Genomic DNA, 144,179 nt, shown 5'->3' with positions numbered 1-144,179 from the left:
ATTTTGGAAACGAGTTCTCAATTGGGTGTTCCATATTGTGCTACACAGATGGCTTAGAATATATTCCATCGTGAATCCATACAAAGTTATAAAAAAAAAAACGAATAGCTTTAGTTAGCACATCGATTTTATTCATGTCACAGTTTATTCCAGCATACAACACCCGGTTGTCTTTGACACTAACATCCCAAAGGAACATCATACAGACCTACTTTCCCTGGATAATCCCCAATTGAATATATGCCTTTCATTAGCTAATTGTCTTTGAGGATATACTCTCATTACGAGTTTTATTATAGGAGAAGCAGACCACTTCTCGCAAAGGTCTACACTCTGAAACGGAGCATATCTCCTAACAGTATTTACTGAAACAATTTCCTTTTAATTTTCTGTCATCACTCTTGCGGACGTATTCCCTGCATCAACTGATGAAAATAATCCATCTGCGACTAAAAAAGGTAACAAAACTGTGGACTGAACTATACGAGTAAAACGTTGATCAAGATTTATCATGAGCTGTAAGTATGACGTGTTCTCCATCAAAGCTACCAATACAGTTTGGTAGATTACATACTTCGTAGTAATAATCAGCTGTTTTCATCCATAATTAGTGAATGTTTCTAAATATTCGTGCCGCAAATTTTCTCATATCGCCTTTGACGTGTCACGCATAGTTCTACGAATGGCAGTACGTCCTCAGACAAAATTAAAGGAAAGCAGGAAACATATGCAACTCTTTTTAAACATTTGAGGGCCGACGAGTGGAACCTTCCATACATCTGTCTCTGACACAGGTGAAATTTCGCATCGTGAAAGAAGGGTAAAAATAAAGATACACCTTTTTTGGCATAAGTGCCAGCTCCCAATAGTTTACAAGAAAGCAACCGTCAAAGTTTCGACGCTACCTCATCAGTCCGCTTGCACAGTAAATATCAAGCGTACTGGGTCGGCTAGCATAGTGGGTAAGATGATGATTAGGTCCCATACTCCGAGGAGCGTAGGGGACGATGCGGAAGACCCGCAACGCCGTACTAGGCAAGATCCTAGGGGAGGTGGTTTGCCATTGCCATCCTCCAACCGTGATGGGGATGAATGATGATGATGAAAACGAGACAACACCCAGTCATCTCGAGGCATAAAAAAAAATCCCTGACCCCGCCGGGAATCGAACCAGTGACCCCACGAGTAGGTAGCGAGAACGCTACCGCAAGACCACGAGCTGCGGAGACTGGGGAAAAGAATCACTTTGAAATTTTAAATCCGTGTCCAAGTCCAAACTTACGTTTCCTTTTTCTTCATTTCTTCTTTTCACAAAAGTATCTGACAGCAATATATTTTGTGACGTCGTGCTACGCAATGAAATTAATGACCAAGGAAACATGCATATCAAATCGTATTAAAAATTGTTTTAATCATCATAAATACTATACACTGTTAAATCAATAATAGTAATTGAAAATGAAAAACAGAAGTTCTAGCATTCCAATTTTTGCTTTCATTTTTGCTTTTACTCTTGCATTCCTCATGACGATATCCATCACAAAAACATTCGAAGTATAAAAATTCAGAGCATCACGAGCAACATGCGAGGACACATTTGCGGAATCACATTTTTTTTGGGAATATCATTTCCTAATGCCTGACCCCGCCGGGAATCGAACCAGTGACCCCACAAGTAGGTAGCGAGAAGTAAACTCGTTAATATTGTCAAATTCCTCGAGATCTTGTGCTAATTTCGTGGCAAGCCACCATCATTTCGATGTATTTTCTCGAAACCTGCAATCTGCAGCTGATTATGGATAAAGGCATAAATTTGAACTGCATCGCTTATCCTCTGATTTACGTTTTTGGTGCTGTGAGATTAGGACACTATTGTAATCAATGAACGTAATTCTTTACCTGTCGGTAAAAGTATAAGTCGCAGGGTTGAGAGCATGGCATACACTTTAGGAGAAATGTTCAAATGTGTACGACCTCCTAAGGGACCAAACTGCTGAGGTCATCGGTCCTAGACTTACACACACTTATATGTTTAACCTAACTTACGCTAAGAACAACACACGCACACCCATGCCCAAGGGAGGACTCGAACCTCCGGTGATCTGTGTCAGTGAGTGAGCTATGGTGGGTGCCCCTTGAGAGTTCACACGAGCGGAATGTGTGCGGAACTTTAGCTGGGCGATACAGTTTTGAGACAGTCCTACATTTAAAGTTTTGAGAAACTCCTACATTGTGGATACCTTGACAAAATACGCGCTGTCACGTAAACATTGATAGTAATACTATGATGGTGACTTAACGCATGTGTGTCCATTGGTGACAGAGGTAGACGAGCGACTGTGATCTTTTGTGTATGGCTTTTTCCACTGTTTTCAGTCCCGTTTGAAAACGCTTTTAAAATGCGGCTAACACTGAGCATACTGTACTACTGAGATACAGGGTGATCAGAAACGGTCTGTAAACCTTGTAAGGTTGTTGCAAGACAAATTCTGCTGGGATAGGATGCGCCGTTACAGTTAAGTTCGAGTAGCATTGAAGTTACTCAATCAGGCCATTGCGCACTCAAGTTCAAGAAGCCTGCCAGATACAGTTGGTATCACCTGTTCTCACTGCATAGATGACGGCATATGATAGTGCTCAGCCTGTAGCTGAGTTCAATCTACACTACAGTCCCGTGTCCAATTCTTGTCTCTCTTTCTTGTTTGGTTTCATGAAAAACCAAAGAAAGAAAAAGTTTGGCAACACCGTAAAGGGTGGACCGCTTCAATCTGCGTGGTGACTGGTCATCAATTTTAATTATCTTAGAAATGGCAGGTAAAAATTTTTCTTCTATTTTCTTTCTATTAATGATTATTTATAAACACGACCTACTCTACAAAACTCTCGCCCGTTTTTCTAATTGTTTCTGACCTGTACAATAACTAGAGATATATGTGTTTCTTATGCCGGGATGGTTCCCTCGAAAAGGCACGGCCGCTTTCCTTCTCAATCCTTCCCTAATCCTAGCTTGTGCTCCGTCTCTAATGACCTCGTTGTCGACGGGATCAGCACAAAGCTCCACCTACTCCTCCTCTTCGTATTTCGTATAGACGTTTAATGTGTCATACAAGGTGCTTGGAAATTCTCGTTACAGACTTCCAGAACTGATCGAGTCATATAAGTACATAATGTTTTGAACAGTAATACGTGTCCAAAAACGTCACCCAGCGACGCTACAGAAAGCAAAAATCACAGGTGCCTGGGCGCATATATAGGGTGATCCCCTGGTGATGTTACAAACTCGCTAGGATGGTGGATAAGGCTAAATGTATCAATTTGAGGTAAGGATCCCTGTACGGAAACGAACGATTCGAAAGTCTTCAGCGAAAACCGTTCTTGTACTTCTGACAATGGACTACATGTACTGGTACTGCTGTTAAAATGTAGGCTAGGCAACTTTCAGAGTGGTAGTATGGACCAAAACACGGAAAAATACCCAGTAGTTATGGGCTCCAAAATGTACACCTGAGGAGCAATGTTCATTTGTCCATTTTCGATGCTGTTAAATACATCTCCTCTATTGAACAAGTGCTCATAGCTCTTCAGGAATACATTTTAGTGCCCATGTTTACTAGACATTTCTTCTTGTCCGAAATTGCCCACCTCACAGTCTAACTAGCAACAGCGCAAGTACACGTATTCCACTGTCACAAGTACCAGAACGGTCTTAGCGTATAACTCTCGACTCGTTCGTTTCAGGTACAGGAGCCCTTACTTCAAACGGATACATTTATCCTTTCCAATAATCCTAGAAAGTTCGTAACGTGATCACGCAATTACTCTGTATGTACATTCGTTTACAGGAAGTGGCGCCTATGATTTTGACGCTGTGTAACGTCGTTGAATTTCGTTTCCAAACATGGATTTCTATTAAAAATATTATGTACTCACTCCCCTCTAATGGTCCTAGAAATCTGCAATGGGAATTTCCGAACACACTGTATTTGAACTGAGTATGACAATACGAAGAATTCTTATCAGATAGTTCCACAATGATTAGTTCTCATAAGAAAACTACCTGCAGAAACTGTTTACACTGTGGATACAGATGTATCTTAAAACAAAATGAGAGTTCCAAAACGAAATAAATACAAGCAGAAACTAGCAGCATGTAATGCTCTATTGCGACAATGAAAGAAGCAATAGTGGTCGCTGCTCTGTGAGTTCATGGAGCTACCCCAAAGATAAGCCAATTTCTTGAATCTAGGTGCTGGACGTGGCTATATAATCCTTCATAAGCGAACAATCAGTATACACTAACGTGCCAAAAGTCATGCGATAGTGATATGCAAATGAAGCGAGGCGCTAGTATCGAGTACACAAGATATAAAAGGATTGTACAGTGGCGAATGTGTCATCTTCACTCAAGCGATTCATGTGAAAAGGTCGCCTACGGAAGTGAACAAACTTTAGACGCAGAACTGCAGTTGGAGCTGGACGCATAGGACATTCCATTTCGGAAATCCGTATTCTGAGATCCACAGCGTCTAGAGTGTCCCAAGAATACCAAATTTCAGGCATTATCTCTCACCACAGACAGCGCAGAGGCCGAAGGCCTTCACTTAACGCCCGAGAGCAGCGGCGTTTGCGTAGTGTTGTCACTACTAAAATATAGACAACACTGCACGAAACAAAGAAAGAAATTAAAGTGAAACGCACGACGGACGTTCCGTTAGGACAGTGTGGCGAAATTTGGCGTTAACTGGCTATGGAGGCAGACGACCGACGCGCGTATCTTTGCTAACAGCACGAAATCGCCCGTAGCGCTTCGCCTAGACGACTACAAAATCGTGATTTGGCCAAACTAATCCAGATTTCAATTGGTAAGAGTCAATGGTAGGGTTAGAGTGTGGCGTAGACCCGCCGCAGTCAAGGAACCATGTCAAGAACGAGGCACTATGCAGGGTGGTGGTGGCTCCACAATTGTGTGGGTTGTGTTTACATGCAGTGAACTGGGGGGCCTGTGATCGAAATGACCCCATAAGTGGCTGAAAATTGCTATATTCGGCTACCTGGAGACCGTTTTCTGCCATTCATGGATTTCTTCCAAATAACGATGGTGTTTTTATGGATGACATTGCACCATGTCACGGGGCCAAATTTGTTCGCGATGGATCTGAAGACCATTCTGGACAATTCGAGTGGATGGTTTGGCCTCCCAGATAGCCGGTTATGAGTCTCATTTATGGGATATAATCGACAGGTCAGTTCATGCACAAAATCCTTCCTAGCAACGCTTTCGCTATTATGGACGGGGCTCAATATGTCTGCACGGGACCTCCAGTGGCTTGTTGAGTCCATGGCACATCGAGTTGTTGCACTATGCCGGGCAGAAAGAGGTCCGACACGATACTAGGAAGTACGCCATGACTTCGGTCACCTCAGTGCAATTTACGGTTTGAAGGTGTCTGTACTTTACAGTGACTGTATAATATTATGCAGTGTCCTTCAGACATACATACATAGCTAAAGGAGCAACACTGCAGACGATCTGTGACTGAATGACGCAGAAGAGATGTATTCGAAAAATGCGGACACGACTAGATATCAGTTGTACAGTTAGTGACACATGAGAATGTTGGCCGGAGAGGGACTCCAAACTTTCTCCTTTCCGCTTGATGAGAGCGGTCGCCTTATTGACTTCGGCTATCAGTCCATGACTCTCGGACCAAACCACACACACACACACACACACACACACACACACACACACATCCCACACACACACACACACACACACACACACACATATATATATATATATATATATATACTCCTGGAAATGGAAAAAAGAACACATTGACACCGGTGTGTCAGACCCACCATACTTGCTCCGGACACTGCGAGAGGGCTGTACAAGCAATGATCACACGCACGGCACAGCGGACACACCAGGAACCGCGGTGTTGGCCGTCGAATGGCGCTAGCTGTGCAGCATTTGTGCACCGCGGCCGTCAGTGTCAGCCAGTTTGCCGTGGCATACGGAGCTCCATCGCAGTCTTTAACACTGGTAGCATGCCGCGACAGCGTGGACGTGAACCGTATGTGCAGTTGACGGACTTTGAGCGAGGGCGTATAGCGGGCATGCGGGAGGCCGGGTGGACGTACCGCCGAATTGCTCAACACGTGGGGCGTGAGGTCTCCACAGTACATCGATGTTGTCGCCAGTGGTCGGCGGAAGGTGCACGTGCCCGTCGACTTGGGACCGGACCGCAGCGACGCACGGATGCACGCCAAGACCGTAGGATCCTACGCAGTGCCGTAGGGGACCGCACCGCCACTTCCCAGCAAATTAGGGACACTGTTGCTCCTGGGGTATCGGCGAGGACCATTCGCAACCGTCTCCATGAAGCTGGGCTACGGTCCCGCACACCGTTAGGCCGTCTTCCGCTCACGCCCCAACATCGTGCAGCCCGCCTCCAGTGGTGTCGCGACAGGCGTGAATGAAGGGACGAATGGAGACGTGTCGTCTTCAGCGATGAGAGTCGCTTCTGCCTTGGTGCCAATGATGGTCGTATGCGTGTTTGGCGCCGTGCAGGTGAGCGCCACAATCAGGATTGCATACGACCGAGGCACACAGTGCCAACACCCGGCATCATGGTGTGGGGAGCAATCTCCTACACTGGCCGTACACCACTGGTGATCGTCGAGGGGACACTGAATAGTGCACGGTATATCCAAACCGTCATCGAACCCATCGTTCTACCATCCCTAGACCGGCAAGGGAACTTGCTGTTCCAACAGGACAATGCACGTCCGCATGTATCCCGTGCCACCCAACGTGCTCTAGAAGGTGTAAGTCAACTACCCTGGCCAGCAAGATCTCCGGATCTGTCCCCCATTGAGCATGTTTGGGACTGGATGAAGCGTCGTCTCACGCGGTCTGCACGTCCAGCACGAACGCTGGTCCAACTGAGGCGCCAGGTGGAAATGGCGTGGCAAGCCGTTCCACAGGACTACATCCAGCATCTCTACGATCGTCTCCATGGGAGAATAGCAGCCTGCATTGCTGCGAAAGGTGGATATACACTGTACTAGTGCCGACATTGTGCATGCTCTGTTGCCTGTGTCTATGTGCCTGTGGTTCTGTCAGTGTGATCATGTGATGTATCTGACCCCAGGAATGTGTCAATAAAGTTTCCCCTTCCTGGGACAATGAATTCTCGGTGTTCTTATTTCAATTTCCAGGAGTATATTTTTTATTACCGTTTCAAATATACAGGTCATTTTTGAAACACCCTATATATATATATATATATATATATATATATATATATATATATATATATATATACAGGGTGTTTCAAAAATGACCTGTATATTTGAAACGGTAATAAAAACTAAACGAGCAGCGATAGAAATACACCGTTTGTTGCAATATGCTTGGGACAACAGTACATTTTCAGGCAGACAAACTTTCGAAATTACAGTAGTTACAATTGTCAACAACAGATGGCGCTGCGGTCTGGGAAACTCTATAGTACGATATTTTCCACATATCCACCATGCGTAGACAACGTGTCTGGCGGAATGGCTTCACATGCAGATGAGATGTACTGCTTCAGTTGTTGAATTGTTTCTGGATTCTGGCGGTACACCTGGTCTTTCAAGTGTCCCCACAGAAAGAAGTCACAGGGGTTCATGTCTGGCGAATAGGGAGGCCAATCCACGCCGCCTCCTGTATGTTTCGGATAGCCCAAAGCAATCACACGATCATCGAAATATTCATTCAGGAAATTAAAGACGACGGCCGTGCGATGTGGCCGGGCACCATCTTGCATAAACCACGAGGTGTTCGCAGTGTCGTCTAAGGCATTTTGTACCGCCACAAATTCACGAAGAATGTCCAGATAGCGTGATGCAGTAATCGTTTCGGATCTGAAAAATGGGCCAATGATTCCTTTGGAAGAAATGGCGGCCCAGACCAGTACTTTTTGAGGATGCAGTGACGATGGGACTGCAACATGGGGATTTTCGGTTCCCCATATGCGGCAGTTCTGTTTATTGACGAAGCTATCCAGGTAAAAATAAGCTTCGTTAGTAAACCAAATGCTGCCCACATGCATATCGCCGTCATCAATCCTGTGCACTATATCGTTAGCGAATGTCTCTCGTGCAGCAATGGTAGCTACGCTGAGGGGTTGCCGCGTTTGAATTTTGTATGGATAGAGGTGTAAACTCTGGCGCATGAGACGATCCGTGGACGTTGGCGTCATTTGGACCGCAGCTGCAACACGGCGAACGGAAACGCGAGGCCGCTGTTGGATCACCTGCTGCACTAGCTGCACGTTGCCCTCTGTGGTTGCCGTACGCGGTCGCCCTACCTTTCCAGCACGTTCATCCGTCACGTTCCCAGTCCGTTGAAATTTTTCAAACAGATCCTTTACTGTATCGCTTTTCGGTCCTTTGGTTACATTAAACGTCCGTTGAAAACTGCGTCTTGTTGCAGCAACACTGTTTTCTAGGCAGTGGAATTCCAACACCAGAAAAATCCTCTGTTCTAAGGAATAAACCATGTTGTCCACAGCACACTTGCACGTTATGAACAGCACACGCTTACAGCAGAAAGACGACGTACAGAATGGCGCACCCACAGACTGCGTTGTCTTCTATATCTTTCACATCACTTGCAGTGCCATCTGTTGTTGAAAATTGTAACTACTGTAATTTCGAAAGTTTGTCCGCCTGAAAATGTACTGTTGTCCCAAGCATATTGCAACAAACGGTGTATTTCTATCGCTGCTCGTTTAGTTTTTATTGCCGTTTCAAATATACCGGTCATTTTTGAAACACCCTGTATATATATATATATATATATATATATATATATATATATATATATATATATATATATATACTCCTGGAAATATATATATATATATATATATATACAGGGTGAGTCACCTAACATTACCGCTGGATATATTTCGTAAACCACATCAAATACTGACGAACCGATTCCACAGACCGAAAGAGAGGAAAGGGGCTAGTGTAATTGTTTAATACAAACCATACAAAAATGCACGGAAGTATGTTTTTTAACACGAACTTACGTTTTTTAAATGGAACCCCGTTAGTTTTGTTAGCACATCTGAACATATAAACAAATACGTAATCAGTGCCGTTTGTTACATTGTAAAATGTTAATTACATCCGGAGATATTGTAACCTAAAGTTGACGCTTGAGTACCACTCCTCCACTATTCGATTGTGTGCATCGGAGAGCACCGAACTACGTAGGAATCCAAAGGGAACGGTGATGGACCTTAGGTACAGAAGAGACTGGAACAGCACATTACGTCCACATGCTAACACCTTTTTATTGGTCTTTTTCACTGACGCACATGTACATCACCATGAGTGGTGAGGTACACGTTCGACCGGCGTTTCATAGGACGTGGAGGACGCATAAATTGGCCAGCCCGTTCTCCTGATCTTACACCTCTGGACTTCTTTCTGTGGGGTACGTTAAAGGAGAATGTGTACCGTGATGTGCCTACAACCCCAGAGGATATGAAACAACGTATTGTGGCAGCCTGCGGCGACATTACACCAGATGTACTGCGGCGTGTACGACATTCATTACACCAGAGATTGCAATTGTGTGCAGCAAATGATGGCCACCACATTGAACATCTATTGGCCTGACATGTCGGGACACACTCTATTCCGCTCCGTAATTGAAAACGGAAACCACGTGTGTACGTGTACCTCACCCCTTGTTTGTCATCGTGCCGTTTCAGACTTTATGTACAGCAATATATTATTCTGATGCTGACGACGTGCCACGAGTTGTAGACATCGTCATCACTGTGGACACAGTGGCTATCAATATGCGTAGGTTGATTGAAAAGTGTGAACATACAGATAATGGATTGGGGACACCTTAGACAGACAAAACACTTTGTATGCTCTCGAAGACCTAAGCGAATAATTCACGAGTGGTGGTCGCTAGAAGTTCATTCTGATCTTCCCAGCTATAAGGGGCGGTCATATTACATAGGTATAGATGGGAGAAAAGTAAATAATCTGTCCATTATTTCTGAACCGCCACTGCATTAATATCTCTATGAGAAAAGGCGGTCAGTGATTTCGTGGAAAATGTTTGTCCTTCCAGCGGAGTCATTATTCTACCCAGCAGCGCACCTCTATGGCCGAAGAAAATCGACGCACACGAATGTGTTTCTTCAGATCTTGAAAAATGTGGAAATCGCTTAGGGAGAAATAGGGATTTTATGAAGGAAATGTATGGGCATAGTGTGCAGGAGGTTGTGTGGGCGGACCCACATGTTGCCAAGGCTGTTTCAACTACACTGCACCTTCCTCACATCCTCCATACAGTCCCGTTCTCTGCGCGTTTAATTTACACAATTTTGGAGCCCTAGAAAAGGACATCGTAGCCATCGGGGTGCTTCTGACGAAGAGGTGTACGCCTCAGTACAGTCATATCTCCATATGCAAAAGCAAAATATTTTCCGTTAAGGTATTGACCGTCTTATCTCACAACGGGACAGATGTATTAAGTTATGGAAATTACTTTTGAAACAAGAAACCGTTTACTTACGTTTCTTTCGTCTGTGTCGTTTCCATTTGACTGCCCTTTAACGAGTCTTCTACTGTTTCTTCCGATACACAACACAGTGACTCTAAAATATTCAAAAGTGGTAACTGGCAAGGTCGGAGAAAAAATGTTACGAGGGTAGTCGAGAAAGTAAGAACGGCTTAGCACAACTAAGTGAAAATGGAAGATATCAACAGAAAGCTTTACTTATAAAGTTACAGTAACTTACTTTAATTTTTCGATGTAATCGCCATAACTATCAAGGCATTTACAATAACGTGGGACCAGTTCTTCAGTTCTCATGTTGTACTCCTCTACTGACAGGACATCATTGCTTGTTTGAGGCCTTCACCGTTTGCAACTGTTTTCCACCTAAAATAATTTTACTTCCAGCAATAAGGGAAAATCATTTCGTGCCAAGCCAGGGCTGTAAGGAGGATGTCCAAAAATTTACAACTTAAAATGCTGAAGTTCTTGTTGCGTTCGAGCTGGTGAATGTAGCCGTACATTGTAATGAATGAAAAACAACTTTGCTGACAACATTCCACGTCACTGAAGGCTCGTTAGTTGCACCGTCACCATAAATATTCTGTATTTGTTTATAAATTTTTATAGAGAGAACACTTCGTTTGTTCATAAAACTAATGGCAGTACAACAGTACACACCTAGCATTTGGCTGGATTTTCGGTGGGTGCCGCTATTTCGTAATGTTACAGAACGGAGAGACATGACCGCTCGGCAACAAAACTAGGCTCACACTGAGACGGGGGAAGGAATTATCGGGCACGCTGTGATCGCAATGGTGTGGAATCGGCACAGGGGGAGGTACACAAACGTTCTTAACTTTCTGGATGAGCCTCGTGTTTAATTCCAGTGTTCATCAAACGAACTGGATATTTTCAGCCAAGTGGATGGGGTCACTAAGATACCTTAGCCCATAGTTAGGTTTCCTTTTAGTATAACTTTTAACAGTTTATTCTTTATATGATTCCCAGAAGTACTTTAACTTTTGTTTCACATTACAGATAAAGCTAATTCAGGTTACTTAATTCACTGTTACATCATTAGGTAGGACTCATGTAGGTCATCTTCTGAACACAGAAATATAATTTTCAATAATATCATGTCAAAGTATTACATTCAGCTATTGCTAGGAACATGTATAAACAACTCGTTTAGTTACAAATAGAACAGATCAGTTACGAACAATCAAATAATGAAAGAGACAAAAATACTACTTTTATAATTTTTTAAATATGTAATCTCTTTCATTAATTTACTGTCCGCTTAGTATGCAATTGATAGTGATTACAATACCTGTTTGCTTGGTAATTACTCATATTCATGAAACGGAATCTTATTGACGCTGTAGACAAATCGATTTGGACTATTGTAACATTTAGTGAAATTCTGTTCACAGCAAAAAATTAATAACTCATATTTGAAACCAAGAAAGCCTTAGGAAGATTTAGGATTTAGTGGTTTGACAGCAGTCAACAAAAATGTAATCAGCTTCGTCTATTTGACCATTTCACTTATATTTCCATAATGCCGACAGATATCTATTGGACCTGGTACCCTGTTTCCTGCATTTCAGTTGTAACCACCAAATGATAACATATTCTGTACTTCTGAACAACTTCTGTGATTGTAATTAAGGAATTCAGCGTATGTAATAATGTTCCGATTATCAGCGAATGTATATAAGCCCCGAGGGCAACTGGTCGAGGAGGCCAGTCCGATGTAAGATTTCGACGATGACTCTGTGACGTAATAAAATTAAGAGAACTTCTCTTACAGCTATCGTTCACAACACTAAAAGATGATTAATGTTTAGTTTATTGTCCTTTTTGGGCCAAATTTCCTGTTGTTCCCAGTGCTGCAGTTTCACCGCAGCTTACCTCAGAAGTAACTGAAAACTACGTGCCACCACCCTACATCGTCCACACTTGGAGTAATGTTGAATATGATCTATCCCTAACAGTATATAGGGAAAGACTTTCTGTGTCACACTCTATAGGTCTCTATTGGTCGACATTTTTAAGACTTATACTCATTGCAGCAGTGAAGCCTCTTCTTTGCATTCAAATGGTACACAAAATGTTCAACCATAAGAAGTCTATCGCGAATGGTTTGTTGCTGCATTTCACGTCGCACTGTTTTTATTGACACTGTCTTCTTTCGATCCTAATTAAACGGCCAGTTCCATGTCAGTCGTCTTCCTATCACAAGCAATCATCACAGCAATTTTCCGGTAACGATTGCTGGATATTTTCCATTGTCTAAGAATTCAGCCATGACATTAGACTGCATCTCTTCAGTAGATTTGAGACTATGGTGACCAATACCGTAACGGAAGAAGAACTGTCATTTTATTGTCGTAGAAACACCAGCCATATGTACATTATATCATACAGCAGCTTAGCAGCATAACAAAGGACACCCACACACACACACACACATACAGGAGGCAAGTATTTAAAATGAAGTTTTAGTTGAAGTCGGTTAATTTGCGATATATCAATTCACATCACCAGGGATATAGTGAGGGTTCAGTTGGTTGTCTCATCGCGTCTCAGTGATCTGGACTGGGTGAAAGCTGGAGGGAACTGTCGTTTCTCATCACCATTATCTGGCCACAGGCTCCGGCGAATGCGAAATGCAGCTCAACAAACATTATATCGTGCTACAACAAAACACATCACATATCACGAACGATCAGTATTGACACCTCTTGGAAGAGCACTGTTACAGAACAAACGTATTCCATTACTCTGACATAGATTTGTATTTACCTAGCTTTTAACAAACATCCTACTTTATCAATTCGTCGATGGCTACACCCGAAACTCATAAAAGCTATACAAGGCCAGTAGAAGTTATCGGAAAAAGTTCAATTCCCGCGGCACAAACAGATAAATACTTGCATCTGATTCTGGATGTATATGGCATATACAGCGCTCGTGGAGCAGGGTGCGATATCATACGTGGGACAGCTCCATTTCCTGCTCAGGTCGCTTCACTGAACATACATATCAGCTCTGATGGAGAGCCCACAATCCATTTCCAGTGTTCCGTACCACGATGGAAACACCTGCTGTCGGGTGTGATCTGTTTTGCATTACTGGGTCAGAGCTTATTATCACCACTGGCAATAAAAACGTAGCAAATGTGGCTTTGTTACATGGTGTTATATAATTAAGCTTCTTTTGCGACAGCACTATACTTGTTGCCAGGTTGCACGAACAGGTCAGTGATTTTAAGGTCATCCCTATGGAGTATCAACAGGCCCCTTTTGGGTCTTCGTTGGTGATTTTTTGCTCGAAGCAATTAATAGACTAATTATTGGAACATATGGTTAGATATTCGTTAATTACATCTGCTGGCTAAAGTGTCTTGTTCACTTTAAAAATTATGAATGCTGAAATATTGATGTCCTCACATCGCTCAGCTAAATTCCCTTAGCTCTTTGTTGTAAATCTCACTTCTCACACTGCCTTGTATCCATAATATTAAAACACTTCGTAACCTTCAATTTGCGTGACTGTCATGCTAGAAGCCCTTATCGGAATCCCACTAAGTCTTCGACATTAACTGTCACTGTACGGGGCTACAATAAATGATTCATTCGTTTTAAAAGCTCTATGTTTTCTTAAGTATTACATGTACAAATACGAGTGTTGCATGAACAGAACTGTAAATTCACCAAGTTGCGCTTTTCCATTACTGTGTCATTGCCCCTCTGGTCACAAGACAAACGTCCAATTGGTTGTTAAATTCGTTCCAAACCTAACCTTATGTAGCAACACTCTGTCAATGACCATCACAGCAGTACTGATGCGTTCTCTGAACTGTTCCAGAGTTCTGTGGAGAGCATGTTCGTAAACACAGTCCCCAATGTAACAGCAAAGACGTTAGGTCAATTGACCTGGAGGGGCCCGCGGGAAGAGAATCATACAATCTTCACCACTCGACCCAATACAGCTTTGCAGAAGTTCGTAGTTTAGGTAGCGACGAACATCGATGGTCCAATAAGTGAGTCCCTTGTCTTCTCGGAAGATGATATTCTCGGAATCAGCAATCAGGTGTGGACGAAACCACAACTGCAACATATAAAGGTGAGAGGTAACCGTCATAGTTTACTTACAGAACGAGAACGGCCCGCAGAGCTCCGTGTGTGACACTGCACAAAAAAAATTTATCCTCCGGCGAATCTCGTTCATGTGCCTCAATTTCATAAGGATTTTTGGTGCCACCTACTCTCACATTGTGGTGATATAAGCCGTTCCAGATAAATGGAATGTTGCTTCGTCACTAACTGTCAACTTGGTGGTAAATGTCCATCCTCAAATGCTTCCTGCTTGTGATGCAAAATTGAAGACGCCAGCCATGATCTTACGGTTATAAGGTTGCAAGACGCTCAGACAGTATGGTTTTAAATGTAAACGACGTCGCCAAATCTTCCACGCAGTTGGCTGCGATATTCCAAGTTTGAGGATTGTGGGTACTGCAAATATTTTTGGACTGTGTACAAAATGTTCCCACGACCTCTAGATGGTTGCATCTGGCAAACTTGGTTAACCAGTACTACTCTTTTTACACAACAAATCACTTTTCCTAAATTGTCGATATCAATGCATAGTGCTCACGTTACATAATTTCTTCTAAATGCACGTTGCATTGTTGCAACAGATAATCATCTCGCACATTCCAGCATATAAGATTTGTTTACCTGTTTTTCGCCGTTTTTTGAAGGCATGCAGTCGCAGTAGCAGCCCCAAATGGTGAGTTCAATGCAAAGTCGGTGAGATTATGGTTATTTTCTTCACATTTGTAAATGTAATACTTTAGCAAATACAGAAATACACAAACGAATGAATCGTTTATAGTACCCCTGTAGTAGCATGACCAGTCAGTATGACCAGAATTAGAGAAACTGCTGTAGTAATTACCATTAATATTGACAAACGATAACAAAATAAGCTCTCACAAATTCAGATCTTTCTGAAACGCAGCCGTGAAAGATGGAGGTGATGTGCATAACAGTAGTTACTGCTATGGTTTTTTTTTCTCCAAGGCAGAGCTATTTTTATCCAGAGCACCTGTGCGGCATAATATATTGGGTGTATATTACCACAGCCTCCACGATAATTTCACCTTGCCTTTCTACAGATACTCTGCAATGTCGTTTTTTATATATTGTTCACCATGTATTTCACATAATGATCATTCTCGCTGGTAAACGTCAATTTATTTCTGGTTACAAAAAAAAACTTCTATTCATGAGAAACGTCATGTTCCCATTCGAAACAGCGATCAAAAATTAGTCTAGCACACTTTTCGTTTTAACGCTATGTATTAAGAGAGCCAGCAAACACAAAGATGAACGTGAAGTCCGGTAGCGACATAAAACTCCGATACGTTTCCCCTACATTCCGATTCTTCATAAAAATTTAATTATCAGGCAAAATTTAACTAAGAGCAGTCATATATCATTCGACTGCAGGGTGAAGAACTCCCTTTCTGTGTACAGGGGAAGGTTAAGCACTGTGACTGTGAGAATAGTACCAAGGGCCAGTTTTGACTTTATTGCAACTTGATTATATTGCCATTTCATAAATGGCCAAATAGGTTTGCATAAGGTTTGTATTAAGTAATTTTGCTAAACAACGTTTATACGTTTGGTCACTGCTTTTAATCTTGAAGTTTCTGCTGAACAGTGTTCCATGACGTTTCGAGATAGTGTAAGTAGGCTGTTTAGGTTTCATGTTGGTGACGCCACGTAGCGCTCTATATAAAAATCATTGAATGTGCTGTGTGAAGGCTGTGGTTGGTTTGCATTGTTGGAATGTATGCTATTGTAGTGTTGGTCAGTTGGCTGTTAACAGCGCGTAGCGATGCGCGGTTGGACGTGAGCCGCCAGCAGTGGTGGATGTGGGGAGAGAGATGGCGGAGTTTTGAGAGCGGATGATCTAGACGTGTGTCCATCAGAGACAGTAAATTTGTAAGACTGGATGTAATGAACTGCTATATATATTATGACTTTTGAACACTATTAAGCCCGCATCTCGTGGTCGTGCGGTAGCGTTCTCGCTTCCCACGCCCGGGTTCCCGGGTTCGATTCCCGGCGGGGTCAGGGATTTTCTCTGCCTCGTGATGGCTGGGTGTTGTGTGCTGTCCTTAGGTTAGTTAGGTTTAAGTAGTTCTAAGTTCTAGGGGACTTATGACCACAGCAGTTGAGTCCCATAGTGCTCAGAGCTATTTGAACCATTTTTTGAACACTATTAAGGTAAATACATTGTTTGTTCTCTATCAAAATCTTTCGTTTGCTAACTATGCCTATCAGTTGTTAGTGCCTCCAGTAGTTTGAATCTTTTATTTACCTGGCATTAGTGGCGCTCGCTGTATGGCAGTAGTTCCAATAACGAAGATTTTTGTGAGGTAAGTGATTTGTGAAAGGTATAGGTTAATGGTAGTCAGGGCCATTCTTTTATAGGGATTATTGAAAGTCAGATTGCGTTATGCTAAAAGTATTGTGTGTCAGTTTAGTGTTGATCAGAATAGGTAAAGAGCGAAATGTCTGAGTACGTTCAGTTTTGCTCAGCTGTTTAAAAATCAAATAATGTAAGAGGTTTATCAGCACAGTAATTCATTAATTTTTCTACAATAGCAACCGCATGACTTCGACATCTTATCAGCATATTTCAACTGACAACCATTCAGCCACCATCTGGTAAGTGTTTCACACTGGAGGTTGCTTGTTCACGACTCTGACTATGTTTGTACCGAAAACCGGCGCTGAGTCACGACCGCTTACGTGACCATTGAATGAGCGCCCTTTGTCGAGCTCAGCGCCCTCTTTGAATATTGCTCCACCTGTGATGCCCAGGCGCATGCGTAATGGTGATAGTGCCTTTGGCAGCCGAATGAAGTGGCCCACACCGGTACAATATTTATTACACAATAATGTAGACCACCTGAGAGGGGGTATTAGTGGTTTAGAATGTATACTAAAATAGACTACAGAGCTTTAAAAATATTGTCGCTCACTCAATATATTACTGCATGTATTCTACTCTATATTGAAGCGTTGCGCCATAAAAGGCAGCTGCTGCCGATATCGAAAGAAATTCAGTTTGCTATAAAGGAATTTCTGCAAAGAACGGAAAGAAATGAAAGGCAGAAAATCACGGGGTGTGCTGGAGAACGTACTGTATATTAAAGCGCCAGGCGGTAGCCTGAGAAATGTAACTCTTAACAGGGTACGAAGCGACAGATACCGCCGTATCCACGACTGCAGAGGAAACTGAAGATCAGGTGTCATGACAGCAATCAGAATTTTTTTTATTTGTAGTAGTTTTCAGAAGTGGCAAAGTCCAGGCGAGCTGTTTAGCCAGCATACTCGTTTCCTTTTTTCTCTCTTGCAAAAGCTGTGACACCACGTTCATGACGTAATTGAAGCTTTCAATCAGTAAATCATTGATTTATTTGTCCGCAGCAGTTGCTACAGAAAGGAAATACAGAGAAAACAGCATATATACACCACAAATTACGCAGCTCACTTGTTTAATTTGTAATTAATTGTTGTGTTGAAACTTCCTGGCAGATTAAAACTGTGTGTCCGACCGACACTCGAACTCGGGACCTTTGCCTTTCACGGGCAAGTGCTCTACCATCTGAGCTACCAAAGCACGACTCACGCCCAGTCCTCACAGCTTTTCTTCTGCCAGTATCTCGTCTCCTACCTTCCAGACTTTACAGAAGCTCTCCTGCGAACCATGCAGAACTAGCACTCCTGAAAGAGAGGATTCTAAGGAGCCATGGCATGATTCGCAGGAGAGCTTCTGTAAAGTTTCCTTTCTTTCAGGAGTGCTAGTTCTGCATGGTTGGCAGGAGAGCTTCTGTAAAGTTTGGAAGGTAGGAGGCGAGATACTGGCAGAAGTAAAGCTGTGAGGACCGGGCGTGAGTCGTGCTTCGGTAGTTCAGATGGTAGAGCATTTTACCGCGAAAGGCAAAGGTCCCGAGTTCGAGTGTCGGTCGGGCACACAGTTTTAATCTGCCAGGAAGTTTCATATCAGCGCACACTCCGCTGCAGAGAGAAAATCTCAATCTGGAATTGTTGTGTTCATTGTTTCAGTGAATGAGCCCCTGATCCACTTAACCGTTTACTGGAATATTTACAGACTATTTCTATTGTTCTATATAATTTTCGATTACGCTTTGCAAGACAAGCATCTCAGTTGCAATACATATAAGTTCGGTGTAGTCAAGCGCCGACATGTTTGCATAAATATTTCGCAATAATATTTTGCCGTTCTTGGCCTCACACTTTTGAGCAATGTATTGACATAAAATTATTGCGCAAGAAATGTGGTGCTTGTGAGGACCCCTGAAGTCAGCCATAACTGAGCACTGTATCTGCCAAGAAACTCTTGGCCACGATGAGCTATTACTAGGATTCAGTTTAAGGAATCGTCAGAAATACATGTGGTGCAAGATCTTATAAAATGCCCTGACGGGCTCTAACGACACTGACGGAAAAAAATCGCGACACAAAGACGGAGTTGTGCGACGTAAATGAATGTTCGTAGGTGTGTTTCTACATCTGAAAAAATGTGTGTGTTCACATTAAGTGCCAGCTGCCAAAGTGTGTCGTTGGTAGCGCCAATATGAAGATGCAAATCAGGTTTCTTTGCGCAGTAACGGTCGTCAGCGTTAGTTGCCATTGGGACTGGAAAGGGTGAGTTGATGTTTGTCAAGAATGCCGTGAAGGCGACAGAGAAACCATTATAAGAACGTCATTGAGTTAGGGCGAGGTTCTGTAATAGGTCTACGAGAAGCTGGATGTTCCTTCTGCGATGCTGCAAAGAGTTGGGTTTCATCATTTTTAAGAAGTGTTTGTATGCAGTATATTTTGAATTATAGAACAAGCAGAGATTTAGAAATAAAAATGAAAACGCACATATCACGTTGAATAATCAGTTCTTTACAGACGAATGGAAAACTGGTAGAAGCCGAGCTCGGGGAAGATCAGTTTGGATTCCGTAGAAATGTTGGAACACTTGAGGCGATACTGACCCTATGACTTATCTTAGAAAATAGACTATGGAAATGCAAACCAACGTTTCTAGAATTTGTAGACTTAGAGAAAGCTTTTGACCATGTTACTTGGAGTACTCTCTTTCAAATTCTGAAGGTGGCAGGGGTAAAATACAGAGAGCGAAAGGCTATTTGCAATTTGTACAGAAACCAGATGGCAGTTATAAGAGTCGAGGGGCATGAAAGGGAAGCAGTGGTTGGGAAGGGAGTCAGACAGGGTTGTAGCATCTCCCCGATGTTATTCAATCTGTATATTGAGCAAGCAACAAAAGAAACAAAAGAAAATTTCGGAGTAGGAATTAAAATCCATGGAGAAGAAATTAAACATTGAGGTTCGCCGATGACATTGTAATTCTGTCAGAGACAGCAAAGGACCTGGAAGAGCAGCTGAACGGAATGGACAGTGTCTTGAAAGGACATAAGATGAGCATCAACAGAAGCAAAACGAGGATAATGGAATGTAGTTGAATAAAATCGGGTGATGCTGACGGTATTAGATTGGGAAATGAGACACTTAAAGTAGTAAAGGAGTTTTGCTATTTGGGGAGCAAAATAACTGAGGATGGTCGAATTAGAGAGAATATAAACTGTAGACTGGCAATGGCAAGGGAAGCGTTTCTGAAGAAGAGAAATTTGTTAACATCGAGCATAGATTTAAGTGTCAGGAAGTCTTTTCTGAAAGTATTTGTATGGAGTGTAGCCATGTATGGAAATGAAACGTGGACGATAAATAGTTTGCTAAGGAAGAGAATAGAAGTATTCGAAATGTGGTGCTACAGAAAAATGCTGAAGATTGGTTGGGTAGATCACGCAACTAATGAGGAGGTATTGAATAGGATTGGGGAGAGGATAAGTCTGTGGCACAACTTGACTAGAAGAAGGGATCGATTTGTATGGCATGTTCTGAGGCATCAAGGGATCACGAATTTAGCATTGGAGGGCAGCGTGGAGGGTAAAAAGCGTAGAGGGGACCAAGAGATGAATACACCAAGCAGATTCAGAAGGATGTAGGTTGCAGTAGGTACTGGGAGATGAAGAAGCTTGCACAGGATAGAGTAGCATGGAGAGCTGCATCAAACCAGTCTCAGGACTGAAGACCACAACAACAACAACCATGTTCCCCAGATATAAGTATACGGGATTAAGGCTAATGATCAGGTCATTTGTTCTTCTCCTCTCGACCAATATTCTGGTAATTCAGACACAACCTTACTTAAAATCGCAGCTGACGCATATGAATAAAGTACCAAAGAGGCCTTACCTTGAGCATTTCTATGAAAAAAATAGAAAACTTTAAACTAGGATAAAAATGTAATGAGTTATTTTTCACAACAAAATTTGATTCGTGTTCATACAACAATAGTGCTCTGTACTACGACATTTTGGAAACCCGTCGATCTGCATTTTAATAGTAACTTACGGTTCTCAACAAATTTTTTCTCTTATCTCATTTGTGGGATGTCTCATGACGTACAATTTTTATGGATCTGTTGCTGGCACATGTGTATAACTGCCATATAATGAAGGTTTGACGAAGGAAACAACGTCTGAGCCGATTATAATTAGTTCTGTCACGATATTCACAGTGTTACTACTATTGTTTTACAAGACCAATGAAATTTCCATTTCTTAGCACAAAAAACCATGCCCATATCTTTCACGATATCTGCTGTTAATCTCTCGGGCACGTTTTCGTTTTGTGGACTCTCGAGCTACCACCTCCGTAGTTCTACAATCCTGAATGTAATTACGAAGGGGATTCCGCCATTACGGCCACTTTGCAAACTTGGTCCACTCCACCTTCTCCGAACATATAATGTTAGGTGAAAGTTCGCACGTGCTGCGGCCGAACAGGGGGGAGAAAGTGCTTTACGCAGACCAATCACGGCGAGAACGAGGATGTGATGAAGGTGCGATGCTGTTGTCTCCGTAAGGTCTTCAGTTACGCTATTACCTCACCGGATATGAGATTCAAGCTAGAATTAAATACCCACTCTCATTCTGAATATGTGGCCAGATGAATATCTCTGATAAAGCTTCAATTCACAGCTTAAATTACTGTGTCAGTGCCTTTATCAGCAAGGGAAGCAGGAAATTTCGAAAACGGATCGTTTTCAATGTGAAAGTGAATGCTTAAGACTTGCTTGGAGGGCAAGTATTGGAAATCTTTGCCCACGATAGGCAATGGTCGATATCAGTTGCAGAGAAGCCTGACAGTGTAAACTTTAGATTAAGGTTGTAATATAAACTCTTCCTCCTATTTTGGCAACATGTGAACAATCATATGCATACAGTAGTAAAGAAACTACCAGTAACGCTTCGAGAACTTGCGTATCTTTTCCTCTGTGTGAGAGAAGCTGGCCTTATCGTAACGGGGCTTTTCTATGAGTTAAAGAAATTATGTTAAGAACGAGAAGCAATCAGTCAGTGTCAAATGTGTGGACCGTCTGGAGAGGGTGAGATGGTTTCGTTACGTTTGTGTGCATCTTCTTCCGTTTATTTATATATTCTTTAAAACCATATCCAAGAAAACATTATATCACCTGGACAAAATTTATATTTGGTATATTGAACGACAGCTATTTTTTAACGTAGCTAAATGAAATATAATAGCTACTACTCTTGTGTCCTTACGTGCTACTAAGACCAAGAACGTGATAGTATCTGATTACAAGAGTAGTCGGTACAAAAATGGCTCTGAGCCCTATGGGACTTAACTTCTAAGGTCATCAGTCCCCTAGAACTTAGAACTACTTAAACCTAACTAACCTAAGGACATCACACACATCCATGCCCGAGGCAGGATTCGAACCTGCGACCGTAGCGGTCACGCGGTTCCAAACTGAAGCGCTTAGAACCGCACGGCCACACCGGCCGTCCAGTAGTCGGTACACATCTAGCACATGTCACATGGTATGAATGTATAGGGTAATACGAAAAGTGATATGAAATATAATAATGAAATATATTCCATACGAAACAAAATGGGAGTCCATGGAAGAAAGACAACGCAGTTTCCCGAAATCGCGTTCGATACATTTTGAGAAGCTGTTTTCCAGAGAGACTGTGTCACTATTATACTATCACCATTGCACACATCGCCTAAGTCTCCTGACAATAAGAGACATTAGGTTGTATGGAGAGGCACAAACTAATTTTTTCCTCGTTCAGTACACAAATGGAATACGAAAGAAAATCGTTATTGGTCGGAATATCAGACCAACTTCGTGGTTGGACTGAACAATTTCTAGCAAACAAAAGACAGCATGTCGTTCTTGTAACGTTACGAGTGTAAAGGCTAGTTATTCGCCCACCTAGAGCTGGTACTGAGAACAGACGAATCTGCTTGGTCGGCTGAGTGCGTGTCGGTGGGACGAATACGTAATGTGGCCGCCCCAGGCAAGCTCTGGTGCAGAAGCAAGGAGCACACCGCCGGAAGGGTAAATCACAAAACTGGGATTTTGGACGTCTGTTGTTCCCATCAACTTCGTGCAGGAAATGCTCCAAGAAGTGGCGGAGTATCAGACAAGCAGGAAGACAGCGTCTTACAACCCTTCAAGGATCTGTAATAATTCACACTCAAGCGTCAAAGCAAATATCTGAAACATGTGTGATCTCAGAGAAATGAAGCACGTCCAGTGACACAACAACATTTCAATATATTCAGAACTACAGAGGTTAATATATCACAGCGAATCAACATTTTCGCAGTGACCGTGTGAACTCATAACTTTGCAAAATTTTATTTGAATTCAACATACGACATCTTAGATGGTAGCATTGTACTATAGCTATCATCTCTGAAAGCTACGTGTCTTTATTTATTGTATTTCTTGTTTTATTACATTTTTTATATCTTTCCACTGTGAAAATGTTTATCAGGACATCGCATCCTCCACAATTACACAGCAAACGAATACAGTACGAATAACTCATATTATGTCACACTTGTGTATTTATTTAATGATCAGATTACTATTTTGCCACAAACTTTTTTTAAGTATTAATTACAACTGATGATACAACCTTACGGTAATTTAAACAGCGGTCAGTTGCATTACTTAGCTGACATCACCTTTGTGAAAGAGTGCCAAAAGACGCTTCTGACAAGCAGGACTAAATATTTGTTTCTAAAATATTTGATGGCAGTTTGTTGTCATTTATCGTGGGCGCACTAGCGCAGGAATATTGGCTTCCTTATTTATCGACAAAACTTTATTTATACATATTATGAATGGTCTGAGTGTGCGCGAAAATTTATAACATTTCTTTCTATATATACAGGGCTATTACAAATGATTGAAGCGATTTCATAAATTCACTGTAGCTCCATTCATTGACATATGGTCACGACACACTACAGATACGTAGAAAAATTCATAAAGTTTTGTTCGGCTGAAGCCGCACTTCAGGTTTCTGCCGCCAGAGCGCTCAAGAGCGCAGTGAGACAAAATGGCGACAGGATCCGAGAAAGCGTTATGTCGTGCTTGAAATGCACTCACATCAGTCAGTCATAACAGTGCAACGACATTTCAGGACGAAGTTCAACAAAGATCCACCAACTGCTAACTCCATTCGGCGATGGTATGCGCAGTTTAAAGCTTCTGGATGCCTCTGGAAGGGGAAATCAACGGGTCGGTCTGCAGTGAGCGAAGAAACGGTTGAACGCGTGCGGGCAAGTTTCACGCGTAGCCCGCGGAAGTTGACGAATAAAGCAAGCAGGGAGCTAAATGTAGCACAGCCGACGGTTTGGAAAATCTTACGGAAAAGGCTAAAGCAGAAGCCTTACCGTTTCGAACTCATTGATGGGGACATGCTGCGCCGAGTGAGGGAGGAACTTGATTATCGGTTTGATGTCTGCTGAATCACTAAAGAGTCACATATCGAACATTTGTGAATTCCTAAAAAAACTTTTCGAGTTTTTGTATGTGTGTGCAAAGCATTGTGAAAATATCTCAAATAATAAAGTTATTGTAGAGCTGTGAAATCGCTTCAATCATTTGTAATAACCCTGTATTATTGTAAAAAACTAGTTTAGTCCAGAAAATTGTCAAGTTGAAAGAAATGATCTCTGTAGAGCGTAAGAATGATGTATTTTTGGTTGGGATGGCCTTTAGTCAATGGAAATGGACAGTAGGGGCATACTACAGCATTCAGCTGGAGACTGTGACTTTTTCGAGTGAAGAGTTCAGGGGAGCCAGTCTAGGCAGTTCTACGTGAGATCTGGAAAGAGGCAGACCTGCCTGCGGTAACGTGTGGTATTCGATCGTGAACGTGTTTAATTCTGGGTGGTGAACTGCCGCTACCACACTTCAACTTCTGAAGGGACTTCATGTTTCCAGAAGTCTCAATGTGCTCCAGTGTAGGAGCTTGCATTGAGGGACTGAGGATAGACAAAATATCTGTTACTATTTTGTGTATCATGTTTTGCGCTGGTGATTATTTTATGTATTGTGTTTACGAAATGGACTTAGTTTTACGTACCTTTGATTACAATTTACTCTGGTGATTTCGGTACCTAATGAGAATGGTACCGAAATCACCAGAGTAAATTGTAATCAAAGGTACGTAAAACTAAGTCCATTTCGTAAACACAATACATAAAATAATCACCAGCGCAAAACATGATACACAAAATAGTAACAGATATTTTAGGCTATTTCCTGCCTGCGTTTTAACTGAATATCGTAGGACCACTTCATTTTTATTTCAGACCTCCTTTCTTAAATAAACATTATTCAGCACAGTTCTGTGTCGTCTACATCAATTACAGACATTAGAATAGACCCCTACATAATAAATCATTCATTTACTTTATTTGTATTTCTGTGTATTTTGTTAACTCGTAATTATAGCCATTGCATAGACTATTTGACTGCAAGATCACAGCTACATGTTATTTGCAACGATTTAGCTGCGGAGCATGACAGCAGACTTGCGTGGCTCAACAGTATGTCTGCTTTGACCTATTATTTTTTAACAGACCCGTGCATAGCCCAGGTATCTGAAGTACGATCCACGGCAGTTAAAGACGCTACTGGTTTGCTCGTAAGGGATGCTTTTTAGAAGAGCAACAACATAAGCTGTAACGGTTGGTACCATCGCATTCTCAAGAGGAAGAAGCCTTCAGACTAAGAATAGCTTCGGGCCTCCCGGAAGGGAGTATCATGGAACCAATACTTTTCGCTATGCACGAAGTGAATCAGAACCCCAACCATAAAATTTCAGAGTTGGTAGTACTGACAAGGAAAAATGTCTAGTGAACGTGATTTCTAAAACTCACCACTTAAGAGCTGTGTGTACTTGTTCATCTCTGATACTGCGAAACACGTCTCTTCTATTGCAAGTTCTTCGTTTTTCACATTTTTGGAGGAGGCCATATTAGCTAAAACAGGAAAAAAGTCCAGTAAATATGGACTCTAAAATGCATAACTTCTGAGCTATTAACACTTGTTGAGCAGAAAATGCGTGATTCCTAGTAACGAGGATGTTTATAGCCCTCGAGGTATGCACTTAAGAGCTCATGTTTACCGGAATTTTTTTCCTGTTTTGATCCACAACGCCTGCGCTCAAAACAAGGGAAGGCTAAGAGCTTTCAGCAGAAGAGACGTGTCACATATTAACGAAGATCAACAAGTGGTAATAGTTCTTAAGGTATACATTTTAAAGCTTTATTTGCTTGACATTTTTTCTTGTTTTGGTTAATACTACCGTCTCTGGAAGTTTGTATACAATGTGTTCAAAAAAAGTATAGTGTAGAATACTTGGACAGGTGGCAGTGCTAATCGCAACAAGAAAAATAAGTCCAATTAACATGGGACCGGAAACGCATACTTTCCGAGATAAAAACGTTTTTCCAGGAAGGGCTGTTCGACGCTTGGTTGATGATATTAGCACAGTCAATGCAATGGCGCACCGTCAAATGTGTCGGCAGAGTATTTTGTGGTCTTACTCGCGGTACTCTACCTACCATTAGGTGGTTCACAGTCAGTTGTGTTGTTCGAGCATTGTTGTATGCTACGTTTCCACCGTGTTTGGGTCCCTTATTGTGCAGTATTGTTAACTCTGGGTACGTATCATGGTGTTTCTCCTTCTTACAAACAGGGATATACTTATGTGTTTACAAAAATGGTTCAAATGCTCTAAGCACTATGGGACTTAACATCTGAGGTAATCAGTCCCCTAGACTTAGAAATACTTAAACCTAACGACGTCACACACACCCGTGCCCGAGGCAGGATTCCAACCTGCGACCGTAGCAGCAGCGCAATTCCGGACTGAAGCGCCTAGAACCGCTCGGTCACTACGGCCGGCTTATGTGCTTACTGTTATTGCGCTGTTTGTAGGTGCAGATGCTGTAGTACGTTTACATTTTCTCCCTTCCACTGCATTTTGACAGTGGAAGCCTATTACTCGATAAGTGAAATGGCGGATATGATATTCTGCAACGGTTTAGCAAATGGACGTGTCCTACGACACCGTGTCATCTACGCTGAAAATATCCACAGCCCGAGTGCTTTCTGACAAGTTGTCCGGAAGACTTTTCTATTATCCAAGGGACATAAGTACCCTTCCACCTCAGAATACTGGGGCGGTTTTGTTAATTTCCATAAGCAGCATATATTGGCAGATGCAAATTCCCAAGCAATTAAGGAAAGAGGACATCAGCACCGATTCTCAATCAACGTATGAACTTTTGGGTAGGTGTGCTTAGCGATAGATTAATAGGGCCATAAGTGCTATCACAAAGGATAACTGGGGAGCAGTATCTGGACTATGTAATTAACGTACTACCTACCTTGCTGGAGGCTGTCCCATTGCAGCAACAAATAAAAGTATGGTTAATTCATGACAGCGCGCCAGCACACTTTCATCATAATGTGCGCGAATATCTGACGCCGACATTTCAGGACCGCTAGGTTGATACGGGGGGGGGGGGGGGCACACCTTGACCTGCTCGTTCCCCTGACCTCAATCACCTAGACTTTGGTTATGTGGACAGTTGAAGGAATTGGCCTATGCCTTGCCGATCAACGGTGTGCGGAAACTACAGGGTCGCGTCTTCAATGCGCGCCAGCAGGCAGAACAAGAACCGTTTATACTTCAAATACGTCGGTCGTCATTCTTTACGCCAGAGGAGTGTACTGTCATTAACTGAGGCTACGTTGAACACCTCCAATGAATAAGTGTTTATCGCAGAAAGTGTGCATTTCATTCCCATGTTTATTGGACTTATCTCAGAAAGTATGCATTTACGTGTTTATTGGACTTTTCTCAGAAAGTATGCATTTACGGACCCATGTTTATTGGACTTATTTTTCTTCTATCGATTAGTAATACCACCTCTTAAAGTTCACGACACATTTTTTTGAACATCTTGCATAAATGACCTAGCAGATAAAAACGAAGTTCAATAAGGCTTTTCGTTCATGGCGATGTTTTATTCAGAGAAGTAGCAACATCAGGGACTTGTTATTAAATGCAGGAAGATTTGCAGAATACCGCCGCTTGAGGCAGATAATGGCATTTGACCCTCAAACTGAACAGATGTAACGTATTGCTTATATATATATATATATATATATATATATATATATATATATATATATATATATATATATATATATATATATAAACAGGAAGACCCATTGCTGTAAGATTACACGATTGCAGATCAGTCACTGTTAAAAGTTACTCCCATGAGATATATAGGAGTAAGCGTACTGAGCGATTTGAAGTGGAACGACCATGTAAAGTCATTCGCGGGTACAGCAGGTGCCAGACTAAGATTCACACTAAGAATCTTCGGGAAAAGTAGTCCATCAACAAAGGAAGTAGCTTACGAAACCCTCGTTCGAAGCATGCTTGAATACTGCTTGGCAGTCCGGGATCCGTACCAAATCGGAATGCTAAAGGAAATAGAGAATATTCGAAGAAGAGCAGCACAATCCACTACAGGTTGATTTAGTACGTACCAAAGCGTCACGGAGATGTTCATCTAACTCTGGTGTCAGAGTTCTGCTTCTCGGTGTCGCGCGGAGTGGCCGCTCGGTTTGAGGCGCCACATTACGGACTGCGCTGCCCCAACCCCCGGAGGTTTGAGTCGTCCCTTGGGCATGGGTGTGTGTCTGTGTTGTTCTTAGTATCACTTAGTTTAAGTAGCGTGTAAGCCTAGAGACCGATGACCTCAGCATTTTGGTCCCTTAGAAAATCACACACATTTGAACATTTGCTTCACAGTAAGCTTTACTGCTAGGATTCCAAGAGTGTAATTTCTAGAAGAGTCAACAACTGTATTGCTTCCTCCTTCGTAGGCCTGTATCTCGTGAAAAGATCTTGAAGATACAGTTAGAAAGATTCGAGCCTACACAGAGGCTTACCAGCATGATTTTTACAGCAAACCACTGGCGACTGAACATGAAAAGTGGCACTGGTACACAAAGTAACCTCCTTAGTTGATGGACTACTTTTCCCGAAGATTCTTAGTGTGAATCTTAGTCTGGCACCTGCTGTACCCGCGAATGACTTTACATGGTCGTTCCACGTCAAATCGCTCAGTACGCTTACTCCAATATATTTCATATTTCATGGGAGTAACTTTAAACAGTGACTAATCTGCAATCGTGTAATCATACAGTAATGGGTCTTCCTGTATATATATATATATATATATATATATATATATATATATATATATATATATATAAGCAATACGTTACATCTGTTCAGTTTGAGGGTCAAATGCCATTCCCTGCCTCAAGCGGCGGTATTATGCAATATGCTAGTTTCCGCGGTATGGTTGTAGATGTAGATGTAGACGCAGATTTAGTAGTACATGTAGAAGAATACTGAGCCATGCAGTCATGCACAGTATAGTGGATTGCGTAGTATACACGAGAAGTGTTCAATAGGTAATGCATCACACTTTTTATCTAGCACTTCCGGTTGAAAAATTGTGCGACATCGTAGGATATTCCCGCTTCAGTCCCTAAAGTATCATGAAGTTACGATAGATGGCCTACAAAATGGTGTACATAACAGAGTTGTGTTCCAAGCAGAGAGCTGTCATTGAGCTTCGTAATGCGGAGGTTCGAATCCTGCTTCGGGCATGGATGTGTGTGATGTCCTTAGGTTAGTTAGGTTTAAGTAGTTCTAAGTTCTAGGGGACTGATGACCTTAGAAGTTAAGTCCCATAGTGCTCAGAGCCATTTGAACCATTTTCTTATTGCGGAAAACCAGAGCTTCGCAGATATTGATAGGCTCTTGCAGTATGCTTATGGAAAACTGGTAGTAAACGAAAGTGCGGAGTCTGCCATCATCGCAACAAGGTCGCGCAAACCTGTCCGATCTCCGACCGGTCGAACACAACTGTGGCTCCTGCAGTGCTGGAACGTGAGGACACTCTTACTGGAGGTGATAGGCGGACCACAATATACCACCTCGCTGCCCAAGTTGGCAGTTTGGGGTATTCAAAGGTGTGTTTCCGCTATGCTCTTCGACACCTGAAAGAATATCGTAAGTAGCGATGAAGGATTATCTGTAGGGAACTGCTTGCGCGTTATCAGGCTGATTGTGGCAATTTTTTGTGTTACATCGCCACAGGCAATGAAACATTGGTACATCAGTTCGAACCTGAAACGGATCGGCAATCGACGGAGTTACGCCACACCACCTGTCCTCCGAAGAACAAGTTCAAAAGCCACACCCTCCGCCGATAATGGCGTTGTGATTGTCTTCTATGACTCTGAAGGGGTTATCCTGTTTGATGTCCGCCCTCATGATCCAACGATCAACTTGGAAGGGTACTGTGCTACCCGCACGAAATTGAAGAAACGACTTTGGCTTGTTCGTCGCCACAAAAATTCAAACCGACTTCTCCAAGATAATGTAAGGTGTCAGATAAGTCTGCGCACCCGAGAAGAGCTCACAAAACTTCATTCGACTGTTCTTCCTCATCTACCCTACAATCTGATCTCGCTCCATCCGACTTCCATCCGTTTGGCCAATAAAGGATGAACGCCGCAGGAAGCAGTACGTGGGTTATGGGGAGGTTATAGATGCTGCGAGACGTTGCCTCCGATGTTGACCAATAGACTGGTACCATGCGGGATTACAGACCCTCTCAGTAAGGTAGCTTAACAGCGTCATACTGAACGGATATTATGTTGGAAAATAGGGTTGGTGGGGAGATAATATGGTGTACCGGAATCTTAAGTCAAACTGATCTGCCCTCATAAATAGACCATGTGTTGCGTTACTTGAACGCCCTCGCATCTAAAATGAAACATGCGACTATTTGAGTGGAATAAATATATTCAGTGATATTAAAGCCCAATTTTGGTCAATAATAACTAACATAAAACCTACATACAAAGGTTCTTGTGAATACGGAAAACTGATATCTTACATGTGCGCATCAGTATTAATACCACTGAAGAAAACAAACCGTAAATTCAACATAGAGGATTGGAAAGGGTGTTCATATTTTGCTCTATACGCGGAGTGAATTTGAGTCCGGAATAAGGCGAGTAGAGCTCATGCAGCAAAAAATGATTTTTGATGTTTTGTAATATTTTTAATATGGTGAGCTTTCAGTACATATGGAACGGAGCTCATTTGAAATATTTTATGTCTAAAAATTTTGAGATGGAAACTGCATCTGTATAATATCGTACTGGAAAAGCTGATCAACAAGGAAAACGTTGAGCGACGGAGGCACATTGGTACTTTTAAGTGGGGAAACGAATAGATAAGTTCATGGTGGTAGGTCATTTGACTGGTTTGATGCAGGCCACTACGATTTCGTGTCCTATGCTACTCTCTCCATTTCAGAGCAGCACTTCCACTCAGCGTTCTCAGTTACTATTCTTTCTATGTTGTAACGTGTACCCCTATATTTTTGGGGCCTATATGACTCACTCTGTTCCCGTCGAAGTTTTTGCTTTAAGCTTTATCGTCTTGTCTCTTCTACTAGTTACATTTCATTATATAATGATTCTGTGAAGAGCTCTCCGTTCTTTACCTATTTGGTCCTCTTAATTTTAATCTTGATTTTGATCTTCAGATTCTCTTTTCCGCCGTACTATGGAGCGGACCAGACGTTTATTTTCAGAAATACCTTTCCCAAAGCCGAGCGAGATGGCGCAGTGGTTAGCACACTGGACTCGCATTCGAGAAGACGACGGTTCACTCTCTCGTCCAGCCATCCAGGTTTACGTTTTCCGTGATTTCACTTAATCAGTTCAGGCAAGAGCCGGAATGACTCCTTTTAAAGGGCACGGCCGACTTCCTTCCCCAATCTTTCCTAATCTGATGGGACCGATGACCTCTCTGTTTGGTCCCCTCACCCAAATCAACCAACCAACCTTTCTGAAATTGTGGGCTAAGTGTGATGTTTTCATTCTCCTTTTCTCTGTATAATATCTATGCCTGTGCTGGTACCATTTTTATTCCGTCTTAACCTCGTCCGTGTCACGTTATTTTGTTTCCAAGGTTCACAAATTGTCCACTTCATGTATTACGTGGTCTCTAACAGTGATTTTTTTGTCTCCTAAGAGTATTTCACGCCAAAGGCAAGTTTCCGGCTTCGTGTCCCGGTCCAGAACTTTTTTCTGCTAGGAAGTTGGGAAAGAACACACGATTCGGTGCAGCTTGAAAGATTCTCCCTGCGTTCGAGAATGACACTAATCTCATTTCTGCAACTCCTTAGTAACTTCGTCTTTCGATTTATTCTAAGTTGCTCAGTACATCACTCCATTCGAAAGCTCACGTTCACAGAGAACAATGATGTCAGTGAATCTTATAACTGATATCAATTGACACTTAATTTAACAACGCTTTCAAAGCACGATTTTATTTCGTACATCGGTTCTTCAAGACACTGGTTGAGCAGCAGAGGAGAAAGATAGCATCCATATCTTACACTTTGTAATCCCAGCACTTCCCTCTAGATCTTCCATACTTACTACCCCCCACTAAGCTGTTGTACATATTGGATATTACACGTTTCTCTCAGTACAATGTAATTACTTTTCTGATTATGTCAAAGATCCTACTCCACTTTTCGTTCAACGAATTCTAGGAAGATGTACTGATTTTAGTTTAGTCTCTTCCCAATTATCAAGCGCCGTGTCATAATAGCGCCTTTTTTGCATCTAAGTCATATCGACCTCTTGATAACAGATCTTAACTAATTTGTCTTGTAGTACGCAATAGGATCAATCTCCATCTTAAACGATACGATTTGTCACGACATCCGTTCACAAACCTGTAACATACGCCGACGTTTAACCTTCAGCGCTTTTGTTCATGGTTTAGTTTTTCATTGCTGGAAGACCAGAATAAACAGTGCCCAACGAGTTAGTCTCTCCCGCTACGAAAGCCAGTCTTGTGCTCCGTGTGGTGGAGGAATAGGTAATGGTGCCAACTTTTGATCCTCACACAGTGCGTCCATAATGGAGTAAGCAACTCGCCGTGCCACTCGCCTGGTTAATAAATGAAGCTTCCCAAAGCGCCGCAGTGGACCAACACCGCTGGGATACGACCTCTCAGAGCTGTGTCTGGGGATGCTAACTGCAGGTGTTGTCTGTGCTCGCAGACTCCACACAGTATGACGAGTCATTCTTATCTAAATAGTGGTTTAAATTCACACAAGGGGCTGAGTATGTTTCCTGTCCTTCGTAATCCAGTCAGAGTAACATAAAAACATCAGTGGGATGAAAATAAAAATGAAACTGGTTTTTCTTAAGCGCGGCACGTTCATAGGTTTCTCTACCGAAGAAATCTTTCGACAGCTTCAGAATGATGCAAGGTATTTGAAACTCACAGGAAAATAAGTGCAAGCTATAGACAGAGGCTGGTAATACACAATGTGTACAAGGAACAGGAAGGAAATATAAGAATGGTAGACCAAAATGATGTCGACAGATTACAAAGGGTCGTCCGTAAGTTATGCTATTACTATTCAGTCTATATGTTGAGGAAGAAATGACCTAAGAAAAAGAAAGGTTTAGCAGTGGAATTTTAATTCAGGATTAAAGGGTGTCAACGATGAGAGAAGCTGATGACAGACCGAGGTATAAGTGCAGGACCTACTGAATGCAATAAATAGGGTAATGAGTATACACTACGGACTGGGAATGGTTGAAGAAAGACGAAAATAATGAGCGGTATCACAAAAAAAAATCTGCGATAAACTTAAAATCTCAACTACGGGCTACGAAGTTAAGGAATCTGCTATCCTGGAGACAAATAAAACATGACCAATGAAGCAAGGAAGATATACAAAGCTTACTATGGTAGGTAAAGACGGAATTAAAAGAAACAAAATCACTGTTGGTAATTTGGGGAAGAAAGTGAATCTTGAATTGTGTGGAGACCGGAAAAAATAGAAAAGTATTCTTCGGTTTTCATGGTAAAGAAAGATGTTGTAAATTAGATGGCCTGAGATAAAAATAAATAAGTCGACTCTTCGCAGAATCGGGAGAAGAGGAGCATGTTGAAAATATCGACAAGAAGTAGAGATGGGATCGTAGGACAAGTGTTACGACAGTAAAAGTAGTACCTGAAGACCTGTAAAAATTGTGGTAGATGACAGAGATTTGAAATATATCCAAAAAATAACTGAGGACGTTAGAGGCGTTCCCAGCGAAAGCTGGTTGACAAGTAACTCTAGTATTGGTGGCGGGCGATTTCGAACCAGCCAGAAGACTCTAAAAATAATCGTCATTAGGACGTGGATACAATTGGAACTAATATCAGAGCCAGGGGTTCGTGTGAGAATGTGACTGACTTGCATCAAAATTACATCAGGGGCAATGTAATACTCCTCTTAATAACTAACAGACGGCTGTTATGACCACAGGTCAGGTTCAAGTGTTACAAGGAATATTAAGAAAATTAAGAAAATAAATTTGCTTAGAAAGAGTGACAGGAAAAAATTGCAGAAATTATGAGTAATTAGGATTAAATATTAAGCTATGAGGACGAAGACGTGCAGAAAAAGACATAAAATTGAAAAGTATTTTACAATAAGGCTTAAGTAGTATGTACCGAGCAAAGCTGTGAGAGATGAGAAAGCGCACTTGGTTTGAAGAGCAGTGTTAGAAAGTTTCCACGAAAGATACACACAGCATAGCTTACTAGAGATGCCAGCGAAAGCTGGTTGACAAGCAACAACACTGCGAAAAGAAGCCGACACTTGAAACTGTGCAGGAATATGCTACAAAACCAAATACAGATGCTTGACCACAATAACAGTCAGCGGACGTGCCTGCAATACGTCAGCGCTACCGTCGCTCGTTCGAATCCTGCCTCGAGCATGGACGTGTGTGATGTCTTTAGGTTGGTTACGTTTAAGTAGTTCAAACTTCTAGGGGCCTGATGACCTCAAATGTCAAGTAGCATAGTGCTCAGAGCCATTTGAACAATTTTGTTTGCAATACGTCACCATGTACCGCCATCAAATAAATTTAAGCGCACACTCATGTTGGTAAGAAATACTCCAAGCCTTCATTCCATTTTTATTTAGGGTAACATAGATTCAGAACCTAATTAAGATCCTAGAAACGTAACAAATTAGCGATAACTTAGTTAACAGTGTTGGTAACGAAAATAATATTTAAATTATTTGTAAGTCTCGTTACCAAATGATGAACACTAGTGGCTCAAAACGTGTCGTTATTGATTTAATGTCAACAGATTAATGATCCTTAAGCTTTGTGGCTGATTATAGTACATGCATATATCCATTATTTTGTCACATAGATGTATAACAGTGATGGAGCAATTCTCATGATCGGATCATGTAGACATATATATGCAATTGCATGTAGTGAACGGAAAAACGAACGAATCCAGATGGGGATATGATGCTACGGCTTTCATCCTAACTGTAAGAAATTCATTGCTATGTCTATAAACGTACGGAAAATTGGATACGGTTTATGGCAAAGAACTATTTGGTTGCTTCTTCGAGTTCGTCTCCTTTACTGTTGCTTGAACAAGAGTAAAGAAGACAAGCCGGAAGAAAAAGATCTCTGGCGTTCCTTTCGTGTGCAGGACACAGAATAGATTGCCATCACAATGCACGTAACGACCATTTTGCACACAACACTCTAAATCAAGGACTGAAGCCTATGACAATGACAGCTAGAATAGCTGACAGCTTGAATAGACGAAGATGCTGCACCACGCTAAGGGGTTCTGGGACTCTGTCCTCAAAGAGTCGATGGAAATACGATAACGGTTCTCTAAAGCTGACATATTGTCAAATGGTAGAGTGTGAAATTAGCAAATGTTTGTATAATAGTTTATTACGCCTCAATCACTTAAAGTCATTTTCACATTATGGGTTTCGGCAAGTAGTTGCCATCTTCAGATGAAATACGACCACTAAAACGCTTTGTACACATACATAAAAAATGTACGAGGGCTATTCAAAAAGTAAGATCCGAACGTTCGCGAAATGAAAACCAATGTGAAAATTCAAAATGTTTGATTTCCAACATTTAGCTACAACTTACAGCTACTTTTCTGCATAGTTGCCGCTCCGACTTAGACATTTGTAGTAGCGTTGTATCAACTTTCCAATTCCCTCGTGGTAGAAGGCAGCCGCCTGTGTTTTCCGCCAATTCTCTGCATTGCAACTGGTTGCCTGGGCCGCCAAAATGTGGTCTGCGTAGCCGACGGTTAATGTGAGCAGAGGTGAAACTCATGGGTGGGCGGTTATGGGGAGTACCGTGGGTGATCAAACACTTCCTATCGAAAACGCTACAGGAGCACCTTCATAGCCCCTGCAGAGAAAGGCCGAGAATTGTCATGAAGAAGCAACCGCAACGCTATTTTCTAGGCATCTGCACCTGTTCACTGAGTAATCAGAACTAAAAAGAGCGACGTGATGCGATCGACGGGCGGACTAGAAACACTGTCCAACACATCTGTGTAGGGCTTCATTGAATTTTCACGGTGGTTTCCATTTCGCGGCCGATCGGAAATTACTTTTTTGAATAGCCCCCGTAGTTACACACTTTACCTGAACATTGTGGTGTCACTAAAATATTTCAGTGAGGATACGAGTATATCACACTGTCATAAGGGAAAAAAAGCTGCCAGTCTTACATGTAAGATTACTTGAAATATGTGCATTTCCCTGCCAAATGACATGTGTGTCACTTAGAGAGCCTCCGTGAAGTCAAAATTGACGTGTATGTAGGAAACGTAGAACCCCGTGGCTATCTAAAACCGATTATAACCACGTTTGTGTGACCACGTTAGGATCCTTATCGTGTCCGAACTCTGTAGCTGACTCCCCGTCGTGACTACATGTAACGGCATTCAGACCGTAAACGGCCACACGTTCTTGTAACATTGCACAGTAATGTTACTTCCGTATGTTATTGTGTGAGAGACGTCGATATATATCCACCTGCTGGCTAATCTTCGTATCAGATGTCACTGACTCTATGCTGCGTGCCAGATTAATCAGGGAATTAAATTATACGAATGCGAGGTGTCTGATCATTCACAGCTATGTGAAAGAACACATACCACACATTTATATAATACAGGGTGATTCAGAAAGAATACCAAAACTTTAGGAATTTAAAACTCTGCAACGACAAAAGGCAGAGCTAAGCACTATCTGACGGTGAATTAAGGGAGCTATAAAGTTTCATTTAGTTGTACATTTGTTCGCTTGAGGCGCTGTTGACTAGGCGTCAGCGTCAGTTGATGCTAAGATGGCGACCGCTCAACAGAAAGCTTTTTGTGTTATTGAGTACGGCAGAAGTGAGTCGACGAGAACCCGCGGGAAACAACTCAGTATGAACGTGACTCGCCTAAGGTGAACGTTTTCTGTGCCATTTCAGTCAATAAAGTTTTAGGTCCCTTTTTCTTCCAAGGTGCTACTGTAACTGGACTACAGTATCTGGAGATGTTAGAGAATTGGCTGTTCCCTCAGCTCGAACAAGAAGCACAACAATTCATATTTCAGCAGGGTGGAGCGCCACCACATTGGCACTTATCTGTCCGCAACTACCTGAACGTCAACTACCTAAGGCGATGGATCGGCCGCCAGGCAGCCCGTGACAGAGCACTTCATCACTGGCCCCCAAGAAGCCCTGATCTTACCCCTGCGATTTTTTCTTATGGAGGTATGTTAAGGATATGGTGTTTCGGCCACCTCTCCCAGCCACCACTGATGATTTGAAACGAGAAATAACAGCAGCTATCCAAACTGTTACGCCTGATATGCTACAGAGAGTGTGGAACGAGTTGGAGTATCGGGTTGATATTGCTCGAGTGTCTGGAGGGGACCATATTGAACATCTCTGAACTTTTTTTTGAGTGAAAAAAAACTTTTTTAAATACTCTTTGTAATGATGTATAACAGAAGGTTATATTATGTTTCTTTCATTAAATACACATTTTTAAAGTTGTGGTAATCTTTTTGAATCACCCTGTATATTCCCTTAGATTTACAATGTATCCACATATTTCACTGCAAGTGCACATTTCTGTTCGACCTCCAGCGGGAATCCAAAATTAATGAGCATGCAAGACGTGAATGAGGAATGCGGACGGTCGGCGCTAGATGGGAGCGTGAGTCGGCCAGGTAGCATGCCCAGGTAGCACATCTATGACAAACACCGTGTCCAGGTGGCGCAGCGGTTAACACAATGCCTAGTAAGTAGGAGGTACCGGGTTTGAGCCGCAGTCTGGCTCACATTTTCACTAGTCGCCATTGATTCCTTACAAAATCCCGATGCAGCTGATGTCCTTAGTTCCTTCCCTTTCCTTTCCTTTCCTTTCCATTCCTTTCCTTTCTCGCCATCTCCTTTCACTTTGAATGATATGACAATTAAATATTTTACCTGCACCTCATGGTTTACAAGGTGTGGAATATCAAGCACTCAGTATTTTCATACCGCGTCTGAGATCTACCATTTGTATGATTTAGAACCCACCGGTTTGGAGATCCCAGTATACTACACAAAAACACTAAAGAAAATAGAAAGAATATTCCTTTATTTACATTACTGTTGAAATTTGTCCGATTTGGCAACATTCTTTCTTCCTGTACAGCCGCAGATTTTTATACCTTAATTTAGAACGACCACAGCATACAAAAACTAATGACTAAGCTATACAATGTCAATAGCAAGTCTGTTGGTGAGGAATGCGAAACATGGTGTATATTCACTTGCGTCTGTGGTAGCTGGTAAGCCGTTGCTAGCGTACAGTACGCGATATGCACTCATGCTCGCTCATTGATCCCTTTGAAGGAACCAGACTACAGCGAGGACCAGACCAAGTTAGAACCAACTACTCTGTGATCTAACTTTGTGATGCAGCTGCGTTGAATTCGCGACATGAATAGCTGCTGCTTGTAGCGTCAAAGCAGACGTCTACCGCCACAGAGATCCAGAAGTCCAGTTACTGTTAGTGTGCCGGCCCCTGCTGCTAGAGAGAATCGTGGCCTATGAGAAATAAGGCAGCAGAGAGAGAAATAAAAGGTACATTTCTGGGAGTTCATTTAACGTAACTTATACTTAATATATTTTGTGGTTGTGATGTATATGAAAATTAGGCTCAGCTATTTTTTCTCATTAATTAGAGGATCAAAATCAGTTACATGAATTAAGGTAACCATCATCATCAACAGCATGGCAAATATGATGTTCGTTATTCACACCTCAGTAGCTGACAGGTGTGGTCACCCCATTGTTACTGTGAGATATTACGATGCCCTATAGCTATAGTTGGGTTCTACCCAAAGTACAGTACGGTAGTTGAATGTGGAACAGAAAACCTGGGAGCCGCAGACTTCTTTTTGTTTTTCTCTTTGTTTGGTTGTTTCATTTGCATCTACACTACGTGATCACAGGTATCCGGACACCCCCAAAAATATACGTTATTCGTACTAGGTGCATTCAGCTGCCACCTACTGCCAGGTACTCCATATCAGCGACCTCAGTAGTCAATAGACATCGTGGGAGACCAGAATGAGGCGCTCCGCGGAACTCACAGACTTCGAACGATGTCAGGTGATTGTGTGTCACTTGAGTCATAAGTCTGCACACGAGATTTCCACACTCCTAAACATGCCTAGGTCCACTGTTACCGATGTGATAGTGAAGTGTAAACATGAAGGGACACGTACAGCACAAAAGAGTACAGGCCGACCTCGTCTGTTGACTGACAGAGACCGCCGACAGTTGAAGAGGGCCGTAATGTGTAAAATGCAGACATCTATCCAGACCATCACGCACGATATCCGAACTGCATCAGGATCGACTGCAAGAACTATGACGGTTAGGCGGGAGGTGAGAAACTACCACAGACTTCTCCATAAAAACTTCCATGTGAATGACCAAGAAAGGACTGAAATAAATATACGAACCAAAAGTTTATGGACGGATGATTATTAACATGTTATTCCACCTCTGAAACGCAACAGAGAAGCGATTATGCTTGAAATGGATTCGATAAGTAATTGGTATGGCGCAGGCACGGTTAACGTCATCTGCCAGCGTGAGCAGTTCCCACAGTAAAATTCGGAGGCGGTGGTGTTATGGTGTTGTCGTGTTTTTCATTGAGGGGGCTTTCACCCCTTGGTTTGCGTGGCACTATCACAGCACAGGCCTACATTGATGTTTTAAGTACCTTCTTGCTTCCCACTGTTGAAGAGCAATTCGGGGATGACAATTGCATGTTTTAACACGATCGAGTACCTTTTGATAAAGCACGTCCTGTAGGGGTGTGGTTACACGACAGTAACATCCCTGTTTTGGACTGGCCTGCAGAGAGTCCTCACCGGAATCCTATAGAACACTTTTGGGGCGTTTTGGAACGCCGACCTCGTGCCAGGCCTCGCCGACCGACATTCATACCTTTCCTCAGTGCAGCACTCCGTGAAGAATGAGCTGCCATTCCCCAAGGAACATTCCAGCACATGATTGAACTATGTCTGCAAGAGTGGAAGCTGTCATCAAGGCTACGGGTGGGCTAACACCATATACAGTTCCAGAATTGCCGATGGAGGGCGCCACTAACTTTCAATCATTTTTAGCCAGGCGTCCGGATACTTTTGATCACGTAGCGTAACTAGAACCGCATGTCATTCAGTTTATTTTAGTCCTCTGTGTATATGAGATCGTTACAGAATATAGATTGGAAAAATAAGAGACAAAAATTAGTTAGCAGCGTACCTTCCGTGCTTTTATGTAATCGAAGCAATTATCTTCGGTGCAGGTACAGTTTATACTCACAAACAAAGAAAATATATTAAACTGTGGTTGTTAATTTGAACTCAATTGGAAGCAACCCGAATACCTGTTGCTCATGCAAAGGCAAGAGTTTCCTGTTTTATTGAAAAATGCGAATGTTTATGTGTAACAGAAACGTGTTTTATAGAAGTTCGACAACGTATTGTAGCAATTATTGATTTTTTAAAACATAAACATGTTTTATAGAGGTTCGACAAAGTATTGAAGCAACCATTGATTTTTTCCTTGAGGTATTTGCGTTTTCCAACGTTGCTATGTGATAAATCTTTATTGTTTTCTTTATCCTTGCAAAATGTCCCTTTGTCTGATGTTATAAATCAACCATTTTCGAATTACTCCTGAATTAAACATTGACGATTCCAGTTTTGCTTTAAATGCTGTTTATTTTTAAGTACAAGAGCGGAGGATAACTGTGTAGACCAAACGTGTTCCGTAGGTTACCCGGCACTGTAGATATTGTCCTTCAGTATCTAGAAGGTTCAATAACTCTGGTTTTAGGAGAATCTAGTGAGACACCGACCGCATACGAAAAGAGGAGATCATTATGAGGAAACGCCAGGTAGGTATGGGACACAGATAACATACAGGTCATGTGGGTAGTCCTTAAAGTGACCAAAACTTATAGGAAAACTAACGTGTTCTACGCTTGTCTGTGGTAGCCTACGGTAGTTTTACTGCTTTTTTTGTTTGTGGTTTTAGGGCGCACAGCTACAGTGGTCATTAGCGCCCAGATTAAGTTATGAATGTACTGCGAGGCACAAGGTTAAAACAGCAACTAAAAAGGACAACACCATAAAAGACACATTGACAGGTAATGGATTAAAAGAAAACAGCATAACCACATGTCCTTAGACAGGTTTGTCAAGTGGAAAAAAACAGGTAGTTTCACTACTCTAACTATAGCTCATCTGCGTAGTGACATTACTGAGCCTGCACACACTAATAAAAGTGAACATACATTGTGTATTGTTAATCGTAGGCATCCTTTGGAAATCAGCCTGCCGGAGTCTGGTCTCCGTACGGTCTTCCAGCGCAGTGTTTTCGCTATCTGGGATACTGAATGGCGCACCCTCAGTACCCCAAATAAACTCCGTGTTATCAAGGAGACAAAGAATGTCTGGCGGTCATCCATGCGAGCCACTCGCAGGGGCTCTGTTGTCCTTTTCCGGCTCCGCATCGGTCATACTTGGCTGACACATGGTCACCTCCTCCTTCGGGAGGACCCACCTCGGTGTCACTGTGGCTCCCGTGTGAGTATCGTCCACCCCTTGATGGACTGCGCAATTTTAGCCGCACTGCGGCGGATTTTTAACCTTTCCAGCCCCCCCCCCCCCCCTACAGTCTTGGGCGAAAATACCTCAACAACAGATTTAGTTCCACGTTTCATTCATGAGAGGGGTTTTTATCGCACCATTTAAGACTGGGCGCCTGGTCCTCTCCCCGAGGCATCCACCCACCCTCCCTTTTACGTCTTCGTCGCCCTTACTTTGCTGTTTGTTTGCCTTTTCCCTATATGTGTTCTTGTTGCCTTATCTTTTAGGCTGACGATTTTGGTATGTTGCAGAGTGGCTGGCCCATCCTTTTTTATCCTTGTGATCAGCCAGCCCCGGCCATTTGCTGTGTGATTTTATTGCCTTCCTCTACGTTTCATTTTAGTGTTTGTCTCCCCCCTTGTTTCACCTCTTTCATTTTCTCTTTGGGTGTGGTTCCCGTTACTTTTACACCCTTTTACTTTCCCCAACTCCTTTGTTTACCTTCATGAAAAAGGGACTGATGACCCTGTAGTTTCTTCCCTTTATACCCAAAACCAACCAACCAACATACCTCATGACAGTATTACCACCACAGACTTCACCATAAAAACTTCCATGTGAATGACCAAGAAAGGACTGAAATAAATATACGAACCAAAAGTTTATGGACGGATAGTTATTAACATGTTATTCCACCTCTGAAACGCAACAGAGAAGCGATTATGCATGAAATGGATTCGATGGTGCATTTGAGGCACCAGTTATCTACGACAATGTCGCACAATTCCAGGATGTTTGGCCGCTGATTTGTGGTCCTCGAGGTGGGAACTGTTGAGCTCCACCGGAACCAGAGTCAGTGATTCGTGGTCAAGATACCATAATGAGTTTATTTTCACGTTCCTCTAACTACCGCAAGATTCTGGCCGTGTGACACATACAGTTATCGGGCTGGGCGATGCCATCTCCGTCAGCGAAGACACAAGCATCAAGTTGTCCTCAAACACCCTCACGTAGACCACTGCCTTCATGGTACCTTCGATCACTACCACAGGTTCCATGGAGCACATGTGGAAATCCACGGTGCGTAATACTGCCATTATCAACTGGAGTCTGGCCGCGCGGGGAAGCCGTGCGGCTCCCCGCATCGGAGGTTCGAGTCCTCGCTCGTGCATGCGTGTGTGTGTGTTGTCCTTAGCGAAAGTTAGTTTAAGTTAAATTAAGTAGTGCGTGGCATTAGGGACCGATGACCTCAGCAGTTAGATCCCGTAAGACCTTAGCACAAATTTCCAAATTAAAAAGGAAAAAAAAACTGGAGGGTGTATCATGGTGTATAGGCTGCTTGCCTTGATGACGGCGTAGTCGTGAGGGATTTTAAAAACGACTACGCTCCCTCCGACTCAGAAATGGTTCAAATGGCTGTGAGCACTATGGTATTTAACAGCTGAGGTCATCAGTCCCCTAGAACTTAGAACTATTTAAACCTAACTAACCTAAGAGCATCATACACATCCTTGCCTGAGGCAGGATTCGAACCTCCGACCGTAGCGGTCGCGCGGTTCCAGACTGAAGCGCCTAGAACCGCTCGGCCACTCTGGCCGGCCTCCGACTCAGAGTTGCTATAGTAAAAGTTCTGACTGGTTGCGTTGTCTAGGGGCTTGGATACGTATTTGCCGCATTACAAGCAAAAACTGCTGAGTCTACAGTATACAATATGAATAGACACATGAATCGAATGGCCTAAGTTCCTGTCACGCGGCAACTGCGAATTTTGAACTTAACATAGACGTTTACAAATGGAAGATCGCAACTAAATAAAATCTGCAGGTACTATCTTAACGTCTTCTGATGGTAAGTACGATAGTAGAAGTTCTTTTGAGAATGTGGTAGGCCTATTTTTCTGCAAAACACTTATTGGTGTCGATGGTCCAGCATTTAAATAAAATATAAGCTGAATAATCGAGAAACAATAAATTTCTACTGCACGTAATTAGTTATGAACAACAACATAGCTCGCGAGATATTCACTTCTAAACATACTCTACATCTTCACTGCAGAAGCCACGGAAATCACACAAGAGCACAGGTCGGCACTCCGAAATATTTCTATTCTCCGCGACCACTTGCAAACTGCTCCACTGTCTATAAGTCTTTTACCGTACGTCCGCCACGCTGTACTGTCCGCGTCCAGCACTCACTCCCGTGTCCTGTACCGTACCGTCCAGAACTGCCTCTTGCTCAAAACTACCTCGTGTCCTCGCCGGAAACGATGCTCCCATCCAGTCTCCCCATTCACGAGCGCTGTGATTGGTTAGAGCGCTCGCGCCATGTCTTCAAACAAATAGACCAACACACGTATTTAAGCACATACGAAATACTGGAGTTACATTTAAATAACTTGAAATTAAATAAATATTCTAACGGGTGGACCATAAATACGCTCTAAAATACATTATTAAATCCATAAAAAATTAAATAACTATACATCAAAAGTAAAGGAGCAAAAGGTAGGCCAGGAGCCTAATGTCTCTGTGTTTTCTAAAACACAGTAAATAATTGACCAGTCTCTTCATGAATAGCATTTATCGTATATTAACAAAGATATACACTCCTGGAAATGGAAAAAAGAACACATTGACACCGGTGTGTCAGACCCACCATACTTGCTCCGGACACTGCGAGAGGGCTGTACAAGCAATGATCACACGCACGGCACAGCGGACACACCAGGAACCGCGGTGTTGGCCGTCGAATGGCGCTAGCTGCGCAGCATTTGTGCACCGCCGCCGTCAGTGTCAGCCAGTTTGCCGTGGCATACGGAGCTCCATCGCAGTCTTCAACACTGGTAGCATGCCGCGACAGCGTGGACGTGAACCGTATGTGCAGTTGACGGACTTTGAGCGAGGGCGTATAGTGGGCATGCGGGAGGCCGGGTGGACGTACCGCCGAATTGCTCAACACTTGGGGCGTGAGGTCTCCACAGTACATCGATGTTGTCGCCAGTGGTCGGCGGAAGGTGCACGTGCCCGTCGACCTGGGACCGGACCGCAGCGACGCACGGATGCACGCCAAGACCGTAGGATCCTACGCAGTGCCGTAGGGGACCGCACCGCCACTTCCCAGCAAATTAGGGACACTGTTGCTCCTGGGGTATCGGCGAGGACCATTCGCAACCGTCTCCATGAAGCCGAGCTACGGTCCCGCACACCGTTAGGCCGTCTTCCGCTCACGCCCCAACATCGTGCAGCCCGCCTCCAGTGGTGTCGCGTCAGGCGTGAATGGAGGGACGAATGGAGACGTGTCGTCTTCAGCGATGAGAGTCGCTTCTGCCTTGGTGCCAATGATGGTCGTATGCGTGTTTGGCGCCGTGCAGGTGAGCGCCACAATCAGGACTGCATACGACCGAAGCACACAGGGCCAACACCCGGCATCATGGTGTGGGGAGCGATCTCCTACACTGGCCGTACACCACTGGTGATCGTCGAGGGGACACTGAATAGTGCACGGTACATCCAAACCGTCATCGAACCCATCGTTCTACCATTCCTAGACCGGCAAGGGAACTTGCTGTTCCAACAGGACAATGCACGTCCGCATGTATCCCGTGCCACCCAACGTGCTCTAGAAGGTGTAAGTCAACTACCCTGGCCAGCAAGATCTTCGGATATGTCCCCCATTGAGCATGTTTGGTACTGGATGAAGCGTCGTCTCACGCGGTCTGCACGTCCAGCACGAACGCTGGTCCAACTGAGGCGCCAGGTGGAAATGGTATGGCAAGCCGTTCCACAGGACTACATCCAGCATCTCTACGATCGTCTCCATGGGAGAATAGCAGCCTGCATTGCTGCGAAAGGTGGATATACACTGTACTAGTGCCGACATTGTGCATGCTCTGTTGCCTGTGTCTATGTGCCTGTGGTTCTGTCAGTGTGATCATGTGATGTATCTTACCCCAGGAATGTGTCAATAAAGTTTCCCCTTCCTGGGACAATGAATTCACGGTGTTCTTATTTCAATTTCCAGGAGTGTAGATGAATCAATATATTTATAAGCATGCTGCTACCGTTTCTTCGTGTAACTGTGGAGTACTTATGACCTGACGCTATCGATAGTAATCGGCCACTTTGACATCCAATAACTCATATACTATTTAACTTACACACCTGTAATTCATACCACTTTAGGTTTACACTAATAGCTTTCTAAAGACACGGCGATCGACAAAATCGGACGAAGCGTTTATATTTCGTAAATTCGTTTCTGGGCGTTACTTATATAATTTACCGTCATATAGTAAACTTTAAAATAATAAAGTTATTGATAATCTGATTACACCGTCAGAATCGTCGTGCAAATAATAGTATGGTACATGGTTCTTTCTCAAGTATCATGATTCATCTGGCTACTATTAATTTCTATACGAACAGTGAAATGTTTGCCATTAAGGTTTCACAGAGTCCGCCGTCTTTGGCACGTCTTTGGCACTCCCGGCATAGACATCTGCTTCATCGACACAAGGCACCCTCCTCGTCACAGGGGAATTCCCAGCCACGCGGCTGGACCACGCGCCGGGGCTACCTACCCCTCTCGTCCGGCTGACGTCTGCCGCCACGTGGTCGACCTGCCGAGCAGCCCGCGCCCGCCAATCGGCCACTGCTTCCTCCAAACTTAGAATATTTTCAGGGCGCCACAATTCGCCCGTTTGCCTCACAGCCGGACAGGATAATCTGGTGTAACACGAAATGAGATTCACTCGGTCTGGTGATGCGTTTCCATTGACTCGCGCACCAGTCTCGATTATCGTATGCGCAATGCAATTGTAACTGTCAGTGATGTTGCTTGACACGGGAAACGAAGGGTTCGTCTGCTGAAAAGCCCCCGGATCAACAGTTTGCGCTGAACGGTGTGCTCCGAAACAGTAGTGTACCAGCATTCTACTGTGTTGCCAGATCTGACACACAACGCTTACTCTACTGCTTTTCAGAGCTTTCAAGCACCAACCTCTGCGTTCTGTGATGAGGTGTCGGCGTCCAAAAGCTTGTCGCCTACACATAGGGTCACTGTCTTCCAACCACTTTCCACAGATGCTTACAACAGTGGCTCGCGAAAGACGACCAGCTGTCTCATTTCCGTGGTGCCCATTCCCAGGTGACGGGCTATAGCTATTTGGTTTTGGTCAGAGTAGTTTCTGATCACTAGATACCTGTAATTTCGGCCCTGATCCTCCGTAGAATGATGCCTCATTGGCTTATATAGCGTTACGTTCCACCATTGTCAGCAGGTGTCGTATCGCCGCCAGCACATCAACGGGTCATCAACGTGTAATCTACGAGATATGTAGGAACGACTATCAACTTTAAAATGATTAGCTTGGTGGTGTAGCCTGCGCATGGTGCCATCAAGGGAAAAGTAAATGAATAAAGAAAATACTGGCTGTGAAAGAATCGATCCTTCACATTTGTTAAGGAGCAACTATAACATAAGAATACATCACCTGCCCGAAATCGGAATAATTTGATCCCGTACGAAATCAGAATAATTTTAGTATAATAAGTGATCTATGAGGATAGTTTTGTGGTCTCATTTTCACAATGCAGTAATACATATGATTTCTAATAATTCAGTAGGGCTCCGCCCCAACAGCTGAGTGATAGCCGGCACGGTAGCTCAGCGTGTTCGGTCAGAGGGCTGCGTGCTCTCTGTAATAAAAAAACTGAGTAAAGGAATCAAGGATCAATTTGAACGGCTGTCTTGTGACGTCCGCCCCGACCAAACGCAACGAACTATATCGAACAAAATGAATAAAAAGGTGGTCAGCGTGATGGATTGCCGTCCTACGGGCCCGGGTTCGATTCCCGGCTGGGTAGGGGATTTTCTCGGCTCAGGGACTGGGTGTTGTGCTGTGTTCATCATCATTTTATCCACATCCGGCGTGCAGGTCGCCCAATGCGGCGTCGAATGTAATAAGACCTGCACCAAGGCGGTCGGAGCCGCCCCGCAAGGGGCCTCCCGGCCAATGACGCCAAACGCTCGTTTCCAGTAGGGGTCCAAAGGTACTTTTTGGTTTTATAGAAAGCAGGAACTATAAACTCATTCTGTCGGTACCAAAAACTTGTAAAACAAGGCGTCGAACTTAAGACTTACTGACATGAATTATGAGTATAGTAGCGAAGAAATAGCCAGAAAATGAATATGGGAATTTTTTCAAAAATATTTGTCCATCAGTGTATTCGCTATTACTTGGCTCAAATCTGTTGCAGAATTCTATCAGCCATTCTCCTCTCTTACACCTATTACAAAGCTCATATCTTTCTGTAACTCAGTAATTCCTTTATATTCATTTTTTATAGTACTTCAATCTTGCTTACCTATTGTCAGCGATTCCTGTTCCAGTTATGCTATGTTCTGCTGCTGTCTCTGTTACCCCTACAGTTGTCTGACAAGAAATCCTTATCCGCCTTCTGTTCCAATTCATTGATTCCCACTATGCCTCTGCTGAGCCCTAACGTTCTCAAGTTTTCTAACTTCCCTAACAAATGGTTGAAATGGCTCCAAGCTCTGTGGGACTTAACATCTGAGGTCATCAGTCGCCTAGACTTAGAAGTACTTAAGCCTAACTAACCTATGGACATCACACACATCCATGCCCGAGGCAGGATTCGCCACAGCGGCAGGCTTAGCTTCCGTCATACGTTCATCTTTCTGACATTCCACGCTCCGAATCATAGAATGTTACCGTTTCTTTGGTTAGTAATTTTTCACTTCGGCAGTCCTCTCACAGATATTCGAATGAGGGACAAATTCTGAATCTTTTGACAACGGTTTTTCAATTAAGTGCCAGACGTATTTTAGAGACACATTGCTCGTCTTAGTGCTGTGTTTTCCATTGCCTTGTATATACCCATGCCGTTGATCATTGCTAACACTTCCTCCGTTCAGTAGTAGTAGTTTCCCACCACAAGAGCAAGGAGTTCACTATCCCGCCCCGTTTCGACAATGAAGTTGGCAGAACGTAGATGACTCCTTATGCTGAGGCTCTTCGGCCTACGCTGCTGATGGCTTTCACTCAAAATGTAAACGGTGATAGAGGAGAAACACAGGCCCTAGTGTGTTTTGATTGCTGATAATGGACACTCCCCCTAGAGTACGCATCGTGCAACAGAAATATATTTGCTAAAGAGCTAGCGGAGATGAAAAGCCGACAGAACAAATATATCCACAGCGCTCACTAGAAGAAGAGTATAAGCTTATAAAACGAAAATCAGAAGGTAACTTCTGGAACCCTTATTTCATGTCGTACACATACACTTATTACAGAACATGTAGCTTTGCATACTCTGTAAGGAAAACGTTGTGCACAGGACGTCTCTCTGCAATGAACTTGGGAATTTTGCTTCTCTGGTAAAAAATATGAGCCTCTAATTGGTAAATTTTCCACTTTTCTACTGTTACTGCAGATAGAACAAATGTAATTTTCATATTTCAGGTTAAAAACATTTTTTGCTCCGGCTCTACGTAGTTATAAGCCTGAGAGGAAACAATTTCTGCTTGATTTTATTTTATTTACAGGTGCATTAATGTTGATTAACATTGAGTCCAGAATTTCGCGTGCAAGTGCCATGTTCTGTGCTCGTCACGTGCAGCTCAGATTGCTCCTTCACCGACCCCACGTGTCTTCAGTCTGGTGATGGTGTAAGCTGTCAGGTTCCACGGTGTACTTCCGTGTGGTTGCAGACAGCTTCGAAGTCACCTCTCTATCTCTTGCGCTTCCAGCGACTTGTAGACGACGGCGTCGACGTCGTCGTACTCAAGTCAAACACTCTGTAAAAAAAAACAATAGTACATGAGAAAAAGTATACTGTGAGGCCTGGTAGCTTGTATGCGCTCTAACACCACCACATACGTCCACGTAGTTTGTAAACAACTTCGACGAAGGCACACCGTCAGCTTTTGCGCTGTCAACGACATGTACAGGGCGGTAGAATCGTCACACTCAAATAAAACCGGTTCTGAAAATAAAAAGCTCAGACGCCGGCAGTCCCTCAGCTTCCACGTTTCCAGCAAATTCGTACACTTTTAGAGGGGGGGGGGGGGTGGCCGTCTTACTCAAATAAATGCAGTGCTCTGAAAAGAAAACGAGATATTGTACATGAGAAAAAGTTTACTGCGACTCGGGGAATTTCGTATGAGCTCAGACACTATGGCATACCTTCGTATCGTTGACAAACAGCTTCGATGCCGGTGCCCCCCTCAGCTCTTCCGCTTCCGGCAATTTGTACACGTTGGCGGGGCCGTCGTCATAATCAAATAAATCCAAGAGTCTGAGAAAATAAAGAGTAAATGTGCAAACGATTACTGAGAGTCGAGGGAGCTCGTACGTGCTCAGGGACGACGGCATGTCTTCGTATCGTCGACAAACAGCTTCAACGCCACCACACCCTTCCGCTTCCAGCCTCTTGTGCACGGCAGAGGCATCGTCCGAATAGGTTCGCTTCTGCAGCAACCGTCTACCCACAGCGACTTGCCCTGAATCTCTGCCTTAACTACAAAGCGTCTTTCCTTATATAGACGTTTGACAATGTTAGGCATGGTTTCCGTGGAAATGTGCTCTGACTTCATTTCTTCACCCATTGTCGATTACAATTCCACATGCATTTGTCGATACTACACAACATCTCTTGAAACATGAGGCGAGGAAAAATGCACTGAATCACACAATGATTCTACGTTGGATATCTAGACGAAAACGGAGTGATTTCAGTCCCCAGATATTTTTTACGAAACTTGCTGTATTTATCTACACATCGCGTTTTTAATCTCCTTATGCTATTTAAATTTGTACCAGTGCTTTCCTCGGTTATAATAAGTATTCATATAAACTCCATACACATTATTATGTACTTTCAGTATTAGTGAGAAAGTTGAAACAATTCTTAAGGCACCATAGGCTTAATCGAATGACACTTGGTTCCACTCTCCGGATAGCTGTCTGTATATTCTTATTCCGTGGTTTCTTTTGATAGCCTGGCACAACCGAATACCGCTCAAACATTTACTGCCTTATCATTGGCTTTTCTGACTTTGTTGGCAAAGAAAAATTAAGTTAAAAAATCAAATGGCTCTAATCACTATGAGACTTAACATCTGAGGTTATCAGACCCCTAGACTTAGAACTACTTAAACCTAACTAACCTAAGGACATCACACACATCCAGCGGCCGGCAAAATTAAGTTATAATTTTCATCCCTCTTATTTGAGGCTGTGTAAATACATTTTTGTTTTCTACCGGTTTCGGTTAAATAACCATCTTCAAACGGGACTTTAAAGTACAGAAACAGAAAAAACATAAATCGTATACACAGACAAAAGAAGCGCATTTGTGAATAACACTCAATTATAAAGTACTTACAAAGCTGTGCAAAGCTGAGTAGCGAATACATTATCTTCCAGTCGTGTGCTCATACAATTGTTTCCTAAATTGAGACAAACTAATTTTGGTTCATCTGTGTTTATGCATCAGTTGTAGGAACATGTCATTGGAGTTGACCTGGAGGTAAAGTATTCGTGACTCATGATTTTACAGCTTTGTATGTATTTTTAATTGACTGTCCTTCACACAAATGCTTCTTTTGTCTGTGTACACTGTACATGCTTCCTCTGATGCCACATTTTATAGTCCTCCCGTGAAAATGATTATTTAACTGAAACCGGTAGAGAATAAAAGTTTATTTATACAGCCAATGTTACATGTACATGTACACTTACATCTACATAAATACTCCTCAAGCTACCGTATGGTGCATGGCGGAGCGTACTTTGCACCACAAATAGTCATTTCCTTTCCCGTTACTCGCAAACAGAGCGAGGGAGAAACGACTGCTTATATGCCTGCGTAGGAGACCTAATTTCTCTTACCTCCTCTTTGCTGTCCTTACGCTAAATGTACTTTGGCGGTAGTAGGGTTGTTCTACAGTCAGATACAAAAGCGTGTTCTCTAAATGTCATCAACAGTGTTTCGCAAAACGTAAGTTGCCCTCCTGCCGGGGATTCCTATTTGAGTTCATGAAGTATCTCCATAACACTCGCGAGTGGGTCGTAACCACCGGTAGCAAATGTGGCATCACGCCTCTGAATTGCTTCTATGTCTGTCTGTAATCCAATATGGTCGTCAGCTCTAATATTCGTTCAGTACTCAAACACGGTTTCCTCAAATATTCTTAAGCGATCTCCTTTTTACATGGGCTAAATTTTCCTAAAACTCTCTCAGTGAACCGAAGTCGACTGTACTCTATCCCTGTTACCGTCCTTATTTGCGCATTCCATTTCATAACGCTTTACGCCTAGATTGTAGTTGTGTTCAGCAGCATCCCACTAATACGAAATTCAAATATTACAGGGTTGTTTTTCCTACTCACCTGTATTAATTTACATTTCTATGCTTTTAGAGGAAGCTGCTCTTCATCACACCAAAGAGAAATCCTGTTTAAGTCATTCTCTATTCTTCTACAGTCATTCAACGACGAAAATTTCCCTTACTGCACAGTGGCATCTGCCGACAGTCCTAGACTGCTGCTCATCTTCGATTGCTACTCACATTGTACGTTACATATTTGATCTATATAAGGTACTTGAGCATTCCTATCACATATCTCTGGGACAGCACTAACGATACCCAGGGCTCTCTTACTTAAGAAATCTTCGAGCCACTCATATATCTGTGACACTGTTCCGTTTGCTCAGCAGACTTTCATTAACAGCCTGCAATGTGGCAACGTGTCAAAAGCAGTTCGGAAATACAGAAATATGGAGTCTTCCTATTGCCCTTCATCCACGGTCCGTAGCATATCGCACGTTAAAAGGACAAATTGAGTTTTGCATGAGAGTTGCATTACGAATCCACACTGATATGTTGACAAAAACTCTTCTATCTCAAGAAAAATTCTTCCTTTCTAACTTGAAATATGTTCAATAACTCTGCAACCAACGGACGTTAAGGTATTAATGACTAATTTTGCGGGCCTCTTACTAGAATGAGTCAGTGAGACAGAGAGAGAGAAAGAAAGAAGGGAGAGGGTTGGGGAGATTGAACAAATGGATCAGCTAGGAGCCGGCCGGAGTGGCCGTGCGGTTCTAGGTGCTACAGTCGGGAACCGAGCGACAGCTACGGTCGCAGGTTCGAATCCTGCCTCGGGCATGGATGCGTGTGTTGTCCTTAGGTTAGTTAGGTTTAATTAGTTCTAAGTTCTAGGCGACTTATGACATCAGAAGTTAAGTCCTATAGTGCTCAGAGCCATTTGAACCATTTGATTGGCTAGCAGCCTAGAGTGGTACACGAAATTATGACCGTAATGAAAATAAAATGTAGGTGGAGATGACATGTAGCCAGACGAATGGATGGTAGGCGGAGGAAGCTATTTCTATGTTAGACTCCAGGCAGTCAGGGAGGACCGAGGCGATACCGCAATGGAAGGCGGGCGGATAGATGGCGTCAGAAAACACACGGACGCAAGGTGTGTGCATACAGCCGAAGACCATTATGCTTGAGAAAGTATAGAGGGGAAGAAGGGTTGTATCCCTCAAGAAGACGTAAGTTACAATAACACTATTTACATTGCTCAGTTCGAGCAAATTATACACTGCCCGGCAAAAAAAGTGAATCACCCAGGAATCTTCTTGGGTTGAGAGGGTATGTGATGTTGAGAGCGTATATGATGTTTAATCAGTGAGGAAAAAATCAAGTTCATTTATGAACAACATGGCAGTATCACTTATCAGGATGATGATGCAGCCCCTATTGCCTTGATGCTTGCGTTGATTCAGTTGGAAATGCTGTCATGAAGCCGTTGTATCTTCTTCTTAGGACACCTGATCGCAACAGTTGTGTTCATTTACTCGAGACAGAAGCCGTACAAAACTCTACATCACAGAGATGCACAATATTAAAGGTTACTTCATGAACAACAATACCCATAATTCACAATTTACATGGTTAACATACTGAACTAAATGATCTTCGCCCAGAACTGAGCAACATCAATTGCTCAGCTTTCAGGGTTGATCACCTCTACATTACTACATGACTCAGGGCAGCTTGGACACTGGTACAGGTGTGTGTGTGTGTGTGTGTGTGTGTGTATGTGTTTGTGTGTGTGTGTGTGTGTGTGTGTGTATGAATTCTTAAGGGACCAAACTGCTGAGGTCATCAGTACCTAGACTTACACACTGCGTAAACAAACTTAACGCTAAAGACAACACTCACACCCATGCCCGAGGGAGGACTCGAACTTCCGGCGGGAGGGGCCGCACGTTTAGTGACATGGCTGGCACAGGTGATCCCTTCTCGGTTCTCGTTCCCATTCACATTTTGTCGATCCTTCGGAAAGTCCCCGTTTGACAAGGTCTACCCTTTATTTATTTAACAACTTCCGGCCTTAGGCTCTTCAGTGATCTCCCATGTTGTAGGCATTCAGCAGGTTTCAAGTTGGTAACATCTAGCTATTCACAGTTGTTCTCTGGCATTCTGGATTTCAAATCTTGGAGGTTGATAGCCATGGAAAAAGAGCAAATACATTGGTTGAACCATTTTCCTTTCAACGTCTGCAGATATTTTACGAGGTATATCAATACTTGCGATACGTGCCAAACGGTGAACCTTTTCTGTAGGTTTAGGTTTCAGACATGCATTTGTACTGCCTTATGCAATATAAGACACGATCACAAATATTTACTAAATATTTTGAATGCCATTCTTCTTCGTTTCATTTTATTATATTAGGAAAGACTTAATATAACTTCATATCCCTTGGTAAAAATAAGAACTGCAATCGAAGATGTTCACTCTGTAAGGTTCATTCACGAATCCATGTTACTTCGATATCATTTTGTGTCATAGCATCTGCTTTGACGTTCACGCACGCCAGTAATCTGTCATTCCTGCAAGAGAAACAATAGAACATACTGTCTCTCATACCTTCTAACCCCGCAGGGCCGGTGCCGCTTACTCCACTACCCTGAGATAAGCGGCCAACTTTACTGAGCTCAAGGCCGAATGGACCAAGGACATTTAAAAGGAAATACATCGTGAAATATTAATGTCTCTGTAATTATTTTGTGCGGTAGAAAGCGTAAAAACTAAACTGTTCAGCAAGTTCTTTACGTTAGTTCATGTTTTGGGGTTCGGCTGTTAGTCGCTAGTGCGTACTAAGATACGGCTCAGAACCACGGGCCGTAGGAATACTTGATTCAGGCTGCAGTTTGACGGGCACTGTTCTGAAGAATCATTGCACTAAGAAACCCAGGCAGGCACTGAAATACTGATATGTCTTCTCTCGGGCATCCGTCACCCTCCTACCGCCAAGCCTACGGTCACAGATTATATCGATTTCTTCTTTAGCTCACGTCACTAAGATAATTCGGCCTTCTCTTCTTGCTGGTAATCAAATAGAATGAAACATTAATATTTAATTCAACAGAAAGAGCAATTATAATGACGAGACCGAGACAGGATTTGTAGGTATCTTACGCTTTCTATTTTTATGTTTCACGTCCAATCATTAGGTTGAGACGAGACATTATGGAATAAATACGAGAGAACAACCGAAAGGAGAAAAGAATAAACAAAAAGAGAGTAAATAATTGACGACGAAAAGAAAGAAAAAGGAAAACTGTTATCCAGAATCTTCAATGTATTACTGCTTAAAGTAAGGACCACACTGCTCTTTTTTACTCATCTTTCATGAATGTACAGCCTTTAACATTAAGATCAACGTCCATTACAATTAATAATTTTTAACTTCAAACAAAACTTCATTGAATTTTGGCCACAAGACAGCTGAATGGCGAAGTCACGTCACATTTGTGTAAGCATGGCACTTAATTATTGTTTCAGATAAGTGATAATGTTAAGATCTACGCCAATTACAATTAAAAAATTTTAACTTCAAACAAAACTTCATTCAATTTTGGCCACAAGACTGCTGAATGACGACGTCACGTCACATTTGTGCAAGCATGGCGCTTAATTATTGTTTCAGATAAGCGATAATGTTGAGCACTATTACCGAATAGGTCTTCCATCATATCATTATTTATTCAGAATTAATTGAAATATTTTAATATACATTTCTGTCACGGTAAAAATACAGAGGATTACTAAAATGACTACAGAAGAAAATCGTAATGTGGTGTTTGAACAAAACAAATCAGATTTGCTAACACACAGATCGGTAATTCACACACTTCACAACACGATCTACACTCCTGGAAATGGAAAAAAGAACACATTGACACCGGTGTGTCAGACCCACCATACTTGCTCCGGACACTGCGAGAGGGCTGTACAAGAAATGATCACACGCACGGCACAGCGGACACACCAGGAACCGCGGTGTTGGCCGTCGAATGGCGCTAGCTGCGCAGCATTTGTGCACCGCCGCCGTCAGTGTCAGCCAGTTTGCCGTGGCATACGGAGCTCCATCGCAGTCTTTAACACTGGTAGCATGCCGCGACAGCGTGGACGTGAACCGTTTGGGCGAGGGCGTATAGTGGGCATGCGGGAGGCCGGGTGGACGTACCGCCGAATTGCTCAACACGTGGGGCGTGAGGTCTCCACAGTACATCGATGTTGTCGCCAGTGGTCGGCGGAAGGTGCACGTGCCCGTCGACCTGGGACCGGACCGCAGCGACGCACGGATGCAAGCCAAGACCGTAGGATCCTATGCAGTGCCGTAGGGGACCGCACCGCCACTTCCCAGCAAATTAGGGACACTGTTGCTCCTGGGGTATCGGCGAGGACCATTCGCAACCGTCTCCATGAAGCTGGGCTACGGTCCAACACACCGTTAGGCCGTCTTCCGCTCACGCCCCAACATCGTGCAGCCCGCCTCCAGTGGTGTCGCGACAGGCGTGAATGGAGGGACGAATGGAGACGTGTCGTCTTCAGCGATGAGAGTCGCTTCTGCCTTGGTGCCAATGATGGTCGTATGCGTGTTTGGCGCCGTGCAGGTGAGCGCCACAATCAGGACTGCATACGACCGAGGCACACAGGGCCAACACCCGGCATCATGGTGTGGGGAGCGATCTCCTACACTGGCCGTACACCACTGGTGATCGTCGAGGGGACATTGAATAGTACACGGTACATCCAAATCGTCATCGAACCCATCGTTCTACCATTCCTAGACCGGCAAGGGAACTTGCTGTTCCAACAGGACAATGCACGTCCGCATGTATCCCGTGCCACCCAACGTGCTCTAGAAGGTGTAAGTCAACTACCCTGGCCAGCAAGATCTCCGGATCTGTCCCCCATTGAGCATGTTTGGGACTGGATGAAGCGTCGTCTCACGCGGTCTGCACGTCCAGCACGAACGCTGGTCCAACTGAGGCGCCAGGTGGAAATGGCATGGCAAGCCATTCCTCAGGACTACATCCAGCATCTCTACGATCGTCTCCATGGGAGAATAGCAGCCTGCATTGCTGCGAAAGGTGGATATACACTGTACTAGTGCCGACATTGTGCATGCTCTGTTGCCTGTGTCTATGTGCCTGTGGTTCTGTCAGTGTGATCATGTGATGTATCTGACCCCAGGAATGTGTCAATAAAGTTTCCCCTTCCTGGGACAATGAATTCACGGTGTTCTTATTTCAATTTCCAGGAGTGTATATTTGCGCTCTGAAAGCGATACAAATACACTACTTGTCACTAAAATTGCTACAGCACGAAGATAACATGCTACAGACGCGAAATTTAACTGACAGGAAGAAGATGCTGTGATATGCAAATGATTAGCTTTTCAGAGCATTCGCACAAGGTTGGCGCCGGCGGCGACACCTACAACGTGCTGACATGAGGAAAGTTTCCAACCGATTTCTCATACACAAACGGCCGCCCACGGTGGCCTAGCGGTTATAGGCGCCTCAGTCCGGAACCGCGCGACTGCTACGGTCGTAGGTTCGAATCCTGCCTCGGGCATGGATGTGCGTGATGTCCTTAGGTTAGTTAGGTTTACGTAGTTCTAAGTTCTAGGGGACTGATGACCTCAGAAGTTAAATCCCATAGTGCTCAGAGCCATTTCTTTTTCTCTTACACAAACAGCCGTTGACCGGAGTTGCCTGGTGAAACGTTCTTGTGATGCCTCGTGCAAGGAGGAGAAATGCGTACCATCACGTTTCCGACTTTGATAAAGGTCAGATTGTAGCCTATCGCGATTGCGGTTTATCGTATCGTGACATTGCTGCTCGCGTTGGTCGAGATCCAATGACTGTTAGCAGAATATGAAATCGGTGGGTTCAGGAGGGTAATACGGAACGCCGTGCTGGAGCCCAACGGCTTCGTGTCACTAGCAGTCGAGATGACAGGCATCTTATCCGCATGGCTGTAACGGATCGTGCAGCCACGTCTCGATCCCTGAATCAACAGATGGGGATGTTTGCAAGACAACAACCATCTGCACGAACAGTTCGATGACGTGTGCAGCAGCATGGACTATCAGCTCGGAGACCGTGGCTGCGGTTACCCTTGACGCTGCATCAAAGACAGGAGCGCCTGCGATGGTGTACTCAACGACGTACCTGGGTGCACGAATGGCGAAACATCATTTTTTCGGATGAATCCAGGTTCTGTTTACAGCATCATGATGGTCGCATCCGTGTTTGGCGATATCACGGTGAACGCACATGGGAAGTGTGTATTCGTCATCTCCATACTGGTGTATCACCCGGCGTGATGGTATGGGGTGCCATAGGTTACACGTCTCGTCACCTGTTGTTCGCATTGACGGCACTTTGAACAGTGGACGTTACACGTTACATTTCAGATGTGTTACGACCCGTGGCTCTACCCTTCATTCGATCCCTGCGAAACCCTACATTTCAGCAGGCTAATGCAAGACCGCGTGTTGCAGGTTCTGTACGGGCCTTTCTGGATACAGTAAGCGTTCGACTGCTGCCCTGGAAAGCACATTCTCCAGATCTCTCACCAACTGAAACCGTCTAGTCAATGGTGGCCGAGCAACTGGCTCGTCACAATACGCCAGTCACTACTCTTGATGAACTGTGGTATCGTGTTGAAGCTGCATGGGCAGCTGTACCTGAAACGCCATCCTAGCTGTGTTTGACTCAATGCCCAGGCTTATCAAGGCCGTTATTACGGCCAGAGGTGGTTGTTCTTGGTACTGATTTCTCAGGATCTATGCACCCAAAATGCGTGAAAATGTAATCACATGTCAGTTCTAGTATAATGTATTTGTCCAATGAATACCCGTTTATGATCTGTATTACTTCTTGATGTAGCAATTTTAATGGCCAGTAGTGTATCTTAACTGTTAATCACTTATGAGCGGTTGAAGTTCACACAGACAGTCTGTCAAATAATGTAATTATTCAACCTAATGATGTTTCATTGGAAGTAAATAATCCAATGGACGACACTTCAAGCGAATCGAAAGTAGAAATAATTTATCACCCATTGAACCGTTTACAGAGCTAGTACGAAGTTTTCAAGATTTGGAAGAAAGTATTAAATGTCTTAACTCTGAACATCAGACCAACATTAATAACACATCAGCGCAATTACAAAAGCAGTACGTGGAACAACAAAGAATGTTGCACGAACTAAAAAAAATTACAATCATTTAACAGAATTGACTAGTATTTTCAACAAATTTTCACTGCATTCTAATGCTTCAACATGTGGATTGTACAACTGAAGATGGCCTATTGTGGCCTTCCCGAATCCATATATTGCCTGTCTACAGAACGGACACAATTTGAAGATACTGTAAGAAAACTCATAAAACCAAGTCGATATTTTCGTGGAAGTGCTGGTAGCTAAGGTGCGTAAACAATTTGATGATCCGCACAACCCCATTGGTGATAACTCTTCACAATGGCTTCACACGAGGATGAAAAACTAGATTCAGGATTAGAACGTGTGGTAAATGAATTAGTTATAACTGCTATATCCGAACATGTCTATCAGACTCTCTCAGTAAGGTTAGAACTAGCACAGATAAAATCTACTATAAGCAAAGATTTACCGGAATGGTGTGATCACGTTTCAATACAAATCACATGTATCCAGAAGGAATTATCTGCAGTTAGAGTAATAGTTCAGGGCAGCCCACTAACTGATAATCAGACATGTGATAGCTATAATATTCCTGCAGTGTATTACGTGACGTCCTTTAACGAAGTGATTTCCTATAATTTATCGCCAAAACGTAAACCATATGAAGCAAGGATTTCGTCCTCACTACCCTCAATTTTACATGAAGAACATTTCAAAAGGCTCAGACAGTTCCGGTTCGTTTTGCTGAATAAACATATTCCACATCCAGTCGCCCTCACAAAGCCTTTAAAACATGTCTTACTTCAGTCCTGGAATGAACAACAGGCTATATGCAGGGTTATTGCGCCCTTTGGGCAACTCGAATGGCAGAACAATCTGAGAGAGCATTTATGTCTAAACACTAGATAATTTGGCTGCAGTAAAGTCTCAGGAAACAGGTTTTCAATCCTGAACCATTACATGTTAAATAGGTTAGTCTCCGCAGATATATTGGGACATACTTAGAAAAAAGCAAAGAAAGAAGGGTAGACTGTTTTACTGAAATATAACAAGGGTTAATGGAATTCACCTAATGCAAACTATAAAGTGGCAGACAGAGGTGGCTGTTATGACCGTAAACGGAGTTACGTAGTGCCCATTCCTAATTTCAAGAGGTCTTCCTGTCGAATACTTACTTTTTCCGGATATAAAAAATATACTTTTCTTTACAAACTCCTGTAGAACATGGTAACTACTACCAGGATGTTAACCATTCCGTTGAAACCAAACAGTACACGTCAAATAATTCTTCAAGCCTCTGTGGTAAGAGTGAGAACAACGAATCTTACACCCATGACAATGAAATGGAATCATCTTATTCAGTTTAGAACAACTTACGTTAATCAAAATGCATATGAAGTGTTCACGTGTATTTCATGAAAACCCACATGTGTAGTACATGAACTTGATGCCACAAGATTCATTATGAAGAAAACCTTACTGCGTTCCATGGGCGAAACAGGAGACTGTTGCAAAGAGATAAAACAAATGTTTCACTGTAATTTCACTGAACAATTTCATTTCACATACTGTCATCCGTTACCAGAAGCAGGTAAGTCTAATGGCCAAATTTGTAGAGTGTTTGATGCATATGCCAAACCCTGCTGTTCTGTTCACTTTTACTATACAAATATTTTGTTCTGGTCAGTATGACCCGACATAATAAAATGCTTAAAAAAATTCTACTCACACATATTTTTCGTACAGCTGTAAGCCAATGAGAATGTTGTTATGTTACGTTATTTGTTAGTGATCATAGCGACAGTAATAACAGTAACAAGAATTATATTAATAATAACACACAGAACGTGACTAAAGAAAATTTATTATTTTCATATTTATGCAGGGTATATTAGGAACAACAGATATTTGCGCCAAAAAGTCATTCTCAACAACCATCTGTCCGTCTCCCCATATCACTTTCTTTCCTTCTTACTCACTGCAGTTTGGACACAATTGGGTGACGAGTGTTTTGCGTATATTTTTATTACACTGTCCACACAACATGTTTGTTTTATTGACACTGCTTGCAGGACAGAACTTAGAGCGTGCACGTTTAGTGAAGTTTCTTGTTGTTAGTGAATCAGCCACACCTGCCACTCCTTCAAGTTCTTGGATGCTGCTGACCATTCTCAAAGTTTCTTCTGTTCTTGTAAAATGCTTTCTTGATGCAATGTGCTCTGCAACCAGTGACTTTCCAAGTCCTTATAGTTAATTTTCTTGCTTCCCATTTAGGGTCAATCGAAGTCTACAAGACATTCGCATTATAAGTAGTAACATCAACAATGTTGTAGGAAACTGTCATTGGCCGTCTGTTGGCCTTTCGTTTGCATATATATGGACCTGTTAGCTGATCGAGTGTGTATACAGTCCTTTTGGTTGAATTATAATCTAAAATCACTTTTGGCTTGATAACAGCCCCGCCACTTATTTCCCCACCATGATGGAGGGTGCTCATTAGTAACACATTCTTAGTTTTCTTAGGGATATAATTAACCAACGTAGTGTCATTCGTGAAGTAAAATGAAGATCTATGAACCTCCTTGTTGGTCATATTTTGTGGAACTCTGGCTTACTTTTACGTAAGTTTCGCAACATTGTCAGTTTCGTTTTCAGGAGCGGCTTTCCCAAATTCTATGACGTAAAAAAATTGTCACAAGTTACATTCCGATCTCACAAATCAGACGTAATATCGGCAAGTACTCTCATTTTCCGATATTTTTTTCTGGTGCAACTCCACTCTCCTTTCCTATGTAAATTTTGGCTTTCAGTACGTTTGAAGTTTCGTTGTCACACAAAGTCCATAACTTGAGCCCTTATATTACCGGTTTCCTTGGGACGCACTGCTAGAATGGACAGCGGGTCTAAATGCTACCACCTGCTCATCGACGGTCACATTTCCCCCCTGCATTATACAGTTTAGGAAGGACTTCTAACCACATCTCCCAGATACAGCGAATTGCAGTTTGTTTATCAGTGCGTCGTCTTTCATCTCTTGTGGATTTCTTATCAAACTGCCACATGCGTGATATTTTGTAGAATGTTTCTACCGACATGATTGCTCGAAATGTGTTCCGGCCAGTATCCCTATTCTACAAACTTATCGTAGATTCCCCATTTGAGGTATACACCTTCAAGGAACAGGAGTACTAAGCACGCGTGAAAAAGAGAATCATCAAAGTTTATCCATTGTTTACCATCAACTCATTGTCCCTCCATATTTGATACGTCTGTTATTTCGTTCTGAAATACTGTAAAAATACTTCAAACGAACATTTTACATCACATATTCTGCGGATTGCGTACTTGGTAACTGCCGTGATACTCCTGACGACGTCAGAAGTAGGTAGGCAGCCGTTTTGTGCTGGTGGTTGCAACTGCCATACTGTGTTCTCGTTTTTAGAAATAGAAGTTTGTACACTACTTTGAACAGACTATGGACTGTCGTCGATGTCGTCTGAACACTGGCTTCCAGATACATTACTGTCCTGATCTTCGAACTCAGAGACTAATCCTTCGTCTGTTGAGCTACTTGCTAATTCTTCCAACTCAGCATCAGTCAATGATGTAATCGCATGATGTCACAATTCACACTGATCACAAACGATAGAGAACACAAGCTGAGTAGAAACAGTGGATAATTTGAACAGTTGACAAGTCGTAATGACAAGTCCATCGTTGTAAACGCAGCGCCTTTGTTGACTTGTTGAACGTTGAATGTAAGTATGAACATTGCAAGTCATAACTTCTATAAAATATGAGGCATCCAAAAAATATTTGACTTTATAGTAATCATATTAATGTTGGGTCACATTTCCCTGAACGTTACGTATGTAACTCTGAAGGTTTATGAGCAGATGACTTAAATATTTTAAAACTTTTTTTAACCACATACTGCCCTTGCATTTTAAGACAAAGTCATCAAATTTCATAGCGTTATTTTGATGTTTAAACAATAAGAAACGAGATTTATAACCATTCCGTGTCATACAGATCCGAACGGAACAGCAGGGTTAAACAGATGCGTTTCCCATAAATATTTGTTATGGAACTGAACTAGAAATCTTTCCCATAAGATTTATCAAATACAGTTACAGAAGCATGCACCTAAGCTTTTTGATCAGGAAGTACAGAAAATAATATTTCAATACGCGAGTGTAGTAAAATGTTAATTTTCTCTCTATATGGTTTGGACGGATTATTTAAGTACGAACTAAACCTTTTCCTACATTGAATATTGAAAAATGTCTATTTCAGTCTAATTCCGTTCCAAAAGCATAATAATATGGGAGTAGTAAGGACGCTATTTTTTGTGCGAGACTGTTAATAATTCCATTAACGTTGTCCCCTGTTGCGGACGGAATTTCTTATTTGTAATCAGGCTACCACATCCCACATTGTCATTGATTATCCCTTGTATTTCTCATGACATCTTTTTTATTTCTTCTCGTGTTTGTGTTCTTACTTCTCAGGGACATCCACTCTCGGTTTAATCTGTCAATCAATCTCTGTATGAGGTACAATGCCTTTAGGAATGCCAGTATTTTAACATCAATAAACATCATGAAATTTTCACTCTGCGAAGGAGCGGGCGATGATGTGAAACTTCCTGGCGGATTAAAACTGTGTGCCGGACCGAGATTCGATCTCAGGACCTTTGCTTTTCGCAGGAGAACTTCTGTGAAGTTTGGAAAGTAGGAAACGAAGTACTGGCAGTAGTAAGGCTGTGAGAAGGAGGCGTGAGTCGTGCTTGGGTAGCTCAGTTAATAGAGCACTTGCCCGCGAAAGGCAAAGGTCCCGAGTGCGAGTCTCGGTCCGGCACACAGTTTTAATCTGCCAGGAAGTTTCAGTCAACATGTCCGTTAATTTTGTATGGATAGCATTCACTTTTCTCTTATTCTCAGTGAAGGCTATTTTTCTAATATCCACTGATGTATTACTTTTGCTCCTATGCTAAATAGCATATCAGTGAGCTCCAAGAGTAAACAGATTTCGAAGGTACAGAAATATCAGACACTACCTGTAGACACAGAGGGAGGATGCCATTTTTAATACGACGTCAGAGATTTCTATACCTGTTCAAAAAATCTATCGTATAGTTAACAATTAAGGTGTACTCAGTTCCATACTTGCTTTCTCTGTATTATGGAGGTACAATTTTGATAGTCTCTCTCTCTCTCTCTCTCTCTCGACAGCAAAAACCGCCTCAGTGTGAAATTAGTTATGGTTTGAGTCTCTGAAAGGCGTTACTGCAATCAAGAAACTAAAGAAAAGTGACTGAAACAGTAAAAACATATTAACTCACATCGAACCAAAACTCGTATAGGTAAAGACTGACGAATCGTAAGCGAATAACAGAGTGGTAAATTTTTCTCATATATGTGTGCTAAGGGTCCGATCACGATCTTCTGAAGTTACTGCCATTGTGCACATTGTCGAGCTCCTTGATGAACTATTCAGAGTATCTGAAATATGTAACGAGCGTATGCAACGCATACATACCAGTGAAGAGCAGCGTCCTGTGATGCTTATACAAGTGACTCCTTGCATTATGGTTTCAGTAGTAGCGAACGCAAATTAGTGTTTGGCAATGAATTAATCTAACAGAATCGAACGGATTTGCGGCTCCATAGCCAGTGAGCGCGTATGGTACACTGAACAAAGGGAGTCTGAACAGATTTATGAGAGCTGCTATAGCAGCATTAGCTAACGTGGCTTGCGAACGATTCGCTTTGTAATGCGAATGCAAACCCAGGTGACAGAGAATTGTACATTACAATGAGTTCTGTGTCTAGTTACCTCACGAGACGGAGAGAGAGATACCTGCGACATTGTGAAGTACGTAAGCGTGAGGTTCACAGGAACAGCAAGTGCGTTCTCCTGAAAGTTTGTAACATTTTGTAACCTCAATGACGTGGTGCTTTTTAAGAAGTATAGTAATGTGTACTTTAGCATTGATATGGACAGTGGGATACGAACAATGCCTAGGACGTGTGATTCTACAGAAAGATGCTGAAAGTTCTTTCGAACACGTTCTGGACGAGATGACACAGGATATTATCAGGGTGTACTTTGGGAATTACAAATGCATGGCGACAATTTCTGATTCACCTTATGCCGTATGGGACAAGGCAGCGTCGCTAAGGGCCAGGATGACCTTTGTGTTAGACGGCACGGATGATGGTGACGAGCAGCTGTTGGTGTCCGCTTTGGATGCGGACTGCCTGGGCTTCGTCATTCGGCATGCCGACGCTTCGGCAGCTGTCGATGCTTTGCTGTCTGCGTCGCGCCGAGCTGTTCGTCGCGCCAGACTCCGCCTCCTGCTGCTGCCGGTGGATAGGGACCATCCCGTCAATGCGAGCGACGTCTTTGGTCTCGCAGACATCAAGCTCGTCCCTGATATTCTGGTGGTCAGGACAGTGGATGAGGGAAACAGGTTAACAGTCTTTCCAGTCTGTTTTACTTACTCTTACATATTACTAAGGCATTTGACTGTGTTGATCACAAAATATTGGTCCAGAAGTTGGAGTCATATATGTTTTGGAGTCATATATTATCTCCAAATCAAACCTACATTGTTTTTCAAATGGATCCCCGTATTGCTTATTACGTAATCAATAACATGGGAAATCACGAAAAGAGTGACGTTACTTGCATAGCAATATGTCATTTCCATTCCGAGATACTTCAAATACTTGAAATAAACTAAAGACGCCGCAATTGCCCTTCCCGAGACGTAAGTGTGAACCCCACGTTGCTCGTAATAGCGATGCAACAAGCACTGTACTTATTGTATTTATACTGTTATTAAGTGGACTGGAAACACTACAGATGTCCAGTCACACAACTACGTACACCTCCCATACCGGCTCCGTCAGATCCTTGGTCAGCCATTAGCTGTATTTACCCTGGCCGGTGATATTCGGTTTTTCACTACCGTTACGTCCATTTTAGTACTGCAATAAAGATCAATAAAAGGCCAAAGAGCATATCCTTTCCTTATTTTTCATTGTATGTGATTGGGCATCTGTAGTGTTTCCAGTCGTCTTAATAACAGTGTAACTGGCAATAAGCAAAGCGTTTGTCGCGTCGTAGTAAGTAAAATACATCGCGATTACGAGCAACGTTGGGTTCACGTTTGCGTCTCTGAACGTGCAACAGCGGCGCGTTTAGTTTATTTCAAGAGTCAGTTTCGCTCTGCAATGTAACTGAAGTATTGAGATGCAATCGAAGTCATTCTTTTTGTGATTATTCTTGTTGTTGATTGCCTAAAATGTAATGCAGGATGACAATTAGAAAAACAATAAAAACTTAAGTCTGAGTTGAAAATAATGTTTGCTTACGTTTTAGAATGTCTCATAGTATTTACTTTCATGAGCTCCTGCCTTACGTTCATACCCGTGATGGTCGGTTTTCAGCATCTATTGTTGTTCGAGAGTACATGCACTGTAACGTTAAAGTGGGTCACACTGCTGGTAGTGTGGGTAGTATATTTTTGCCTGTGCCGTAACAATGGCTCCCCAAATCCACTGACCAACAGAATAATGACAATTTTCAAAAATATTGGAATCTCCCAGTCTCAAGTTAGGATCAATCCTTTGTAATACTGTTGTAATTAATGTAGGTAAGTCTGAAGATTCCTTGTGTAAGGTGAAACGCGTCCCACTGATACATAAGGCAATACAATCAATTCTGTAGCCAAGGCTGTTGTTTTCACCACATTCTGCATACTGGTTGCTGTACCAAAACCCCATGAAGTGGAAATCCTTTAAAATCGACGCTGCCTCTAAGGCCACTTGTTCATCAACGCACAGAGTTCATAGCTCGCAGTATGGCTGTAAGAAGCACGTAGTTATTTTCACCTCACTAAATGTCAGTTAGTGCAACAGGTATGAATTTTTTAGCAGTGATGCAAATTAGGAGCTGGTACAATAAAAGCAACTCTCCTGTACGTGTGACACCGAAACCACACACAATTTTTAATTTTCATTTTTATATCCTAAATTCTCACTCAAGATGGTCGGAGTCGGGAATCTGAAAAACTATTTATGAATGTGTCAGAATATAAAAAATTAACTGTTTCATTACTACTTTCGTCTCCAGAACTAAAATTAATCATCATCATCATCATCATCATTTAAGACTGATTATGCCTTTCAGCGTTCAGTCTGGAGCATAGCCCCCCTTATACAGTTCCTCCATGATCCCCTATTCAGTGCTGACATTGGTGCCTCTTCTGATGTTAAACCTATTACTTCAAAATCATTCTTAACCGAATCCAAGTACCCTCTCCTCGGTCTGCCCCGACTCCTCCTACCCTCTACTGCTGAATCCATGAGTCTCTCGGGTAACCTTGCTTCTCCCATGCGTGTAACATGACCCCACCATCTAAGCCTGTTCGCCCTGACTGCTACATCTATAGAGTTCATTCCCAGTTTATCTTTGATTTCCTCATTGTCGACACCCTCCTGCCATTGTTCCCATCTACTAGTACCTGCAATCATCCTAGCTACTTTCATGTCCGTAACCTCAACCTTGTTGATAAGGTAACCTGAATCCACCCAGCTTTCGCTCCCATACAACAAAGTTGCTCGAAAGATTGAACTGTGCACAGATAACTTAGTCTTGGTACTGACTTCCTTCTTGCAGAAGAGAGTAGATCGTAGCTGAGCGCTCACTGCATTGGCTTTGCTACACCTCGCTTCCAGTTTTTTCACTATGTTGCCATCTTGTGAGAATATGCATCCTAAGTACTTGAAACCGTCCACCTGTTCTAACTTTGTTCCTCCTACTTGGCACTCAATCCGTTTATATTTCTTCCCCACTGACATTACTTTCGTATTGGAGTTGCTAATCTTCATACCATAGTCCTTACATTTTTGATCTAGCTCTGAAATATTACTTTGCAAACTTTCAATCGAATCTGCCATCACAACTAAGTCATCCGCATATGCAAGACTGCTTATTTTGTGTTCACATATCTTAATCTCACCCAGCCAGTCTATTGTTTCCAACATATGATCCATAAATAATATGAACAACAGTGGAGACAGGTTGCAGCCTTGTCTTACCCCTGAAACTACTCTGAACCATGAACTCAATTTACCGCCAACTCTAACTGCTGCCTGACTATCCATGTAAAGACCTTTAATTGCTTACAAAAGTTTGCCTCCTATTCCATAATCTTGTAGAACAGACAATAACTTCCTCCTAGGAATCCAGTCATATGCCTTTTCTAGATCTATAAAGCATAGATACAATTCCCTGTTCCACTCATAACACTTCTCCATTATTTGCTGTAAGCTAAAGATCTGGTGCCTGACAACCTCAAAGAGGCCTAAACCCACACTGATTTTCATCCAATTGGTCCTCAACTAATACTCGCACTTTCCTTTCAACAATACCTGAGAAGATTTTACCCACAACGCTGATTAAAGAGATACCTCTGTAGTTGTTACAATCATTTCTGTTTCCATGTTTAAAGATTGGTGTGATTACTGCTTTTGTCCAGTCTGATGGAACCTGTCCCAACTCCCAGGCCATTTCAATTATTCTGTGTAGCCATTTAAGACCTGACATTCCACTGTATTTGATGAGTTTCGACTTAATTTAATCCACCCCAGCCGCTTTATTGCACTGCAATCTACTGACCATTTTTTCCACTTCCTCAAATGTGATCCTATTTCCATCATCATTCCTATCCCTTTCTACCTCGAAATCTGAAACATTACTGATCGCATTTTCACCTACATTGAGCAACTCTTCAAAATATTCCCTCCATCTGCCCAAGGCATCCACAGGATTCACCAGCAGTTTTCCTGACCTGTCCAAAATACTTGTCATTTCCTTCTTACCACCCTTTCAAAGACTGCTAATTACACTCCAGAACGGTTTTCCAGCAGGTTGACCCATAGTCTCCAACCTGTTTCCAACGTCTTCCCACGATTTCTTCTTGGATGCTGCAATTATCTGTTTGGCTTTGTTTCTTTCTTCAACATAACTTTCTCTGTCTACCTGGGTTCTGGTATGTAACCTATTTTGATACGCCTTCTTTTTCCTTTAACAGGCTGCCTTGACTGTATCATTCCACCAAGCTGTTTGCTTCATCCTACTTTTGCACACTACTGATCCAATACATTTTTTTAGCCACTTCTAGTACTGTGTCCCTGTACCTTGTCCATTCCTTTTCCATGACAGTAATTGAATACATTCAACTAACTGGTACCTTTCTGAGATCGCTGTTATGTACTTGTGACTGATTTCCTTATCCTGAGGTTTCTCCACTCTTATCCTCCTACATATGGACCTGACCTCCTGCACTTTCGGCCTCACAATCCCAATTTCACTGCAGATTAAATAATGATCAGTGTCATCAAAGAATCCCCTGAATACACGTGTGTCCCGCACAGCCTTCCTGAATTCCTGATCTGTTATTATACAGTCAATGACAGATCTGGTTCCCCTGCCTTCCCAAGTATACCGGCGAATGTTCTTATGTTTAAAAAAGGAGTTTGTGATTACTAAGCCCATATTGGCACAAAAATCCAAGTGTTGTTTCCCGTTCCTGTTGGCCTCCATATCCTCTCCAAATTTACCCATAACCTTTTCATACCCTTCTGTTCGATTTCCAATCCTGGCGTTAAAATCACCCATGAGCAGAACACTGTCCTTGTCCTTTACTCTAACAACTACAACACTGAGTGCCTCATAAAAACTATCCATCTTATCTTGACCTGTCCCTTCACAATGCGAATATACTGACACAATCCTAATTTTCTTGCTAGACACTGTCAAATCTATCCACATCAGTCGTTCGCTTACATACCTTATTGCAACTACGCTGGGTTCCATTTCTTTCCTGATGTAAAGCCCTACACCCCATTGTGCTATTCCTGCTTTGACTCCTGACAGGTAGACCTTGTATTCTCCTACTTCCTCCTCTTTCTCACCCCTTACCCCAATGTCACTAACAGCTAAAACGTCCAGCCCCATCTTACTTGCAGCCTCTGCCAGCTCTACTTTCTTCCCAGAGTAGCCCCCATTGATATTAATAGCTCCCCATCTCATTACCATTTGTTTGCCAAGTCGTATCTTAGGAGTCCCTGGTTTGTCAGTTAGAGGTGGGACTCCGTCACCTCCAAAGGTCCGAGGCATTTTGCTCTGATTGTTGCCAGCATCATATTTAAAGTACCAGGGAAGCAGGTTGCTAGCCTTAATTGCCCCGAGTCCCATTGGGTTTTACCCCTAACGGCTGAGGGACTAACCGGTGGATTTGGTAGTCTTTGCCGTATGAGCACAAAGGTGACCACGACTCAGAATATGTCCGAGATGCCCAGCCTTATTCCAAAGTAACTGGTATCCCGACTGTCGGGACTACTTACTTGGCCACTCATACGTTGCCCGTGGTTCATGAACTAGGACATGACTACAGGAACCCACACCATGAACCAATTATTGTAAATTTTTTTTATTTACACGTGAAGTTACTTACCACCAAATTGAACAGCAAATCTCCAAGGTCATGGAACGTGTCAATATATGAACTTACAACATAAAAGTAATAACAGATAAAAATAAATGTTCATGAACCTGAAAAAAGTCAGTCCATAAGTTTTAAGTAAACGCTATCGGGAATACAATAAGAATCAGCTTCATTTTTCAAGGAATTCCTCGACAGAATAGAAGGAGTGACCCATGAGGAAACTCTTTAGTTTCGATTTGAAAGCGCGTGGATTACTGCAAAGATTTTTGAATTCGAGTGGCAGCTTATTGAAAATGGATGCAGCAATATACTGCGCACCTTTTTGCACAAGAGTTAAGGAAGTCCGATCCAAATGGAGGTTTGATTTCTGCCGAGTATTAACCGAGTGAAAGCTGCTTATTCTTGAGAATAAACAAATATTGGTAACAAGAAACGTCAATAAGGAATATACATATTGAGAGGCCAATGCCAAAATACCCACACTCGTGAAAAGAGGTCGACAAGAGGTTCGTGAACTCATACCACTTATTGCACGAACCACCCGTTTCTGAGCGAAAAATATCCTTGTAGAATGGGAAGAGTTACCCCAAAACATATTACCATACGATATAAGTGAATGAAAATAAGCAAAGTAGACTAATTTACGTGTCGAATAATCACTCACTTTTGATACCGCTCGAATAGTAAAAATGTCAGTATTAAGTTTTTCAACAAGATGCTGAACGTGGGCTTTCCACGACAGCTTACTATCTATCTGAACATCTAGAAATTTGAACTGTTCAGTTTCACTAATCATATGCCCATTCTGTGAGATTAAAACGTCAGGTTTTGTTGAATTGTGTGTTAGAAACTGTAAAAACTGAGTCTTACTGTGATTTAACGTTAGTTTATTTTCTACAACCCATGAACTGAGGTCATGTACTGCACTATTTGAAACCGAGTCAATGTTGCACACAACATCCTTCACTATCAAGCTAGTGTCATCAGCAAACAGAAATATTTTAGAGTTACCCATAATACTAGTGGGCGTCTCATTTATATAAATAAGGAACAGGAGCAGCCCCAGCACTGATCCCTGGAGCATCCTCCCCCCCCCCCCCCCCCACTTGACAGTACCCCACTCAGATCCCACATCACAGCCGTTACCAACATTGTGAATAATGACCTTTTGCTGCCTGTTGCTAAAGTAAGAGGTGAACCAATTGTGAGCTACTCCCCTTATTCCTTTAATGGTCCATTAAAGGAAGTTAGAATGACTCATAGTATTTACTTTCAGGAACCCCTGACTTACACTCATACCCGTGAAAGTCGTTGGATGATATCAGTTGTGGTTCCAGAGGCATTCCCGCTGAAACGTATAAGTGAACCACCCTGTATAGCAAAATAAGTTGAAGTAAGTGTGTGCTCACATCATGTGTTAAAAGCGAAACATCCGATAACCTGTGGATGAATAAAATAGTGTTAAATGTGGTTATCGGGAGTTACGCCGTTAACACGTTACGTGAGCACCTACCTCCTTCGATTTATTTTACTGTATCACTTACCAACACTATACTAGTAAGTTGAAAAAAAAATTAAATTTTTAATCTTAGAACTTGTGATCAAGAGTTTCTAATACTGCTGTAATTAGTGCAGGTCAATCTGAAGATGCCTTTTACGAGGCGAAACAAATGTCATCAGTAAAAAAAGGAATAAAATAAGTTCTGCAACGAAGAAGTTTACGCCACAGCGTTGATTTTGTTGTAGTTTTAATCCAACCTTTTGTACACATGGTGAAGAGCGTTACTATTACTCGTACATGCGGTAATCAGCAACATATTGTTTTATTTGTAGGTGAATATACGTGAAATAACCTTTGTTTTCAGACGGTCATAAATCTGCATTCGTTGTGGCTCATTCCTAAGGAACTGACAAATAGAAGATGGCGTCTTGCACTGGTACAAGTTTCTGATATTTTACCGGTAAAATATGAAAAGTTTTCTGGTATGATGAGTCTTTAAAAAATGCGTTTTTGCATTATTAGCGCAGCGTAATGTTCCGAAATGATGTTGTGAATTTTCTACTTTGCCCTTTAACCTCAGTTATTAATTCAATATGGCAACAGAAAGGCATAATGGAAAGTGGAGCACAGCGGAACTGCATTTTACTGGAACACTACATCTGAATGTGATAATGGATGAAATGAATGTGCAGGCATGTAAAATGTTTCTAAGTCAACAATTAAGAGGCATGCTGCAAATGAAAACTTCGCGGTCAAAATAAAGTGTGTTGAGTGCAAATTGGAAGAGTATAACCCTACACTGCAGTTTAAGCATACCGTATATAAGAAAACATGGGTTCGACATTGTAGAAGGAAACGTATTGCCCCATAGTTCAAATTCAGAGGAAGCCATGACAGGCAAATAGCGGCCTGAAGGTATCCTTCGAAGAAATATCGCCGAACCGTGGGAAATAATAAAAGCTTGAAGCAAAACTTCCGAGATCTTGTCAAGGACCCTGTGAGCTGAGAAGTAGCCCATGATTTTTTCCTTTTAGAGCGGAATGAATAAAAGGAAAGGAAATCTAAAACTACAGATGATTAACCAAAAGGAAGGGTTTTACAGACTTAGAGACTCTGCCGAGAAGTCACCACAGAAACTCATTCGCAAAACTGAGTTATGGTATAGCGAACTGTGCGAGGAACATCGAATGGAAGAATGGGATAAATGCATAAAATGAAAAATGTGGATTCACGCAAAGTGTGCAAGGATGGGGGACAGTAGGCAAAACTTGATATTGCACTGTGTTAAAATAGTGATGTAACAACTAAAATATGGAACATTTCCTTAAACTTAATCTAATACACATCTTTAAATTCAGGGACATAGTTTACATGCGTGGTACAATTTATTGACACAGTGGTACGAAATTGGAGATCACTTGCTAATTTGTACCGGTTGTCGATGTTCGGAAAATTTAGGGTAGTGTATTTATTTTTCTCAGAATTTCTGCTGTTTGAATCAGGTACCAAAAACTGCATCCTGATGTTGAACTAGGCATTATTTAAATAATTTTGTAACCTAATTGTTAGACTATAATAAATAAAAAACCCCAAAGAAGAAATTTAGGCTAATTTCTTATACCAAGTAACACTAACTTTTGCATTTACCGCTAATGAATACATAATATGAAAACCGCTTACTGATTCTAAAAGAAGTTACAGACGAGAATGGTTTTCACCCTAAAATTGGAGAACGTATATATGCCTAAAAAATTGCAAGAAAAGGTGCAGCACGGACAAGCACTAAATACAACAAAAAATATGCTAATGTGAAATATAATGTTACCACAAGCGATAAAATTGAGCGAATAATTCGGGCAGAAAGTGGCAAACTTGCAATTAAAACAGTGGACAAATTAAAATTTCCTTTTTGACACGTCATACATAAGGACGGGAAATACGACGTGTATCAATTCCGACAACTGTGAAGAGCATTATGTAGGCCAAACGATATGAAAATTACTGACGCCTTAGGAAGACCATACATATGCTAGTAACAAGGCATTATTACGTCTCTACTTCTCATTTAATTAACGTGTCGTTACGAACACGGATGACAATCTAAAGATGTTGCACGTGATCGACAAGGGACATAATTTCGACACAAAAGAAGAGCTAGAAATTTGGTACAGTAAACGGGAACCTATTGTTTAAAACACTGAATGAACAAAAAGAGCTCATCACGGACGCGTATTTCCACGTATAAGATGACCTTCTGCTCTGGAAAGCTGCTCAACAAACTACACACACCTGGAGCTGCGGAGCGCCCGTTCTGCTACTGACGCTTGCTAGAGTTGACTGAGTGGTATGTAAACAAACCAAGAGTCGAAGAGATATCGTTCTCTCGTTGACACTACCCAGCTGATCAGCAATATTTTACGAATTTGTGTAACATTTATATGTAAAGTTAAAGACGTATAATGAGCTCAAGTCCTGGTTAAATGTTTGATTTTCATCTATTTATCGAAACAATACGAACCGCCACCGGGTATTTTTTATTTTTTCCAAGTACGGATTATCTCGTAGACAAAACATTCAATACTTCATTAGTTTCACCAACAGTGTGGAGACAATAAAACGGTAAATCATTCCAACTTTGTCCTCTCGCACATGTATATTATATTGTTGATAAACTTAAATTTTTTTAACGTTTTCAGATCGTTAACGTCCTCAGATGCTAATGATAAAGAGTCTTCAAATTTTTTAAAGTCATGCAGAGCTTATTGTACGATACTTCTCGCATTTACATCCGCGTACGGTCTTTGGGATAACATTCAGCCGCATGTCCGACTGTATGACCCGATTCTGAATCAATATGCATATTAACTTGAGCAATTTTAGAAATTGTAGGAGAATGTTATCTATCTCATCTGTCCTGTTTGATCGCAAAATATGGAGCTCTGTAAGTTTCTGAATTTAATAGTGGGCACTTCAAATCTTTCATCGATACCCATGTCTTCTTCTTTCGTGTCAGCAGAGAATTCCCCCCACTCATTAGAGGTCCGCAAAGTAATCTATCCAGCCACCCACTCTGTCTGTACGTTTGACAATGGAACACATCTTGTACTCATTTCGTTGTCACTTGTTCTTTTAATTTCAAAGAACATTATTTTGATCTTTCTATATCATAAAATTATCCTTCCGACGGCAAATTTCTATTCCAATCGTTAATATTTTCCTTGTAGGCATCAGAATTTAGCTTCACTACATTTGTTATTAATTCCATCCCATAGTGGCTTACATTGCTTCATTCTTTCTTTGTACTTTACATATTTGTATTTCCTCCTTTCAACGATAAATTGAAGCATTTTTTTCTGTCATATAAGTCCTCTTCGCAGTTATCATCTTTGTTCTTGTAATCTCTGTTAACTGCCTTTTACAGGTATGTCCATTCCTTTTCAGCTAAACTGATTAGAGGTGACGGTATGCATTATTTTGAGACATCTTCAAATACACCATCAGTACTTCAATACCCACTTGACTAAACATTTACTCTTCCCTTACATACTCTTAAGTGTCAGATTTTTCTTAAAAATTAGTAAATATTGATCTGAGTCAGTTTATGCTACTGGATATAGCTTGCAATCCAATATCTGTCATAATGATGTAATCTTGCCGGTAACTGCTTGTGTGTCCAAGTTTTTACCATGGATGTCTCCATTCCGTAATAGCTGAATAGTGTGTTATTCATTACAGACACCTTCATTCCTCAAAGAACTTGTCAAAGAGAAAGGAGGAGTGGACAAAAGTTCCCCTAATCCCCATGGGACGGAAAACTGCTGGCCAAGACTGGGGAATCAGGAATGACAGGCATGAAGATTCACAAAGCAATGGAGACTGTAATATCCACTCTCCTTCCACCCATTGTCCACATTAGTCTATTATGATGATTTGATAGGAGCGAAGATGACAATGAACTTTCTAGTTTACTTAGCTTTTCATGTAGGGCTGGTTCCAGTTGTTCTTGTCTATGGGTCTGATTTTTGAAGCTGAAAATGTCACATTTTAGGTCCTCACGCTTGGATGGAGCTAGATAAATATGAAGATTGTTGTTGCCGTATTTTTGTTTTTAAGTTAATATATTTTCTCACATTGTAGTATATCATACACTCTTTTGACTTTTCACATTAACAAAGCCGAAGTTATATTGTTCGCAGAAAATACAAAAATACGTCCTGTCACATCAGAGGCATGCTAACTACTCTTTCACTCTGCGCAAAATTCCATGGGTTTACAATTTCTCTTAACAAATGATTTTCTACTAGTTTCTGTTGCATTAAGACTTTCGATTATTACTTCATAAATAAGTCCAGAAATAAACATACTAGCCAGTACAGTATTGCATAGCTAACAATAGAGGTATTAAGTGTGCCATTAGGTCACAATTTCAGATATTTATAAAAAAAAATAATTTTAACTGTATATTCAGAAGTAGAACTTATCGATTATAACATCGAGATTAAGTCTTTTATAAACTATTTCATTTTCATAGATTTTAGCTTGAAATATAACATGCCTTGTAAAAATTTATATGATACTTTTCAGAAAAGCAACGAAGATAATTCTCATCTGTCCAAAATTCGAAAAATAATACTGGTATCGACTATTACTGTTGAGGAAAAATATAGCTAGAGGAGGATGTCCCGTTACAATACCCTGTATTTAAGACATAATGTTTAACAACAGAAAGTGTTATCTGCAGTCCAAAAATGTCTAGTGAAAGGACGGGGAGGGGTGACCATGAGAAAAATTCTGAAAAAGCAATTGAAAGTGTAATACGCTCTGAGTCAAAGCATGGAATGTCAGGAACATGAATGTAACGGGGAAACTAGAAAATCAGCAAACCCAAATGCAAATACACAGTCTACATACGGCAGTGAAGTGTAATGGAAACAAAAATTTCTGGTAATAACAAAACGAGTAGAATATGGTATAAAGGGAGTAGAACTCGTTAAGAATAGGAAAGCGCGGCAAAGAATAGGTTAATGATATCCATTCATCAGTACTGACAGTAGCCCAAAGCAAAATACAGAAGTGGAGTGAAGATGTCAAACATGGTAGATGAAGGAAGAGAGAGTGTGTGTGAGGGAATTAATCGGGTAACGCAATAAAGGGAAATGAAAACACGCGAATTGTGGGTGAGTGGGCACTACTATAGACAAAGGAAAAGATGGCAGAATTACAGAAGAATACAGACACAGCAGCTGGAATAAATTTGACATTCATACTCAGGGTGTCACTAGGTTTCTTTTCGAAATTGTTTTTCATCCTGTCCTCCTTCATTGATGCATCTACGCCACATCTGTTTTCACAAATAACTGCGGCTCCACACTTTTGTTAAATTTCGAGACTTGTTCATTTAGCTGTTACCGCATAAAATAGCGTTCCAAATTCCCTATTTGCCTGTTTTCTATGCTTTGAAACTCTCCAGTCTGAATATCATAAGAAATTCATTTGTGAAGTCGAAATTCATTTGTTGAGCGTGCCAGGTTTCCTTTTTCAAGACTACAGCACACACTTCTCTTAGTCACAGTTTACAGTGTCGTTTACGACAAATGTGTTTTAAATAAACAAAATCCAAAATTCATATTCTTGTGTACATTCTCAAAACTATTTTCCGTCTTTTGCAAGTAAAGCTATTTGGATACTTCACGAGCGACTGATAATCTTTTTTGCGTTTGAAATACAGAGCAGCGAGGCTCAGTAGGTAACCTCAACTTGCATCACCAGCTTCAAGCTGGTGACAGTAAAATTTACAGGTCAAGCGACATGGCGGGACGAGCTGGTGGTGGCGCGGTGGTACTACGGGAGCGGCTTAGACCGGCCACTGGCTGAGCCGTTTGCAAGTAGACTGGCAAACTTGGAGGGCCGCCAGCTGGTTTTCGCGACTCTTCACTATCCTCCATACGTCGTATTGGAGGGCGCTCCAGGAATCCTCGACGGCACAGAGACCCGCATTCTTAGCGAATTCATCAACAAGGTAAGTAAGCAAGGTCTACAACTACAAGAAGATCAGGTTTTAATAGACCGCTACTGTAATTCAGTTCTTACGTAATTCATGGCAATTTCTTTGTTAATGCTACGTTCCAACGGTTCAAATGGCTCTGAGCACTATGGGACTCAACTTCTAACGTCATCAGTCCCCTAGAACTTAGTACTACTTAAAACTAACTAAGGCCATCACACACATCCATGCCCGAGGCAGGATTCGAACCTGCGACCGTAGAGGTCGCGCGGTTCCAGACTGTAGTGCCTAGAACCGCTCGGCCACCCCTTCCGGCTTATGCTACGTCTAACGTTCTCAATTATCCTTGCTACTTATTTCAAAATTCATCATTCTCAAAGATTTTTTGCCATATAAAAGATATTGCAACACCTAGTTGTGAATATCGAAGCATATTTTCTACAAATTTGCTTTTCCTTATGGAAAGGGTCCTGTCTTGACGATTTTTTTTGCTCTTTTCCGTTCAGACTTCTTCTTGTCCGAATGGATCTTTCAACTTTCTAGACCCAATAACAACGCTTAACGCATTTGATCTCCACTCAGTAACTTAACTTTGCGGTTTTCTAAACGTTGGTGTAATTATTATCATAATATGCAGTTACTTGCTTTTGTCGCCCTCGGAAAAAACCGGCTTAAGGACGAGGTCATTTTATTGATAAGTTACTTGACAGGTTCTGCATCATTGGTAGGAGTATAAGACAACAAAATTAGAACAGATGGAACACGCATGTCAAAGTAAAGGCTGTCAAAACAGTCACAGTCTACTCACAATGGGCCTCTGCCCTCTGACGTCAACGCATGCGTATATTCTCCTATGAAAGTGATCATGAAGGTGCTGAATGGCATCCTCTAATTGACTGTCCCAAGCATCTTGCTCCTTTTCCTTGCAATTCGGCAATGGTTGTATCAGTTTCTGGAGAACGAGCAAGTTCCCGCTTTATAATGTCCACCCAGAAAAAGCACGTTGCGTAGTCCCAGCGGTGTGTAGACCTTCCTGTCGAAGAAACTGCAGTAGTACAGGGATGAAATCCTGTCCAATGTGGCCGGCACTGGTTGCTTTACCCTGCAGAAACATCAAATGTGATCGCGAGCGATAAGTGCCGGCTACGCTTGCAACAAAACCTGAGATGGAACCTGTGTGCCGAGGGCGAATACACTTCGGGATAGACACATCACCTGGTCTACGCCACACACGTGTATGTCCATCACTCGCTTACAGACAGGAACTACTCTCGTCACTGACGACCACAGAACGCCGTTCCACTCTCGTGTCAACTCTTTCACTTCATCAGAGTAGCCATGCTTGGATTATGATATTGAGGGTGCACCTAATCTAATGAAAGGCTACATGCAATTCAGGAAGTAAAAGAGAAGGCATGTGACACGATGCCACTTAGACAAGTAGAAGATTCAAAAAATATAGACAGATAGGGAAAAATGTGGGAGAAAAGAATAACGCCACTTCAAGCAGTTATTGACGTGACATGGAGAAATCTTAAAAGAGGTGTCGCAAATAAGGCTGATAAAGGCTACGATTCAATAAGACATAACAACGCAGCCATGGACGGGATATCTGAGTTAGTGAAGAACGAAAGAAACTGCAGAAGAAGAAGAAAGAAAGTTAATGCCACAATATAGGTCACTCAGAAATGAAATTATCCGGAAAAACTGCGAAGCTAATGAATACTTGGAGGAATATGTGAAACAGATACAAAACTGTAACTCGGTGACCTAGACAGTCCACACAGATAATGGAGTACAGAGTAAGAAGTACAAGAATTAGAAATTTCAAACGTAAATGAAAATTGGGATACGGGTAAGAAGATGAAGTGCGAGATACGATATTCATTTGTGAGACTCAAATGCCTATTCACGAATTCGGAAAGATTGTATGTCTAGGTGTAGCTGCAGTCATTAACTCACAGGGCAGAGCAGGAATTATGCGAGCTCCTAATCAAAGCGGATCTACCTGAAGAAATTTCATCATTTTTAATAGACTATAATTACTGCAGTTCCAAAGACAACAAGATAGGATGGGTGTGAAAATTAGCGCTCATCCTACAATTATCTTAAGATAATTCAAGGCGAAAGCGAAAGTAGTTTAAATAAGGGGAATCAATTTTGTTTCTGTAGTATCATATAAAATACGTTACTATCCTCCACGTTGATGATTAAAAGAAAAACAGTGTGAATAATATTCGTGAGATGGTTCGCAAATGTCATACAAACCGTTTACCTCAAATAGAAAGTACATCACCAAATGCAATCAGAAATTTTCACTTTTTCATAGAATTTTTATAATTGTCACTGTAATAGAAAAGCCTGAAAGACCGAAAATTACTATTCTTTACAGCGATTTTCATTATGTACACCTCGCTACAGTGGAAGCAAACATGGAACAAACTTAAATGAAAGATCATAATTTCTTTTACTGATTCCGGATATCAAAATTCCTGTACCAACTCTTTTATATAATTCTAAAGCTTTGTTGGACATACATTTCTCTGTAATAAGTAATACATATATTTTATCAAAAGGAAATAATGTTCTAACAAACACATTTGATCAAAGGGAAACACTAGAAAAGTGACCCAGTCGCCATTTTCAATGTCTTATCAAGTCGAGAAACTTTTAATTTTGAGAAAAGACCTTGCCTCAAAATTAGAGAAGCTCTATCACATAAAAGTAAAAATAAAAAAAACTGTAGAAAAGGAAGGAAAATGAATACCGAAAATATCCATAAAAATTAATATCTTTCCATAAACAAATATTTTCTATGTTCAGCTTGATACTTATTCACAGTATTGCAAAGGCTCCATGTCGGTGAGATAGTTTACTACTCAGAAAGTCTATTTAAAAAATCTGAAGCTCTTTACCACACTCATTGTGGCTTACTGTAATTCCATATAGCGCTTACGTTATCCTGCTTTTTCTAGTGACAGTTTTTCGAAAATGCACGACACTCTGAACACATCTAAAACTAATTGTTGAAATGAGTGAACTGTCTCTGTTGCAATTATGTAACTGTTTATTAATTCCAGTTGGGACTCCTTTTTCAATGGAATTAATGAACAATTACATAACTGCAACAGAGACTGTTCATTCATTTGAATCATTATCTACTACTGCTACATGCCGCAATGGAATGAAATGCCACATATGAAATTAATGGTATTCTAATTATATTTAACTGATTTTAAATGCATTGTGTAATTTTTACTGCCATTTATTTATTTATTTGTTTACATTTTGACAAATTATTGAGTGCCACAGAGACCTCTCTAACTGTAGGGTTTTTTCCTAACATTTTGCTTTAAATGGAATTTCATAATTTCAGATGCAGTTCTTCTGTACATGGTATTTCCCTATTCTGTTTCATGATATTAAATGGAAATTGCTTCTGGAATTTTTTGACTCCCTATCATCTGTCGGTTTTGTTAATATTCACGTATTTTCCTTTACATTGTGGCCAAAAATAAAATCCCCACTTACAAATTTTATGTAGGTTATTTTTAAACAACAGTAACAAGAAAAGTACATTTTATTCGTTTACATTTTTTTATTGAAGGTGAAGTTGAGTTGTGTAGAACATATATTTAAATTAATATTTTCTGTGTCCTTTTTCATACCTTTTTAAGCGCCTGAACTCCATCTGTCTTCACTCAACAAGTTTTTCGCATTTACCACATTCAGTCTCACATCACAAGACATAAGCAATTTCCTCAATTCACTCTATTCTATTTATTACTTTTTTAGACATAGATGCTCTGAAATTCTTAATAAGATTTGTTTTAGAAAAATTAGGACTACCATAACTGCTCTGCACCCAGCTCTGCGCAACTTTTCTGGACAACATTGCCATCTTGGTAAATAAATGGCCCAATGCTTTCTCCACTGAAATGACCCCTTGCAGTATTTAATATCTCATTTTTAAAGACAGGGGAGACGGAGTCTAGTTGATACAACTGGTTACAGGCCCAATAATTTTTAAACATGAAGAGGCTTGCAAGTGGGAACGAGAGTGGAGGGGGAACAGATTGATACTCAGTAACAACACGTGCGCTGGAGGAGAAGGTTGCTTGCCGCTGTGTTTTTTTAATAAGAACAGTTTTCTTCAACTGAACTAAAAGTTTTACTACCCACTTTCACTTTTTATTTTGGGGTTATTCGTGAGCTAATTGAACAATCAAACACATCATATTGTTTCATGGTTTGAAGGTAAAAATATTAACTCTAAAAATAATTTAATCTACTACCTGTTTCTCGTAGATTTTAATTTAGTGTAATGGCGTCGTTTGGGTCAAACTGATACGCTTCTTTTGGGTAAAGTTCATATGGTGTATCAATTTAACTAACAAATATTTTCTTATGTGGTATTTTTTTCCGAAATGCCGAGGAATTATAAGAAGAAAACTGAAAGGGCGGAAATACCCTCTGATATATTTGAGAGGGCACATAAATAAATTAAGAATGGCTGGATGTCCATCAGGGAAGCAGCAAAAACATATGTTATAGGTCAAATGACGTTTCATACGTATAAAGTTAAAAAGGAAAAGCATTTTGAAACACCAGAAGCATCTGGGAATTTGAAAATGGGATATGCTATGCTGAACATCGACAATTATTAAATGATGATTTGGAACACGAGCATAGTAACTACATGTTAACAAGTGCTAAAATTTACTGTGAATTAACTCCTAAAGTGTTTGGGAACTGGCCTATGAATTTGCACTAGTGTAACAAGCAAAAGTGCCAGATACTTGGATAAATGCCAAAATGGCAACTTCAGAATGGTTTTATAAATTTTTAGAAACGCATCTCAACTTTCTTTAAGAGAGCGAGTAGCCTTAGTCAGGCAACTAGTTTTAATCGGCACAACGTTGGGAGGTTTTTTGAAAATTTGAGACATGTTTAAGAAAACCGTAAGTATTAAAGAAAATATGTGTGGAATGTAGACGAAACTGGGGTGCAGACTCTTCAGCAGCCAAGGAAAATTATTGTTGAGAAAGAAGTTCGGTACGTTGCTAAAGCCACTTCTGCTGAGCGAGAACAAACAGTTATAACTGCAACTTGTGTCAGTGCTATTGGCAACGCTGTCCCCTAACTCTTCATTCACCCTATAATGTTCTTTAAAGACTATTTCAGAAAGAGAGGGCTGCCAGGATGTATTGGTACTGCACATCCATCTGGCTGGATAACTGTGTCATGAGACAATTTCACAGCCACGTAAAGTCAACACCCGACCATCCCTACCTTTTGTTGCTTGACAATCACAATTCACCATTGTCAGTGCAGGTGTTAAATTCTGTAAAGACAATGGAGTTGTTTTGCTGTCTTTACCTCTCGCCGCCTACTGCCCCTTTACATATTTGTTTGTGGACCATTCAAGAAATACCACTTTACAGCTGTAGACAACTGGCTAATTAGCAACCCTGGAAAAACTTTAACAATTTATGACATTCCTAATCTCGTAAATAGTGCCTTTGGAAATGCCATGGCACCGCATAATATTGTGGCAGGATTCAAAGCTTCAGGGATCATGTCGTATAACCCAGATATTTTTAAGGAAGTAGATTTTTTGTCAGTCCTTGCAACTGATAGTCATCTTTCTACAACACCAGAGGACCAACAACCTTCTACGTTAGCAGGAGACCAACAGCCTTCTGGAGAAGTCCATCAATCTTCTAAATCCACTGAAGTCAATCAACCTTCTACCTCAAGAGGCGTTTAACATCTTTCAACATCAGTATTAGCAGACATCACTGAAAATGTGTCATCACTTGTCACTATTGGCCATGGAGCTATCTCTCCCATTGTTGCGCCAGAACAAATTCGCCCTCTACCAAAAGCAGGAGAACGTAAAACAAGCGGTAAAGACAAACAACCCTTAAAGTCCTGCATTATTACAGATACTCCTATAAAAATGAAATAGAGAAAGATACAAAGGGGAGAGAGAGAATGAAGTCCATTAAGACAAAGAAAGGCAAATTAAAACTAATGAAGTTATTTGTTTGTGAACAAAGAAACAGCACGACAAGCCAAGGATTAAAAGCGTGAAGGCTAAAAAAAGAAACATGAATCAGACTCTGACGAGGACTCTTTTTGTTTGGTGTATCTTAAAGCTTATTCTTCATCCAAACTGGGTCAAGATTGGACATAATGTGTTTCCTGCAAGAAGTTGGTACACATAGCTTGTGGAGAGGACAGTTCATTTTACACTTGGGTTAAATGCCAGTCAGGCCCATGTTTCTCTTCAGAATCGGAATGACTTTGCCACAACTAAAGGCCTGTGAGACTATCTGAAAATATTTTATAATCTTATTTTCAAACGTTTGTTTAAAAAAAATTAGTTTTCGTAAAACTAAGAAACTTATTACAACAATGTAAGAATCCATTATATTCACTTTTAAATATATCTTTAGAATATAAATTTTTGGTTTTAATATATTTGTACACTTTAAAACAATAAAACCCTTTCCAAATACATGTTTTGGTTACCATTATCCTGAATTCTGACACCGTATCAGCTGCCCAAGGACGTTTCAACTTTACCCATAACTGCATCAGTTTGACCCAGACTGGGTTAAACTGATACCTCTGGTAAAGTTTGCAAAATGTTTTCTAGACACCACAGATTTATTTTTTTAAAGCTTTGAAAGAAAGCATCTGATAGCCAAATAGTTATAGTACCTTATTACGTTGCATTTGTTTCAACTAGACCCGGTCTCCACTATCACAGTTTTTTTAACTCTGTAGTTGAGTCTCCGCAAACCATAATATTTCCCATGCCTTTAGAACACATTCTCCCCACATACACGGAGCTTCCCAGTTTCCACAACACAATCTTTCTTCAGTTCCTCTCTTAGTTGCATCTACAACTTCAAACAACTATTAATGCCACCCACGTTAAATTACTTATCATTAGAAGAAAGGTCACTTTCTTCCAGTCCCTGTATGTCAGGAGTTGATACATATCAAGAAACATTTTTCTTTTCTTGATCGTGTTTCTTTGTACTTGAGCCTTCTTTGAAATGTTTCTCTACGTAACGATAAGATCATAAATGCTTCTTAGCGCTGTTTGATGGGAAGTTGAGATACCAAAACCCTGCTCAGTTTTAAAAGCAGTCTGCCTCAACTCAGTTTTCTGTCTTGCGTTGCTATCATTTTCGTTGCCCTGCACAATCTGGTACTGCAGATTTTCTTCCGACCACATTTGTGACTCGAACTGAACTTTCAAATTTCATCCTGTTTCATCGATATATGTCGTACAGTTCAGTGGTCAACTGATAATTTCCTAGCAAATTTCCTTGTCGAGAGTCCATCAGCTTTGAGTTACAGAGGCATCCCTTCCTTCCTTGGAGAAATTTTTTTCTGTTTCCCATGACCTGCAATACCAAACACTTATTTGTTGCTATTGTAGCACAACAGAAAAAATGGTTCAAATGGCTCTGAGCACTATGGGACTCAACATCTTAGGTCATAAGTCCCCTAGAACTTAGAACTACTTAAACCTAACTAACCTAAGGACATCACACACACCCATGCCCGAGGCAGGATTCGAACCTGCGACCGTAGCAGTCCCGCGGTTCCGGACTGCAGCGCCAGAACCGCTAGACCACCGCTGCCGGCGTAGCACGACAGATTAATATAAAAATTGTCTGGATACTTACGGAATTATTTTTTCGCACGATTCTTCACGTAATGCACAAAATTATCCACAGCATGCAACAGCTGACACTGAAGTGGAGGGAAGACAAACTAGAGATATCTGGTGGAGTGTCATGAGACTTCAGACTATGTAAGTGCCATCTAGTAACAATTATTGTAAATAAATATCTCATTTGATTCTTCGTCATATAAAATAACTGCCTTTTTATGGGTATGTAACGTACAGTACTTGTTTAGTAATTACTCAGACATTAACTGGAATGAACAGAGACCAACTGAAAACCCCACAATAATACTGCTGTTTCTTACAACTATGTTTGTTGACCTATTTTCGTCACTGTTTAATCACTTATCACTGTTTTTTAATGTCGCTTTATTTAATCTTCAGTAGCAGTTTCAGTTAGCTCAGTACATTATTTCATCACATTTTTTTGCAAAACACTAACGAACTTTCTTTTTTTATGTATTAATATTGTTGTATGGCACACTGAAGCGGTGGAAGTGTTTCGTTTCGATGCCACTTCGGCGACTTTAGTCTCATTCAGCCAAGGGCACCCGATTTTCCTCAGACGGTCAATCATCCAACTATTAACAGAACCTGACGTTGCTTAATTCCGCCGGTGGGGCGGAAAATCGTGTTTGCAGTGTGAGAAGGCCGTTTACCAGTTTCTTTGTTCAAGGTATTTTTCTCTTATGCTATTGGAATATTCTACCAGGTACCGACGAAGAATTCAGTAAATGTATTTTACATTTCACACATTCTGCGTTATTTGTCAGAAAACGTAACCAAGAAATTCTTGTACTTCTTCAGAGTTCACACGCAGTTACAGGATTTCATTACACGCCGTGGGTACAATGAAATTAGCAATCTTAACCATGGCTCAATGTTAGTCACAGTGGTCAAAATAAGAAAACTCGAAAATTGTTTATGACATTTAATGGCATAGCCATCATTAACAGCCTATTCCAAACGAGTCCTAACACAATAAAACAATTATGCAGTTAGGTTTGGTACTTGGCTTGCCATTACCAGCCAAGCTTCGTTCTGGAACCCTGTACTAAGCCCCCACAATAACTGGCCGGTTGGCATGCTGACACACTGTCTGCAGCAGGGTCACGAATACTGAAGTACCCTTTTCTCCCTTTAATTATTTTCTGACTATGTTGCAATATCATTTCAGTGTTCACGTCAGATAGGCTGTTGAATACCTGGCATTTGCTTCTGACTTCTGATGCTGTTTCTAACGCTAGATCGTCGTTTTTCTCTAAGGTGAAGTATATATTATGTTCACCGTGTTGTAGTTGGTGGTGAGTTTATTGCCCAGAAATAGATGATTGGTCCTGAATTCTCCGAAACACCATATACGGCTCACAGTTTCTTTGAGGACTATGCCCGTTTTGCAGACGAACGTAAATTATATAGAAAATAAGGAGATCATATCCAGTAAAGCACTGTACATTGGCGTTTTTAATGATCTTTTCATTTCCTTAGTATGGGGCTGCTTTTCAGATCTGACCATATGGCACTCTTAAGACTATATAATTTTTGAAGTAACCATAATTTTTACAATGTAGAGATGTGGTTAAAATAAGGGGTTAGAATATACAAAGTAAGTGGATGAAAACTGACATGATCAAGATTTGGTGGCCGTGCAATGCAGGTGAACAGTAAACTGCTCCTGATAAAGGCAAACAGATGAAAGAGTAGATATGTAGGAAGTTGGTGTGAATTTCAAAGGAGAATTGAAAGAACTTGTGTGAAGTGAAAAATGGAGGTTTGTAATGAGAATTGGGGGTGGAGAATACATATAGTTGATTTAAGGATGGAAGGAGAAAGGAAGGACAGCTGTTGGTAACAGACATAGGTGTTCAGATGGGGAACATAATTTCACTGCAGTTAACTTGTTCCAGTATGTATGGTGTGTGCAGGTGTTTGAAGCGGGATAGCTGAAATACCAGTTAGGTAAGATGTATGGCAATATCGTATTTTGAACGAGTTGTCAGGTTCGTAGGGTTTCTTTTGGTGTTCCACGAATTTGAAAAGGGATGCGAAAATAGCTAGTAAGACATTCATGATGTGAAAGGCGTATGGACACAGAATGTGAGGCATAGCGCGACTAGGACGTGCAGGGAATGGTATAATTTAGGAACAACTGAGATCCAACCACCGTTATCTAATATACGGACGGAATCTTTCGGCCGATGGCCAAAGCCTTTTTAACTCAAGATGAGAAGAGCTCGTTCTGGACAGAGTTATTTCCTTCGTTGAGTGTTACATGTACAGAGTGTTCAATATTCAGAACTTTTAGAGATGGTAGTATGAACTAAGACCAGACAAAAATGAGCAGTAAACATGAGTTCTAAAAGGCATTCATGAAGAGAGATAAATATTTTTTCATCTTTGATACTCTGAAACACATTTCTTGTAGTGCAAGGTCTTTGGTATTATGACCGACCGATAGAATTTTGTAAGCAAATGAGGAAGTAGTTTGTGTTTTGATAATTTTGTGAAACACAGTTGCAATTTCATCTTTGTACTTAACCAGGTAATACAAGCTTATTATTACATAGCATAAATGGCAGATATGATCATTTGTTCCTGTCTTTCAAAAGGAAGCAGGTGTCAAACCCTTGCTCTGTATGCTTAAAAATATGCGGAACGCACTGTTCAGTTCGCACAGTTGTTCAGTCGGTTCCAAGGACTAGCAGACTCCTGCTCCGTAATTCCAACAAAGTGTTCCATGAGAAGTAATATATGCGTGGCACTTACCTAGAACTATGAACAAGGTTTATAGTAACAATGCTAACAGACTTTTACTACAGAGTGTGCCCGTTTGCTTACTGCATTCCTTAGTTCGTTCGTAACAGCAAAAAAAAAATTGCAGCTGTTCCGCGGTAACTACAAACGCCGGAACACAAGAGTACACAAGGTGGTGAAGAAAGGGCGGCCCGTAGTGCGCCCCCTGCATGTGGACATATACGCAGCTCCGGTTAGCCTCGGCTGCTTAGGTCGGCCCGCGTCTGCAACGTGTTTAGTGCTTTGCTCTCAGACTGTATTGTTTTCATGTGCCAAAGAACAGATACAGTCTTCAGAACCATTGTGATACCATGAGGGCTTTGAATGATATATTTGGTATGGGCTCATGATTTTTAAAGTACGTTTGAGGCAGATGACACTTTTGACATGAGCAGAGAATTTTTTTTAGGTTTTGAAATTATTGGAGGAACCTACGACGATTTTGAGACTTGACTGAGGTGTTATGAAGTTATTATTACGATGACTATGTGTATTATGCTGTTTCGGTATGTTTATGATCAATAAGCTGATGCTATATGAGTTATTTGATTAAGCTACATATCTGTTATGATGAAATATTGAAGAAGTGTCGACGAATAAGGTAAGGAATAATGAGTAGTGTTTAGGGACTCTGACTTGTGAAAAAGGTTGTTGGAAACCAAGAATCATGCTTTAAGAGTTATGAAATGTGTGTAAATGCGTGAATGTATCACAATGCCGGCGAAATTTTTTTGGACACTGTTAAATTTATAGGATTTTGTTTCTACAGATTTGTAACACAAATTCTTGACCTGTGAAATATTTTTATATGAGACTGTCACTGTAGTGGAAACTGCTGTCATAAATATTTCCGTAAGAAAGTTAAGTGATCACCTGCACGTAATGCGTCATGGGCACCCAGCTGTGTCAGATGCCTGGAGAAAAAGCCATTAGGGTGTGCCTTTCCAGAGGCACAGGGAAAAAAAAGGAGGCCATTATCCTCGCTGTTGACATTCCTTTTTAGAAAGCATCGTAAATACGACACCCTCAAACTTGAAAACATGATAACACTGTGGAGCTCTTAATTTATGATATTTACTGCAATGCCTAATGAAATGACGAGAAATATTTTTACGTCTATACACCTGATTATGACTACTGTCTTTCTAGTTTAGAGAAATGCCATAGGGCTTGCTTTATGTATTTATTTACTCATTTTGTTTAATATCTAGTTTCTAGCTGCCCTGCAGCATTGGTTAAAATAAAATTTAATAGGTGTACTAATATAAATATTTTATGCCTACAGACCCAGTAAAGAATAACTTTCATGTACTTCAAAACAAAAACGAAGGATCATAAAAACATTTCACAGGAATTGCATACAGAATTTTCTTTTCAAGTACTTGGTTATTTCTTTTGTAGAATAAGTTGTGGTGCACCACTTTAATTACATAGACATTAAGATGTGAATATACATTTCCCTTATCTGCATTGTTGTTTTTACTGTAATATTTTTTTTGCTTGAGCTATGTCATGTTTAGTATAAGTTATAGCATTTTCTGCGGCTGTTTGCCAGGCATAGTGCTACTAAATTTCACTTTGTATTACTCTGTTAAGCTAGTTTTACTACTGATTTATTTTTCTTGTTTGCTGCACAGTGCCTTATATTAGTTGTAGTCCTGCAATTGATTTGCCTATTTAAATTTTTTGTCATTGATGTTTGTGTTAATTGTTTTGTGCTGCTGCATTGCCTCATCCCTTAGTTTAGCATCTGAGCTCAGTAGATTTAGGTTAGCTTAAGAGGGGGTAGCATATAAGAGAATGAGTTGTGATGAATTTGAAGAAATGCACTGAGAGGTTATACGTGAAAAATACAGAAAGCATGCTTGGATAGGATTTTTTTGGCTGGAGCAAATATCGAAATAAGATGAAAGATCTATGGAATGTAGTTTTGGGTTGGACTGCAGTACCAAATGTTACACTGAAAACGAACCCTGTCCTTTCCTTTTGTGTTATCCCACTATATGTTTGTGTACCCGTGTGTATTTGTGTTTTTCCTGTCTTTATGTGTTTAGCTGATGAGAGCTATGTTGTAGAATTTTTCTAATACTATGTTATTTTCTTTGTAAAGATGTTTAGACATTATTTATTCTGTTTTGTTTTAATGCTAATGTGTGAAGTGGATGTTTCAATAATTATTCTGATCTTTTATGTATTTACTTATGTCATAATTCCTGTAACACTGATGTATATGTTTATTTCTATTCTGTTGTAAAGCCTGTACTACAAATGTTATCTGTATTGTTATGTTCTTTAATGATGTATTTTGTACCTTTGTAATTGTATTCTTATGTTATAAAATTGTAATTGATACCAGTTCATCATATTATTAACTTGTTAGTTACATTTCACTGCACACTTTTCTGTTGGTCATAGTATATGGACAATATGTGAGAAGTAGGGACTGTTAGAGTTTGCACGTGTGTTGATAATTCAGCAAGGGACTGTATAACAGCATTGCTGGTTCTAAGGACAATTGCAAAAACTTTGTGAGTGCACAAGTGGTGGTTCATGGACTTGCTATATTCTCCGCAAGACTCTTCAATGGTGATTGTGCACCTGCACAGTCAAACAGAAGGCTGCTGGCCATCTCTACAAGGACTAAAGTGGGTCTGCATCTTTGATCACCCACCAATACCATTATTTCTACATGGACTACAGTGGGTCTACACCTCTGATGCCCCACCATTACCATTATTTCTACAAGGACTGCAGTGGGTCTGCACCTCTGGTGGCCCACCAATACCATACTCTCTACCAGGACTACAGTGGGTCTGCTCTGTGATGACCTACCTACCAATCTTCTTCAAAACGTCGAATGACTCTGCTGTGGGTCTGCTCTGTTGTGGCCCATTACCTGTCAGCATGTCAAGAGTCAGCACTGTCTTTCTGTTGGAAGGACAACACTACTTCTTCAAGACTGCATGGAAATCCACTACTTCCGTGTGCATTGTCTTTTACTGCTCAGACTTTGAAAAAAAAAACACTGAAATTTTACTGTGATGAACAATCTGGACTGTCTTTATGGACTGTGAGAAAATTTTAGCTTTTGACCAACATTGTATAAATAAGTGTGTGCATTTGATATCTTTGTTATTGTAATTATGATAAATTTTATCAAATCATTATTGGCCACTGCCCAAAACAATTTGCAAAATTTTTTGTGGGGAGCATGGGGGCTATGTAAGTAGGCAGTTTATACTTTCTTATTGGCAACGTTACGTAGACCTCTGTATGAAAATCACTGGCTGTGCTGTGTGCAGTCTTTGGCTAGTTTGCATTGTTGTCTGCCATTGTAGTGTTGGGCAGCGGCAGCTGGATGTGAACAGCGCGTAGCCTTGGGCAGTCGGAGGTGAGCCGCCAGAAGTGGTGGATGTGGGGAGAGAGATGGCGGAGTTTTGAAATTTGTAAAACTGGATGTCATGAACTACTATATATATTATGATGTTAAAGTAAATACATTGTTTGTTCTCTATTAAAATCTTTCATTTGCTAACTATGCCTATCAGTAGTTAGTGCCTTCAGTAGTTTGAATTTTTTATTTAGCTGGCAGTAGTGGCGCTCGCTGTATTGCAGTAGTTCGAGTAACGAAGATTTTTGGTGAGGTAAGTGATTTGTGAAAGGTACAGGTTAATGTTAGTCAGGGCCATTCCTTTGTAGGGATATCTGAAAGTCAGATTGCGTTGCGCTAAAAAATATTGTGTGTCAGTTTAAGCACAGTCATGAATAATTGTTGAAAGGGGAAGTTTCAAGTTACGGCTCACCGGCCATTTGACCATCCTCTTCTGTGCGGATGCACAAACAGTGCCCGAACTCTTACGGGAATCGGCAGTAGAGCCGCTAGTAATCAGTATCATGGGCCGAGGCACTATGAATATAGTGCGGGACAATAAGTTGCGAATGTTGGTCTCACGGGCGCGTGCGAGAGGTAAGTCCCCGCAGTTGCACTATTCTCTGTGTCCTCGGTGGCTCAGTTGATTTCGCAAATTATTTACGCAGCGTTTTCGTTAACCCCCCACTCAGCTGGGGAGTGCCAGGCTGTGGTTAATGTGATGTGCCGCATCACACTAACGGCTCAACGTTCTGCCTTGTCAGCCATGACCGAAGGAAGAGACAAGCTGCTGCAAGGATACTGTTTTCCTTGAGGCACTGGCGAAGCAGAATGCCTCCGTTGCAGATGCCATTCAAAGGCGCTATTGGAGATTTCAGATAACGATGGCGAGGCTCCAAGTGGAACCAGTTACATTATTGAAGAACCTTTTGGTTAGAATTACATCAGTGGTTTATATTTTTATTTTTTTGATTACTCTTTTATGCCACCTTTGTTGTTGTAACACTTACTCGTAACACTTAGTTACTAGAATTCTCATTTGTACACGCTCCCTAAATGTAATCATACAAAAAGAGTGGCAACGGATAGCCCTAACCTTGGTCTATAGGCAGCTCTCTGGGGTGGGCTTACTCAGGAGCCAACGCCTGAAGTGGATCAGATTTTTTTTTGTTATAGGATGACAAGTGGCGGTGGCACTTGGGTTTTTAATTTATTTATTTATTTATTTTTTTTAGTTCCATTTTCCTAAGGGGCTTTTTACGGGAAAAAAGTGGTCCAAAAAGGGGGTAGCGTCAAAAAAAAAAAAAAAAAAAAGATGGTAGAGCACTTGCCCGCGAAAGGCAAAGGTCCCGAGTTCGAGTCTCGGTCGGGCACACAGTTTTAATCTGCCAGGAAGTTTCATATCAGCACACACTCGGCTAAAAAAAATGTCCTCGTTCACTTATATCAACGCCTGTGTGCAGCTAAGCGTATTAATGTCATTGTAAGAACAAAATTAAGTCTTGCCGTCGCTGTTATACACGGCACAAACGCCAAGACTGCCCCTGCTGACGAGCTCGATGTTACGCTTGTGGTAGGAAAGGACATGTGCAATCCGTATGTTTGCAACGAAACAAACATAAGTATTCAGCCCACTCACAATACTCTCGTCACAAGCCCCATGTCATTAATGCAGTACATTGCAAGTCAGCAACTAGCAAGTATGCAGTTTCGTCAGTGATACGTCAGTCAAACGAACTTTATGTTCATTTACTTATTTGTGGGAAATGTGTGAAATTTCAGTTGTATACGAGTGCCCCTGTCACGTACACGATGATCTTTCAGTCTTTCTACACCCAGATTCACGGGTCTAGAGGACAGTGCGGCCGCATCAGCCGCCGGAGGATGTCAGCACGACACCGCGGGACGACCCGATGGAGACGGAGCCTTCGTCTCCTCTCGTCCTACCTATGGAGACTGACCCGCCCTCACCGCAGCTGTCGCTGCCTTCTTCATCTTGTTTATGGCTGCATGGGGTGGACGCGTACCTTTCTGGTCGTTTCCCGGGATACGTTTCCGCCAGAGCGCAGGCCGGATGGCGGGGTACGGCTGGAAGCTGGTCGTCCCCTGCAGCTACAGCTTCCAGCCCATCAGAGCATCCACCCTCTATCATCCCCCGCCGTTGTCGCACTCCATACACGACGACGGTCCGTCGCTGGACGTCGGGGTGGTGGGGTGGGTGGTAGGGGAGAGGAAAGTTCCGGCGTAACCACATAAGTGGGATCGAAGAGGCGGCACGCCAGAGCAGACAAGCGGTGAAGAAAGGGCGGCCAATGGTGTTTGGAATCGGACCACGCTGCACCAGGTGCGCCCCCTGCAGCAAGTGAGCATATACGCAGTTTCGTCTAGCCTCGGCCGCGCAGATCGAATCGCGTTGCAACGTGTTTAGTGCTTCGCTATCGGACTGCAATGTTTTCATGTCACCTCTCGCTAGCGACCTTTGCTATAGTCAAGTATTGTCAATTTCCTTTCTGGAAATAAAACTAATAATCTTATTTCAATGAATTGTTGTAGCCGGCCGAAGTGGTTCAAAAAAATTGTTCAAATGGCTCTGAGCACTATGGGCCTCAACATCTTAGGTCATAAGTCCCCTAGAACTTAGAACTACTTAAACCTAACTAACCTAAGGACATCACACACACCCATGCTCGAGGCAGAATTCGAACCTGCGACCGTAGCAGTCCCGCGGTTCCGGACTGCAGCGCCAGAACCGCTAGACCACCGCGGCCGGCCCTGCCGAAGTGGCCGAGTGGTTCTAGGCGCTACAGTCAGGAACCGCGCGACTGCTACGATCGCAGGTTCGAATCATGCCTCGCGCATGGGTGTGTGTGATGTCCTTATGTTATTTAGGTTTAGGTAGTTCTAAGTTCTAGGGGACTGATGACCTCAGAAGATAGGTCCCATAGTGCTCAGAGCCATTTTTTGAAGTGCTGTATAGCATTCCGAGAACGCTGCATCCCGTAGGAACCATATTAGCAACTTGTGAGGGCAAGACACCGCAGCAGCAGATTTGTTTCACGGTAGCGAAGATGGACAGGAGCTCATAGATCTTAAACCATTCAGTTTAGAACCCAGGTTTACTGAACGTTTTTGTCCTGTTTTGATCCATACTACCATATCTAAAAGTTAATAATTTTTTCATAATACGGGGCAACAGTCATAATACAGGGTGCGTCAAAAATGTATACACACTTTGAAGCGTCATAGAAAATTTATTTCCCACTCTATAATGTTAAATGTCTGGAAATGGAAAGCTTAAAAGTCCAATTGGAAAAATAAATGTACTTTGCAAATGTGATTAATGTTCAGACTGGTGGCCTTCAGCATCAATATATTTCTGAGTACGAGTCACCACTGATTCCGTACATCGTACCAAAGTGTCCAATGAGATTTGTGCGCACACCACCTGCATCTCATTCCAAAGTATGTCCAGGTTACGTGTTTACGTTTGTACACCTCATCTTTTACTGTGCCCCATAAGAAGAAACCCAGCGGCGTGAGGTCTGGAGAGCGTGCAGGAAACTCGATTGATCCCCTTTGTCCTACCCACTGGCCTGGCACATTGTGATCCAGGTATGCTCGTACGTCCCTGTGATAGTGCGGTGGGGCGCCATCTTGTTGGAAATAAAACTCATCATTACCGCCTAATGCACGAAAGACAGGGAATATGGAGTCAGCAAGCATTGTTAGGTACGTTTATCCAGTAACAGTAGGCCTACCTTCAAAGCGGAAAGGCCCAATGAGTCCCCTTGCAGACAAACCACACCACACATTTACACAAGGCAAATTCACAGCCTTTTCAGCTGTAATGTGAGGATTATTTTCAGCCCAGTACACACACTTGTGCCTAATGACAGTTCCATTGAGTTTGAATTGGGCTTCATCCGACCAAATTATGCTACCCATAAATCCCGGTTCACGTCTCACCATCTCCTGAAACCATTCACAAAATTCTAACGTTCGATCTGGATCGTCGTCACTTAGCTGTTGCACCAGCCTTGGAGTGTACACACGAAACTTGCTTTCTTCAGAATGCGTAGCACACTGCTAGCACTTACATTACTTTCACGTGCCGCTTGCCTTGAAGATTTTTGAGGTGAACGCTGAAACAGTTCCAAGACCGTAGTTGTGGAATCGTCACTTGTAGGTGTACGAGGTCGCCCTGATCGATCTCTATGCACATCACACACTGTTCCATGAATTTACAATTTGTCTCGTAGACGTGTAATCGTTAACCTTGAAGGTGGTTCTGTACTATACTCACTTTCCACTGTCTTCGAACCGCAGCTACATTCTCAAACTTCCCGTACTACTCAATTATCTGCTTCCGCGCTTCAAAGCTCAAACGCGCGTCCGCCATGTTGCAGTTACTTCCTTGCCACTGCTGCCACCTGTTGAAGAAACGTAACATTACTTTCTCACAGATATTTAACCTTGTAGAACAGGATATAAATTGTCTATGACAGTTCAAGGTGTGTATACATTTTTTGACGCACCCTGTATATTTCCTTAAATTCCGTACCGCCATTAGACTGTTGTTTATTTACAGTGATACATTTATACTTACAAAATAATGATTTCGGCTTCAAAGTGCCATTATCAAGTGTTTTATACGTGTATTTAATACGACAGTGTGCCATGTTAGGCAATACATAACACTTAAAACACTTGATAGCCGAAATCATGATTCTGTAAGTGTAAATGTAACGCTGTAAATTAACTACAGCCTAATGGCAGTACGCCGGCCGCTGTGGCGGAGCGGTTCTAGGCGCTTCAGCCCCGAACCGCGTTACTCCTAAGGTCGTTGGTTCGAATCTTGCCTCAGGCATGGATGTGTGTGATGTTCTTAGGTTAGTTACGTTTAAGTAGTTCTAGGGGACTGATGACCACAGATGTTAAGTCCCATAGTGCTCAGAGCCATTTGAACCATTTTTGAATCTCCCTGTATAAGTTCTCTCGTCCGCCTTTATGGCTGAGATCTCCCTGAACAGCTTGGAATCTTTTCGTTAATAATAATAATGTCGTGTGAGGAGGGCCTCCCGTCGGGTAGACCGCTCGCCTGGTGCAAGTCTTTCGATGTGCCGCCACTTCGGGACTTACGCGTCGATGGGAATAATGGAATGAAGATTAGGACAACACAACACCCAGTCCCTGAGCGGAGAAAATGTCCGACTCAGTCTGTCGCGCTGACCACTCAGCTACCGGGGGCGGACATCATTTCGTTGACGGCAGGGCTGGAACGGTCTGCACTCAACGTCATGGTTCCAACTGTGGAGCTACTTGAATGTTACGGATCCAATACCTGTGAAACCGACAGCGGGCGAGAGATCCGTGTGGTGACTGCTGACTCCATGCCCCTCCATTTCGCTTCCAAATGACTACATACGCTGAGAGTGATGCAGTGGTCGGTCGGTCGCTTTTGGATCGCGCGAGGCCAGAACGGCGGAGCTGCGAGTACACTTGATGTGGTTTTTCTGCAGGTGAATGCCAGTTGGCAAGTGACGGAATACGCCGAGGAGAAATGGGGCGCCATCTGGGACAACAACGGTTCCGGGAACGGCATCCTGGGCGCGGTGGTGAACGGCGAGGCGGACGTGGCTTACGCGGCGGTCTACCAGTGGTTCCACGAGTACCTGTTCCTGGACTACACGCGGCCCTACGTGCGCACCGGCATCACGTGCCTGGCGCCGCGGCCGCTGGTGCAGTCCGGCTGGCAGGTGCCGCTGCTGCCCTTCTCAGCCGGCATGTGGGCTGCCGTCGCAGCCTCAGTCCTGCTCGCCACCCTCGCCCTCTTCGCTACCAAGATGGCTACCACCTGGGTTCTAGGTAACATCTGCACATCCCTCTGTTTCGCTTTTACTTAACTCATTAACCGCCAGCCACTAATATCTTGACGTTGAAGTTCAAATATCTGCATCTACATCTACATCCATATTCCGCAAGCCACCTGACGGTGTATTGTGGCGGAGGGTACTTCGAGTACCTCTATCGGTTCCCCCTTCTATTCCAGTCTCGTATTGTTCGTGGAAAGAAGGATTGTCGGTATGCTTCTGTGTGGGCTCTAATCTCTCTGATTTTATCCTCATGGTCTCTTCGCGAGATATACGTAAGAGGGAGGAATATACTGCTTGACTCTTCGGTGAAGGTATGTTCTCGAAACTTTAACAAAAGCCCGTCCCGAGCTACTGAGCGTCTCTCCTGCAGAGTCTTTCACTGAAGTTTATCTATCATCTCCGTAACGCTTTCGCGATTACTAAATGATCCTGTATCGAAGCGCGCTGCTTTCCTTTGGATCTTCTCTATCTCTTCTACAACCCTATCTGGTACGGATCCCACACTGCTGAGCAGTATTCAAGTAGTGGGCGAACAAGCGTACTGTAACCTACTTCCTTTGTTTTCGGATTGCATTTCCTTAGGATTCTTCCAATGAATCTCAGTCTGGTATCTGCTTTACCGACGATCACCTTTATATGCTCATTCCATTTTAAATCACTCCTAATGCCTACTCCCAGATAATTTATGGAATTAACTGCTTCCAGTTGCTGACCTGCTATTTTGTAGCTAAACGATAAGGGATCTATCTTTCTATGTATTCTCAGCTCATTACACTTGTCTACATTAAGATTCAATTGCCATTCCCTGCACCATGCGTTAAGTCGCTGCAGATCCTCCTGCATTTCAGTACAATTTTCCATTGTTACAACCTCTCGATACACCACAGCATCATTTGCAAAAAGCCTCAGTGAACTTCCGACGTCATCCACAAGGTCATTTATGTATGTTGTGAATAGCAACGGTCCTAGGACACTCCCCTGCGGCACACCTGAAATCACTCTCACTTCGGAAGACTTCTCTCCATTGAGAATGACATCCTGTGTTCAGTTATCTAGGAACTCTTCAATCCAATCAAACAATATGCCTGATAGTCCATATGCTCTTACTTTGTTCTATAAACTACTGTGGTGAACTGTATCGAACGCCTTGCGGAAGTCAAAAAACACGGCATCTACCTGTGAACCCGTCAACGGCCACCAAACAGAACATGATGATCTAGCGTATCTGATGGCTGTTCTTTGACAGGATCATCATCAAAAGAGGGAATCGTTTTCTGAGAAAGCTGCTTTCTCCTTATAAAATGAGTGTAATATCATCAGCATGGATCTTTGCTTTTGGCATTTCCGAACTGTTTAGTTTTTATCCCAGGGGTTACCCTAGCTGTTTCGCTGTTGTGGACATATGTACACGACCTGCTACGTCGTTCTCCAGATGTTGTAGATGTGTATACGCACGTGGCTTGGGTTTTCCATCTGTATGAGCCCTGAACCACTGACTTGTCACTATAGCGGACGAGTTATTTCCATTTCTCGGTAAATAAAACAAGTCCCGAGTACATAAAGGCTGTAAATTTTAGGTTTACAAACCAGAATAACTGGAGAAATAAGCTTCACACGAAAAAATGTATAGAATCCAAAGTTGATTATTTTCGAGGGGAACATATGCTGATACTAAAATTAGCCCGCCACCGCAGCCCCCTGTGGGGTGGAGCGGGAGGCAATTTTAACAATTTCAAATGGGAACCCCTATTTTTTATTACAGAATCAGATTCTACTTAAAAGCTACGTACATTTTGTCCTAAACATTTCTTTTGATTCTTGGTAGTTGGCGCTGTAATTCATGTTTTTGTGTGGAAAACGGTTACGGATAAATAAAAGAACTTATTTGCTTCGTAAATTTTGATTCGCTAAAACTAAAACTCTCTCTCTCTCTCCATTAAAAGTTGTGTGGCCTTATGTCCACGAAAAAAACAAAACCTATCCGAATCTGCGGAAAAAATCACTATTGGGTCAACATTTATGAAGGTCTAATTCCTCTCTCTCAGACCCCACCCTATTGGGTGAGAGGGAGGGTTTAGTTTTAGCGAATCAAAATTTACGAAGTAAATAGGTATTTTTTATTTATCCGTAACCATTTTCCACACAAAAATGAGAACATGGATATTCTTGAATTACAGCGCCAACTACTAGGAATCAAAACAAATGTTTAGACAAAATGTACGTAGTTTTCTATGTAGCATCAACTATCAGGAATTAAAACAAATGTTTAAGACAAAATGTACGTAGTTTTCTATTTAGAATCTGATTTAGCAATAAAAAATGGAGCTTCCCATTTTAAATTTTAAAGTTGCCTTCCGCGGCAACCCCAGGGACTGGGGTGGTGGGCTAATCTGAGCACCAGCGGATGTCCCCCTCGAAAATAATGAACTTCAGATTCTACACTTTTTTCGTGTGAAGCTTATTCTTCGAGTTGTTCTGGTTCGTCAATTTAAAATTTACGCCCTGTATATCATACGACATGACATATGTGCCTCACTGCGTGCTATCATTTTCAAAGGACTTCCTGTCGATATCTTGAATCGTTTGTGAGATAAGACTATTTACCACATGATTCTCGATGTGCAAACATGTGAATGAGCATATCCCGCATGACCGTCCTTCGTATATAAAAGCCAGTAACTCCAGAAAGAAATGAAGTACCGTTCTGCTCTTAGTTTTGAACAAAAGGCCAATATCTTATCTACGTTTTATTTCCTGAAGTGTATGAACTAATATCAACCACAGGTAAATTTTACGCAGTGCGTTTTACCTCTGCTAAATGTTTCAACCTATGCACAATGTCTTACTTAATTTGACCACTGCAAAAAGTATGACAATGAGGTATAATGAACCATTAGCATAGTTTAAGCAATGAGTTTTTACCTGTGCAAGGTCTTTAAAATTACGTGCAGTGTTTTACTTGATCTGATGCAGCGCAGTAAGTATGTCGGATAACTAAAAAAAAAAATCAGTTCTTTATCGAGTGAAGATATCAGACTGTAAGATGCGCGAAAATAATTGTTTTCACCTAATAGTTTCCGAAACATCGGATAATAAGTACGTCATATAGGCAGGAACACAGTCTCTTAACACAGGCACAAGCATCTGGCGAGCAGTACAGCCGTAAGAGAAGACGCTGTCAGCATGGAAAGCTGAGAGTACGTCTGTACCAATGAAAGGGTAAAAAAAAATCCCTCTCCGAAATGAATCCTCTCTGTAAATATTGAACACTGTATGGAATAAACTACAGCCTTGTCTCACGCCTATGCCTTCTACATCTAAACTTACTGATGTAACTTTATTCAGACTTTTGCTAGATGACATAAATTGCAAAAGGGCTCCTGAGTGCTCGGTCGTAGCTTTCCCTAATCACATCATCAAAAGCTTTCTCTAAAGCATTATGTGCCTTTTTGTTGAACTCTGCTTGGTTTTCAATAAACTGTCACCAAATAAAAACTATATCTGCTATAGTTTTCTGTCTTATTTTTAGAATTCTTTGACAAAATTTACATGCTGTTTCAAATAAGCTTATCCCTTGTTAGTTCCAAATATGTTTCTCACTTCTTCCTTATATATCGATATTGCTTTTCCTCTCTTCTAATTCTGTGGTACTCCTTTTTGACCGGCCGGAGTGGCCGAGCGGTTCTAGGCGCTACAGTCTGGAACTGCGCGATCGCTACGGTCGCAGGTTTGAATCCTGCTTCGGGCATGGATGTGTGTGCTGTCCTTAGGTTTAAGTAGTTCTAAGTTCTAGGGGACTGATGACCTCAGAAGTTAAGTCCCATAGTGCTCAGAGCCATTTGAACCATTTTGAACTTCTTTTTGCTTCCATCAAATGTTAAGGAAATGTCACATTTTAAAGTGTAGTTGATAATCCTAAATGTTTAATTAACTCTGCATTATATCCATCTAAATTTCCTACTTTCCGATTTCTTTCCGTAGCTGCAATAAGATCTTTTCTTGTTACATCATCTAGACCTTTTACTTCTATTCCTGTTCTTTTCTCTTTTTTTAATTTAATCAACTCTACTTTCATAGTGTTATTCAAATGAATTGCATTTGTTTCTGTTGTATTTAACATCTTCAAAGCTTTGTATGATAGCTAATGTATTGCTAATGTATGAGTCCCAGTCACGGTGATGGGATGTCTTCACCATTGCTTTTGTGTAATTCATCTTCTGTTTATAGATTTGTTCATTTCCCATGGTAGACTTTGAAAGATTTTTGTATATTCTATGTGTTTTCCTTGTACTGCTTCTGCAATTAGTTTTAGTTGAACTTTTAATGCACACATTCAGAAATATTTACTTTTGTCTCCTGATACCTGACTTGCAGATTCTTTTATTGCTTTTTCTATATTCATCCACTCATATTCACTTTTGTCCTAAGTAGCAACTTATTCTAATTCTTTTCTTAATCGTCTTTGATGTAGGCCTCTACTACATTCATTCTGATGTAAATAAACTTTATAGACCTGTTTCTACTTATGTGTAGTAGAAGGTGTCTTCTGCATCCATTTATCAAAAGTATCAACTCGGAATATTATAAGAAAATGATCAGATCAGATATTAAAATTCCTCTATACTATTGTATCATATACTGTCTTCTTCTATTCGATATTACACAATCTACATCGGATCTGCATCCTAAAACGATCCAAATATAATTGTGAATATATTTTTTCTAGAAAGATGTTAGTTATTATTAGATCATCAAAGGTGGAAAAATCTCTAACTAATTGCACATTATGATTAAAAGCTGTTCTCCATAGATTCCAACTACATTAGGATTTGAATAATCTCCTGCCCTTCATTTAGGTCACTAAATAGGAAGACTTGATATTTTTGAGTTTATTGGTCCACGTTATTTTGTAGGGTGTCATAAAAGTTAACTGATTCCTCAGTCACCCTCCAGTGCATAAAAGTGCTGTTATAGTTAGGTTTTCGTGTCATATTTTGTCGTTGATGTTACAATTGCTTCGTTTATATTGTCGCATTTTTGACGTATTCCTCCCATTTTCTGCTTTTGTATATTGCTACACCTTTACTTGCTCTTTCTGTCTGACATACCACACTGCACAGTATTATATATTTTCCCAAACATTTATTACCCTTCAGCTTCTTCTTAGCTTCTGAGACAGCTATAAAATCTGCGTGTGGTTATAAAATTATTTTTGCAATTTCTTCTTCATTGTAACCAATTTCTCTTCCTTTCCCTGCAGCTAGTCTCACATTCCCAAATATCCATTTCCTCATGTCTTTTTTGTAGCTGGCATCATCAGAGAAAATTCAAACTGTTTTCACACGCCATTTTGGGAACTGGAAGTATTTTCCTTTGCCCTGAATGGGTTACTATCCAAGAACAGGTAACGTAAGGTAATTTAAAGCATGATAATACCGTAGAATTCTGTGTTCTGTGTCAAAGATAGAGTTGTGCACTTCACGTTTGAAATTGTTCCAATAAGATGAAGCCAGATGGCTGAGGGTAGGTATAGGTCCTAGTTGACAGAGCTCTCTTGAACCATACTGTTGTTGTGGACACTATCTTACATCGGCAGTAAACTGTTATGATGACTCATCGCGCATCGTGCACGCAGGCAATCGTGAAGCAGTCCTTGATGATCCTGCAACAGAAACCGAAGGGATCTTCGTACATCAATCTCTCTTGCAAGAACGTGTGCCCAAATGAAAAAGTTTCTAACTGGAGAATAGAAACGGAGCGAGTAGAAACATAATTTTGCTGGTTGTATACTTTACAAATCTAGGCGCCGCTTATACATCAGAGCTTTATCAGTTTCCCGCTGAAGTTCGGCGATTATGTCGAGTTTGAGATCAGTCACCCTGATGTCGTTTTATACTCGTCGATTTGTTCTCTCTAACTGAAGTGTGCAGGCAGGAGTGAAAGGCCAGTCGTGTATAGTACGGAAGTTGAAGACACGGGTTTGCTGTTCCAAAGTAGCACTGGCAAGGCGAAATGACCGACTGTGGAGTTCAGATGTCATTTGATGGAACTGTGTTTTGTGATGCTTTTGAGGATATAAGACGAAAATTAACTGTTGCAGTATGTAGAACTGTAAATGTATTCCATTAGAGGAAGACTGATGTCAGGCATAAATTCACACTTCAAACGACAAACATTCAAATGAAAGGAAGTGACTGCATTCATTTCACCTCCAGCATGAGAAAACATCAGACAAAAACTGGGCACTCAACAGCATCACCGTTACGCCTCTGGGACAAGAAGCGTGATATTTCTGTTTTCTTTTGGTGGCGGCAACTCCTGTTTATGGGTTAACAGCGAGATATGTAACTCATCATTCATTTCTATGACTTTTTCGAACACTGTTGTAAATTTATATGAATAATTAATCACCAATTAGAGAATTCACTTCATCCTCATGTCATGCGCTCTTGTACCCTCGTCACACATTCAATAACGCTTTGAAAGCGTGTGTACATCAACGTAATGGTTAAACAGTCCCACAGTGGATATTCAATATTAAAATAAATTTACAGATGTAGAAGCATATATACGTATCAAACACACAGACGCATATAAACATATAAAAGACGAGGATTTAACATTGCTTTTGAATATAACTGGAAAACTACAAATCTGACTAAAGAAAAGTTTTAATAAAAGTTGTTCGTCCCGAAGGGGGAAATTCAGTGACACCAAACTGGACTCTCAGCCCAGCTCCTAGGGGGGGGGGGGGAGGGGGTGGAGGAGGGGCACGGGGTAAACATTGAAATCTTAAAAAGGATTCTCCGGGAAAGAAAATGAGACTTATGCATTTAACATTTTCTCTCTTGCGTGATAGATGGCGCTGTAATAAAAACGAAAATTAAAAATCATTGAAAAATGATAACATCTCAAGAAATACACATCAGATTAGAATCCGGAGAGGTCATGAAGGCAGTTATCCTGAAACGTTTATTGAAAACCCCGTTCTTAATAGAAAAAAGAACTTGATTCTAGAGAACATAATACATTACTTTGTCTACATTACTGGTGCAGTATCTTTCACACTTCCCAGGTAAAAGTTAAAGTAGTTTTTAATAGATTGATAAGCAAACAAATTAACTATTCCAAATGCTTCCTGTTTCAAGTAAATTGAAACGGATCACTGCTGTCAGCTACAGCGGGGCAATATGCAGAATCAGCGGCGACGAGCGAAAATGTGTACCAGACTGGGGTTTTTTTTTGTTGATCTCATTTTGTTGGTTATTGTTCGTTCTGTTCGTTCGGGGCAGACGTGCCATGACCTTTGTTCACGTTCATCATTGATTCATTAACTCAGTTTTTTTTTACTACAGAGGGCAGCTAACCCACTGACTGAACACGCTGAGCTACTGTGCCGGCTGGGTTTCTAACCCAGGATTCCCTGCTTACTAAGCAGGTCTATTAGCCCCTGCGCCATGCAGGATACAGCGTTATCTACATATACATCTACATTTATACTCCACAAGCCACCCAATGGTGAGTGGCGGAGGGCACTTTACGTGCCACTGTCATTACCTCCCCTTTCCTCTTCCAGTCGCGTATGGTTCGCGGGAAGAACGACTGCCGGAACGCCTCCGTGCTCGCTCGACTCTCTCTAATTTTACATTGGTGATCTCCTCGGAGGTATAGGTAGGGGGAAGCAATATATTCAATACCTCATACAGAAACGCACCCTCTCTAAACCCTGACAGCAAGCTACACCGCGATGCAGAGCGCCTCTCTTGCAGAGTCTGCCACTTGCGTTTGCTAAACATCTCCGTAACGCTATCACTCTCACCAAATAACCCTGTGACGAAATGCTCCGCTCTTCCTTGGATCTTCTCTATCTCCTCTGTCAACCCGACCTGGTACGGATCCCACACGGATGAGCAATACTCAAGTATAGGTCGAACGAGTGTTTTGTAAGCCACCCCCTTTGTTGATGGACTACATTTTCCAAGGACTGTCCCAATGAATCCCAACCTGGCACCGGCCGTACCAGCAATGAATTTTATATGATCATTCCACTTCATATCATTCCGTACGCATACTCCCAGATATTTTACAGAAGTAACTGCTACCAGAGTTTATTCCGCTGTCATTTAATCATACAATAAAGGATCCTACATTCTATGTATTCGCAATATATTACATTTGTCTATGCTAAGGGTCAGTGGCCACTCCCTGCACCATGTGCTTATCCGCTGCTCATCTTCCTGCATTTCGCTGCAATTTTCTAATGCTGCAACTTTTCCGTGTACTACAGCATCATCCGCGAAAAACCGCATGGAAATTCCGAAACTATCTACTAGGTCATTTATATATATATTGTGAAAAGCAATGGTCCAATAACACTCCTCTGTGGCACGCCAGAGGTTACTTTAACGTCTGTAGACGTCTCTCCATTGAGAACAACATGTTGTGTTCTGCTTGCTAAAAACTCTTCTATCCAGCCACACAGCTGGTCTGATATTCCGTAGGCTCTTACTTTGTTTATCAGGCGACAGTGCGGAACTGCATCGAAAGCCTTCCGGAAGTCAAGGAAAGTGGTATCTACCTGGGAGCCTGTATTTAATATTTTCTGGGTCTCATGAACAAATAAAGCGAGTTGGGTCTCACACAATCGCTGTTTCCGGAATCCATGTTGATTCCTACAGAGTAAATTCTGGGTTTCCAGAAATGACATGATACGTGAGCAAAAAACATGTTCAAAAATTCTACAACAGATCGATGTCAGAGATATATGCCTATAGTTTTGCGCATCTGCTCGACGACCCTTCTTGAAGACTGGGACTACCTGTGCTCTTTTCCAATCATTTGGAACCTTCCGTTCCTCTAGAGACTTGCGGTACACGGCTGTTAGAAGGGGGGCAAGATCTTTCACGTACCCTGTGTAGAATCGAATTGGTATCCCATCAAGTCCAGTGAACTTTCCTCAATTGAGTGACTTCAGTTGCTTTTCTATTCCTTGGACACTTATTTCGATGTCAGCAATTCTTTCGTTCGTGTGAGGATTTTGAGAAGCAACTGAAGTGCTGCCTTCCTCTGTGAAACATCTTGGAAAAAGGTGTTTACTATTTCAGCTTTACGCGTGTCATCCTCTGTTTCAATGCCATTATCATCCCAGAGTGTCTGGATGTGCTGTTTGGATCCACTTCCTGATTTAACGTTTCTAGGATTTTCTGTCAAGTCGGTACATAGAATTTTACTTTCGAATTCACTGAACGCTTCACGCATAGCCCTCCTTACGCCAACTTTCACAACGTTTAGCTTCTGTTTGTCTGAGAGGTTTTGGCTGTGTTTAAATTTGCAGTGAAGACCTCTTTGCTTTCGCTGTAGTTTCCTAACTTTGTTGTTGAACCACGGTGGGTTTTTCCCATCCCTCACAGTTTTACTCGGCACGTACCTGTCTAAAACGCATTTTACAATTGCCTTGAACGTTTTCCATAAACACTCAATATTGTCAGTGTCGGAACAGAAATTTTCGTTTTGATCTATTAGATAGTCTGAAATCAGCCTCCTATTACTCTTGCTAAACCGATAAACCTTCCTCCCTTTTTTATATTCCAATTTACTTCCATATTCAGGTATGCTGCTGAGTCGGGAGGTCGGTAAAAGGAGCCAATTATTAACTTAGCTCGGTTGTTCAGTATAACCTCCACCCATAATAATTCACAGAAACTATCCACTTCTATTTCACTGCAGCATAAACTACTACTAACAGCGGCAAACACGCCACCACCGGTTGCATGCAATCTGTCCTTTCCATACACCGTCTGTGCCTTTGTAAGAATTTCGGCAGAATTCCGTACCTATAACGATTTCAGCTTCGGTGCTTTCGATCAGCGCTTGAAGTTCCGGTACTTAACAAACGCAGCTTTGACAGTTTACAATTACAATAACGATTGCTGCTTGGTCCCCGCATGTTCTGACTTTGCTCCGCACCCTTTGAGACTTTTGCCTTTTTTGCATTGGTCCGAGGCCAACTGGAATCACTCAACAGAGGAAAGTCCACTGGACCTGACGAGATACCAATTCGATTCTACACAGAGTACGCGAAAGAACTTGCCCCCCTTCTAACAGCCGTGTACCGCAAGTCTCTAGAGGAACAGAAGGTTCCAAATGATTGGAAAAGAGCACAGGTAGTCCCAGTCTTCAAGAAGGGTCGTCGAGCAGATGCGCAAAACTATAGACCTATCTCTCTGACGTCGATCTGTTGTAGAATTTTAGAACATGTCTTTTGCTCGAGTATCATGTCGTTTTTGGAAACTCAGAATCTACTATGTAGGAATCAACATGGATTCCGGAAACAGCGATCGTGTGAAACCCAACTCGCATTATTTGTTCATGAAACCCAGAAAATATTAGATACAGGCTCCCAGGTAGATGCCATTTTCCTTGACTTCCGGAAGGCGTTCGATACAGTTCCGCACTGTCGTCTGATAAACAAAGTAAGAGCCTACGGAATATCAGACCAGCTGTGTGGCTGGATTGAAGAGTTTTTAGCAAACAGAACACAGCATGTTGTTCTCAATGGAGAGACATCTACAGACGTTAAAGTAACCTCTGGCGTGCCACAGGGGAGTGTTATGGGACCATTGCTTTTCACAATATATATAAATGACCTAGTAGATAGTGTCGGAAGTTCCATGCGGCTTTTCGCGGATGATGCTGTAGTATACAGAGAAGTTGCAGCATTAGAAAATTGTAGCGAAATGCAGGAAGATCTGCAGCGGATAGGCACTTGGTGCAGGGAGTGGCAACTGACCCTTAACATAGACAAATGTAATGTATTGCGAATACATAGAAAGAAGGATCCTTTATTGTATGATTATATGATAGCGGAACAAACACTGGTAGCAGTTACTTCTGTAAAATATCTGGGAGTATGCGTGCGGAACGATTTGAAGTGGAATGATCATATAAAATTAATTGTTGGTAAGGCGGGTACCAGGTTGAGATTCATTGGGAGAGTCCTTAGAAAATGTAGTCCATCAACAAAGGAGGTGGCTTACAAAACACTCGTTCGACCTATACTTGAGTATTGCTCATCAGTGTGGGATCCGTACCAGATCGGGTTGACGGAGGAGATAGAGAAGATCCAAAGAAGAGCGGCGCGTTTCGTCACAGGGTTATTTGGTAACCGTGATAGCGTTACGGAGATGTTTAACAAACTCAAGTGGCAGACTCTGCAAGAGAGGCGCTCTGCATCGCGGTGTAGCTTGCTCGCCAGGTTTCGAGAGGGTGCGTTTCTGGATGAGGTATCGAATATATTGCTTCCCCCTACTTATACCTCCCGAGGAGATCACGAATGTAAAATTAGAGAGATTAGAGCGCGCACAGAGGCTTTCAGACAGTCGTTCTTCCCGCGAACCATACGCGACTGGAACAGGAAAGGGAGATAATGACAGTGGCACGTAAAGTGCCCTCCGCCACACACCGTTGGGTGGCTTGCGGAGTATAAATGTAGATGTAGATGTAGAACCTAAAAAGTCGCCCAATCCACGCCACACAACCCCTGCTAACCGTGTAGCCGCCTGCTGTGTGTAGTGGACTCCTGACCTATCCAGCGGAACCCAAAACCCTACCATCCTAAGGCGCAATTCGAGGAATCTGCAGCCCACGCGATTGCAGAATCGTCTCAGCCTCTGATTCAGACCCTCCACTCGGCTCTGTACCAAAGTTCCACAGTCAGTTCTGTCGACGATGCTGCAGATGGTGAGCTCTGCTTTCATCCTGCTAGCGAGACTGGCAGTCTTCACCAAATCAGATAGCCACCGGAAGCCAGAGAGGATTTCCTCCGATCCATAGCAACACACATCACTGGTGCCGACATGAGCGACCACCTGCAGATGGGTGCACCCTGTATCCTTCATGGCATCCGGGAGGACGCTTTCCACAACTGGAATAACTTCCCCCGGTATGCACACGGAGTGCACGTTTGTTTTCTTCCCCTCCCTTGCAGCCATATCCCTAAGGGGCCCCATTATGCACCTGACATTGGAGCTCCGAACTACCAATAAGCCCACCCTCTGCGACCGCCTGGATCTTGCAGACTGAGGGGCAACCTCTGGAACAGGACAAGCAGCCATGTCCGGCCGAAGATCAGTATCAGCCGAAGGCAGAGCCTGAAACCAGTTCGTCAACTGGAGAGGCCTTCCATTCAGTCCTCCGGAATGTCTTTCTCCGCCTGCCACAACACGAGACGACCTCCCACTCTACCACAGGTGAGGGTTCAGCCTCAATGTGATCAGTATTCCGGGCAGCCAGAGCCGTAGTCCATTGGGGGATGAGTGGGACGAGCTGCTCATCCCCGACATACCCCCGCCTGGACCCCCACAGTGATGCCCATTGGCAACTGCCTCAACCTGTGTGACCGAAGCCGACACTGCCTGAAGCTGGGAGCGAAGGGATGCCAACTCAGCTGCGCCGACTATTTCAGAATGCCTCATGGCCGATCCAAATTCCTACCTAGCACCACCTACCTACAGTCCCTGCCCATTATACTCACTGTTCGCTACTTCGAGATTACCACTGGAGGTCGGACGTATTAGTGCATCCACACTGAAGAAAGTGGATCCACCGCCCAACTAGGTGTATAAATTATATGAATGTGTGGCGTCTGTCCGAAAGAACAGCATCCATATAATTGCTATCCATTTCAACGACGTTTCTGAAAAAAATTACACCATTACTGTCAACAAACTAATGTGTTATGTTACGATGCATCAAATTTCTTTGCTATAAAAACCAGTTTCAGAATAAAGGTTTGAGAGTAACAGCATTTCTAAGCTCCTGGAATACTATTTCACGAGATGATATCATTTTTGAACTATTTTTAGCATTTTCGATATTTTTAAGTTGAAGTGCCATCTACCATGCAACGAAAAAACTTTTAAATACAGAAGTTACGTTCTTTTTTTCCTCGAAGAATCCGAATACGATATAAAAATTGGTGCCTGCTAATCGATATATGAAGGTTGATCTCCTTACTGGTCTGTGGGTGTGGGACATGTGGGTCGAGTTTGGTATCTTTGGATGTCTGGCTTCGAGCCAAACAAGTTTTATCACAGAGTATTAAATGCCTCACATTATATATATATATATATATATATATATATATATATATATGTGTGTGTGTGTGTGTGTGTGTGTGTGTGTGTGTGGTTCATGGTGTGGGTTCCTGTAGTCATGTCCTAGTTCATGAACCACGAGCAACATATGAGTGGCCAAGCAAGTGGTCCCGAGGTCCCGACAGTCGGGATACAAGTTACTTTGGAATAAGGCTGGGCATCTCGGACATATTCTGAGTCATGGTCGCCTTTGTGCTCATACGGCAAAGACTACCAAATCCACCGGTTAGTCCTTCAGCCGTTAGGGGTAAAACCCAATGGGACTCGGGGCAAGTAAGGCTAGCAACCTGCTTCTCTGGTAATTTAAATATGATGCTGGCAACAATCAGAGCAAAATGCCTCGGACCTTTAGAGGTGAAGGAGTCCCACCTCTAACTGACAATCCAGGTACTCCTAAGATACGACTTGGCAAACAAATGGTAATGAGATGGAGAGCTATTAATATCAATGGGGGCTACTCTGGGAAGAAGGTAGAGCTGGCAGAGGCTGCAAGTAAGATGGGGCTGGACGTTTCAGCTGTTAGTGACATTCGGGTAAGGGGTGAAAAGAAGAAGAAGTGGGAGAATACAAGGTCTACCTGTCAGGAGTCAAAGCAGGAATTGCACAATGTGGTGTAGGGCTTTACATCAGGAAAGAAATGGAACCCAGCGTAGTTGCAATAAGGTATGTAAACGAACGACTGATGTGGATAGATTTGACAGTGTCTAGCAAGAAAATTAGGATTGTGTCAGTATATTCGCATTGTGAAGGGACAGATCAAGATAATATGGATAGTTTTTATAAGGCACTCAGTGATGTAGTTGTTAGAGTAAAGGACAAGGACAGTGTCCTGCTCATGGATGATTTTAACGCCAGGATTGGAAATCGAACAGAAGGGTATGAAAAGGTTATGGGTAAATTTGGAGAGGATATGGAGGCCAACAGAAACGGGAAATAACTCTTGGATTTCTGTGCCATATGGGCTTAGTAATCACAAACTCCTTTTTTAAACATAAGAACATTCACCGGTATACTTGGGAAGGCAGGGGAACCAGATCTGTCATTGACTATATAATAACAGATCAGGAATTCAGGATGGCTGTGAGGGACACACGTGTATTCAGGGGATTCTTTGATGACACTGATCATTATTTAATATGCAGTGAAATTGGGATTGTGAGGCCGAAAGTGCAGGAGGTCAGGTCCATATGTAGGAGGATTAGAGTGGAGAAACTTCAGGATAAGGAAATCAGGCACATGTACATAACGGCGATCTCAGAAAGGTACCAGTTAGTTGAATGTAGTCAATTACAGTCATTGGAAAAGGAATGGACAAGGTACAGGGACACAGTAGTAGAAGTGGCTAAAGAGTGTCTTGGAACAGTAGTGTGTAAAAGTAGGATGAAGCAAACAGCTTGGTGGAATGATACAGTCAAGGCAGCCTGTAAAAGGAAAAAGAAGGCGTATCAAAAATGGCTACATACCAGAACCCAGGTAGACAGAGAAAGTTATGTTGAAGAAAGAAACAAAGCCAAACAGATACTTGCAGCATCGAAGAAGAAATCGTGGGAAGACTTTGGAAACAGGTTGGAGACTATGGGTCAAGCTGCTGGAAAACCGTTCTGGAGTGTAATTAGCAGTCTTCGAAAGGGAGGTAAGAAGGAAATGACAAGTATTTTGGACAGGTCAGGAAAACTGCTGGTGAATCCTGTGGATGCCTTGGGCAGATGGAGGGAATATTTTGAAGAGTTGCTCAGTGTAGGTGAAAATGCGATCAGTAATGTTTCAGATTTCGAGGTAGAATGGGATAGGAATGATGATGGAAATAGGATCACAATTGAGGAAGTGGAAAAAATGGTCAATAGAATGCAGTGCAATAAAGCGGCTGGGGTGGATGAAATTAAGTCGGAACTCATCAAATACAGTGGAATGTCAGGTCTTAAATGGCTACACAGGATAACTGAAATGGCCTGGGAGTCGGGACAGGTTCCATCAGACTGGACAAAAGCAGTAATCACACCAATCATTAAACATGGAAACAGAAAAGATTGTAGCAACTACAGAGGTATCTCTTTAATCAGCGTTGTGGGTAAAATCCTCGCAGGTATTGTTGAAAGGAAAGTGCGAGTATTAGTTGAAGACCAATTGGATGAAAATCAGGGTATGTTTAGGCCTCTTGGAGGTTGTCAGGACCGGATCTTTAGCTTACGGCAAATAATGGAGAAGTGTTATGAGTGGAACAGGGAATTGTATGTATGCTTTATAGATCTAGAAAAGGCATATGACCGGGTTCCTAGGAGGAAGTTATTGTCTGTTCTACAAGATTATGGAATTGGAGGCAAACTTTTGCAAGCAATTAAAGGTCTTTACATGGATAGTCAGGCAGCAGTTAGAGTTGACGGTAAATTGAGTTCATGGTTCAGAGTAGTTTCAGGGGTAAGACAAGGCTGCAACCTGTCTCCACTGTTGTTCATATTATTTATGGATCATATGTTGAAAACAATAGACTGGCTGGGTGAGATTAAGATATGTGAACACAAAATAAGCAGTCTTGCATATGCGGATGACTTAGTTGTGATGGCAGATTCGATTGAAAGTTTGCAAAGTAATATTTCAGAGCTAGATCAGAAATATAAGGACTATGGTATGAAGATTAGCGTCTCCAAAACGAAAGTAATGTCAGTGGGAAAGAAATATAAACGGATTGAGTGCCAAATAGGAGGAACAAAGTTAGAACAGGTGGACGGTTTCAAGTACTTAGGATGCATATTCTCACAGGATGGCAATATAGTGAAAGAACTGGAAGCGAGGTGTAGCAAAGCTAATGCAGTGAGCGCTCAGCTACGATATATTCTCTTCTGCAAGAAGGAAGTCAGTACCAAGAGTAAGTTATCTGTGCACTGTTCAATCTTTCGACCAACTTTGTTGTATGGGAGCGAAAGCTGGGTGGATTCAGGTTACCTTATCAACAAGGTTGAGGTTACGGATATGAAAGTAGCTAGGATGATTGCAGGTACTAGTAGATGGGAACAATGGCAGGAGGGTGTCCACAATGAGGAAATCAAAGAAAAACTGGGAATGAACTCTATAGATGTAGCAGTCAGAGCGAACAGGCTTAGATGGTGGGGTCATGTTACACGCATGGGAGAAGCAAGGTTACCCAAGAGACTCATGGATTCAGCAGTAGAGGGTAGGAGGAGTCGGGGCAGACCGAGGAGAAGGTACCTGGATTCAGTTAAGAATGATTTTGAAGTAATAGGTTTAACATCAGAAGAGGCACCAATGTTAGCACTGAATAGGGGAGCATGGAGGAACTGTATGAGGGGGGCTATGCTCCAGACTGAACGCTGAAAGGCATAATCAGTCTTAAATGATGATGATGTATATATATATATATATATATATATATATATATATATATCACGGGAGTCTCGCTCTGCTTTCTACGCGGGAGGAGTTTACTTCTACCCAAGGACAGACTCAGATGACAAGTTTTTGGTGACACAGGCAGCGGCAGTGGCTGGTGAGTCGAGTCTTTCATGACACGGTCAGGGAGAGTTCGGAGATGACGTCATAGGACTCGCTGGCGACTTTAAATGAGGTATGGGGAGCTAATTTATGATCTGTATTACCAACCTTTACCACACACTGAATCCGGACCATTGTTACTCATAAAAGTAGTTACTCATAAACAGCATGTGGGTTTACGTCAGTCAAATGGTGACTGAAACGAAGGTGTTATATTTTACATACATTCGTACTGACAAGAACAATATTTCATACTGAAATTAGTGGCAACGAGCAATCACACATTCGCAGTTACCTTGCAAACGCCTGTTTTGTGGATCAGTGTTCGGTAGATCTTTTTGGTTTCTTTTATCGTTTACTTTTACCTGTGTCAGTTTTAGACATGAATATATGCAAACGAAGGTGAATGTTACAAGCTGAAGCACTGCATGTTCACTGAAATGTGAAGGTTCTTCATTTGGGTATGATGGTTGTAAAATGGGAAATTCTGCGTTCCGTATACTGGTTGGGAGTAGGAATAAACAAACGATCTGGTTGGTTGTGACTGTACAGATGAGTGTAGGTACTGCAGTGGTTGGCAGGAAATAGGAGGAGAGTAGGTGGCTGGGGTGTGTGCCAGACGATAGTTTGAAGAAAGGGGAACATGTGGAGTACGGCACGAATCTTGCTTTTGTGTCGGTAGGAAGGAAAGAGTTAGAAGTGACAGACTTAAGATCAAATAAGGCTGAAGAGATAGGTAGCATTACATCAGAATATCTAAAACTATTTTCGGAAGTGGCAACAAAACAACTATTCACGTTGGTGTCTAGATTGTATATACCATCCCACTATCGGAATAAAACCATCCACAAAATTCCGAAGACTACAACAGGTGACAAGTGCGAGAATTATCGCACAATCAGCTTAACAGCTAATGCATCAAACTTGTTGATAAGAACAATATATGGTCCAATAAAAACAAAATTGAAGATGTGTTTGATGACAATCAGTTTGGCTATAGGAAAGGTAAAGGAACCAGAGAGGCAATTCTGACGCTGTGGTTGATAATGGAAACAAGACCAAAGAAGAATCAAGACACATTCATAGGATCTGTCAAAATCAAAAATGCGTTCGACAATGTCGGCTGGTGCGCGATGTTCGGAACTCTGAGGAAAAAGGGGGTAAGCTATAGGGACAGACGGATACTATATTACATGTACAAGAGTCAAAGGGGAATAATAAGAGTGGAAGACCAAGAGTGAAGTGCTCGGATTAAAAGGGTTGTAAGCGTTTCGCTTTCAAACTGTACATGGAAGAAGTAACGATGGAAATAAAAATAAAGTTTAAGAGTGGAATTAAAATTCCCATTGAAAGAATATACAGTAAATGATAAGATGTCATTGCTATCTTCGGTGAAAGTGAGAAAGAATTACAGGATCTGGTGAATGGAAAGAACAGTTTAATGAATAAAGAATATGGACTGAGAGTAAATCGAAGAGAGACGGAAGTAATGAGAAACTTAACATCAGTGTTGATGGTCATGAGGTAGATGAAGGGAAGGGATTCTGCTCCCTAAGCAGCAAAACAACTCAAGAGGTACTGAGCAAGTAGGACATCAAAAGTAGACAAGACTTGGCAAAATGGGGATTCCCAACCAAGAGGATTCTACCAGTATCAAACATAGGCCCTAATTTTAGAAAGAAATTACTGAGGAGGTACGTTTGGCGCACAGCATTGTATGATAGTGAAACATGGACTTTGGGGAAACCGGAACAGAAGACAATCGAAGCATTTGAGGTGTCGTGCTACAGACAGATGTTGAAAATTAGGTAGACTGATAAGGTATTCATGAGCAGGTTCTGCTCAGAATCGGAGAAGAAACGAACATATGGAAAACACTGTCAAGAAGAAGGGACAAATGTGTTAAGACATCAGGGAGTAACTTCCATGTTACTATAAGGAGCTGCAGACGGGAAAATCTATATGACCAAGATGGCGGCCACTGAGTGACGCGCGTTTCTTTGGCTCGCGAGTTTTTCCGCTCATTGAAGGTGTTACAGAGAAGTGCGGCAGTCCGCAACGTGTGCATCCGACTAAACAAGTGTTACTTGCCGTGGTGTGTTGTTCTCCGTTGATTACCACAAGTGATAAGTGATAAGTGAGTGAAAAATGGGAAGAGCACGAGTAAGCGGCAGCAGGCGAGGCTACAGGGGCGCAGGCAGCGCGGGCGCCCGGTCTCCGGCGGCAGGTGAGGCCTCGCTTCCCGACATCGGGGAGCTCGTCCGGTCCCAGGTGAGTGCGGCGCTGCACAGTAAAGACACGCTAGACGTAATCGTGCAGTCCATCACGAACTCTGTGACGGCCGCGGTCATGGACAAACTGCAAGAGTCTGTCGGGCGCAACAGCACCGAAATCCAGTCTCTTAAAAAGTCGCTGGCCGCACAAGAGAAAAAAGCCGCCGACCTAGAAGCTAAACTGTCTGCGGCCACCGATGAAATTGAGCAGTATCAGCGAAGGAACAGCTTGCGCTTGTTCGGGGTAGCTGAAAACGATCGTGAAAACACCGACGACCTGGCCATTAGCCTCGTGCGTGAGAAACTTGGCGTGCAGATCGGCGTGGCCGATATTGACAGAAGCCACCGTGTTGGGCGCAGGATAGCAGGTGCGATGAATCCCAGGCCCATAATAATTAAATTTGTATCATACCGGAAAAGAGCTCAAGTGTTTGCCCAGAAAAGAAAACTCGCCAAGAGTGGGGTTACCCTGAGGGAAGATCTGACGCGATCACACAGTTTGGCCTTCAAAATGTATGGACCCAGGATGGCAGGATCGTAGTCAAGACGGAAGGAGGGAGGAAAACGGTGACGAACATGTCCGAACTGAAAGACTGAGCGAAATCTCGTGAGACACAAAGTCTCATATTGTACTCTGTCTAATATAAGTTAATTTTTATTCTTTCTTTTCATTTTTTTTTACGTAAATATTGCTTCGTTATTTCTATAAGTACCATAAGTACTCTATTTAAAATCAGTCAATTGTTTCACATAAATATTGCTTCTTCATTTGTCTATCATAAATGCTCATGTATATTTATATTGTCAGTAAAACGGGAATTAACATTCTCCATTAACAGGAATCTCCTTAAAACCGCCTTTCTATATCTGTAATTTTCATCCTCGTCACTACCACTACTACTACTATTATCTTTTTCGTAACCACTACTGCCACTTTCCATCTTTCTTTTTGCTCCCTTCTCCGATACCTCCAGCTTGTCTTTCACCTTTAGCCTACAGACGCTTGAGTCAGTCACGACCTTGGACACACCTGTAAATATGTCTTCCCCCGCGAAATCCAGCTTTTGTCCCTCTTCCGGCCAGCAGGTAGACGGAGCATGCTCGGTCCTACAGGCGGCCACAATGGGATGGACCGGTTCTGGCGGCGGGCTCTTTGTGGCCCACGCGAACGCCCAGTCGCTAACGGCTCACTTCGACGAGTTCTGTGACCTGTTCTGCCAATCGCTGTTCCATGTTATCCTCGTCTCTGAAACTTGGTTGAAACCAAACATTTCTTCCGACGCTATCTGAATCACTGGTTACTCTCTCCTAAGGGCAGATCGTGAAACATGACGCAGGGATGGTGTGGGTGCCTATGTTCGCTCTGATCTGAGACCTACTATACAATGCACATCGGATGCAAAGGGCGAAGGAGAAGCAGAGTTCTTGTTTTTCGAAATAAATACATCAAATCAGAAACTGCTAATTGGAGTAATCTATAAACCTCCAAACGTCGGTGCTATATCCTCCTTTCAGTCTGCCCTGTCCTCGCTCGTGACACTGTATGAACACATAATCATTATGGGCGACACAAACATCGACTTACAGTTAAAATCTCCCTCTGCAGAAAAACTAAGGAGACTGTTCCACTCCAATGATATGAGTTTAACACCGCTGGACCCAACTCATCACACGCCACACAGCCATACACTCATAGATATAATAGCAACAAAGCGACCAGATAAAATAATTCGCGCCAATCAGACATCCGCTCCAGGACTCTCTGCTCATGACGTGATATTCTTAAATTACTCAGTACATACTACCAAAGAAAAATCTCAACTGGTAACCTACAGAAACCTAAAAAATGTTAACCATGACGCTCTTCAAAAGGATTGCTCAGACATCCCTTGGCATGATATAAGCAATGAACCGACTTTAGACGGAAAAATTCGGGAATTATGTCGCAAAATTATTGCACTGTATGATAAACATGCTCCTCAACGCACTGTCAAGGCAAAGAGAGCTCCCGCTCCGTGGCTCACCACTGCATTACGCCAGTTAATGAATAAACGTGATGCTGCACATAGGGCCTTCAAGCGTAACCAACTCCCAAGGCGTACAAAGCTTATAGGAAACTCCGAATAGAACCAAGCAAAGCGTGAGGAATGCCAAAATCAGACATGCCCGCTCTGTCGTATGCGGCATATCAAAACCTGCTGCACTGTGGAAAAAGCTGCGCAGTTTCGGTATAGGGAAGCGAAGATCTGACGCTGTTTATCAAGCGTCTGCAGAAGAATTAAACGATTTCTTCTCAACAGCTGTAAACTGCCACGCAGCGACAAATTACCAGCCCCAAAATATCAATCTCTCGAGAGACAAGTTTTTCCTAAAACATGTCACTACCGGCACAGTACACAAGGCAATTATGAGAATCTCTTCAGAGGCAGTAGGAAATAATGGAGTGAGCATTGGCATGATTAAGAACGTCGTAAACACTATTACTCCAGTTATCACAGACATCTTCAACCTGTCTCTTGTCAGTAGTACATATCCTACTGAGTGGAAGCAAAGTTTAATTCAACCTATACCCAAGACTGACAACCCTAAGTCGCCAGGTGACTACAGGCCGATCAGCATACTACCTGCAATATCTAAAGCCCTAGAATACATCATCCATGAACAGCTGACGGATTACCTCAAAACTCATAACATCCACGACAAATATCAGTCAGGCTTTCGAAAGCACCATAGCACAGCAACTGCATTAATCAAAGTAACTGATGACATTAAACATGCTATGGACAGACGTGAAGCTACCATCCTAACACTGCTTGACTTTAGCAAGGCTTTTGATACAGTTGACTTTGATATATTACTAATTAAAATGAAGCAGCTGAATTTCTCAAACAGCGCAATACACTGGTTCGACAGCTACCTCAAAAACAGAAGTCAACAAGTCATTTGTGGGTCGGAAAAGTCATCATGGAAACACGTGCGCTCTGGAGTTCCCCAAGGCTCCGTCCTTGGTCCATTACTCTTCTCACCGTACATTAATGATATTTCTCCAGTGATTCACTCCTGCAACTACCATCTATATGCCGACGACATCCAACTGTACATAAGTGCAAGCCCCAAGAACATTGCTGACGCAGTAGCGAGTATGAACGCAGATCTTTGCTCTGTTTCTCGATGGGCACAGAACCTAGGTCTGAAACTAAACCCCAAGAAATCCCAGGTCATACTTATATCTCATCCAAAGTTAATCAGTCGGTACTTTCGCGAAACAGTCCCTCAAATACTCCTCAATGGCACCCAACTACCATACCAAAAAACAGCAAAAGACCTTGGAATAATCTAGGATGAACACCTAAACTGGGAAGAACAAACAGTCACAGCTTGCCGGAAATCGCTCTCCTCCCTACATGCAATTCAAAAATTTAGAAAAATATTTCCAACCCATGTTAAATAAAAATTAGTCCAAACACTAGTCTTGCCTAATCTTTACTACTGTGATGTAGTTCAACACGGCACAAATAGTGAAAATTCGAGATGCCTCGAGCTAGTGATGAATGCTTGCGTTAGATACGTATGCAATATACGGTTGTATGATCATATCAGTCCTTCATACTCCCAGCTAGGTTCGATACGCCCACATAAGGCACGCGATCTCCACACGATGTGCTTACTTCATCGATTTCTTAGCCACTGGTGCCCCCAATACTTATCTTCTCACATTAAACACCTATCATCATTCCACAACCGCAATACCAGATCGGATACGTCTAGCATCTTGGCTGTACCTTTACATAACACAAAATCTTTCTCCATGTCATTTTCCATCTCAGCCATACGACTATGGAACGCGCTCCCCTGTGATCTGCGTCTTATTCAGAACCACTTAATATTCAAGAGGGAACTCAAGAATTACATATTAGGGACGGTATAGCCACCATTGTTGTGCCCCTCTCATCTTTCTCTTTCTCCTCTCCATCATAGCTTCGAATTTTACCATTCTATTTCTCTTCCTCTAACCTATCTACCTCTTCTATATCTCTTTCACCCCATTCTATCGTCTTATGTCTCTGCTTGATGAGAATAACTCACAAGCTGCGAGAATATAACGAGAAAATTCCCAACTAGCAATAGGACTGACATTCATAAAAGAAAAATATGTTTACTTTCATATACATAGTCATTATTAATATTATTCTTGATTGTTATAATTATTTTTTGATTGTTATAATTATCATTGTACTACTTTTATAATCTCTAATTTTTTTTATTTAACATTAATACTGTATAACATGTTATATGCCCTTAATGTTCTGTAGAAACTGAAATTTGTTGAATCTGAGTATGCCTGGTTAGGTGTAAGAGAGGGCCTGAAGGCCCTAATCTTGCCAGGTAAAATAAATGCATAAATAAATAAATAAGAAGATAGAGATAGTAATGCTCCCAGCAAAAGATCGAGGATGTAGGTGGCAAGTCCTACTCTGAGATGAAGAGGTTGGCTCAAGAGAAGAATTCGTGGCAGGCTCTATCAAACCAGTCAGAAGGCTGATGACTCTGCAAGCAGTTGAGATTCCTGGAATGTGGGGAAAAGGGTTAGGAAAACGGCACCATCAGTGTACTGAAGGAGATGAACTAAAGAGTGTGAATATTAGGAGATGATTTAAAGATATCCATCTCTTTGTACGAGATTCTAAAAATTTGTGTGGACATTTACCAAAATTCATCATTAAAGTTCACCTTTTTTCTGGTGGTAACGATTGTTGGCGTTTTTCATGTATTCGAGGTTATCTCTATGCCGTGTGAAGTGTGGTTAAGAGAAGTGCTCGTGTATCTATAGGTTCTCCACTGGCTAGAACATGATGGAACATGATATATTCTTCACCAGCAAAGGGACGGTATCGAATATGATGTTACTTTATTCAGTCTACAGACAAATGCAATGTTCGTTACATGGCTTCGATGGTTGTAGTCCTATAGTACTTACCACGCTAGTTTGCGCTGGTAGCAACGGCTTATAGAAAGTGTAGGTCTTTGTGTAGGAGCCCTCTCACCACAAGATACCGCAATCCCTTGCACGTAGATGACTTCACAGATTGAATGAGGCATGCATCTTTCCAGCACTATCTGGAGCAATTAAATACTAAAGTTTACCTAGTTTACGCATGCAGCGTGCGATTATTACAAAGCCACCATTACAAGGCACGGAGCAAAGGAAGACCGCTGTGGTTTTCTTGTTGCCTGTTAAAAAATTACACTACCATTAAGAATATTATAATACTGTAGGAATCAACCTATGGATCTAATGTTTCATCTGGAGATTTCTGTCTGTTTCTACTATTAAGCATATGTGGAAAGGAAAACGCTTCACGAATTCTGAGGTATTAATCACAAAGGTGAGGCCTTAGGTCTATCTGCATCTTCTTACTGAGCATCATTTACCTTACTCCTTCATTGTTACTTGTTAGCTATCGTGGTTGTTTTATTTAACAGGATGTCATAATTTCATACAAACCATATTATCGCATTTCGTTAATCGACTAATTTCAGGATCAGATTCCTTAATCAACTGTATGACAGATTAGTACACAGACTATTTGGACGATTGGATTATGTTACATTAAGTGTAGTGAGAGAGATAATTTCCGGAAACTTTAATGAAAATGAATAAATATAATACAGATAATATGGACTAAGCTTTCACGAAACGGTGACTATCCTATAAGTATTCCAACACTACTACGAGTGTTGGAAGGAATTTTTGCTTCAATTAAGTTTTCTAGAAAGCGTTTTCGTCTCTGTACTTATTCTGATGATAGAAAACTGAAACATTCGTTATTTTTCTAAGTAACCTCCCTGGACTTCAATGCAGTTTTCCCAACGTTTTACGAGGTATCTTTTTATTTCATCAGAAAATACGTTTATCGGTTTGAAATGCTTACCTACTACATAACACTTTTTCTAAATTAATAAGCAAACATATTAATAGTATTAATAGTAAGACTGTATTAACAACTTTCAGTGTTCGGCTCCACAAATTTAAATTATATGTAAAGTTTTACTCCAGTGCGTGGGAAATAAACATCGCAGGTTGGGATGCATAAACTAAAACCAGAGGAGGGGATGGTCTGATGCTGAAAGGGGGGGGGGGGGAAATCCCCCCCATCCCCCCCTGCAAATCGCACACTGATGTAAAGTACACCAGCGGCAAGACACAGTACCTTCACTGTGTGATAGCGTCTGTAATGTTAACAGCGAATCCCTAAATAAGATTTACCGAAATTTCTTCGCCAGAATTGGCGAAATAAATATTCCAGAATTCGAATCAAGAACAGCTGCCAAAATGAGTAACTTAGAAGTAAATATCCACAGTACAATGAAGCAACTACACTCATTTAACAAAATTATGTCGTCTTATCAAGAATGTATACAAGTTAGCTTTCTTTCAGAGTATGTAGATACAACAGCTCCATACTCAATCGGCGAAATATTAGTACCTAATGACTAGAAAGTCGCAGAGGTCTCACCAATACTCGAAAAGGGAAAGAGAAGTAATTCGCTGAATTACAGACCCATATTACAGACGTCGATTAGCAGAAGGATTTTGGAACGTATACGCTGTTCATACATTATGACTTACCTCAAAGAAAACAGTCTATTGACGCATAGCGTGCATGAATTCAGAAAATATCGTTCGTGTGCAACGCATATCAGTCATTATTCTCATGAAGTAATATTATCGGCTGGGGATCTTAGATTGTTTCCTTATGTTTAGACTTCCAGAAGGCTTTTGATACCGTTACTCATATGGTGTGTCTAACCAAACTGCTTGCTGTAGGAGTATAGTTCCCGTTGTGCGACTAGATTTGTGATTTACTATCAGAAATGTTACAGTTCGTAATAACTGACAGGAAGTCTGGCGTTCTCCTACTAAGTGCTATAGATGAAAGTAAACAGTTTATGAGACAATCTGAGCTGCTCTGCTACAGTGTTTACCATCTAGTAAAGTTATCATAAAATCAAAACTACTTGAAATATAATTTCAATAAGATACTTGTACGGTGCAAAAACTGGCATCTGACTATAAATAATAATAGAGTGTGAGGTCATCCACATGACTACTAAAATAAATCGATAAATTTGGGTTAAAAGACAAATCGCACAAATAGAAATGCTGTCAGTTCTACTGAATACACAAGAACTAAAAATATGAGCAACTTAAAGTGGGAAGATCACATAGATAATTAGGTTATTGAAGTGAAACAAAAATTACGTTTTATTGGGAGAATACTTAGAAGATTCAACAAACGCACTGAAAGGTCTGCCTGCATTACGCTCGTCCGCATGGGATCGTCACCAAAAATGACTGACGGAGGGCATCGATAAAGTTCGAGAAAGCTCTGCTTGATCTGTATTACCTCGGGACAGGGGAGGGAATGTCTCGGATATGATGTTCGAGATGGGGTGGCAGCCATTAAAAACCAAGACGGTTGTTGTTGGAACGAGAATTTTTCACGAAATTTCAGTCCCAAATTTTCTACTCCGAATGCGAAAATACCCTGTTGTGCAAGTAGATACTGAGAAATGATCAGTGTAACAAAATCTGAGAAATCAGAGCTCATATGGAAAAGTTTAAGTGTTCGTTTTTCCAGCGCTCTGTTCGAGAGTGGCGCGGTAGAGAAACAGTGTGGAAGTGGTTGTGTGAATGCTCTGCCAGGCACTTAAGTGCGAAAAGGAAAGTAGTCAGGTAAGTCTAGATTTAAATGCAGGTGTTATGTGTGCAGATCGTTTTGCATTTTTTGAAAGACCGATTCTGCGGTCTCCAGATATTCTTTTATAAACGGCTAAAATTATCTATGCGAAATGGGCGCAACAACATCACGTTGGTATTAAATGGAATGGCTAACGTCCAAGGAGATGCCTCTGAATAACTACAAATACTTGTGGCTCCTTAGAGAACCCTCAATAAAACAGCAATCAATGACAAAATTCTTGAAACTCCTGCATCACACACTGACAGACCAAGATCATAGTTTATCGATGTCTTCCAACCAGACAGCGAATCCTCAGTTCCCCATGGGTTGTCCATTATGCATAATTCGTAAACAAAATCTTCCACAGAACCACCAACTCCCCGTGACCCAGATTGAAAATTATTGCCATGAAGCTGTTGACGTAGAGGAAATTGGTGTGCTGTGATATTCGTGGCCATTGTAGATCCAGGTCCGCTCATCAAGGAGCACTATATTAGCACAATTTGCATGCTGCTCTGTTGTTGATTGCGAGAGAAAGAAGTAAGGCCCTTGAGTGGAACCACAGCATGCAGGGAGGGAGCAGCCTCAGCTATCAATTGAAGTGACGCCTGGGACGCGGAGATGAGCAAGACGGCAGCGAAACAAGACTGAGTTGCAAGTGTGGAAGGTTCATCGCGGCTGGCGACGCATCTAATTGGCGACCAAGGAACGGAGCAAGCTGGTGGCCGTCGAATTGGAGAACGACAACACAGTGAGTAAGGGCCCACTAGACGCAAGGTTACTGGCAGGTCGGTTTTGTTTACTGAGGCCTGCAAGTCAGATGGTGTTTTACTACTCTGTTTCTGTATTTTCCGTTCTATTTCGTTTGACTGAAGTCAGATGCCACCGAAGTGTATTGGTCTTCTTGAGAATACCGCAGTCTAAATTTAAAATAGTGTGCTCTAGTGAGCGTTGAATGATAACTAACTGATTGTACATTAATCAGGACATTTTAATGTTAAAACAATTTCACTCTTCAGAGTCGAAGTGGTCATTTTCATTGCTAAGATCCTTGATATGGTACGTTCTCGTTTATTTACAGAGCCCCTGGGCGAGTTAAATTCCGTAGAGCCACATTCCAAGTTTTGATTTATACGTATTTGGAAGAACGTTAAGGGTCTCATATCTGTGAGTGGAGTACTACTGGTTGTGATATTCTTGTCAGGTCTCCAACTGGACCATCTAATCATCTAGATGCACTATTTCAGCGGTATATATGGCCGCCACCTTCCAGTGAGAACACTGTTTAGTAATCTCGCTGGAACTAATTCATACGAGTTAACGCGTCCCTTTTATATGCCGCGGAAAAACAACATTGCGTGCACCAGAAGCCGTCGCTTCTGCCCACTAGCGCGGGTGAATGTACAGCGCCCCGTCGTTGAAGCGGGAAGAAAAGAAGAACCGCTGTCCAGTACCTCTGTCAATATATTCTACCGACCGAGTCAACGACAGTTAATCCCAAAGTTACATAAAACAGTTTCCAAAATTTTACTTAAAGAGTAACTGTTGCCTGTATTTACAATGTTGTCTGCCTGTCCATTTTCGACTGATTAATTTAAAACACAGTCACAATAACGAAAAGCAGCGACTATCTGTGTCGCACCAATCTGGAAGTGGTAGGGAGCTGGTGCTGAGTGGTAACGTCTTGTATCACAATAATTCGATTCAAGTTTAAATGAACTGCTCAGTTTTCTATCGTTCATTAATATGACTATACATGGAATACTGGTGGCACGATTAAAGAAAAAGAAACCTTCAACAAAAACAGCTATTCAGGGAATTTAAATAACACTAGCATATGAGCATTGAAACAGCAGCTGCTACCAAAAATTAGTATTACAGTTCAAGAAAAACAACTGTTGGCAGGCCTTAACAAAATGATACAGTGAGTTAAACGGCAACTACACACCAGATTTACTGTTAAAACTTCAGGAAATCAACAGTTGGCAGAATATAATAAAACATTCAATCCACTTGAAATTACTGGGCTAGCAGGACAGAGCGGATTTGATTGTGGAAAGAGACCAAAATAAGTTGCTGTCAGTTGCACTCAACATACAAACTTTATTTATCAACACACACTCAAAACTTTAATCGACCTCCATTGATTAATTTTAGATCGGCTGAAGGCCACACTCAAAATCCAAGACACAAGGCCTAAGCCAGAAATTGAAATACAAGGTTGTTCTGGAGGTTTCACCCAAAATATTTGCTAAATCTTCAATCTAAACAGGCTGAAGGCCTTAGGAGTTTAATTTTAATGGAACTTGGCTGGAGGCCGCATATTAATCAATAAGAACAGTTGTAATAAAAAGGGCCGGTCGCGGTGGTCTAGCGGTTCTAGGCGCTCAGTCCGGAGCCGTGCGACTGCTACGGTCGCAGGTTCGAATCCTGCCTCGGGCATGAATGTGTGTGATGTCCTTAGGTTAGTTAGGTTTAAGTAGTTCTAAGTTCTAGGGGACTGATGACCACAGATGTTAAGTCCCATAGTGCTCAGAGCCATTTGAACCATTTTTGTAATAAAAAGGCAGAAGCCCTTATATTAAGGCATTTCATGCAAACAAATGGCTCTGAGCACTAAGGGACTTAACTTCTGAGGTAATCAGTCCCCTAGAACTTAGAACTACTTAAACCTAACTAACCTAAGGACATCACAAACATCCATTCCCGAAGCAGGACTCGAACCTGTGATCGTAGCGGTCGCGCGTTTCCAGTCGGTGGCGCCTAGAACCGCTCGGCCACTCCGGCGGGCACATTTCATGCCAAATTCGGCTGAAGGCCCCATACGAAAGCACAAAAATCTTATACCGTAAGGGCAAGACAAGAACATTAATTTAAGAGATATTAAAGCTCGGCTGAAGGCCGCACATCAGCAAAATAACTGAAACCCAACCAGGGAAATTACTGTGTAACACACAAGGAAATGCGCTCATAAGTATCCAAGGGTCGACCTGAGATTGTAACACTAACCCCCGTTTAGGTGAGACAGGCAGCCTGTCCAACGACTTCTTAATCAGAAGGCAACTCACCCGACAGGCAGCCGACCGAACGATCAACAAAATCAATTTCCCTCCACGCAACCAGAAAAACGACCACAATATTTCAAACAACAACACACAGAACATTGGCGCCCACAACGACCAACAAGACGTCGGCTGTCGAACTACACTCCGCGCCGGGCAGTAACGACACGACGAGGAAAGCACACTGCCGAAAATTACGTCAACGGCCAGGGCAGGCAACCGGAACGTCAACGGCCACAAAGCAGAAGACACCGCATGATCAACCACAATAACAGGGAATAAAATTAAGTTCAACTCCACTGGAATCTTAGCCGAATTGAATAGACACTAGTTGTGCTCGCGGTAATGTCCCAAAAGCGACAACCAGGACCAAACGAAGAAATGTAAACAAATGAGGCTCGATAGTAGGTTAAGTGAGGACTCAACTTTCATGTCCAAGATCGGTGGGCGACCAACTTTGTAGCACTCGCAAGCATCACCTCACACTCCAACCGCGCGAGCACACCGCCAGCAGCTCCGGCCAGAGTACGCGCGACGGAGACTTCCTCGCTGCTCCAAGCCAACCGACCGACTGCCCAGGCCCGGAAACGGTTAAAGGACCAAATATACGTCGGCCGATGAGACGACCAACCAACGGTCGACCCGCTGTAATCTCCCTCAGTCTGACATTTCTTATGTGTCGCCAGCGGTCGGCGAGCACTGGCTGTGGTCGGATTCTCACCGGCGCTCTGTCTCCAGCTTCACTGCTGCTGCGTACCGACTGCACCGCTGGTCCTTCTCCAGCTGACTGGCAGACACACGACGACCCGGAAATGCTATCGGTCGCTCCAGAGATGGTACGACAGTGCACTTACCGATAAGCGCTGCTACTGCCGCTCATGGGCAAGGAAGGCAAGAAGTTAGTGACGCCAGTAAATGGAATAAGAAAACGAGGCGGCAGTACCGTAACAGAAGATGACAAACATTAAATGGCATGATCTCGAGCCGTGCAAGGCTCACCAGTGAGGTAAACAGTAACTCACCAACCGATTTTCTGTTACAACGTAAGGGGAAAACACCATGTGGCACGATTAAATATGATAATCAGTGAGCAGATCAGCAACTGTTAACCAGATTTACTGTTGCTACCCAAAGGATGAAACTGATGGCAGTATCTAATTGAATCATCAATACAATGAGCAGAGTAGCAACTGCTACAACTTATACAAAGTAACTGGTAGCAGAATGTAACAGAATGAGAAAAGCTGGGAAAAAAGTTACAACTGCCCAACCAATATACTGTTACAACTTATAGCAACAGGCGTAAGATTTAATAAAAATGATCCAATGAATAAAACAACAACTGCCAACCTGATTTAGCGTTACACTTATAGAAATCAACTGGTGGCAGAATTTAACAGAACAATTAAAGCCATAAGCAAAGCAGTAACTGCCCACCAGATATACAAAAAAATGGCTCTGAGCACTATGGGACTCAACTGCTGAGGTCATTAGTCCCCTACAACTTAGAACTAGTTAAACCTAACTAACCTAAGGACATCACAAACATCCATGCCTGAGGCAGGATTCGAACCTGCGACCGTAGCGGACTTGCGGTTCCAGACTGCAGCGCCTTTAACCGCACGGCCACTTCGGCCGGCCACCAGATTTATACTCACAACTAACTAAAAGCAACTGGTGGTGGACTTTAACACATTAGAGAAGTTAACTCATGCAGCTGGTATCAGACATAAATAATAAATCTAACTCCACTTTCTGTCTGGATTATGGGCCTACGGCAGGTCAACATCCAGTCAATACCAATCGCCGTTATTAGTTTTTATTTTGAGTTTAGTTTAGTTTCGGCGATACACTGCGTCATCTTCAGGCCTACTTGATTGAACCAGGTTTGAAGGTGACGTAGCGTATCGTCGAAACTTGTAGCCTAAAAATAAAACCTAAATAACGGTGACTGATATGGTTTTATTAGATCAAAAATATGATTCAATCAATGAAGCAGTAACTGCCCACTAGATTTAGTCTTACACTTACAGAAATAAACTGGTGTCCGATATCAATAAAATGATCCAATGAATTTAGCAGCAACTGCCCTCCAAATGTACACCATAGCAATTTATAGAAAGCAACCGATGGCTGAATTATAAGAGTCCCCTTTCCATAATAAACGGAAGACAGACGAACAAAAATTAAAAAAAAAGAAACCTACCCGTACACAAAAGAGAATCTCGAGTTTAAGGGACCACTTGTGCACACAAGGTACAACAAGGCACAATAAATAAATATCTAATTCCCATGTCGTAGAAATGACGTAAACTGCATACGCCATTGCCACTTGCACAGCACCCACACTTAACACAACCCGACTTTTCCTTGCAGCTCCACTAATACTGTAAGACTAATAACAAACTAAGGATAAGAAACCACTTAATAGCCGATCTAATCTAACAAATTCACTGGTACTACTGTGCTTCTGACAAGTTCATTACAAAACAACATGGTATAAAGCAAAACGCTCATCGTCATTTCCGAGAATCTATGAGGAAGCCAAGCCTCCAGATAACTGTGACCGCTAGCAAACGTGTACTTCCGTCATACAGCTGTCAATCAGGACTAAACAGGCCGTAATTAAACAAGAGCAGTTACGACCAATGATCGGAACTGACTGACTGACAGGTAGTAATCCCGCCGCCACAGCGGAATCAGCTTTCCTTCAGATATTCGAACTTGAAGCACAGGTTTCAACCATCATGGTGGAACACTTTTCCACCGGCCAATATTCACTGGACAAACATGAGCAATTGGCACGTCGGAACAGCACAGACTAGCGTCTGAAGCATTGCTGCTGGCTAAGCATCCCGCCAGCCCCGAAGACACTACTGCCCTTGCTCACAGCTGACTGCCTCCCCGGACCTGACTAAGGCTGCTGGCCACTAAGGCAGACCTTAAATCGCGCCCCCATGTGACCTTCCCTCTGGTTGCAGATCCGCTGCCCGTCCCACTGCCACAACCAGTGGATCTGTCGACCTAAAGCACTAGTCAATAGAATGCCAAAAGAATAAAACCGGCAAACTGCTGGGACGTATTCCTGACTAGAAATGGAGGAAACAAGATTCTATGAACGCGTGTCCGGATATAGTTGGTGTGCCGGCAGCAACAGCAAATTATCCCGGAACACAGTACAGAGCTGCATCGCATCCTCGTCACACCAAATTTTCAAAAAGGCCCCCATGTGATGCAACGCACACGCTCACGTTTGCTAATGATCCAGCAAACACATTATCGTACTTTTGCTTACATCATGCCGATCGGCCACTTGTCTGGAGCTTATAATAAGGTTCGTTTCAATATTCTGCAGAACGTCTTCAAAATCTGCACGTCTACCTGAAAGGACCCACGATCACATAAACAACGAAAAAGGACTTCCAATGTTGTGTGTTGTGGTTGATGTCTATGAGGGTACTTGTTTTGATACAGCCGTGCTGGCTCTCGACCGTTTCCGTCTGCCTGGCTGTACACAAACACCATCTTTGCTTGTTTCCGACATGAATGCCGGACCCTGCTGCTGCTTGCTCTAAACTACGTGAATCACACAGCCTGCAACACACAAGAAACACACGAAACCTGGTGAGAGGTACTCTCCTTGGTCAGCGGCATCTACCGTGGCTGCGATACATTTCCAGATACATCTTCATAGGACCGTTTTTCCCCCATTTCCCACCGAGTGAGGTGGAGCAGTGGTTATCACACTGGACTCGCAATCGGGAGGACAATGGTTATATCCTGCGTCCGGCCATCCTAATTTAGGTTTTCCGTGATTTCCCTACATCGCTTCAGACATGCCGGGATGGTTCCTGTGGAAGCAACACGGCCGACTTCCTTCCCCATCCTTCCCGAATCCGATGACGTCGCAGTTTGGTCTACTCCCTCAAATCAACTAAACCCCATTTCCAGTCGGGAATCCGTCCCTGGAGTTTATCAGTTTTACTATTTTTCACCCTGTATAATGCTACTTTAGCATATCTAAAAAGAAAAATATAGAACGCTAATTAGGCCAGTTCAGAAATACTTCGAATCAGAAGCAGCACTCGATAGTGAGTTGAGGAGGAAGGAAATTTCCAATCTAAAAATTAAATTTCAATCGTAACCGTCGTTTCTTGATAAGCCCGAACAAGAAACTCTTTCATCAAATATGGTATCTCTTCGTGTTGCAGAAGTACTAATGAAGCAAGTAGAATTTTTTGACGTTTGTTAAGGAGTGCCTTATTGCAGCTAGTGAGTCCTTGCTTATCACATTAACTTATGATTTTGATAAGACTGATGTTATTGGATTTCAGTATAAAACTTTTTGAACTTGAAACACACTATATAACGACAAGATTTTTACGGGGTTATAAATACAAAATCAAATAGGGGTAATGCTGGAGTAGGTTTAATAATGAATAAAAAATAGGAGTGCAGGTAAGCTACTACAAACAGCATAGTGAACGTATTTAGTGCCCAAGATAGACAGAAAGCCCATGCCTACTACAGTAGTACCAGTTTATATGCCAACTAGCTCTGTAGATGACGAAGAAATTGAAGAAATGTATAATGAGATAAAAGAAATTATTCAGGTAGTGAAGGGAGACTAAAATTTAATAGTCATGGGTGACTGGAATTCGACAGTAGGAAAAGGGAGAGGAGGTAACATAGTAGGTGAATATGGATTGGGGCTAAGCAGTGAAAGAGGAAGCCGTCTGGTAGAATTTTGCATAGAGCATAACTTAATCATAGCTAACACTTGGTTCAAGAATCATGATAGAAGGTTGTATACATGGAAGAATCCTGGAGACACTAAAAGGTATCAGATAGATTATATAATGGAATGTCAGAAATTTAGGAACCAGGTTTTAAATTGTAGGACATTTCCAGGGTCAGATGTGGACTCTGACCACAATTTATTGGATAGGAACTGTAGATTGAAACTGAAGAACTTGCAAAAAGGTGGCAATTTAAGGAGATGGGACCTGGATAAACTGACTAAACCAGAGGTTGTACAGAGTTTCAGGGACAGCATAAGGGAACAATTGACAGGAATGGGGGAGAGAAATACAGTAGAAGAAGAATGGGTAGCTTTGAGGGATGAAGTAGTGAAGGCAGCAAAGGATCAAGTAGGTAAAAAGACGAGGGCTAGTAGAAATCCTTCGGTAACAGATGAAATATTGAATTTAATTGATGAAAGGAGAAAATATAAAAATGCAGTAAATGAAGCAGGCAAAAAGGAATACAAACATCTCGAAATTGTGATCGAAAGGAAGTACAAAATGGCTAAGCAGGCATGGCTAGAGGACAAATGTAAGGATGTAGAGTCTTATCTCACTAGGGGTAAGGTAGATACAGCCTACAGGAAAATTAAAGAGACCTCTGAAGACAAGAGATTCACTTGTATGAATATCAAGAGCTCAGAAGGAAACCCAGTTCTAAGCTAAGAGGGGAAAGCAGAAAGGTGGAAGAAGTATATGGAGGGTCTATACAAGGGCGATGTACTTGAGGACAATTTCATGGAAATGGAAGAGGATGTAGATGAAGGTGAAATGGGAGATACGATACTGCGTGAAGAGTTTGACAGAGCACTGAAACACCTGAGTCGAAACTAGGCCCCAGGTGTAGACAACATTCCATAAGCACTACTGACGGCCTTGGGAGAGCCAGTCCTGACAAAACTCTACCATCTGGTGAGCAAGATGTATGAGGTACGCGTAATACCTTCAGACTTCAAGAAGAATATAATGATTCCAATCCCAACGAAAGCAGGTGTTGACAGATGTGAAAATTACCGAACTATCAGTTTAATAAGCCACAGCTGCAAAATACTAACGCAAATTATTTACAGACGAATGGAAAAACTGGTAGAAGACGATCTCGGGGAAGATCAGTTTGGATTCCGTAGAAATCTTGGAACACGTGAGGCAATACTGACCTTACGACTTATCTTAGAAGAAAGATTAAGGAAAGGCAAACCTACGCTTCTAGCATTTGTAGACATAGAGAAACCTTTTGACAATGTTGACTGGAATACTCTATTTCAAATTCTAAAGTTGCAGGGGTAAAATAGAGGGAGCGAAAGGCTATTTACAATTTGTACAGAAACCAGATGGCAGTTATAAGATTCGAGGAGCATGAAAGCGAATCAGTGGTTGGGAAGGGAGGGAGACAGGGTTGTAGCCTCTCCCCGATGTTACTCAACCTGTATAATGAGCAAGCAGTAAAGGAAACAAAAGAAAAATTTGGAGTAGGTATTAAAATCCAGGGAGAAGAACTAAAAACTTTGAGATTCGCCGATGACATTGTAATTCTGTCAGAGACAGCAAAGGACTTGGAAGAGCAGTTGAACGGAATGGACAGTGTCTTGAAAGGAGGATACAAGATGAACATCAACAAAAGCAAAACGAGGATAATGGAATGTAGTCGAATTAAGTCGGGTGATGCTGAGAAAATTAGATTAGGAAATGAGACACTTAAAGTAGTAAAGGAGTTTTGCTATTTGGGGTGCAAAATAACTGATGATGGTCGAAGTAGAGAGGATATAAAATGTAGACTGGCAACGGCAAGGAAAGCGTTTCTGAAGAAGAGAAATTTGTTAACATCGAGTATAGATTTAAGTGTCAGGAAGTCGTTTCTGAAAGTATTTGTATGGAGTGTAGCCATGTATGGAAGTGAAACATGGACAGTAAATACACTCCTGGAAATGGAAAAAAGAACACATTGACACCGGTGTGTCAGACCCACCATACTTGCTCCGGACACTGTGAGAGGGCTGTACAAGCAATGATCACACGCACGGCACAGCGGACACACCAGGAACCGCGGTGTTGGCCGTCGAATGGCGCTAGCTGCGCAGCATTTGTGCACCGCCGCCGTCAGTGTCAGCCAGTTTGCCGTGGCATACGGAGCTCCATCGCAGTCTTTAACACTGGTAGCATGCCGCGACAGCGTGGACGTGAACCGTATGTGCAGTTGACGGACTTTGAGCGAGGGCGTATAGTGGGCATGCGGGAGGCCGGGTGGACGTACCGCCGAATTGCTCAACACGTGGGGCGTGAGGTCTCCACAGTACATCGATGTTGTCGCCAGTGGTCGGCGGAAGGTGCACGTGCCCGTCGACCTGGGACCGGACCGCAGCGACGCACGGATGCATGCCAAGACCGTAGGATCCTACGCAGTGCCGTAGGGGACCGCACCGCCACTTCCCAGCAAATTAGGGACACTCTTGCACCTGAGGTATCGGCGAGGACCATTCGCAACCGTCTCCATGAAGCTGGGCTACGGTCCCGCACACCGTTAGGCCGTCTTCCGCTCACGCCCCAACATCGTGCAGCCCGCCTCCAGTGGTGTCGCGACAGGCGTGAATGGAGGAACGAATGGAGACGTGTCGTCTTCAGCGATGAGAGTCGCTTCTGCCTTGGTGCCAATGATGGTCGTATGCGTGTTTGGCGCCGTGCAGGTGAGCGCCACAATCAGGACTGCATACGACCGAGGCACACAGGGCCAACACCCGGCATCATGGTGTGGGGAGCGATCTCCTACACTGGCCGTACACCACTGGTGATCGTCGAGGGGACACTGAATAGTGCACGGTACATCCAAACCGTCATCGAACCCATCGTTCTACCATTCCTAGACCGGCAAGGGAACTTGCTGTTCCAACAGGACAATGCACGTCCGCATGTATCCCGTGCCACCCAACGTGCTCTAGAAGGTGTAAGTCAACTACCCTGGCCAGCAAGATCTCCGGATCTGTCCCCCATTGAGCATGTTTGGGACTGGATGAAGCGTCGTCTCACGCGGTCTGCACGTCCAGCACGAACGCTGGTCCAACTGAGGCGCCAGGTAGAAATGGCATGGCAAGCCGTTCCACAGGACTACATCCAGCATCTCTACGATCGTCTCCATGGGAGAATAGCAGCCTGCATTGCTGCGAAAGGTGGATATACACTGTACTAGTGCCGACATTGTGCATGCTCTGTTGCCTGTGTCTATGTGCCTGTGGTTCTGTCAGTGTAATCATGTGATGTATCTGACCCCAGGAATGTGTCAATAAAGTTTCCCCTTCCTGGGACAATGAATTCACGGTGCTCTTATTTCAATTTCCAGGAGTGTAGTTTGGACGAGAAGAGAATAGATTCTTTCGAAATGTTGTGCTACAGAAGAATGTTGAAGATTAGGTGGGTAGATCACGTAACTAATGAGGAGGTATTGAATAGGATTAGGGAGAAGAGAAGTTTGTGGCACAACTTGACTAGAAGAAGGGATCGGTTGGTAGGACATGTCCTGAGGCATCAAGGAATCACAAATTTAGAATTGGAGGGCAGCGTGGAGGGTAAAAATCGTAGAGGGACACCAAGAGATGGATACACTAAGCATATTCAGAAGGATGTAGGTTGCAGTAGGTACTGGTAGAAGAAGGAGCTTCAACAGGATAGATTAGCATGGAGAGCTGTATCAAACCAGTCTCAGGACTGAAGACCACAACAACACAATTTTGAATATGGTACATATTATGGGTATTGCCAGAAAAACTGTGAATTCTGTTCACTCGCAATCACCACAGAGAAGGAAGTGTTATTAGTCGAATTGGATAGCCTGTATAGAGACCTTCTATTGCGCACCGAAGATCGATGGCTGAGCGGGAACATGGTTCTAAACATACTTAGAGAACAACTGAAAGCGACAAAATCTTTTGTGTCGGAAAGAGAGGAAGATTACACCAACACTATGTGATTTCAGCTGACTGTTGAATCTGGCAGTTGTAAATGACATGCCAATTAAAGTAAATCAGGTAAACAAGGAATTTCGATTAAAAAGCCAAACCGCCGTAACTGCTATCTCTTCTGTAATGTCTTTAATGCGGAAATTTGACCATTGGATAGTATAGTTACGGAAATGAAATGTGAAACACTTTCCTGAATTACAGTTAGAACTATCGGATCAACAATCATCGCAGGATCAAGAAGCATTGAAGGAATAAACGGCCAGCCCGACAGCACTGAAAACAGATTTTGAAAACCGTTTTTTTACAGTTTCAATGCAATAGATCCTGTACTAGCTTCTATAACTCAACCTTCCCAAAAAGTGGATGTGAAAGACATTTCAAGTAAAACGAGCGAGACTGAACTTCAAGAGGGAATAATTCGATTTAAAAATGACGTCTCCTTAAATCCAGATTACAATGAAGATACCTTTTGGAGATTGGTGAGTTCAAAAACTTACCCTAAAATTGTGAAAGCAGCAACTATTTATCGTTTTTGCATCAGTTTCTCTATGTGAGGCACCGTTTTTAACCATGAACATATTGAAGTCTAAGTGTAGAAAAAACTGATCCCCATCTTTCAGACGATGCGAGGTCGGCTCTGACAGGTGATTCACTGGATTATAATAAACTTTCCGATGATATGCAATGACAAGTAGCTCAGTAAACTGTTTTCAACGTTTATGTTGGTGTGTATTTTTCTTTATTACTGTCGTGATTTCTTGAAAAGTGAGTGGTAGGTCCACAACTTTTCATGGAGAGAAAATTAACTTTCATGCAGTTTGTATTATGAATACAGTTAATTTTGGGTATAGTGCCCTTTTGCACTTAAACCTTTTTTGAATTTTTGTCATTAGATCTCTGAATGGACTAAGTTATATGCCTAAAAAGACTGAGCACATCTGCTGTACACCATTACGTTTACAAACGGCAGCTGTCCATCAGTTTCCATCTCCATTGTGAACTTCATGCTGGGATGACGGTAATTAAAACGATTCATGGAATCGTTCGAAGCGTTGTTCCATGTGGCACACCATAAACGTGTAGTTGACGTATCAACAAAAACAGTAAGGTTTTAAAAATGCCTTCCTCAGAGCCCTGTCTTCAAAACACTTCCGAAAACAAATTGGCGACCATGGGAAATAATGGACTTCCCGTAGCCACTCCATTCAATTGTTCAAAATATTTGACATTGAAGAAAAAAAGTTGATTTTTGCGTATGACTGTAAAGCTTAGAGATTTTCTTGTCCAGTTTTTCAATAAATAACATCAAGGTTTCATCAAGGGGAACAAGTAAAAGAGTGGCAACCTTCTTTTGAAGCTTACGTGCAGTCACCGTTGAATTAATTTCAAAAGAAGCGACAAAAATACCTTTGGTGACTTCGTCTGGACGAGTTCCTCGACCATTGCGTTGCCTTTGTTGAAACTTCCTATTTCCTGAAGCGGCGGGAAGGTCGGTTCTTGACGGAATATCGGTCTCTGCAGAGTTCTTCTGCTTATGTCATAATAATAGAAAAGTTATGATAATGCTATTTTTTATCAATTACTGCCTTTGCTATATGTCTTCCTTAAAACAGCTACATTATTATACTGTATCGGTTTTGTAAATAAGATAATTACATCGGAGTAACAGTTCTGTTAACTTTATCTCCAGAAATAAGAGCCATGTCTACCTTCTGTTAGTGGTGTACATGTACTCACACAAACCGTCAATCTAAAATGGTCTACTGAATGGCCGGAGTGCTTAATCCTTGTGTTTCCATTTGTTTACTTCTAGTTCCAGCGAGTGATCGAGTTACGACACCTCGGATACCTACACAGTGTGCTAGTACAGGAAAGAGAATGTTAATTTTGCGTTACGTTTTTAATAACGTTGTGTTTACTTGAATGATACACTGTCTTTGAGTAGATATTCAGGAGAGGAAGGGATTACCTACTAAAAGATATAAAGTGCCATCGGAAGAAGACATACAGGTGTTCGTATTTTTATAACGAATATATTTGCTTCAGAGGCAATCATACTGTTTAATTTCCCCTTGCTGAAAGAACATTTGCCCGATATATGTTTTATTTCGCTTCTGGACAACATGTTCATTATAGTGATCCAGATAGATGGTACATCACGCATATAAATTTACTAACCATTGACGGTGATAATGTTTTTATTTTCTCAAGAAATACTGAAAAACATTTACAGAATGGCTAGACCCAAATCAACCCCCACAAAGAGTTCAAGGGGTGAACTCTGCAGCAGAAAGAGATTAATTATATGGGTACGCATGTATTCAAGATCAGACTAGAGCATATTTAATAATTTGTAGCCAGTTTGTAGGAATTTAAGAATGAATTATAGAAACAGTTCTCTGGGAGGACAACAACAGCTCAAAGACATTGTGAATAACAAGAAAGAATTTTTAACTCCCGAAACCATTTAAATTATGATAAAAATTTCAGAAATTAAAGAAGTCGGGAATGATGAGGTGCTTTCGAAAGCTACACAGCTATATGAAGGTGTTATATTCGCTACTACCTGTTACACGTCAGTATAGACACATCTCCAGAATCATAATGGTTGTATTTGCATGATGTAGATGGACCGTTACGGAGTCACAGCCTTCGGGAAGTTATCCACGCTAAGAGTCAAACAAGACTGGTGATTTGTCACAATAAAACTGAGTACACCCCAAAGACGTTTTGCCAGAAGTGTACAGTGCATGACTACTGAACTAGGTAGGCCAGATAGCACCTCGCAGGACGTATTACAGGATTCGGTAGACACCAGCTGTATAAAAGCGATAAAAGTAAATTTCAAAATCCAGTATGAACTGCTTACATCCGCCGTATTGTCAAAAGGCCGATGTGGTTAAAACAGTTCATGCAGGCTACCAGTAGCGAAGAGGATAACTTATCGAATGCTGAGAGTCTATAACGGTCCATCTACATCATAAAAATATAACCATTATAAACGTGAATACGAGTCTATACTGACGTGAAACCGGTAGCTGCGAATAAAGCATCCTCATACAGCTTTGGAAACATCTAATCATTCCGTACACTTTTAATTGTTAAAATTTTTGTCACAATTTAAGTGGTTATTGAATATTTGGGGTTTTCATTGAATTACAGAGCTTGCAGACACAATTTCATCTAAGAATAGCTTCACATAAATTATTGAATGTAAATAACAACTGTATTACCCTAATATTTAATAATATGAAACGAATTCAGTGAACTGAACTTAAGTAATATATAGTCGGAATGACAGGTGTGGTTAAAAAACACAAGAATGACTGACGATGGGATGCTGTGGGAGTCCAGACACAGGTGGCTAAGTCTGTGACAAGATTGCGAGTTGAAGACATTAGATATGGTGCAGACGACATCTGAACCACTTCTGTGGAATGCCTGTACCAGCCACGAGGTAAAGATCAGCAGAACAGTAAGTAAACTTAGGGTTTACTACGAGGTGCATTCCATAGCAAGTGGCCGTTTCGTGGTAGGTATTATTTGGAACATTTGCTTCTAAATCACGATGAAATTCGCATATTGCAGCATGTCTTAGGAGTCAGCACCTGAACGCGAGTTGCATGATCCATTTAGGTACATACGTGTAGTAATAATATGTATGATAACTGAATTTCTGTGAGTTTTCAAACTGGTTTGGGACAGTCTGTAGTAAGACCTCATTGAGGAAAGATATGTGCAGAATAGCAGCTCTGTAGTTTCTTCATAATGCGTTTAGACAATTGAGTGCCACAAGTCTCGGGACTTTTAAAATCTCTATAAGATGTAATGTATTTAAGAAACTTTTCCACAGTATATATTTCAGACTCAGAATTGCTGTGAATAATTCAACACATCAGTCCGTCACACACACACGCACTCACACACACAGCATTTAAACAAACGTAAATTAGTTTATTAATGAAGTGCATCCATAATGTGATGAGATCGATTTATCCCATCAGCTAAATCCTGCTCGTCATTCAATCAGTTTCCAGCAAATCTCTACACGATATGTAGGTATATAGCCGCCCTAGACTCCACTGTAAACTTCGAAGTTTAAAATCTGTCACACACACACTTTTATTGAGCCTTTATTATGCAACGTTTTTTATTGTACTGTACGGTCGCAGTATCGTTGACTTCTTTCTACGTCACACTAACCTCTCTCCGATTTTCTTAAAGGAATGTTGCTAACGTAAGGAGTTCGGTGATAATAACAGTAGATCAAAGGTTCAGCAATGTCACACGAAAATCAATTTGAGCTTAAGATAGTATGCACACTTATTGCTGGTGGCTTGATCTGTTACCATTCGGATTTGTAGAAGCGTTCTTAACGGGAAGTTCACTGCCTAAACAACCAGACCTGCGATTCCCTATTAACCACGCAATCAATTCGTTTAGTGCCTGCAGTCTCTGGTGTATGACTTGATAACACTACTGTTTATTGTTTCGCTCTCGTACTCCACAGTAGTCTTCTGTACAGGCAGCGTTGGCGGGGCTGCGGACGGGCGGTACTCGACGGTGGAGGACTGCTTCTTCCGCTCTTTGGGCCTGCTGGTGCTGCAGGCGCCGGACGTGGAGCGGCGCCACACACGTGTCGTGGGCCCCACGCGCCACGTGCTGTCCTGGCTGCTGATCGCCTACCTGCTCGTCACCGCCAGCTACGGCAGCGGACTCTCCTCCGTGCTCACTGTGCCCAGGTACACTCTAAGAGGTTTAGGTGTCGTAACATTCACTCTTGACATAAAAGGAAAGGAACAGGGTCATATGTGGCTAAAGACCATTGTAGTTCTTCACAGAAAGGGTGCAAATATATTTATAATTTCTTAAAGCTGAACAGTTCTTTCTTGGCAGGCTTACGGAGGCTAATAGGGATCAGTGGCAAAGATAAGTATTTAAATAAGTAACTGAAATACGCTCGGATCCGGCAATTACTAGCACATTAACAGCAGGAGCAGGGTCCCTTGTTCGAGCCCCACCAAACATTCAGTTTCAATTCTTTCAGAAGTTTATGGTTGGTACAAATGGCTCTGAGCACTGTGGGACTTAACATCTGTGGTCATCAGTCCCCTAGAACTCAGAACTACCTAAACCTAACTAACCTAAGGACATCACAAACATCCATGCCCGAGGCAGGATTCGAACCTGCGACCGTAACAGTCGCGCGGTTCCGGACTGAGCGCCTAGAATCGCTAGACCACCGCGGCCGGCTCAAAAGTTTATCAAGTGTATTATTTGCTAAAGGGTTTAAGCTGGTAATGGAGTACGCAAAGTCCTCTGAAAGACAGTTGCCACTGAGCTGACAGCACAGAAATTAATACTCAAGCACAAAGGAAAACCGAAGTTTTTAAATGGAAAAATGAAAAGTATCTTGTCACCTTGACTATAAAACATTTATGTGATGTCTTATTCAAGTTGCTCGTTTTTATATGAAGTTTTTTAATTCAGGGCCAACCAGGTCTATGACCGAACACGCTTATCAACCGTGCTGGCTGTCCAGCCAGCCACCGAGGGTACAGAGGATAGTGCGACTGCAGGGATTTATCCCTTTCACGCTCCCCGTGAGACCCACATTCCCAATTTAAAGTCCACCCACTATATTGGTAGTGCTCCTGCCAGTTACACTCACTACTCGCGGCAGACAATCTTACCGAGTCCCGTAAGAGTTCGGACAATGCGTGTGCATCAATGGCCGGTTAGCCTTAACTATATGAAGATGGTATCTGTTCTTTCGGAGTCCTCGTCGTGGCACACATTTTCAACTGTCCCCGTTGATGTATATCAATGCCTGTCGGCACCTTAGGGTCTTGATGTAATTATCATTGCTGGTTTTTGTTGCACGAAGAACCGTTTATGACAGTAGTTTGTACAAACCCTTCTGCCCAGCACCCGATTGGACGCGAAAAGAGAGCGTAGTGCTGCATTTAGCCAATATCCTGAGTGACACAAGCGTATCATTAAAGTTAGGTACTTCGTATCGACAGCTAAGCTGGTGCGGAGGTAGTTATTACAAAGGTGACTAGTAGAGGATAATAAATGTAGGCAGTGTTTGATATTACATTACAGACGACTTCCAACAATCGTGACTTTAATTTGTTGAAATGAAAAATTTCTTGCTCATACATAATTTCATAATATCCGTCCGTTTGGACGAGCGGTTCTAGGCGCCTCAGTCTGGAACCGCGCGACCGCTCCGGTCGGTGGTTCGAGTCCTACCTCGGGCATGGATGTGTGTGATGTCCTTAGGGTAGTTAGGTTTAAGCGGTTCTAAGTTCTAGGGGACTGATGACCTCAGAAGTTAAGTCCCATAGTGCTCAGAGCCATTTGAACCATATTTTTTGTGCTACACTAACTATTATGAAATGCGCTATGGGACTTAACGCCTAAGGTCATCAGTCCCATAGAACTTAGAACTACTTAAACCTAACTAACCTAAGGACATCACACACATCCATACCCGAGGTAGGATTCGAACTTACGACCGTAGCAGTCGCACGGTTCCAGACTGTAGCGCCTAGAACCGCTCGGCCACCCCAACCGGCTCGTGTAGCACAGATATTACGATAATTTATTAATAATGTATATTTTACTAACGATGAAACACCTCTTTGTTAGTTCATCATAGTCGATACGATAAAGTGAAGTGTAATTTGGATGACGAAACAAACATTTTCCTTAAACCAGGCACACCTGACGAAAGAAAAATTAATGCTTTAGGGAACTTCACAGTAATTACTAGCTGTTTTCATTTCTTGTTTTTCAGAATTGCGGTGGAGTAGGAAGTGGTCCTGGCTGTTGCTCTACATACTGTGCTGCACACCAGGCATACTTAAAGCAATTCGTAAAACATGCCAATGGAAACTGATAATACACAAATGACTGAAATTTGAGAACACTGTTCTCCTGATATGACATGGAGCTATAGGAAATTATATTGTCCAACCATTTGCTGAAAAATACTTTCCACAGTCGAAAAAATTCTTTGTCAAAAGGCTTATTGGTTGTTCAGGATGGAATCTGAGTTTTATCAACAGACTTTTCCTTGTCTTCCTCAAAAAGGAGGTGTC

At 42.1% G+C, this 144,179-nt stretch overlaps 1 protein-coding gene across 1 annotated transcript; it reads left to right on the top strand.

Moving 5' to 3' along the window:
- The first annotated feature begins 65,995 nt into the window (after window positions 1–65,995).
- Window positions 65,996–143,891, top strand: LOC126159799 (glutamate receptor ionotropic, kainate glr-3-like). Its single transcript, XM_049916583.1, has 5 exons — window positions 65,996–66,279; window positions 78,596–78,845; window positions 98,224–98,569; window positions 141,581–141,812; window positions 143,876–143,891. Exons 1-5 carry the CDS (start codon window positions 65,996–65,998, stop codon window positions 143,889–143,891), a joined length of 1,128 nt encoding a protein of 375 aa, XP_049772540.1.
- The last annotated feature ends 288 nt before the right edge of the window (window positions 143,892–144,179 follow it).

This window comes from Schistocerca cancellata, chromosome 2 (genome assembly GCF_023864275.1).
Source record: "Schistocerca cancellata isolate TAMUIC-IGC-003103 chromosome 2, iqSchCanc2.1, whole genome shotgun sequence".
In the NCBI taxonomy this organism is placed as follows: Eukaryota; Metazoa; Arthropoda; class Insecta; order Orthoptera; family Acrididae; genus Schistocerca; species Schistocerca cancellata.
The sequence above is the reverse complement of the archived record's forward strand: the minus strand, read 5'-3'. Positions and strand labels throughout refer to the sequence as shown.

Bases quoted from the DNA above. Each gene is read 5' to 3' on its own strand.
- LOC126159799 (XM_049916583.1), top strand. From the start codon at position 65,996: ATGACCTTTGTGTTAGACGGCACGGATGATGGTGACGAGCAGCTGTTG. The intron at 66,280-78,595 runs GTTAACAGTCTT...TTGCATCACCAG, and splicing joins ACAGTGGATGAGGGAAACAG to CTTCAAGCTGGTGACAGTAA. The intron at 98,570-141,580 runs GTAACATCTGCA...CGTACTCCACAG, and splicing joins GGCTACCACCTGGGTTCTAG to TAGTCTTCTGTACAGGCAGC.